Source organism: Simochromis diagramma, unplaced genomic scaffold (assembly GCF_900408965.1).
Source record: "Simochromis diagramma unplaced genomic scaffold, fSimDia1.1 OVJJ01000501.1, whole genome shotgun sequence".
NCBI classification, from domain to species: domain Eukaryota; kingdom Metazoa; phylum Chordata; class Actinopteri; order Cichliformes; family Cichlidae; genus Simochromis; species Simochromis diagramma.
Window position 1 is genome coordinate 1253760 of NW_024387320.1, and position 124736 is coordinate 1378495.

General features: G+C 41.3%; 2 protein-coding genes and 1 long non-coding RNA gene across 3 annotated transcripts; 2 read left to right on the forward strand and 1 right to left on the reverse strand.

Moving 5' to 3' along the window:
• The first annotated feature begins 4371 nt into the window (after window positions 1-4371).
• Window positions 4372-91696, forward strand: igsf3 (immunoglobulin superfamily, member 3). The gene is made up of 9 exons (XM_040005322.1): window positions 4372-5395; window positions 24033-24413; window positions 52417-52836; window positions 55923-56309; window positions 62417-62824; window positions 65264-65689; window positions 76408-76818; window positions 78543-78989; window positions 80158-91696. Exons 1-9 carry the CDS (start codon window positions 5356-5358, stop codon window positions 80406-80408), a joined length of 3171 nt encoding a protein of 1056 aa, XP_039861256.1. The 5' UTR covers window positions 4372-5355; the 3' UTR covers window positions 80409-91696.
• A 2185-nt stretch (window positions 91697-93881) lies between these two features.
• rpe (ribulose-5-phosphate-3-epimerase) lies at window positions 93882-97977 on the reverse strand. The gene is made up of 6 exons (XM_040005323.1): window positions 97856-97977; window positions 97424-97503; window positions 97207-97346; window positions 96892-97026; window positions 94656-94742; window positions 93882-94553 (listed from the first exon to the last, which is right to left on the reverse strand). The coding sequence occupies exons 1-6, from the start codon at window positions 97975-97977 to the stop codon at window positions 94431-94433; spliced, it is 687 nt and encodes a 228-aa protein (XP_039861257.1). The 3' UTR covers window positions 93882-94430.
• Window positions 97978-104028: 6051 nt separating this feature from the next.
• Window positions 104029-106412, forward strand: LOC120717374. The gene is made up of 3 exons (XR_005692187.1): window positions 104029-105009; window positions 105888-105989; window positions 106076-106412. It is a non-coding gene; the product is annotated as an uncharacterized LOC120717374 (long non-coding RNA).
• The last annotated feature ends 18324 nt before the right edge of the window (window positions 106413-124736 follow it).

Here is a 124736-nt window from a genome sequence, read left to right on the forward strand (position 1 = left end):
TTCCTGTATACTATGCTGGCCACTTGGTTATGGCGTTCCGGCTTAGCGTACAGCCTCAGGGTGCTGGAAAACGATTTTCAATTTTTTTGTAGTTTATTGCACTTTTTTGCAATTTATGTAATTGCTATGCACTTAATGCATACATATTATTAAAATTTGGGCTATAATGGTTGTATTGATGTATAGCAACTTGAAATGCTCCGAAAAATGGCACTACAACATGTAAAAATATAATATAAGCTCTGGCAGACTTGGTTCTATGGTAGGTCTTAATCAATCCAGGCAGTGCACGGGTTGGTCAGTCTGGTCTTGCAGTCTCGGCTGATTGTTCAGTCTACCAGTAGCTGGTGTTTTGCGCCTCGGGTATTCTTGCCCATCTCTTTCTGTGCCCCACTCATTTATTGAGCCATGTGCCTGTTCATCTTAGCCGCTATGATGCCTGACAGGAGCTTCCACGTGGTGCTGAGGCAGGTTATTGGTCAGTAGTTGGAGGGGACCGGTCCCTTCTGGGGGTCCTTGAAGATCAGGACTGGCCGGCCTTCAGTTAACCATTCTGGGGGTCTCTCGTCAACTAGCAGCTGGTCCATTTGTTCTGCCAGACGCTTGTGGAGTGCAGTCAGCCTACTGGCTGCAGTATTCAGCCAGTAGGCATGAACCATGTCGAGGCCTGGTGCTGTCCAACTCTTCATACTGGAGACCCTTTCTTTCTGCCACTGTGATGGTTACTGGACCCTGTTCAGGGAGGTTGCTGTGGTCTGCCCCCAGATCCACCCGTTATGGGTTGCGTCCTTCTCCCATATGCTCTTCCAGTATTGTTCAGTATTGTTCCAGCCTTGGTGGTGCTGTTCTCATATTGTTCCCCTGCCACTGAGAGTACACCTTGGCTGGTTCTGTGGAGAACAGCTGGTTTATTCTCTTGCCTTCTATCTGTCCGGTGTACCTCTTTAAGTGGCTGGCCAAGGCTGTGAGTCGTTGCTTGGCAGTTTCCAAGGCCTCAGGTATGGACAGCTTCCTGTATTTCTTAGGCACCTTCTTCTTCGCACCTTTCTGCAACTCCGATAGTTGGCTAACCTCCCTCTGTGCTACCTTGATCTTAGCCTCTAGCCTCCTTCTCCATGGAGGGTACTGCCCCTTGTGGCTGTTCAACTTGTAGCCAAGCATCTCACTGATCACTCATTCCAACACACATATAAGCACCAGTACATATTATCAAGCAATCATGGCATCAAAGCAAGTGTAAAGAAGCGAGGACATAAAGTCCCACAAGTAGAATGCAGTAAGGGAGAGAAATAGTCTAAGAAAGCTGAGGGATGGAAAAGGAGACAGAGATAGAATGAGATAGAAGGCCCAAAAATTTGGTAGCTTGACAGTCATTTCATATTAATACTCTACATTAAGAGCCCCTATGATGAATAATTAATCTGCTGGAAAATGTAGTGATTTGTGCTCCTGGCAGGCTAATGCAATGTAAAATAAAGCCCCGTGAGTGAGTCTGTGGATGTACACAGAATAAATTTGATGAGTATTAAGTTTGAGCATGAGGCTGTATATTTGCAGACCTTAACTTGGTTTAAAAAAAATAAACATTACATTTGGTTTATAACACAAAGGTAAAATTACATCTTTAACTGCACCAATCACTGCGTGGTATAATAAGAGGTTATCTGACAAAGCAGTATGCAATCTTTCAAGCCAATGTGAAGTGTGGCATGAGAAATTGAGTAGTGCAGTGACTCAACCCACATTAAATCCAACATGGAATAGTGGCACTTGAATCTAACTGTTTTGACCAAACTGGAGAGCTTATCCCCTTTTTTTCCTCACTTGAACCTGGGAACCAAATATTACAAAACACATTCCTTTTTTGTTTTTTTTGGCATACAAAATGCTAGAGAACACTTTCTCTGTTTATCTTCCCCTCGATCTTAACCCATCTGGATTATTTCCCCATTCCCCTTCTGCCTCGCTCATTGTCTCTGTCTCGTTCCTCTTAGGGAAGCCTCTCAAAATAATTATAAGCAGAAGTAGTTTCAAAAGTTTACTGCACATGCTTTCTGACTCCATCAGCACCCCCCCAATTCCCATTTATGTCAAAGATCATTTAGGTAACCAGATTCAGTGTATCCTCTGTGTACCCCATATTACAGTCAGGATTCATCAGCAAGTTGGCTGGGTGCACATCTGATTCCATGCTATTATGGGACTCCTCTTTTCATATGCAAGTTTATTATCTCAAAAAGCAGCTTTCTTCTGTAATTTAAAGCGACAACGACGTCTGCGCGCCTGCATTTCCATTTAAAGGATCCAAATGTTTGCGTGCACGTGTGTGAGCGAACTGCCTCTTTACACTATCATCTGTGCAATACTGACGCATTCATATGTTGCAGTAGGAAAATAATGCTCAGAGAAACCTAATAAATCATTCATATATTTTCGAGATGTTGTATGAAAATCTGAGTATGATGAAATAAGTGAACAAAACTCCCTCGTTCCCCACAATGTGCCTCTCAGCTATACAACGTAACCTTGCTGACACCACCTCAATGGATAATGCCACAGGGTACTGAAATAGTAAGTCCATATTAATAAAAATAATAATAAGTGGGCCTGTACAAGTGTCAAACAGTGCGGAACAACTGAAAGATACTAATGAGAAAGCTGTGGCTCTCAAGGCATCATCTATAAGGGCCCTGTTATGAAGTACACATAATGCAGACTTCTCTGTTTCCATGGAGACCTATTGTGATCCCTAGCACACACTATACTCAACATGCCCCTCAAGCTTTTATTCTTCTATAAGCACGTGTTCGACAGTTGTGAAAACAGGTGCAATTGGGCCAAAGGTGAACTTGTCTTTAGCGCTGACATAATGCTAGGCTCAAACAATGCTACTCTGGCTTTAGCTGCCTGTACAAAAACGTGGCCTCACTTGGCTGTGCAATAAGGGCTCTGCGGAGAACTGAGCTAATTTTAAGTGTGGAGCAAAAATGTAGATCAGGAGTAACACACATGCCCTACCTAGCCTGCTCTTTTTGGATGTGCATTAACTCAGCAGCACTAGACCTGGACAAACCTTTGGAAAAGCTGAGGCAGTAGTCTACATGCTTCATAGCGGTGTTTAATCCCATTCTCACTTACATTTTCTTGGCAGCAGCGTCTGCTAAAGCCTTTGTTTGCTCTATAAGCACTCTAAAAGATGTATCTTTTTTCCCTCTTAATATCATGGCACAGTTTAGACAGAGGGAGAGACAAACAGATGTATTCTTCCCATTAAACTCTCGTCTTTTAGATGTCATGTTGCGGTTTATTGACGCACTTGTGCTCTGTAAACATCTCTCTGTCTCTGGCTGTTGTTCAGGGCCCACACCGTGTTCGTTAAGTTTCATTTGAGCTCAAATCCGAAGGCGAAAGAAGAAGAGAATCATTTTACTGCTTTCCAAAAAAATGGTTTTTTATGTTACATTCAGGCGGTTTCGGAACTTGCAATTCCCAGCTGATGAAGAAAATAACAGATGGGTCCACTGCAATTGCATTTTTTTTTTGTACGCACATGCAAAAGGCCTACTCATTTATTTATGTGCTACACAGGAGGGAGCTTAGAGTTTTACTAAGTTAGAGCTTTTTGGGCTTTTCAATTCAATTTTTCAGAGAGCAGCTCTCTCACTTCACAGCTTCTCACCCGAGCAGTTTTATTCCACTTGTGCTATTTTCTGTCTCCCAGCAAACTCCCATTCACCCTGTCTATTTTAGATCCTGCTAATAATGGAGCAGCGTCACGAAAATCAATAAATCTGTGCTTATGTCAAAGCGATGCGTGGTTTATGTTCTCATAATCTGATTCAAAGAGGGATGGAGTTTCAACCCATGAAAGGTGAACTGCGTTTTTTTCTCAGATATTTTTCTGCAGTTCCCAAACAGAGCGGCACCTCATTATGTTGATTGCCAGTTGTGTGTAACGCAGGTGGTGTATGGAGAAGTGGGGTGAGGGGGAAGGAGAGGTACAAAATCTGTCTATAACACGCAGACTGCTTTGTAAATTATACACGAGAAGGCGACATTTGTGATCGGCGCAAAATAAACAAACACCATCAAAGAATAGCCTGATATTTTATTTTTCAAGTGATAATCATCGTGCGTTTATGCAGTAAACAGATGTTGCGCGAACAATTCGTGTCTACCTCAAAAAAGTGGTTGAACTCTACCCTGCAAATAAAAAGCTGGGAAAACTAGTAGCATAAGGAGCTTAATTGCTCTCCACTCCGATTAACCTATTCAATCTATCAACGGCCTGCCCTAGAATTTCAACAAACAAATGCAAATGCGTCCTTGTCCCACTGCACCCCAGACCCACACGGCCGGGGCGTGGTTTTAGGGGTGGAGCAAGGCAGCACGCTTTCAAGTTTTCAAACTGCCAAAGTGCTTGGTCAGGCAGAAAACAAGGAAATAACCTCCAGAGAGGAAAAGCAACGGGTTGGGTCGTTTCTTTCTGGGGATGAACTGCTTCATTTTTTTGAGCTCGTAAAATCTTTTAATAATCTTGTCAAGATTTAGACGCATAGTGTCTTAAATTAGGACACAATGCCCACTTGAATTGGCAGTAACAACTTCAAATCACTTATTTTGGGTTAGAGTGTTGTGATCAATCTGATGTGATTTTTTTATACAGAGTATAAAGCCTTGCTTGCCTCATCTGGAGCGCCCGCCCATTGGGCTTTCTGCGGAGCGATAGTGGAGAGATTGATTTTAAGGTCTACGGGATTTGCCGTGGAAAAAAACAGAGCCTGCTTGGACTGCTTGCTCGTGATCTTGCGCTCCCATCAGTGAGGGGAAGGAAAATTATCCGGGACTTATTCCAGTCTGACTCCCAAAACCGTCAGCACTCCCCGCCTCCCTTCGTGTATCCAGATACGCAGGAGTCACGCCGGACTTTTAGTTTTTACTGAGGAGGCTGCGAGTGCGAATCGCCTCCGCAGTCTCGGATGCGTAGTGAGCCGGTGCTGCGAGTGAGTGGGTTGGGTCGCCTAGGCGCTGGGCATACGCACACTTCATCGTCAGCGATAAAAGCAGATAGGTGAGGGTAAAGGCGAGAGGAAACGACATCCGAGGCTTTTTATTTATTTATTTTAAACAGAAGGACGTTGTAGAGAGGTGGGTCACACATTTGGAAAGCCGCCAGCTGTGGATTTGACTCTCAAGGAAGCTTTTTTATTCTTCTTCTTGCCTCCGGGGTTTTGTAGACCTCCTTATTTTCTGGTTCAGGACCAGCAGCTGATCACACTGTCAGACGCCACCGGCTTCTCATCTAAAAGGAGGGGATATTAAAAGTGGATCAGCGGAGCAACACACACACATACAATGGCAACCGGTGCGCTCTTTCTAGTCTGCGCGCTGCTTGGTAAGTCATCTGAAAAAAGAAGGTGAAAAAAGCTTTCAGACAGCGTTTGTTATCTGATTTTTATTTATTTATTTATTTATTTTTATCAGTGCTCAGATTTCCGAGATAAAATCGGCATCTGCTGTTTGTCTGTCACAGCACACCTGTATGAGACATGTCAATCAAACCGCTTTACAGGCAGGGGAACTGGGCTAGTAATGATTCTGAGTCAGGTGGAAGTAGACTACTTCGGTTAAATCGCTGCAATAATAACAGATGCCCGTGAACAGCTGTGTGTGTGTGTGTGTGTGTGTGTGTGTGTGTGTGTGTGTGTGTGTGTGGTGAACTAGGTTAATGTGATATTTGGTCTTTAGTTAGAGACTAAGCTTATACAGTCCTGCAGTGTTAAATGGATTGATCATATAGGCAACCAGCTGCTGTCGCCACACACACGTGTATCAATACATCCCCTATAGATGCACATAATATAGACACATCTGGATCTGTGCATAATAGATTCTGATGTCACCCAGTGCCTGCTCTGCTTTACAGTAAGTCATCATCATAAAAACCATTTGTCACTTTATGAGACCTTCCTGCAAATGCAAGTTTAGACACATTGATGACACACACACCACACACACACTGATACAAACATTCATGCAGACATCACTGCTGACACACACATATACATTTCATCCTGCCTGTGAACTGTCCCAAACAAACACCAGATGGCTTTTCTGTTCCTGGACTGGGTGGCCTGTCAGCACTGCTGAGGGGGGGCACAAAGGAGGGGGCGTGCGGGAGTGGGAGTGGAAGTCAGCCTGCTGGAGGCCCCCACTTGGCCAAGAGGATTACCAGCCTGTGCCTTGCTTCTCATCCCCTTTCAGCACATCGTGAGTCACTTTCACTAGGATCAGACCTCTGTGCAGGTTTCCCAATTCGAATGTGAGATGCGTTGGCCTTCACACGGTCACAGTACAGATGAGATATCGGTGGTAAAAAGGGATAAGAGAGGGGTTTTCATGTTGCATAATCATGATTCAATTTGGAAGCCCTTTGAGGTGGCGAAGAAGCTTTTGGGTGCAAGGAGGGAGACAGTAAAATGTAACAACTGTCTGTGTGGCTCCTGTTGAAGTAACAGTGTTTAACATGATACTAATGCTGTTATTGCCAACATTATCAGTAATGTGAACCTGACAACTGGGACGTAGTCCAAACCAAAGGCAGAAAATCACCACAACTGAAAAATTATAGACTCAGAGTAAATTATCTGGAACCAGTGTGTTAACAAAAGTGCAAATTCTCTGGCTCTGGCTCTTTAAATTGGAGTCTTTTCAGACTATTCTGATTGTTCTGTAAACAATGTCTGTGGGATTAGACTGCTAGTCAAACAAAAGCATGACATGTCTTTAGGCTTTGGTAACTTGTGATTGGTATTTTTCACTGTTAGCTGACATTATAAACCAACCCCCCTCGAGAAGACAGAAAAAAAATATTGGGGTGGCAATCAACTGGCAAGCAGTCAAGTTCAGTTATTCCAAAAGAGAAGTGGTAATTTAAATCAGCATGATGGCATCAGGAACTTTTTAAATTTTCCTACTTGAATCATTTCTGTTCACAATGATTTCAAATTCTATACCTGTCCTCCAATTTTAGACCCATCAGAGCCATGAACTAAATAACTAAATAACGTGTCTGAAGGAAAAATATGCTTATATTTCATATTAGCAGCACTGGTATTGCTATATTGATAATGCATCACTAGCATATGCACTGCCACATACTTTCATATCATTTGTCTATCTGTCATCTACTTGCATACACTAGCAGCTGTGGTAGGTTAGAGGTACTTTTCTGGCGGTGTGTGATCAGCTGTGTGATTCATTCGCAGTGTGTCAGCAAGCACATGTTTGAACTTACTTTTTTTATGTTTTAGTGTTTGTTTGTGTGTGTGTGTGTGTGTGTGTGTGTGTGTGTGATAAGGAAGAACATAATAAAGATGGCTGACAGCTGTGATAGATGAAGGCTGTATCAGTCATTATTAAAGACAGAGGTGCCACTTACACATTCTTTTGGCAGGCAAATCTTATATTGGCTTATTTATGCTGCTGAGTTTGCAACCAGGTACGTGTGTGTGCGTGTGTGTGTGTGTGCGTGTGTGTGTGTGTGTGTGTGTGTGCGTGTGTGTGTGTGTGTGTGTGTGTGTGTTTATTTGTGGCACCAGGGTATATGATATAAAGCTTATAAAAGGAGTCGCCTGAAGGAACGAATATTTATTAGCTTTACAAACAGAATGTCTTCCTTCTCTCCTACAGCGAGCGAGAAAGATGTCATGCTTTTGGTGTGGTGTAAAAGTGTGTGTGCTTTGTGCGGGCGTTCTTCTGTTTGTGTGAGTATGTTTGAAACCGGGCAGCCAACTTGGTATCCAACATGTTCCAGTTTATGTAACTAAACTGGAAGTGTGATATGTGCGAGGCTGTCAAGTTTAACTGCGAAATGCCTCAGTGGTTTCCGTTTACTGGGTTGATGGAAGAGCGGCCAGTGGATGCTCAGGTTCTGATGAGCTGCCATTGGTTCTGTTGAGCTCATCTAAGAGCAGCTTCACACTGTTTAGCGCAAAATCCTGACGCCTGTGTGTGTGTTTCACATTTTGTATCTCTGTATTTGTCGAATATCTCTTCCAACTTGCATAACAAGATCTGTTTTTACCTTGTTCACATGACGCTTAAACGTGTTATGAATGAATTTGCATAAACCTGCATGAGACGGTTAGTTATGGGGATGGGAAGGGAGTAATAGAGGTTTTTAACGTGTAGTATACCTAGTATAGCTATGTAACATCGATAAAATCAGGTCTCATATCAGGCACTACAAACTCTATACCAATGATTTATGTTTTAGCTCATCCCTTACAAACTATGAAGAAGTGGATCTATAGTATAATGGTTTAAGCATTTGTGGTTTACACATTGGCCTATCAAGTGTGCTATATAGCTCAGATATGCTGGTCTAGCGGCTGCGGTGGGCCCTTAAGAGGGAGCACTTGAACGTAGCTTGCTACAAAAGATTAAACATATAACCCTGCTGTAGCATCACAGTTTTGTGACTTTAGTGTTTTTCTATCTTTTTCTTCACCTTTTAATTTTTTTTCCCCTAACACGTTGGCATGCTAATCATGTATTGTCTGCATTCATTTTTAAACACGGCCAAGTAGCTTTTCAGGTCTGACTACAGTAAATTGTCCTTACTGGAGTGTAATAATGGAGCTTCATTCACTCAACAGTCTCTTCCTTTTGCTATTAGGATTGTAAGGAAAACACATTAAAAAAGCAGAAATGATATCCTTTGGGGAAAAAGGTCAGCAGAAATATGAAGTTTTAGTGGAGGAAGTAAAACTTTCAAAAGTGATGGTATGATGGTGGTGTGTGTGGTGGCTGTTTTCTTTTTTCCTTTGAGCCATCTCCCTTCTTCTCTTGTGAGGATTTTGATGCTATTTTTTGATGACTTGTTTCAAGTCTGTAGAGAAACTGAAACCATAGCCTGTTATCCAGGCTCATTACAGTGCTATTGATCGAAAAGAGAAAAGTTTTAAGTACTTGTTGTAGCACCATCAAACTTTGTGCTTATCAGCCGACCCTTTATCAAGCTGGCCCTCTAAAACCGGCCCAATCAAAGAAAATGAAGGTACTTATAAGCTCATTATCAGTTTAGACATATCTAATGTGTAGTGTTCCTTTTCCCCCCCATGTGTTTTTAACAGAAATAGAAGGGCGGTACTTGCAGCCATTCAAGTGCAGATTTGATTGTCCATATGGTGCCGTGACAATTGTCGCAAATGCTTGAAAGTAGTTCTACTTTGATCTCATTTTTCATTCCAGACAAGCTCATTACAATGTTTGCATTTCTTAATGTGAACAAACTGTATAATTAACAGAGAAAGAAATTAGGAATCTTGCATATGAAATTGACTCATCAAGACAATTGCACATAACTGTTATAAGTGATGTTATGATGCAGGTTTCAAGGGGACCCATTACTTTCTTTTCCAGAATCTTTGTGTCATTTTAAATCACACCTCTTCAGAGCCATCCTCCCTTTTAAGCCAACTTTATTCAGATTGGCTGCCTCTTGCAAACAGAAGATTTGAACAGCAGATACACTACTGTGCAAAAGTCTCAAGACATCATTCATTTCTCTATATGGAGACATGAAGCCAGACTTTCGTGTAGATTTTTTTAAGGTGTTCTTGAGCAATTGTTCACCAGACTTTCTGAAGGAATTTCAAAGTTTTTCTCTGGACATTGGCTAATTTCAGTCCAGTTATTGTGCCTGTGTTGACTTTCAAGCATGTAAGAATTACACCAACTTGTTTATGGCTTTATATATATAGTATTTCCATTGCATGTTTCAATAAATTGCCTGTTTATTTCCTATCTTTGAAATTAGTTTCCACAGAGTTAGCCTCTGAACCTGACCAAAAATGGGTGTCTTGTATCAACAGTTTTTATTTTTTCATGACATAGTTGTTAAAGTCATCGTCCATAATATAATAACGTTGCCATTGCAACTTTCACTGAACTGCAACCAAGATACACATTCATACATGAGGCCAACATGTTCAGATGCCAGATTAATGGGAAGAAGTACATGTCCCAAAGAGGTTGTTGACATCATCCAGGTCAAAGAGCAGAAAATAAATCTGCTGTAAATTGAACATTTAAATTAGTCTAAAGCTTGAGCTTTTGACTCGTATGGCCTACTTATACATAATGCTGACCTCATTATTTGAAATCCTGGCCTTGTTTACTGTAATAATGGGTTCCCTTTGAGGAGAAGTAAGATGCTACGTCATTGCGTCATTAATAATAATAATAATAATAATAATAATGAATAAAATTGTCAAAAACAAAAGTTGTCAGAGGAATACTTGATTTACTGTTAAAAAGTTTCTTTTTAGTAGAAAAATTGATAAAACCATAAAATGTTTCATGTTCTTTTCTGTTTTTAACCATCTCAACCATCTATATTAAGAGCAAAAAGAAAAGTCCTTGGATATTCATCTTTTATTCTTGATTCATTCAAACTATCCTTACAGAAGCAGTATTGTTACATTATTAATCATCATCATCAATTAATAGCAATGCTTTTCATGAAAAATGGACACATTTGAAAGTAATCCTTGATCATATAAGTATATTTTCACAACACATCTTTTGCAAATGTAATCTTCTCTCATTAAACAGATTATACACATTGAATGTGATCCATTATACTCCCACGCTTTCAAGGACCGTGTTAATGTCACTGATGCTGACTCAGGCATTTCAAATTTTGTTGGGATTCAAAGTTTGCCGTGCCACTCCCTGATGCACACCCCGCCTCTCCTCTGTCCCGAATAAGAACAACAGCTGAAGCCCCCCACCCAAAAATTACGCGCATTACAGCTTGTTTGCGGTCAAACCAGTGCGTCCTCATGCTGAGCACCTTGAGTCAGCTGTTACAGCACTGGGGAATGCATTTCATGTGTGTTTAAGCCTCAGCTGACACAAGAGACAGTGCCGTCTAGACACTGAGGCAGAAAGCAATAACTCATCGGCTAGCTGTTTGCATAGCTGATCTATGTTTATGGTATGGGAATTTTTGGTGCGAGTCCCAAGATTTGTTCCTCATTATTATATTTTTTTCCTGCTGTTGTCGCCAGAGTCAGAGGACCAATTTCTCTCTGTTAGGGGGAATACGAGCTTGTGCAGCTGTCTGATTGCAGCGCTGTTTGCTCCCCTTGTTATTTTCTGTGCCTGCTGTATTCTGTAGTTGCACGCACGCTTGTTTGCATCATAAACACCAGACCCATCTCTTTGTGTATACCCATGACAGGATGCCTTTTGTGCTATTGTTTTTTCATATCATAACATTGTTGACTCGACAGAGGGGGGGGGACTACCAAAGCAGAAACAAGACTGACAGCTTGGCTATCATCCACAAACTGTGTGATAAGTTCCCAGTAAATATTCATTAAAGTTGGGATGTATAATGACAACAGAAGCTATTCGTCGGTCAACATTATGACTGAGATGTCTCATTAGGCATGGATCAATAGAGCTGCATGAGTGGTGTTTTGTGATTGTGCCAGTATGGAACTGTTTTGTGTTCTGGGAACTTCCTGTGTCATGTGTACCTAAAAGCAAGTCAGATACTGGCTGGTATGCATGTCCTCAGGCCAAGGAATTGTTGCCCTGTAGTAGACTCCAGTCTACTACCCATTTGCTCGCACCCAATTGTGACCAGAGTTTTCCTACAATACCAGTGTTGTCTGTTGTCATTCGCCCTCCTGTCTGCATCGTCTGAGTGGTGAAAAGCTGCAATTAAACTCATGTTTCCTTCTAAGGGAACATCCAGGAAACATCAGGAAACTGAGCAAACTTCTAGTGCTCACAATACATTTAAAACAAAAGTTCCTTATATGTACCTCCACCTCTCCATGACCCACATCGGAGTCGTCTCTCTCCAACATGGGGAGATAAGTGACTGAAGACAACCAGAGTTCTTGTAGGAGACTTCCTGCCTGCCACGGCGAATGAGGAAAGTGGCTGGAGCTGGAGACAGAGCAGAGGCAGCGTCTGCTTTGTGTCTGATCTTAACTCTGCTGCGGTATCTCTGGTAAACTGTCAGGCCTTTCCCTACATCATAACTCTGCCACATTCTCATTCCCGGGCCTGTTCGCATATTCACGCCTCAGATCCAATCTCGTGCTTTGCGATAACATCCCAACAACATCCCTTTAGCCATTCAGTTTGTAAACTGTTTAAGTGTTCTTTGCAGCTGATTTGCATACGTGCCCCTGCTTCTCCTCACTCACATGCTTAAAAGGTACTCCAGCATGCCTCCCCCTCCTCCTCCTCCTGCTTCTCCTCCTCCTCCAGTGAATAGCCCCTAACCTCCATCCCCCACTCATTTTAAACAATACTGTGCCCAGCCCACCCCTTCTTCAAAGAGCACTAATTAGAAACTGCCCTCAAGTGTGATCCAAACCAGATATTTATCTTTGGAGTTTCAGGGGAAGGTGCTATGTTTAACAATCGCATTTAGTGGGTCTATTTACATGCACCATTCTTGCTTAGTTATACGACCAACAAACCCCCACCCCAAATCCCTGGGGGTTTTGCCGACTCCTCCCGTTTTGCGATTCTGTGTTAGGAGTCATGATGGCTGGTTGACAAGAGGATTCCACTTCACTCCTACACACACACACACACACACACACACACACACACACACACACACACACACACACACACACACACACACACACACACACACACACACACACACACACACACACAAGTACCCACAGTACTGAGTTGCTGTCCTTCCACGCTGCTACACTCCCCTGCTCCCTGCTTGATCCTCCACCCAAGCAGATCCCACGCGGGTGGGATGCACACCAGGCGCTGTAACTATGGCGACCACTCCCCCTCCCCCCCCACGTCCTCATCATCTGACAGACACTCATCTCTATGCCCGCGTTTAAAGAAGCACGTGCGCATAATTAAATGTCTATATTAATGTTTCTTTGCCTTCAACATTCCCCTCGCGAAAAGCGCTTGACTCACTTTGCCGCTATGTTCTGTTACGGCGCTCGCTTTTACACATAAAACCAAAGATGTGCTGGCGTGTGTATGTGTGTGTTTGTGTGTCTAATTGCTTATGCATAAATGCATGAATTTACAAGCGCATGTCTTTCATTGCCTGAGAGGCAAAATGACTGACAATGGCAGAAAAAGTCTGTTTGAAGTAGAGTAATTAATAGTTAATTAGTTTTCTTTCCAATCTGCGGCTTAATGCACAAACGTGGGAACTGATAGCAAGTTGCCAGTCATACAAAAAAAAAACCTAACCGGTGTACATAAAGTAGACGCAGCTGTCAGGCATAATTGTACACAAGTACAAGATGGATAATGACCAGAGATAGCTGTGCGGTTTTTATAGCTACATTTTCTTTTGCGACAATTAACGCGAACATTGGACTCTTCTGTAAGAGTTAGTCACGACTGCATATATTGTGTACAGCTTTATTATTATTATTATTTATATATTTCCTTTAGTCTTATTTATGGAGGAATAGCTTGGTTTGGGCGTAGCTCTGAGACCGCAATGCTTTGTTATTCAGACCGGGTGGGGGATGTGTGTGTGGGGTGGCAGGTGGGGGGTTGGGAGGAGGGAATCAGGTTGGTTATGACTGGGGGGTTGGGGAAGAGGAGGTTAGTGTGGTAGCAGGTGTCCACATAGAGTTAATGCATTTGGGGTGGGGTGTAGATGGAAGCACTAAGTGCACTGAAGGTGTGTTTGTGTGTGCACACGTAGATATGATTGGCCCAGACAGACTACCTCTGTCCTCTGTCCAGACGCCTTTGTCTTCCTCACAGTGACAAACAGTAGTTGGAATTATGGCTGTATTTGCCATGGAAAAATTGTCACTTTCAGCTATTAATGTAGACACCTCAATGTGGCACAGACGGCCCTCCTTCAAGTTCTGTTCATCAGTCTACACTGACTGTAGCCATCTGTTACACTGTATGTGTTTACCCTGCCTTTCAGTAACCCAGATTCCATAATTCAGGAGTCGCACATTTCCAGAAAAGCATTTCAAACACCTGATGTGGACCTGTTATATTTATATAATTTCCAACGGCATATTTTTATTCTTAGACTCTGCTTGCATTATCTTTAATATTGTTGCAGCCCCTTTCCCCCTCCTTTTCAAGTTAACGGTCTTCTGATTGGCTTTCCCTTGGAACAAAGATGACCATATTAGGACGCTCTCTGTCATCGTCTGTGAGCCAAGAGTAGGAAAAAATAAGGGGAACCAAACATTTAGGGAAGTTTGAAGCTTTTGGGTCACAGGGGTTGCTTGTACATAGGCTGGTGTGAGTAACTGATACTTTGACCACATTAAACACCATCATCACCAGTAATTACATGTTACAGCAATTATGTCATGAGATGGTGTTAAAAATCCAACTTTCTGCTCTTTTTTTTTTTTGTGATATAAATCATAGAGTAAAGACACCTTGACTCATTAGCGATTCGGGAGTCACTGGTAAACAATGCTTTGGCGGGGAAAGAGTTTATGAGCATCCACTATTATACAGGTTTATGACAGAAATTAGGAAATGCCTGCATAATAGGTTCCTTTGAATTTGCTGTAGCCTTGGCTGGAGCGTGGAAGACAAAGCATTACTAGCCAGCTCTGTTTTTAATCATTATGCGCCGTTGTTAAGGAATGACCTTCACGCACACGTTTAAGGTTTTAATTAAATTTATATGTCAAGCTACTGCTCTAGCTGTGTATGTCACAGTAGTGACTGTGTGTTGATTATCCGTTCCGTATGATCTCTCCGGATAAAACAATAAAACTTAAAAGCTCTATTTCCGACGTGGTCCAACAAGAAGGCGAAGCAGCTGAGGGTGTAGGAGGGAGGATGAAGAGGCAGCTGTTCTGTCGAGAAGGATAGATTATGATCTGCTCTGCGCTGTTGACACTACTGACGAATAATACCAGCACCGGAAATGGAGAGGAGAAAATATGAATCAGCCCACACACTGAAAAATTACATTTCAGCTAAGCAGGCGTATCCTTAATGCTTGGTTCCATTTATAGTGCAGTGGCCACTCACACTTCGAGCATTCAGCACCATATTGACGCAGAAGTAGGAATTAGGAACCCCCCTCGGCTTCCATCCTGGTCTCACCAGCTGTTACGAGCAACAGCGCAGGTGAGGTCATGACTGCTACAGCCCAGGAGGCCCATAAATTAGAACTAGTTAGCATAGTGAGGCGCGAGGACAGCATGACCCAGGTGTGATTCAAAGCAGGAGTCCTAGTTTACACCGAGATTTGAGAATTGGATGGGAGTTACAGAAATGGAGACTATAGCATGATTGATTTGAATGCAGTGAGACTTGAATGGCATTTAAAAAAAAAAAAAGATCTATTGTCTTTGAATCCAGATAGAAGATTGGATCCAATGGCTATTTGTCTAGGCAATGCATAGCATAGATATATATATTTTTAAATAAAGGATGTAACACATAACTTTCTGGAAAACTGCAACTTGGGCTTCTTTTATGACACGTCGGTCTGAAGGATGTAACTTGTTTTTATTTGTGAGCTTTATTTGTTGTTATAACCGGACAGTCAGACTAACCTAACTGGCTGCTGCCTACGATCTTATGCTCACCACGTTTACCTCAGGTCTGCTGAAAGAGCAGGAAAGCAAATAAGTATTCATTCAGACACGGACACATTTGTATTTCATGAAATGTCAAACAATTTCTCCCAAAAATTGGCTCCGTCTCACTTGTGTTAAAAAAAAAAAAAATACATATACACAAGCTACTTGCCTGTGAAGTCTTTGCGTGCAAAGTTTAGGGGGAGCATAAATGCGTACACAGAATTGAAGTGCACACTTATTCACTTACATATATACGAAAATGTGCGAGTTAGTTTACTTCTGATCCTCTTCTTGCCCTCTGGCTTTGTTTTCTTCCATTTAACACATCTACCCCTTAGTGAATTCGGCCCTGTGTATCTGTTATTTATTATTAGTCTTTTTTAAGTCTTGCAATCATTTCCTATGTACTACTAACATCACCTCTGTCTCTTTACTTGACACATACAAAGACAAGATGGTGACATACAGTTGAACTGCTGTTCTACCAACCCCGTGGACATCCTGTACTCTGTCGTTGTCGCTGTGATTAGAAGTGTGTGGGTGTAATGGGCAGTTGTTGTAGCTGTTCGTCAGCAATTGGATTGACCAGCCGGCCTATGTAACTGACCTCTCGTGGAAGACGTAACACTTGCTTTTTCTTTCTTCATTTTTTTTTTTTTTTTTAGCCATCTCTCCCTATCACTCAGATGTTTGTTCGACAGTGCCTTGAGGGAAAACATTTAGTTTTTCACTTAAGTACAAAAGATAAGACGCTCCCACTTAATAAATGAGGCTGTCAATATTAAAGATTCTGAAGCTGGAACAAGGGTCAGAGGTTTTTAAAAACAGCCCTGCTGCAGCGACTTCTACAATCTGACACACGCCATGATTATCACTGCAGGAACGACACGGATGGCAAGAGGAGTAAGAGGACGAGGCCTGAATTGCAATATTCGATGCTGTCTAGAGTCTCTCCAATACGATGAGAAAACTATAGGAAATAAAGTCGGGTTTTGTCATCAATCTATTGCTGGGTTTACATTTGGATGATTACATAGTGCCATGTGGAAAGCCTGACAAGCCGAATGTTAAATTTCTTCTGCACAGGCAATGTGAAGAATTTTAGTCTGTTAAATCACATTTCTTTTGCACAGACACTTTCACGTAAGAGGCATTACAAAAATACAATTCGTGCTCTTTGCGGCGCACGATATGATTTGGCATGTAAAGGTTTATTTTGTTGGACAGTTTTGAGAAAGAGGCTAGAATTTGTATTGTGATCATACCCTTACTGACTGCTAATGTGCCCCTCTTGCATTAAAAAAAAATCTCTCTTCATTGATCTTCTTTCCTTCTGTTTTGCCTCATCTTGGAATCTCTCTGTGTCTTTGGCACTCTTGCTGTCTCTGGTAATGATGTTAACAGGGTCAAATGCTTTCAGGGGCCTAGAGGGAGAAATATACAGAGTGATTTTGGAGTATGGTTAATGAGTGCAGGGAAGAGTGGACAGGAAAATATTCGCCATCGCTCTTTGGTCTTTATTTCTTTCTGTAATACAAATGGCAGCACATTATTTAGCAGCATGCCTACACACTCACTGGCCACTTTGTTAGGTACACCTGTTCAACTGCAGGTTAATGCAGATATTTAAGTAGCCAATTGCATGGCAGCATTTAGGCCATGCGTTTAAGCATGTGCACAACGGTAAGATGACCTGATGAAGTTCAATCTGAGCACCAGAACTGGAAAGAAAGGTGGTTTAAGCAACCTTGAATGGCATGGTTGTTAGGATCAGATGGGCTCGTTTGAGTCTGAAATTGCTGATCTACTGGGATTTTCCTGTACCACCATCTCTAGGGCTTACAGAGAATGGTCTGAAAATGAGAAAATCTCAAGTGAGCAGCAGTAGTCTGGATGAAAATACCTTGTTGATGCCAAAGCAAAATGGCCAGACTGCTGATATGAAGGCAACGGCAACTCAAATAACCACTTGTTAAAACCAATGTATGCAGAAGAGAATCTTTGAATACAAAAAGTGATTAACCTTGAAACAGACAGACTGCCACAGCAGAAGACTACACCAGATGCTTCACCTATCAGCTAAGAACAGGAAACTAAGGCTAGACTCACCAAAATTGGCCATTAGAAGATTGGAAAAATGTTGCCTGGTCAGATTAGTCTCGATTTCTGCTACAGCGTTCAGATGGTTGGATCAGAATTAGGCATTAAAAACATGAAAGTGTAGCTCCAGAGTGTACCCATCCTCTGAATGCTACGCCCATCAGGATATTGCATCATGTCACAAAGCTCAAACCATCTAAAACTGCTTTCTTCAACATGACAATGAGTTCACTGTACTCAAATGGCCTCCACAGTCACCAGATCTCAATCTAATTGAGCGCCTTTGGGATGTTGTGGAACAGAAGATTTACATCATCAGCTCCTGAGGCAAAAGGGGGTCCAAACCCCAAGGTGTAAAATATATATTCAAAAGCTTTGTGCATTTTGTAATGTTCTGAAACCTGGAGGCAACTGTTCTTCCCCTTTCGCTCTTTTTCTTCTCTGCTCCCCGTGTAATCCTTTGCTCTTCTTATTGCTGCCTTACTCTGGATCATTTTGAACCTCCCTTGGGCAAACTGGACACTGATGCACTTTTTTATATGTAGCATGTTCATATTTTTAAGTCGTGTTTCGCTGAATCATTAGACGGTCCCCTGTTCAACTTTCCTAAATAGTTTTTGCCAAAAAGCATTAAGGTGAAGTTTAAGGGCCGGCAGCATCTCAAACACTGGCTATAATCCCAGTTTGAGATTCAAACCACTGTGCGCTAAACTAAAATAGTCACAGAACTTATTTAGTTTTATGCATTGCGTATCTCCCTGTAATATTAATAATTCATGCTAAGTTGCAACCTTATTAGTCAATATTTCATGATTTCTTGTGGTGGAGTTTACCAAATGATTGAAGGTGAAGTAAACACAAGTAAACCAACTTGAAAAAGTGGCAGCTGTGAAGAAAAACAAGGAACTCACAGAGGGGAAACAGCAGTCAGTGGGGGGAGAAGCTAATCAGAGAACTGAGAGGTTCAACTGACACGTTATTAAAATTAAATAATAATAATACATAAAGTCATTGATGCAATGGTGCAGAGGGTAAAAAAAATATTTTTTTGCCCTTTTGAGGCTGCTTTTTACTCCTTCAGTTATAGAGATGATTTTCTTGCAGTGAATACAGTATCACAGAATCAGTGTAATGTGATGTCATCATTATTGTGGACATATATTGTCACGCCTTGACTTCTATCGCTACTGAAGAACAACAAAAAAGTCTTCCGTCAGCTATACAGCAGGGTTGTGGTAGAGTGGAGTTCACATGTTCTCTCTGTGCCTGTGTGGGCTCTCAGTAGGTTATTTTAACTGGTGATTCTAAAGTGGCTATAGGTACGAATGTGACCGTGAATGATTGTCTGTCTCTACGTGTTAGCCCTGTAATCAAGTAGCGACCTATCCAGGGTGTACAGCTGAAATAGGCTCCAGCCCCTATGCGACATAGAATTGGATAACAGGTTAAGAAAATGGATGGATGGATGGATGTTCGGAGTTGTGACCACCTTTTTCCACTTTAGAAACAACTTGCTTCAAGCGAGAGAAGTAAAACTCTTAACAAAACAAACAACACAGAAATATAAAAACCTCTGATGTGAAACAGCCAGAGCTTTTATTCTCGCTGAGAAAATCTGATAGTATCTATTCACTCAGAATAAGGCAATTGAATAAATGCATTTAAAAGGAGTCTAATCTATTTTTTTTGTATTAGAGCAGTCAAGTGTTATGAATTCACAGTAATTTAACCTCATATATTATATTAGTAAAGCAAGGCTGACGCCTCACCTTTATATCATAAACAGAGACATACTTTATTCAGTCCCACACTGGGGAAATTCACTTGTTACAGCAGCAAAAGGGAAGAACAGGTGAATTAGAGATGCAGATGGTTACTCTATACAGTAAAATACACCACGATTTTTCTTTTTGATATATACGTAAAGTACAGTGGAAGTGATAATAATATACATCATTTTTAAACAGAATTTATACTGTGTGGGTATTGTACAGCCTGACTGCGGTTGGGATGAAGGAACTACGTTAGGCTGATCCTCGTTAGGTTGCTTAAACTTTTTATGGGCGTCCCTGTGTGCACATATAGAATATAATCTGTATTTACACGTGTGGGTATGTAATTAAAAACTGAAGCAAAGTGAGAGTCATTGATGGACAGCTCTGTTCTCTACATTAGCATGTGTTTGCACCGCTGTGAAAATGCCCTCTATATTACTTACGCCCTACAGTGTTTTTTATTATACACCTTTCAAGGTGTATAATTATCATGTGTCATAGAAGAGTGATGATGTGAGGTGTAGGTATGAATGAATGCGAGTGGCCTCACTGCTGTTTCCGCTGAGAATAAGACACTGGCCACGAATGATTGGATTAGTGTTTAACCCCCCCCTTCTTCTTAGCTTAATCCTCTTTGCAGCTTTCTCTCTCTCTCTCTCTCCCTCTCTCTCTGTTTGTGTGTGTGTGTGTGTGTGTGTGTCTGTGCATTTGCAATCATTTGCTCCCATTTGCTATATCCTCCAACCGATCAACAGGAAGGTCAGCTTGCTTGTGGTCATTCTTCATCACCTGACGTGGGACACATGTTTTTGCTTGCACCAAAGTTGTGTGGGAAGCAATGGGCCAGCTATGATGAGGTATGAGATACAGGAAAGGAATACCAGAGAAGGAAAAAGGTAGCAAAGCAGGACATCTGCGGTATGCAGAGATGGAGATGAGCGTTAATAATAGAATATCTGAGGCCTTGTTGAACAAATATGGACACTTGGAGATCAAGGCAGCGCAGCCAGAGGTGAAAAAGTTGGGAGATGGGGGGGGCCTCAGGATTACTGTGGAAGGGTGGTGGAATAGAGCGATCAGTTGAAGGTCTGCAGGGTTTGGTTTGTCATTGTCATCCTTTCTAAACAGCCTGCAGAGCGATGGGCACTTTGAAGTTTCACAGAGCTGCTTAAATCCTGCTTGAAAAGATGCAGAGAAGCGTGAGGCACAGAAAAGAGACAGGAATATCCAGAGAAAGAGAGACTGCAGGGGCAGGACGAAGGGGAGGATTGATGATTGGTGAAACATGGAGGAAGGGAGTGAGAGTAATCAGAAATGAGGAGAAGCTTGTTTCATGAGGATGACAGGAGACAAGTGAAGGAAAGCTCTTAGTGCACCAACACAGTATGAGTCGTATGGTTTTTTTTTTTTTTCCTCCTTCTTTTTCTGGATGTATGAGTAATATGTTTCCAGCAGTTCTAGGTGAGAAGCTGCAGCGTGAGGAGCACTAATGCAGCAGTACAGACTTGGATTTGGGTAGACCGGGTGCCGCCAGATTAGCACACTGACATCACAGCAAAGAAACACTGGGGGAACCAAGGTCTGAGTCATTACTGATGGCTCCTGCTCTTACATACTACATTCCATGCTGTGGTCAGACAGATTTTGCCAGCACATTATATTGTAGACGTTCTGTCTTGAGTGCTTAATGCTTTCTCTCTGTAGAAACATTTTTTTATATCAAGTAAAAGTCAGTTGCCAAATTTTTAACAGGTTATGATTCATTGCAGTGTGGTACAGCAGTATGTGCAGGTCTAAAAAGATGTGCAAAGCTGGCAGATTAGCAGAAAAAAGCTGACGGCACAGATTGCATACAAATTGGATAAACAAGTATGCAAGTTTATTAACGAAAATATAATAAATAATAAATGAAAACATGTTGAATTCCCTCTCTGACTGGTGTGCGTGGTTTATTAATCCATTTCTGTGGATCCTCATCTAATTATTTTTCCTCTACCACATGACCCCCAGGGGGGCTCCACAGAAATCCGGGGATAAATATTTTGCTTAGTGACTTTTTGTTTTTTTGAATTCCTTTCCGTTTCCATGTTCAAACAAAAGATGACTTGCCTAAATGGGTTGTGTGTTATTGATTGAATGTGTAAATAAAGCATTGTCGATGCGTTATGAAAAATGACTCAAGACCGCATTCAAAATGTCAATATGATTATGACCCCCACACACACTGCTTACGAGTGCAGCATTATTAAGAGTGGAATTGGAACACTACTTTGTCATTTCAAGTCTTGTATAGTATTTCTATAATATTCGCACAGGAACGTAGCAAGGCTTGGTGACCTTACCGGAAGCTACAATGAGATTCCGAACTTTTATCTTGTTTCTATAGTAACACAATAATATCACAACATAATTGTGCTGTTTGAACAATTTAACTTGAGTTTTTTTGCGTTTTGTTTTTCATTTCTCTTTGAAGAAAAGGTCAACCTATCTACAGTGGCTGCTTTCATAATTATCAGGGCGTACAATTTTGAAATCCTTGCCTTGAGGAATGATTATTTTAATCAGTTTTCACTTCAGTCTAACTGATTTCATAGAGTACTAAGGTGAGGGACTCACAATAATAGATTTGTAAAACTTGTTCATTTGTGGAAGGTGTTCAGGAATCTCAGGAAGCAAGGAAAACAAAACAACACACGAGCCCCTCATCTAGATAACGATGCTTGCTCCGACTCTATTGGAAGTATTCTCCTACAGCAAAATCATCGTAACTTTTCCTCCCGTTCATCTACGTTTTGCGGACTCTGCGAGCACGATTTGCAAAAGGGCCTTTGTTTTTCTACAAGATTGACCTTGGATAGACAAACATGGGTGTTAATGGACCTGCGCTCACAGTGAATGAAAGGACGGGTGTAGTGCAAGTGTGAGAGAAAGTTACTATGGTAAGAGTGAGGATGTTAAAGTTAAAAAGCTGTTCTAGTGAATTATTAATGCTGAGCATTGTGCCTACAGACACAGCCTCTTACAGACTTTCTTTCTTACATGCACACACACACACACACACACACACACACACACACACACACACACACACACACACACACACACACACACGAAAACACAGCTGCAATCCCCAGTTGCTTGTGCAGACAGGAAACAGCGTACTTGTCACTCTGTCTGGATTTGGGGGTATGTGTAAATGCTCTGTTGTCTCTGGCCCCAATGAGAGGGATGTTTGTAGTTGTTCCCTGAATGGCGAATGTTCTCTGTGTGTGTGTTTGATATGTGTGGTTTTGTGTGTGTGTGTGTGGGTGTATAAGGAGTTAAGGCAAACTTCACATATGCTGAACGCCTAAATATAGGCTACAAAGAGTGATAATAATCGGTCTTGACAAGGGCTTGGTTTGCTCGCAGTTTGTTGCAGTCCCCTGTGATGGTTTAGTTCACTAATTATTTTTGTTTATAATGAGAGCAGTGTGTAGCCAGGAGGGAGATGTTTTAAAGCTACCTTCTTAGCAAATGACAGGCTAGTAGAATAACATGGTGAACAATGTTGGTACCGGATAAATCTGTATGATTTGCCCTCAGACATTTCAATGTTAATGTGCGTAAATAATATACACTTTATGAAACTTAATGTCAGTGAAAATGTTAATGGCCACGTATATATTTTGCAGGATATAAAATGCTTAGTTACTCACAGAGAGTTTAAAGACTGGAGCAGCATTGTACATAAACATAAAACACCAAGTTATAATCCCCGCCCCCTAGTGAGTGAGAATTACTGTTTCAGCTTTATTTCTATTGGTGCTTTCTGGTGGAAGAACTACTAAATATAACAACAACTATTTTCTAAATAGTTTATTTGGCATTCCTGTCTTAAAATTTCTTGCAACCACTGTGTGTGGCTAAATTTATTATGAACAACATATTGGATACCAATATGTTGTTCATAATAAATTTGTTTGATCATATAAACCCAGTTGATTTATGGGTTTGATTCTAATCCTTTGTCTGCTCACACCTCTACTCGTGATGTGGACTAAAGATTAGGGATGCATCAGGCCAACCAGTGTTTATTATCCGTTTCAACCACAGCTGTAGTCTGTACAGCTTGACACGCATTTTACCAGCTCATGCTGACCTCCGTCCTGACTCCCAGATGGCTGCTTCTCACCACAGTGTAGTACAGCTGCGGTGGTGTCCTTGTGGGGAAGGGTTAACATGCGAGTGTGTGTGATTGCCGTGAGCGTGATTAGATTATAGCTGTGAGCTACTGTGATTTTTCTTTTTCGTTTTTCTAAGTGGTTACTGGTGTTCAGAACTCGTTCGGGTGAGTCTGTGTGCACACCTCGACCTTGGTAAGCACACCCGTGAATGCTTAGTTGCACATGTCACACTGTTTCTGTATTCCTGGGAGATGTGGGGGGCATAAACTCTGTTAATGCTAAATATTTAAAGTGCAGTTTTGTAACCTATGCTCTCTCTTTCCTCTCTCCCTGCCTTCACCCTGTCCACTCCTCCCTTGCTCCCACTACCTCTCCATCTCTAGCCGGTGTCGCTGTGGCTCAGCGAGTGGTAACGGTGCAGAGTGGGCCGCTCGTACGGACTGAAGGCTCACACGTGACCATCTGGTGCAACGTGACGGGCTACAAAGAGGGGACGGAGCAGAACTTCGAGTGGTCCATGTACCTCCCTTCAGTACCAGACCGGGAGATTCGCATTGTGAGCACAGCTACGAAAAACTATGCCTATGCCGTATATTCCCAGAGGGTGACTAGTGGGGAGATCTTTGTGGAGAAGCTGAGCAGTGACTCAGCTGTGCTGCACATCACCAAAGTGCAGGCCAAGGACCAAGGTCTGTTTGAGTGTTACACACCCAATACAGACGGGCGGTACCTGGGATCCTACAGTGCACGCACCAACCTCACTGGTGAGTCTCTAAGAGCGCACGTGTACACACAGAAACAAGCTTATGCACGCACACACACGCAGTCAAACCACATCTCGGTACCACAGGTACTAAAACTGTGTGTAGCTGAGCATGAGCATGCAGCTAATGTGACATCTGTGATACGCATACAGAAACATAATTGGAAGATTTTATACTGAATTAGCATTCAGCTTAGGGAGAGGAGGTTTGCTTTGCACCTTTCAAACAGAGGTTCATTAGCACTAATCTAACCTTTGCAGCAGTGCAGTTTATGTGCCACTTCACAGATATACAGTACTGTGCAGAAGTCTCGAGTCACCCCTCATTTCTTAATATTTTGCTAGGATGGGAACTACGTGCAGCGATTTGAAACATGTACACATAACATCTTGAAAGTCAGCATTTGGTATGAACTTTATTCTTCAACACAGCCTTTCTTCTAATTTCTTTAAATAATCTTCAACAATAGTTCTCAAGGCATTCTTGAGACATTCAAAGCTCTTCTTTGGCTGCCTTCTGTTTCCATTTCCTGTCAAGATGATCTCGAACTGCTTCGGTAATGTAGTGCTCTAGGGAGGCTAGCCCATCGATGAACATGATGGATGATTTCATCCTTTGTGTTAGGTGCCTTTTTAATGCTTGAATGATTCATAGGTCAGTTTTTAGTGGCTTAACAAACAAACAAAAAAAAGCATTCCTGTGAAAAAGATCGGGTACAAGAACTGGATGGAAAATTGGTGAAAAGGCTGGAGAACTTTTGCTCGAGAGCACTAAAAAAATACAAGAAAGTGTGATACCTTGGGACCCAAATATAAAGACATGTGGAGTGGCTTAAGACTTTTTCACATTGCTGTATATTCTACTGCTTTCTGCTAGCAGAAATTTGAAAACTTTAATTTATTAAATCAAATTAGCTAAAAAAAAAAAGCAACAAAAAACATCCATTTTGGCGTAATGATATAACAGTTTGATCAGTGACTGTTAGGATAATTATAATTGTTAAAAAAAAGCACCTGCGCACACTGAAACATGCATTGAAAGACTTTCCCCTCCACTACATTGTCATGTATTTCCCACCTGTTTTGAACGGAGGGAAAACCAAGACGCATGCACACAGGTATTCCCACACCACCCATTTATCTATTGCCGTGGGCTCTTTCAGTGTACTGGCAGAATGTGAGACTGTAGCAGTCAGTAGTTTCCCCTCTCCCGCTCCTTATTTTCCGGAGTCATACACACATCTACCCAAAAGGCAGTACTGAAGACACAGCTGTCACTCCATTCCCCCCATAACTTCATGCCTTTATTTCTCTCACGACTGACCTTCCTTTTAAGGTCAAAGCAGATTCCGATGGGATGAAAGCACAGTATCACTGCGAGCTGAGAAATGCAAATATTTGCATACTTTTTGAGTCACCATTGCAAAGACATTGTTTGCCTAGAAGATCAATGGTTAGTTTAGCTTTTTTTTTCACCAAATAAGTTATTATTAGGACTTCAGTGGTTTGTATTTTCTAGATTGAGCAGTATGATCTGAATGTGGGGCAGGGCTCAGTTGCAGGGCACTGTGAAACAGCAGTGCTGATAGCACATAGTATTTATAGATCAGTGTGTGAGAGAGAGCTAGACAGAGTATGTGAGCGGAGGTGTTGAGGGACTGTTATCTGAGCCTCTTTCTGTGTCTCTAACCTCTTAACCCAGTTTCTAGGGTCAGGGGTACGCAGCAGGGTCTCCATTTCTTCCCCTTTCCTCTACTGTGCTTTTGAGTCCCTGTGTATTCCCCTGGCAGCTGTTTGCCTCGCTGGACCGCTGTGAGCAAACAATACCTTGTTCTCCCTCCTCTCACCCTCCTATTTCTCTTCTATAGCACATTCGTCTGGCTTTCATACTGTCACGTGTCTGTTTCTATTCATCATCAACCCCGGCCCCTTTCTCTAATTTGATCTCCCTCTGATGTATTTAAAAAAACCTTTGCTGATGGTGCCTTTGAGGAATTGTGTTTCAAGGGTAGTGTCAAAGGATGATCATAAGCAGGGAGTATTATGAAAGACATATAGGCATGTAGGAAGTGAGATAGAAAGGGAGACAGAAGGGATATGTCTGTGTGAGTGTCTGGCAGTGGGGTGGCTGGGTTAATTGTAGGGGAAGAAGGCTGCACAGTAATCTGTGCCCTGAGTACTACTGTATTAAGTCTTACTCAAGGTGATATGTTTCATCCACTGTCATCTTTCTGTACAAAGAGCAGGGAAGGGTTTTAATGTGGAACTTAACACTTGCTGCCTAAAGGGAAGTAGTTTCAGCCATGAACCTGCACATTATTCTGCACGATACTGTGACCTTTTGTTTAACATCTTGTATTGTCTATCAGATGGATACAACAACCGTGTGTTATTGACTACCTGAAATGTGATACCTGCTTCTCTTTTTTATCTGAAAGGGGTTGTTTCTTTTTTTTAGGGAGGGGGTAGATAGAAAGTTTGACTTTTTTTTATCCTCCATGAAGGTAAAGCCATTAATCAGCTGAAAAGGTTTCTCTGCTTGGTCCCAAAAGACCAATATTTCACCTGTGCAAATGATAATTAGCCACCACTGCACACATTCTGGATTATATCCACTAAATTATGGAATGGCTCCAAACTGCGGGAAGATCCTTAGTATGTAGGAGAAAAGGTTAGATTTGACATTTTATTATTTTCCTCTGTGCATTTGGATTGGGAAAGCAGCTTGACTTTGACAGCATAATGTTCTTTCACACCTTTGCTATTTAGAAGTCAGATTCATTTTGCTCTTTTGCGAAAAATGGTACCAGCACAACTGCATCATGGCCCTTTGGAGGAGGTGCTCTCAGTCTGGTTCCAGTTGAGCTCCAAAAGGGTTCGCTCACATCATCTCGATCTAACCCAGCTCGGGCGTACATTACATATTTGAAGTAACTGCTGCATCCTTGAACATAAAGCAATCTGACTGTTGGGAAAGTTCTATAGATGTACACAAACTGTAGCATAAAATAAATGTAGATTTTCTGTTTATCCACTAATCAAAAACAGTCTTCCTGTATTTACTTTTGTTGCTTATTTCTGAGACACTTCAGGCCAGTAAGCAGACCGAGTGTACTTCTGTGGGACATTTGTTCACTTGGATTTGTCTTAGTGTGAAAGGATACGAAACCAAGAGGTTAAAGTGTGAAAACACCCTAAAAATATTTTCTTGCCTTTGTTAAACACACAAGCAGAAGTGGATTGTGATCTTGTTTTACATTTGGTTATTTAATGAATTGGTGGTACACTCATCGCAGCTACCCAACTGTGTTAAAATTGTAGATTTTTTTTTTTTTGTTGCAGGGTTGAAAATGTGTGTGGGATGTTTTAGAATTTTGTTAGTGAAATCAAATTTAGTAGTTTACTATTATGATTCGAGTATTTGCTCCTTTGTGTCACCAATATGAATTTACTAGAGTCATGGTTGAAACATCATCTGTGTCTTTCTATTCAAGCATGTTGCTTATGATTTTAACTCCTTTAAAAAAACAAAAACAATCTACCATGCTTCTCTGTTTTTACCTTAGTCTGTCTTAGCCAGAGTGTTAAACTTAAGTACATCTAAACACTTAAGGGTTTATTACAGAAGCTTAATCACAGCTGTCTGCATGCACTTCACAGTTGCTGCAGGTTCTCCCACATCTGTGATGAGGTAAACGATTTAGTTTCTCTCATCAGTTAAACAGGAGCGCTGCTCACGTTGTTATATGTTGAATGCTCGCCTGCTGCTTTAAACCTTCAGCTTTCAGTGGGCAGCTCTGATGGGAAGTCTGGACAGCAGCAGATGTAAAGCTCCACATGACTGTTTGACAGAGCAATAATTATGATTCACACCGCTTTACTAGATTAGCAAACTGGGTTGAGTGAACCACAATTTGCTATGGTCATCACAATGGAGGGTATATGTTGCATAAATGCATAACCATTTTTCCCTTTTTTCTGTATTTAATCATGTGCTTTTACTGTAATAATTGTTGTTGTTGTTGTTGTTTATGCATGCTCCACTGTCATTGTCAAATATTACATAAGGCGTGCATTTAACCTGAGTGATGTGAAGCTTTTTAAAGTCAAAGATCACCTGGCATTTCCCTCTGTACACCTCGGTTCTCTTAAGTTGGAGGCTGACTAAGCTCAGTCTGTTTTACTTGGGTGTATGCTCTTGTGTGTGATTTTCTTTCTTTCTATGTGTGTGTGCTTGTGCCTGTTTGACTTCCTCCTACACATCAGATTGCAGAAGAAAAGGACAACAGCCTGACATGGCCGTCACGGTTGTCCTTATCCTACGCACCAGCCTGTGTGCGAGCTTGTCCAACAACTAGCAGAACAACAAGCCCTCGCTGAGACACGCTGCTCTCCATATACCCTCACTGCCATAGAACACACAGGAGTCATTGTGCTGGCACATATACAGATTCTAGCCTCCATGTTTGGCAGAAGCCAGGACTGTAGTAACAGAGTAAAAGAGATGGGTAATCAAAGCCATGGTAAGTTCATGAACAAATGGCTTTCTGTTATTCGCCTTCTCTAAATGAGAGAAAAGAAGAACATGTCCATCTTGAGATGTGTGACATCAGAAAAAAATACATTTGGCAGCAAGCAGTTTTGAGGAAGTAAAATTTTCGATATATGGTGTGTTTTTTTTTGTTTTGTTTTGGGTTTTTTTTGTTAAAGAAAAATAAAATAAAATAAGAAAAAAAAAGGCAGACATAAGGAAATTGGAAAAGAGGGGAATAGGGACAGAAGGAGGCAGTATTGGAAATAGGTAGTGGAGCGATGCTGAAAAGAGTGTGTGACCAATAAATGATGAGCTCTTCGTCTCACTCCGATGTGATTGGTTACGCCTCCTAGAGGCATTACCCACAATACAACTGGTGCTATAGGGTTGCGTTTTTAAATAGTCTCTGCCTGATGTGACTCCCGAGGTTAATGCAGTTACCAACCACCATGCAACTCCTAAATGCAATTAGCCAGCACAAATTGAGGCGTCTGAGAAGGAAAGAGGAAAAAGTAAAAGACTAGAGCTGAGACCTTGGAGATTCCCATTATTCAAATACCGTTGGGCAAAAAAACCCCAAAAACAAATTCATAACAAACCGCAGCAAAATACCCAATTTTTCCAGAGTTTTTATTTTGGTTATTTTTATGGCTCATATTTCATTTATTTAATTTCCTTATTTTTTTCTGCTGTGTATTCTCTTACCCAGCTCATATTCTGTTCTCAGGCATAAAAATGAACATTATTAAAAAACAAATAACCAGTATTTGAAAGCAAAATGAATCACTTTACAAGTTAAACCATGACTGAACAAATATTTAAAAAAAAGACTGCCAACATTGCATCTGTGTAAGTGAGTCCATAGGATGCTGAACACTTGTATTTACTTTTCTATCTTTGTGCGTATGTTGCAGGCTCATTTTTTATTTTCCCAGCTTAAAGTTACCGGTGTGTGTTTTGATGTTTTTCCTACATTGTTGAGTTTCCTTCGAGGCTATTTTAGCGTGGTGCAAAGCACAGGTGAATGTCTGTTATCATTACAAGTCTGTTAGCCTGTTTCTATTAATCATAATTCCCCGTACACTGACCAGCCACAATAAACAGCTGATCTGTCACAGTATGGACTTCAAGACACTTCTGAAGGCGCCCTGTGATATCAAATACCAAGGCAGTAGCAGCAGATGGTCTCCTTCAGATGCATGTCTGCCATTGTACACATTCTAGGAGTGGACGGGGTCACCACGGGTACTCTGATCAGTCTTGCGCTCATTAACTGTCACTTCCAGCAGTCTGCAGTCTTCTGCATGCTTTGCAATCTTTTTCTCTCACAGCCACATTTTGCTTTTAGCAGTTTGTGATGTTGTAGCTCTTCTTCTGACCTGCTCTTTGAAGATGTTTTGACCTACGTTTCTAGCTATAACCATTTGTCCCTTTAATGTCCTTTACAATTCCTCTTTAAATATGATTAACTTTGCTTCCTGATGTTTCCCAATGACAAGTACCGTTCTATTAGAACTAATAGTTAGTGAGCAGTGATCCAGGCACAGTCCAGATAATGAATTTATGCAATTATTGGTTTGCAGATTAAACCAATCTGCAAAAAAACATGTTATGTATATTTCAGTGCTTATAGGTTCTGAAGGGGAGTACTTCTTCCCCTTTGTTGACCCAGTAATAAAAAAAATGTGCTTATGTAGTGAAGTGATGCCCAACAAAGGTCATAATGTGTAGGGAAAGGGGAAAAGAGGAGTGTGGATTTTTCGAAGCATTGCTGAGACTGTGCACTGCTAAAAACATACGTTCCCAATGAGAGTGGCGGGATCGTGCCTCAGCTGAGCTCAGCACTGTGCACGTGTCTGATTTGTGCGTTTCCCCTGCCTTTCTGTTCGCAGAGGATTCAATGCTGCCAAGCTGCACTCCTCTGCTTCACTTAATGGGATAGACAGATCAGGAAAATGTCATCTCACTATCTTTCGTACAAAGACACCCCCCCTCCTCCCTTGTTTTCCTGTTCTCTATGCTGTCTCCCCATCTGAATCCCGCTCGCTCCATCAATCTACAGAGTCAATTCCTACTCCAGACTTTCAGCCCCCCCAGCCCATGTTTGTCATGCAGGTATATGGTTTTGTCAATACAGATGTTCACTGAGCTTTATCACAGGAGAAAGCTGTAAGGGTGATTGAAGCGCAAGATTGTGGAGGAAATCTGTGATTGAATAAAGGCTGATGAGGAAAAATGGGATGAAAAATATGAAGGGAGGAATTTCTTTTTCTTTTCTTTTTTTAAGGGAAGAAGGGAAGATGAAGCCCTGTGTTGAAAATAAAAAAAGAAGAGTAAAATGTTTGCCTGTTGGGGGAAAGGGGCGAGTAGGGGAGAGAAAGAGCAGATGAATAGACAGGGGAAGCTGTATCTCTGTGTCTCTTGGTATTGATCGGGAGCACAGGCCTGAATGTGACTGGAGCTTTTTATCTCTTTTGTCTCTCCTTGCAGTGACACCTAAATTTCTTTGCTTCCCCTTAGATTTGCCTTAACAGCCCTCTGTTTCTTTTTATAATTAGATTTCCTTTCCTTCCATTTGTGCACGCCTCTTGTACTTATACAGATCTTCTGGTCTTTGTGTGAGTGAACCAACACAGTGAAGGCATTCCTTTTGTGACCTTCAAATGGCTTTTTTGGCGGGTTAAATTTGGTTTTCAGGCTAGTGCAAAGGTTGTCAAAGATTTGGCTAAAAAGTTAAAAGGAAAGGAGCTAGGCAATGCATTATGACTAAGTGTGTTCAGAAACAGAGAAACGTGTGTATGTGTGCGTATGCATGCACAAACTGGCTCTAAGCTGCCGACCAGGCAGGACTCCAGATGGAAAGAGATTTTATCACTGTGGCTGGCTTGCAGTTTCTTGCACATCTCATCCACTTTAGCGGACGGGGTTTCCTGCTCGATAACATTACTGCCACTCTTACCCACCATACGCAGACACATTTATGCATGCACACTGGAAACACAAACACAGCCACAGTCACACACTGTAGTGAGCTGTCAGTCAGGACAGATGTCGCACCCATAATTGAGTCTGAGAGGGATGGTGCTGTAGTGCTCCCATTGGAGCACACGCTTTCCACTGAACATCAGTGAAGAGGGCTTTAACAACCCGGTGGATCATTGTGTTAGACAATACAACCACTGAATAGAACATGTAGCACTGAGTATAATAGTGCTGCATAGGATACCTTGATTCTCTCTAGTCATGTAGGACAAGTCGGACTTTATTGTATGTACATGTGTAAACTATGTAGTGGGTAGATAAAAATGATTCCGAAATTATATTTTCCTATCAATCTATGGCTCTTTAAAACTGGCAGTTAAGCAACTACATTTTAAATTTATCTTCAGACCTTTCCCAAAACAGTCAAGATCACATATGTCTTTCTGACACTAGGTACCGCTCTAAGATGCCTCTTAGGTCCTGCCAACTGTCTGACACTCGAGTGACTTTGAAACACTGAATAGACGCGTTCAGTTAGAAAGCAGTTTGGATATCGGACAAATTAATTGTGTACATTGCCAAAGTCACAGAAGACCAAACTAATGAGGTTGCCGATACTAACAGTTCCAACATTTTAGACTCAAATGCAAGCAGATCAAACACTGGAACCTGACTTCCATAACATTATTTTTAAAGAAGGGATCTAAAATTGGTACGGTCTAAGTAAACAGGATAACGACCCTGACTCAAAATAGTGTTAAACAAACGAATAAGAAGAGAATAGTTGTTTAAAAAATACAATCATGTTTTCTGTACTCAAAGTTTAAAACAGCAATTTTATATTGGGAACATTATGATAGCTGGGCTCAGTTCACACCACTCTACCCTATTACAGTGAGTAAGATTTGGACCAAATCAGGTCCTGGATCTTGTAAGGGACTTGCTGTACCTGTGAAAACTACTAAGGTGCAAGATGGGCCAGCTATTGCTGTTACAAAGCTGAAAACCATCATTGCCTACAGACACATTTTGAGACATTCACTGCCTTGCAGATTTTGACTGTAACACTTACAAAAATATTAACGATGTCAGTGGTGCTCTGCATTTAGCTCATTGCCCTACACCACTGAGTTTGGCAGATGAGAAAGGATTTCGTGTGTCAACAAATTAGAAAACTACAAAATGCATGTTTGTATGCACACAAATGCATGTGCACGTGGATGCACATGCATTTGTGTGTATTAATGTTTATGTAATGGGCTCAAGATACTCCACCGTTCCTCTGGTTGATTTGATTAGCTTAGCTAAGCGCTAACCCTCAGGGGCCTGCTGCCTCCTCTGCGAGATTAACGGAGCACAGCCACCGTTTGAATATGAATTCATCATAAATATGGATGTGAATGAATTTGCTAATGAGTGGTTGTATTCACGTTGTTAAAATGTGTTGGTAAAGAGTGGAACTTCTAGTGTAATATCCTCGAGCAGTCACACGGTTCTGAGTGCGTTCCAGGATGCTTCTGCTCCATTGTTTAAAGTTGGCGGTTGGTTGGAAGCCTCATTTAAAAAAAAAAAAAAAAAAAAAAAAAAAAAAAAAAAGGGGGGGGGACTTTCTCACTTCAGTAACCCCTTTTAATATGGATGCACACCACCATCCGAATGTATTTACACATTATTTTATGTACAAGAGCATACACAAATACTGGCATTTACGGCCTGCCATGTGGCAGGGCATAACACTTACACAACTGTAAAAGACATAACGTGTCCTGTGTGTGCAATGGCAGAATAGTTGCATTGTTGAGTTACTCTTTACTCCACCCATACAAATTTTTCGTGCTCTGCCAACTAATCTTTGGCAACGATCTTATCATTTGTGCAGCACAACTGGCTGTAGTAGCAAGCACAGAAGCTACACTTCACGGGACTGGGCCTCCATGCTGATGGCTCATACATAGCATCAAGCATGTGGAAGAAAGACCACGCAGGATAAGAAGCTGTAGATTATGTTAAGTATCAACTTAATCAAAAGGCTCTAACAATGTTATCTGCACAGAGCAAGTTGACAGGGATGTTGCACTACTTTAAGTTTTCATGGGTAACCCTGTTGTTTATAGTTCTGTATACTCTTAGCTGTCCTTATTGACAGGCATATGCAAAGGACGGTTAAAGGAGATGGGGACTAAATGGATACCGGTTTAAAGATTAGCATCACACCCACCTCATTAGCATACTAATCACGGCCTCGTTATTTGCAATGGGAAACTGAGATTTAGTTAAAATGTCTGATGTAGTGGATTTGAGTGTAGGATGAATGCCACGGGCTATTTTTTTAAGTGCTGGTGTAGAAGTGAAAAATAAAAGTAGAGAAGCCCGGGAGGCTTAACTCAATTTAGTGAAGCAGCACCAAGGCAAGCAAGCTCATTGCCTTCAAATTCCAACTCGGGGACAAAACACTATCTTAAATCTGCTGTACAGATTCTAACAATGTGTACACACACACACACACACTTGCAAGTATCTAAAAGCTTTTGTAAGTACGGACTGACGCTTCACACATGAGCAGACAGGGGCAGTCGGTTTCTTCCTCTCAGTTGACCTCAGAGCAGACGACAAACATATGCTGCCACCTGTGCCCCGGTGCCTGGGTGGCCACCTTGGGATGTGTGCGGAAAGAAGTGGGTGTGAGCGTGTGGGTGTGTTGCATGTGGGTGAGAGAGAGTGAGAGGAGCAGGGCTGGCACATGCCTAATTTCCCTCAGTGCTGGCAGCTCATACAGACAGTTGCTCCCTCATCTGCTGCCCTGCTGGATGGGTGCCTAGTGATTGAGCACTGCCCACCTCCCTTTGTCACCCATCTCCTTCAGTGATACCATTTCTGAAATGGTAACAGAACACGTGTACAGTTGCTAAGACTTTTCACCACTAATAGACCCTGACTCTGTCTCTAGCTTGATTCAATGTGGTGATACAGGAGCCACGAAGGAGGAGCCAAGCAAAGGCTCTAGATGACTATTCCTGGACTTGTATGCCAGTATATGCTTTTTAAGCGAGAGGGAGTATGGAACTGGCCAAAAAACAAGGCTTTGTAGTCTGATTAAAAAGCACTGATATCTCTTGCAAGGCTTATACATGCACATACACACACTAGAAAACAGAAATGGTCAGATGGCTGGGGCTATAACTGGTTCTATCCTCAGGGAAGTCTTTAATTGGTCACAGTGCTTTACCATCTGGGGCTGGAGTGACGATGAAGGAAAATGGTGGGAGCTCCTGTAAGGCAGGAGTAGAAAATGCAGCTAGTGCAGGACAGGGATGGAGCCTATTAGTTTTAATACTTCCACCTCCAGTAATATTGCAATCATAATATGCTTGATGAAAGCCGCTTGTAGTGTGCAAGAGGAAAAGGTGCGTGAATAATTGCGCATGTTGTATTCCTTTGCCCGGGTGCACTCATGTGTGCCTGTAGGTAGACAGAGTATTGCGTGGCAGCATCTGTGTTTGTGTGTAGAAGTGCGCTTAACTCTGGGATGTTATTGGCCGTCAGAGCAAAAGCCTGCACATGTGCTAACAACCTTCAGGACAGTAGCAACGGATCAAAACTAACAAACCCTCACTGGGGTGGTGTCTGTTTATATTTCTCGTTTTCCGGGTGCAGAGTGTTTGCTGTAATTCATGTTATTTGAATACATGGCCAGATGGAAGATATTAAAGGAAGCGTATGACAGATGGAAAGACATATAAAGTTGGTCTTTAGCTGATGAAGAAGAGAAACATGGAGAAAGCGGGGGGGAAGAGGAGGTTGATACCGAATCGGGAAGGGTGGGGTAGAAGGAATATTTCATGTGTTTAGGCATGATGAGTAAATCTTTGATGCTCTAAAGGATTTCAGTCAACGATAGCTTTGCACACAGCTCTTCTCAAACGCTCTTAGGAAGATTTGTCTTTCATACTCCCACCTCTCTTCAGACTACCCCTCCTCTCACGCCTTGCCTTTTAATCTCTTGCTTACTCTCCATCTTCCATACTCACTCACTCAGGCTCATTTCCTGGCTGGTCCTCAGTAAGAGGTAGTGTCATATTTTGTGCATATGTATGCGCTCGTGTGCCCGTGCGTGTTCCTGTGCATCTTAGTTAGTCTTAAATCCCCCTCTTCTGCATTTGTGTAAACACGTTTCATATTTGAAACACCGTGGATCCCTTTCTTATCGCAAAATTCAGCCTTTTAACTCTACGTCACCGTTCTCCCGCCACAATAACAAAGCCCACTCTTTCACTCACTGCCCGTCTTTCTTTTCTTCTCCCACTTTCTTCTTTTGTTATTCCACTCCCTCTATACCCGTGCTGTACAGCTCAAGAAAGTGAACAAATTCACATAAAGCTCATAAAAGCAAACTAGCGAGATACACTGGTGAATTTATACCAGACAAAACTGAAGAAAGAAATTAAATAAATGAGCAGAGAAAGACAATGAACACAGATGATTCCACACAGGAGCCCACATGGTACAATTAAGCAGTTAACATTAATTCATGCTCTGTGGCACGTATAATAATCCCGAGCATGCCTTGTTGGTTCTGAGGAAAAGATCTAAGTGTCTTTGAAAGAGGGTTCACTGTTGGGTTGGGGTGCTTGGATTTTTTAAGGCCACCATTTCAGTTCATTAAAAAGATCAAATTGAATACATTTAAAAAAAAAATCTTTTTACCCCAGGCATAATCACTTGATCATTGCTGGATTGTAAGTTTAACTCCATAATTCTGATTATTATTTATATTGTTATTCATACTTTATATTGTGGTTATATTTCCAGCTCAGTTGAAAATCTTTGAGAAATCTTTTAAATACCGCAGCTTTCATCAGACTACCAGTGCTGTGTTCCTTTCTTAGACAGCATAAAACATGGATGCAGCTTCCAGCCAGCCAAAAAAAACCCAAAAAAAAAACAGTCTGTAAGTGTCTTAAACCTGCAGTCTATCTGAAAGCCTTCGGGTGGAAATAGCTGTGGCTGCAAAAAGACTTCCGATGTCTATGGGAAAACAGCTTCCTGACTTGACCTCTGTAAACAATTTCCTGCTGAGTTTATTGGCCTGTTTTCTGATTCTGATTCTGTTTACTCATTGTTAGGTTATAGCAATGAAAATTGATAACAGATTTTTTTATTCTGGGCATACTGCCTTAAAAAGGTGCCTTATCTGTTATAATATTCATGCGCATATTGGCCAACAATTTAATTGATAAAAACCAACGAGCAAGCAGTTTTACAGCGAAACCCGCTCCTCCACCTCGCATCTGGTTTTTCTTTGTGAAACTGCACTGACAGAGGTTTCAGAGTGGGACTTCAGAAACCAGTGGATGATGTTTTTCTTCTACTGTCTGTGGTTCCTGTTACTTTAGAAATTGGAGCTGGGAGGAATGCTGTTTTAGCAGTCGTAGTAGTAAACTGGAGTCTTCCAGCCCTCACAGGCACTAAACTTTTCTGCAGCACATTCACAAATAGAACCTTCTTATTTCTGTCCTTATTTAGACACACACCACAGCAGTGGTATTACACATTACGACGACAGTTTTATTGGACAACTGTTTACATTCACTGCTGCCGTCTTCAACTGCAGTGTGAATTTGGACTTTAAGATCAAGATAAAACTTCTGATTTACCACACACGCCTTCACATTGATAACTAGTATGAGCATCATTCGCACATAGCTAATTAGTGTATCATTACATACATATAGATGCTAACTGCTATTTCTCAAATGCTATTTCTCAACTTTTATGTGCACACATGCTGTTTAACCAACAATATTGCAAGAGGCTCATAGTTAAAAAGTGATCTATTTTAACAAAAAGCAGATAACATTTGTTCCATTTTAGCCATAGCTGTTGCATAACCCTCCTCCTGATTTGTCTCTGTTAACATTCATACACTGAATTGCTGCTCTTAACTTTTTCAAGGTGTGTATGTCCTGACACCTCTATTAGTCATGTAATGGAAGCTCAACTCGAGGAGCAATGTGGAGGCAGCAGGTGGGGCAGAGGTGTAGGTAGAGGGTTATTACAAGAAGGGAAGACTACAACTCACAAGCGACCATGGACATTTGTACTGCAAATTCTATCAGAACCCCTGTGGTTGTTGCACAGATGGCAGGAGATTCATGCTTTTGGAAAGCAACTCCTGGTATGAAGTACTCAATTTTGATATTATTTTTTTTCTAAATTTTTATGTTGATAAGCATCATGTCCGTTAGCGCTGTGCATGATTCAGTGACCCATCACCGCTGAGTCACAGCTCTGGAGGAAATGTTTGGGCACACAGAGGGAAATACCTCAGTCACTTATCCCCATCTATGTGTGTCAGAGAGCAGCTGTTCCCTCAGGCTTGACGTTCGGTGTGTTTAGGTGAGTTTGTAAGAGAGGGAGAAAGTAGAGAGTGAGAGAGAGTGTGAGAGACCGCCCATCTTTGATGTGCCTGTCCCTTCCACCTTTAGGTATAATGAGCTGAAATAGCTGCAGGGGCTTCGCTCTGTTTCTCCATGTCTGATTTCTTTTTGCACAGTGTCATACGGAGAGGATGCCACTCATTAACTAGTTTAGAATACACAAGAATTTAAAAAAAGGAATTGATAATTATGTGGTGTAAAAAAAAAAAAAAAAAAAAATATTAAAGTGGGATCGAGATGCCTTCCTGTTTTGAAAAAAAAAAGATGAGCTGGAGGAGTAAGTCAACTAAAAAAAGAAGGAAAATAAGTGATAATTAGGTGCTGACAAGCAACTTGTCTAACAAAGGAAACTCACCAGATCGTGTGGTGGAGAGGGCATAAGGGAGTAAGGGTTTATAGTGAAGGTGTTGGTGTGTAGCTAGAATGAAACTTGAGTGAGGAGAAAAAATGGGACAGAGCCCAGACATGCATGGCAGAGAGAGAGACAAAGGAATGCTCTGAGAGACCCCTTTATTAAACGAAGAGGCCTTTTTCCTTTCGGTCACCGTGACCTTTGTGTTACAGCGTATGGCACACATTGACGCTCAAACACCCACCCAGAGTGATGTTCCAATAGCGGTAGAGCACCGACTCCTCACTGAAAATCTCATAACAGCATCTGTAAGATCTCTCATATCCTCTTACCCCTCTCAGCTCACCCCCCTGATTTCTATTTCATCTCTCTTCACATTTTTAGAAGATTGGATTTGGTGTGATATAATAGCGCAGTGCGGAGGCCTCTTTGATCGGTCAAGATAGTGTGAGATATTCCACTCATAGTGCCTGATTTGAAAAGCAAATTATCGACTAATTTGTTGTCTGCTTTAATAATTTTTCCAAATGAGTTTTTTTTACACTACAGGGCTGCAATTTGTCAGCTGTGATAATAAACAATGGTTAATGCATTCATTACAATATATGAATTATATTATTTCTGCACACTCAGCTCAGAACATGCAATGCGTTCAACTGCAGAGGATATAATGATAGTTAACAGAAGTTTGATACATTTCTTTTTAAACAGCACTTTGATGATTCAGAAATTCTGTGCGTGCTTATGAGCTCAGAGATGCTGTTGATACACTTATGTGGTAGTAAACACTATGAAAAACATCATGTTTTCTGTTTTATTGAAATTATACTTTATATATTATATTGTTTTATTGGAAAACACACACACACACACACACACACACACACATATATATAATGCAATACACACACACACACACTTTATTAAAAAAAACATTTACATGTCTCTGACTTTAGGTTTATCAACTATTTGATTTACAAATGTGGTGTTCAGACTTCCTGAGAACAGGAAAGCTGCACACAGGCAGTAGGACAGTACGCTCTCCACTGAGGAGCTGTAGAAGGCCAGCAGCAACTTCCTCAGGATGTGTAGCTACCGCTGGGCCTTCTTTACCAGGGCGTTAGTGAGATCACTGGAGATGTGGGTGCCCAGAAACCTGAAGGTGAAGACAGATTCCACTTGTTCTCCATATATAAAGAGAGAGGAGTAGACCCGTCTGTGTCTCCTAAAGTCCGTTATGAGTTCTTTTGTTTTAAGGATGTTCCACTTCAGGTTATTTTCTGAGCCTGATGAGTCCAACCACGGTGGTGTCATTGGCGTGCTTGATGATGACGTTCATTAGGTGGGTTGGTGTACAGTCATATGTGTACAGGGTGTAAAGTAGAGGGCTGAGAAGGCAACCCTGCTGGGATCCGGTGCTGTGTGACGGCGGGGGCCAAGTCGGACTGATTGAGGCTACGTCCACACTAATGCGTTTTTGTTTGAGAACGCATCGTTTTCTCTCCGCTTTGGCCTCCCGTCCACACTGAGAAGGCGTTTTCCTCAAGGAAAAACGAACGCAGCGTATTGGAAACGCTCTCGAAAACGCATATTTCAAAACGGAGCTGTCCCGTCGCAGTGTGGACGCTCAAAAACGCAGACTTTCTAAAACGATGACGCATTTTAGTCATGTAATGCAGTCATGTGACCAATTAAACATAGATAGCGGAGTGCATTATACAGCAGTTGTTTTGATTGCTCTCAATTTTGACAGCCCTAAAAAAGATTAATATCAGTCTATACATGCTCCAGATAGCTTTTCTTCAAATTCTTTAATTCTCACTCGCTTTTGTGCATGCGCAGGAATGGAACGTAAGCGTTTTCGGTTGTTTCAATGTGAACGCACAACTCTGTGAAAACGACTGAAAACGCTAGTGTGGACGCGTTTTCAAATCTATCCGGGCTAGTGTGGACGTAGCCTGAGGCCAGTTGGTTAGGAAGTCTGATCCAGGAGCAGCTAAATATGGGGGGGTCTGAATGTGGTCCAGTTTGGTGGTGATAATGTCTGGGATTATAGTGTTGAACACTGTAGTATACAAAGAGCATCCTCATGTAGGTCTTCCTGCATCATCAGGCTGTGTTTTAATGACCTGGGTGCTTGGAGGAGTTTGTTTCCTAAGGGGGATGTAGTCAAGGATGAGGAGCAAAGAGAGACGGTCAGATTGTCCTAGATGGGGGAGGGTTGTTACTGTGTAGGCCTGCTTGATGTTGCTCTACACATGGTCCAGTGTCCTGTCCCCGTGGTAGGACACTTAACAGATTTCAAACATACCTTATTAAAGTCCCCAGCAACAATATGGACACCCTCTAGGTGCTCTCTCTGCTGTTTACTGATAATGTCATGATCCTGGGCCATGTTGGCCCAGCATTCTTAGTTTTCATGTGTTTTGGGTTTTGTTCTTTATTTATGCCTTGGTTTCTAGGTTGTTCTGTTAAGGTTAGGGATAGGGATGGGTATCGTTTAGGTTTTATCCGATACCAGTACCAAACCGGTACTTTTGAAACGGTGCTCAAACCGGTGCTCGAACCGGTGCTTAAAGAATGGAGAACAAAAAATTGGTCCAAAAACCTCTCATGTTCAGCTGTTTTTGTTTTTTTTTTTATAAAAAGATAACAATGTTAGCCTTTTCTTCAGCTATAGGGGATTTATGGCATCACTCTTGGCTGGAAGCAGTGCTTAATCAATGGAAAAAACAAACTTTGTCCAAAAACCTCTCATGTTTAACTGTTTTCCACTTTTTCTTTGGTCATTTTAGCTTTTTTGGGCAGGGTGAAGGGAGTATCTGCCATCAAACAAGAAGACAGCCGCATGTAACTACAACTGTGTTTGCTAGTTCACCTTACATGCATTAATGTAATAACGCAGTTAGCCTACTCAACGTAAATTACACATGAACAACATTAAGCTACTCGCCCAGAGAAGAACAGCTGCTGCTGCCATCATCATCCGTCATCATTTCTGCTACACTGGCAGGGCTAGGGGCCAGGACTCTCGTCTTCGGGTTTTTGGGGGATGTTGCTAACTCCGGGTCAGATAACAGGCACCACACCCGCAGTAGATATGCACGATGTGAGGTCTCGCAGCAAGCTATCAAATACGACGCATTTCTCAGCTTTTAACAAAATGCTATATGTCGCCAGGTGTTTCATCAGATTTGAGGACTTACCTCCTTTGCACTGCCGGTATCCCGGTACCCATCCCTAGTTAAGATGTTTCTTATTTGATTACCCCCTGTGTACCCCTGTGTGTATCTGTGAGCCCTCGTTTCCCCATGTTTTCCCCAGCCCGTTATGTCCGTGCTTTCCCCGTGCTCTCCTCCTGTCTGAACCTCTGTGTACTTCCTGTTTTACTTTGACAGTCTCTTGTCAGTATGCATCATGTTGTGTTCACTCCTGCCCTGTCTCATTATGATTATCTGTGTCAGCTGTCTCCCCGTGTGCTCCCACTTCCCTCGTTAACCCTCTGTGTATTTATGTCCGCATCTCCCTCAGTTCTGTGTCGCGTTCTCCCTCATTCATGGCTGTGTGTTTCTCTGTGTATCACGCTATAGTTTCCCAGTTTAGTTTGTATGGTTTTGCTCTCCAGCAATAAAGCTGTGAATTTTGAGTTCATTCCTGCCTCCGTGACTTTGTGATTGGGTCCTTATCCAGCCTGCACACAGCTGCAATCATGACAGATGATAAGTTGGAGGTGGTTGAGTGCTGAGCTAACGTTAGCATCAGGGTGACGTAAACAGTCAGTACTGCACGTTTCTGTTTCCTTAAACCGAAACTCCCAAAATTTAGTTGAGAAGCCTGTGTGAGCTGCAGATGAGCCTGTCAGTCACAGCTGTCACAGGACACAAATCTTTAAATCTTATTAAGGTAGAAATGATTTCCAAAATCACCAGCAGAACACTTAATAGATGACCCAAATTACTTTTTTCTTTTTTTTAAAAACAATTATTGATTTAGCAGAAAAAGTATCACTTTTTTAATAGGAGACAATTGGGGAAAAGATCAAGCAGCTAGTCATTGCGCTTCCATCTTCAAGCCAGGGTAGTAACAGCTTGAGCACATCCCTAATCCCTAATTCTAACCCTTACATATGGAATCCAGTCTCATTAATCCGTATGCCTGAATTTATGTTGATGCTGATGATGCAAAGGAGTTCTGAAAGACTTTAAAACAGATATTTTTAGACTGACTTTTTTATAAAGGAATTTTGTTGGGTTAGGAAAGTTTGCAAAGCCCTTGTTCGTTCAGTTTTTCCCTTAAATTTGCCAACACACCTTTTGCTACTGGATGGTTTTCTAAGCTGTTGCCACCACATGACCTGAAAACCAAAAACAAACCATGCTAGTAACAGAACAGGAAATATATTTCCAGAAAACTATTAAATTAACATTTTACATGGAACAAAAACTAGTAAAACAATGTTCTTTAAAAAATTCACGGAACAAAAAAGTATTGCACAAAAACATAATAGTTTCCTTGGACAAGATATTGTTGGCCTGTGTTGTATAACATATGAATATGCAAAAACAGAAAACAGAATGGGTGGAAGGAGCTTGCTCCATATCTAAGATTCAATTAGGTACAGCTCTCATCTGATCAGAAGCTTATGTTGTATTATGGATGTGCCCCCTGCTGTGGACCCAGATCCCAAAATGACAGGCTTTGACTCCTGTCTTCTTCTTCTTTCTTTTTTCCACATGCTCCCCCCTCCTCTCGGATAAAAAGGGCTCTTGTGTGTCTCTTTTTCCCTCCCAGTCCTGATCCGTTCTCTGCCCTTGCTTCCTTGTTTTGTTCTGTATCGTGTCCTTACTATCAGTGCAGGCTCTTGAGGACTATATGTAGGCCTGAGTTCATCAGAGTTTGCTAGTTGTGCAGTGTTTCATGAACTTGCTTGATTTTTTTTTTCTAGACTCCCGAGAGAGTGCACTCGGTGTGTTTTTGTTTGTTTGTTTGTTTTAAATTTTGTTTTGTTTTTGGTGCACTTGAATGGTGCATTGATACTAATTAAATATAGGCTACAAACACAATAATTTATTTATCCTGTTTTTTGTTTGCTTATTTTTTTACTTCTTGCTGTGAAATAACAAAGCATTGATGCTGATCCATGTGGTTGGCTGTATCAAGCAAAAGAGCATTGTCCCTTTGTTTGTCTTTGCTCTTTTGCTCGATTTTCTTCTTTGTCTTCATCTTGCTGTCTTTCTTTTTCCTCCCACTTTACTCTCTTATCTACTCTCTCCCATTTTCTTAGTTGAACCTCTTCATCCCTCATTCTGACTCATCGACAGCTCCACAGAAAATAACAAAGGAGTGGAGGATGTGAATGGGCAGGATGTTGGGTAATAGGAATACGAAAGACAGGTGTAGGCACAGCTTCTGTATTTAAATCTCTTTTTCCAACTTCCTGACCCGGTATGCCTGCAACACAAGCAGGCATACTGGGTCAGCAAGTGACGTCTGTTCAGCAAGGAGGTTGGACTTGCATGAAGTGGAGCGGCAGCTCGCCCACTTGCTTTGTTTTCCTCTCAGCAGTACTCTTAGTTTCAGAGAGTAATTAACAATAATTACCCTACTGGCTTTGCCAAATGGCCATTTGCTTTGCAGCAACACATGCACGCACACACATCCACTCACACACTCACTCTCTCTCTTAAAGCTTTTACCCACTGATAAGTGGTAACCATTTCAGCTGTGTCTAAACATCTCTAGTGCTACGTCTTGCAGTACACTTGTGATTGACATACAATATAGTGCCAAAGGTATGTATGATCACAGTTTGTTTGCTTTTGGGGTTTGTTTGTTTCATTTATTTATTTATATATTTTGGTGTGTGTTTATATAATTAGTTTCAGCTTAGCTGTAGTCATGCTAGGGAAAATGATGATTGGTGTCCACGGCACAACCAAAATTATTGCGACTGTGTGCAATCACCTTACAATCTCCCTACTTTTGAAAAGGTTAATTCAAAGATGACGACCAGATATCAGACCACGTGTAGTCAGTTGCCGTCTTCAAACCGTCTTTGGGGCATTAAGATGGCAACAGAAGAGCAATAAGACGGAGTCGGTCTACAACCAGTTTTCAAATGAATGGGGTCAAGTTGGTAATTGCATGCAATCTGTTTGTGATAATGTACTGTGATGAATTGCAAATCTGTTGCCGTCTGTTGCTAGTTACATCAGATTTATAGTGGAGTCTGTGGGAACTCACACCGGCGGACTGCACAAAATCCACACATAGGGCACAACTCTGAGATTGGGCCAGTTTTGCACTAACAAAAGAATAAACTGTTGGCTTGGCAGCATGCTGCAGCTACTGCGATAGGCTGATAAAAAGAAACAGCCACACTCTTGAGTTAGAAGGTCAACCTTAATCTCACCATCATTTAAAGCAGGAACGTGTGGTCCATGATGCTGTAAAACATGTTTTGTTTGTTTACAAAGTAAACAAAAAAATAATGTGCTGTGCTGCAGGAAAGCATAAAAAATCAAACTGTTTTCTTAGAAATCTACTTTAGTGTTATACTTATTAATTCTTTAAACTGACAACACATTGTGTGTTGCATTTAGATATTATTTCAAATTAAACACAGATGGTAAAGGCAAAATTGGTCAAATACCAGTAAGATAGGAGATTTGATTCTGGCATGTTGAAATATTTGTATTGCTGCATTTGACTCAGTGTCTGAAAAGGAAAGTGTGATGCTGGGAACATTGTGCCGAGACTAATCTAATCGCACTAACACAATCCAGCTAATAAATGCATTTTGACAGACACATGTTATGTAAAAGCGCCTATCGAAGGAAGTAAAAGACAGACAGCGCGCGAGAGAGAGTGAGATGTTTTCACTGTGTGCTGATCTCTGTGTAGAAATATGACTAAGAGCCTAAAACACTGGAACCCGCTTGACTAACTTTAGAGAAGAAAACAGGATGTATCCTTGTTTCTGTCTTGCATTGGGATTCTCTTCCTTTCTCTCGTCAATGCTCTGTGGAGTTCAGCTCAGTTCTGATATGTTTCAATAAAACACCAATATTACTGTGGAGCAGAAATACGTGCAGTTCAGCTCTAAATGCTCAGAGGTGAGCACTGAGTAAAGAATGACGGGGCACAACTCACAGCTTTGAGCTATCCAACTGTGCCAGTTACGCACTCTTTCTGATAATATCTCCCCCTCTCATTCCAAGTAAATACACACTTTTAGCAGCAACTATCACACACGCATTGGCCGCAAAATAAGACATGCTGTTTGGTGTTACATTTAGTTCAATTTACAGTAAATTGCCTGCCACAAACCTTAATAACTGACATTTGGGTGTTTCGTTATTGGATTGAGCAGACCAGTCGCGCTCATTGGCACAGACTGCCTCGACTGATTGCAACATGTTGGCAGTGTGTCTGCATTCATAAATTAGATGGCAATTATCTGTTTTAGGCTGATTGTAGTCAGTCAGTCGGACTGAGACAGGTTGCCGCGCAGCGGGTGACCTGGGCAATAACCTTGTAACCAAAACCCTCAACCTCTGGGTGACCAGCTGGTCTTCTCAACTATTTGCAGTCAGTAATGACAACAGTGAGTCAGGCCTTATTACTAGCCAGTAATTCAATCCTGAATGGAAACTGTTCATTAGAACCACAGTTTGATCTTCCAGCTACACTTAAGGCATTGGGATTAGGAGCACAACACTGATGATGATGATGTGGGTGGGACAAGTACTACCGCTTCACTTTCCCACCCAGATTTTATCATGCAAACATGTTTCTGTAACGTTTATGACTCTGTACAATGCCTCAAAGAAAAGCTGAAGATGTCGCACACTGGCACCCATGATTTAAAAATGATAGCTTTGTGCGTGTTTGCAGGAGTTATTTTATTTGCTGAATAGAAAGCAGGCCTGCTTTTGTGAGGACTGAAGATTTTTCTGTATCTTCCAGCATGGAGTTGCTGAATGGTTGGATCTTTGCAATCCACAACAACTCTAATATATAGGGAAAAAGAACAACAACAACAAATGCACAACACTGCTGTTTGATTTGCCGTTGGTGCTTTCTTTCGGTGAGATATCTTTTCTGGTCCTGTTACTTCCAAACCCATCCTAAAATGTAAAGATCAGGCTTAATAAATTATCATCTATTTTTCCATGTGTCATCTTTGTGAAATCCTTTTCCCCATGGTGGTGTGTCCCCATGTCACCCCCCAGTTCTATCTCTATGTGACTGGACTTAAAAGGCTAGCTTGGGGGATGACAACCGTCACTCACATCAGAGAGCTGAAAGAGTAGGAAAGGATCTGGAATGGAGGGAGATGAAAGTAAAAATTGCAGATGAGGTAAAGCAGGAAGAGCGTAGTTTTAAAGATTTATCGAGGATTGACAGCTTCGCTGCCAGTCCAAAAAAAAAAAAAGAAAAAGGATAAGAAATGCAAACCATCCACACATGAAAACCTTCATCTCAAAATGTAAGATTACCTGATTCACTGGTGAAAAATGCATTTTTTGGAAATCCAGTCTCCGTCAATGTTTTGCAGAGGGTGGGGGGTATCTGAAATCCTTCACAAACCACTGAAATGTTTATTCATCCTATGATAATAAAGGCTGATTTGCAGGGAACACATGCAGAGTGTTTTGCAGCTGAGAAATGACTGAATGTGATTTTTGATGTTTTCATGTTAATAATGAATTGAAATGAGTCACTCTCATCAATGTCAGCCTTGTATCTCTGGTAGTTTTACCGGGGTTAAAAGAGAAATTCTTAAAGTTTATGAATATCTGAAAAGATATTTTCTTATTTATAATATTTATAATATATTTAAATTTCAAATTTTAGTATGTGAGTGTTACATGTGTTTGTATTAATCCTATTTGAAACACAGCAGCTCATGAGTCACATTTCTATATCAAGCCACTCCTGAACTAGAGATAACATCAGAAGCATCTTATCCAGGCTAAGGAGAAATAGAACTGGACTGTTGCTCAGTGGTCAAAGTCCTCTTAGATGAAAGTAAATTTAGCATTTCTTTTACAAATCTAGGTCCCAAAGTCTGGTGAAAGCAGGGAGAGGCACAGTATACCGTCTGTTTGAAGTTCAGTGTGAAGTCTCTCCACAATCTGTAATGATTTGAGGTCACCTGCAGATGTTGGTCCAAAGTCGATGCACCATCTACCTCGAAATTTTAGAGCACATCATACTTCCATCTCCTGACAAACTTCATGGAGATGGCAATTTCCTTTTTCCAGCAGGACCTAGCACTTCCCCACAGTGCCAGAACTCGCTACCAAATCTTTTGCTGACCATGTTATTACTTTTACTATTACTGTGCTTGATTGGGGTAGCCCACTTGCCTGACCCCATGTGAATCTATGAAGCGCTGCCAACACCTAACACTGCAGAAGAGTTGAAGGCTGCAAAGCAGCCTGGGAAACCTCAACGGTGCCACTCTCCTTTGATGCCAAAATTGGTGGATGTGGTTCAGGAGGTAGAGCAGGTTCCACTAATCGGTAGGTTAGTAGGCTGGCTGCTCCAGTCTGCATGCTAAAGTATCCTTGGGCGAGATGCTGAACCCCGAGTTGCTCCCAATACATTGGGTTTGAATGTGTGTGTCAATGTTAGATAGAAAGCTAGAAAACACTTAGACACAGAAAAAAGTGCTTGCATGAATGTTGCGTAAAGTACATTGAGTTTAAAAGTGCTATATAAGAACCAGTCTATTTACCAAGCAATTTATGGTAGAAAATCCCCAATCAAGTACTGGAGTATATAAATGATAGGGGTGGACAACATAATCAAAATTATACCACAACAGTTCAGGGAAACTTGTAATAGTGATATTTGTAGAGATACAGGGGGGGGGAAAAGCTTGTTTTAGTGGTGATTGCAGTTTACCGGCATAGGCTTGTGTAAGTGCAAAGAAAATTATGTGCATTTTACTGCCATTGACAACACACTGCCTATTTTGAAGTGTGAAACTATTGCCACAAGGTGCCGGTAGCGGGTCGCTGTACAATATTGTCACATAATAAATTTGAAATTAAAAAGTGTTTTCTAACGTGGCTTTTTGTGCAATGCAACCACATCTGCAATTTCCATCCATCTTTCCGTCGTATGGACCAATAACTATCGAGTGCTCCAGAAATACTCGTCATTTGTTTAATTTCAGGGTCGCACATCACCTGCTGCTAGTATCTTTTGCTTGGGTGCCTTCATAGCCTAGTTGTATTCGGCAGTGTATTTTTGCTTTCAGTTTGTTGTTTCCACATTCAGGAACAGTTTTCCTGTTTGTATGAACGTTTGTTCAAAGTTTTGTGCTTTGCTGGAGGTTGTTGAAGTTCATTCTCAGACATGGCTGGATTTTTGTTGGTGCTGTGCACGCAAAGGAACATTGATATTGTTGATATCATGAAGAAAACGCGTTCTTTCTTTTTTTTTCTTTATCACACAAAACATCATGCTGGTATTATCATGGACAATGTGACATGGTAATTTTTGTTGTTTCAAGTCTTTTCTTTCTTTTTTAAGGAAACATTTGAATAATTTCTGGTGATATAGTAGTGTGTATTTGTATGTATATGTATATTAATGTGTATTTTATTTCATTTTTTAAGAAATACTGTTATTTATCCCAAAAGCTGAGACTGTACTATTTTATTGTTGGCAAAACATTTTAAAAAATCAATAAAATAAAGACAATATCACAAAACTAAACTAGACACCCTTAAATGAACTGCAGTGCCTGTGTTCATTGTGATGAAAATACTTTGCCTGGTCCAAAAGCGTGGGTATTGATGTTATAACAGCTCAGACAACAACTGAGGCCTTTAACTTCTGAAGTGAAAAGAAGTCAATATTTTTCTTCAATAAAACGAGTTATTTGCCCAAGCGCTGGGCTTCGGCTACCACAAATTCTGCTTCTGAGCTGTGTGATCTTCAAGAAAAAAAACACAGAATGTCCTTAGATTCATTTCTAAAGGCTCTTGTAATGTTTGCAGTTAAGGACAGAACAGGTAAAATAAGTCCTCAGAAGTGTGTGTGCATGTGTGCATGCACGTTTCTTTTTTTGTTTTGTTTTGTTTTTTTGCATGTATGCCAGAGAATGCCATCTCACGCTGTTCCTAATCCTTTGCAGATTGAGGTCAGTGGTACTATTGGATGATCCCGGTGTACAACTTCAGCCCGACTGCTGGAAAGGCTGAGATTGGCTGGTGTTATCTGATTTGTTCTGTCCTCCCGACATATCTGGTGTAGGGCTCTGATTGGCTCAGACGCCTTGAGATGAGGTCAAAAATATTAAATATGCCCACAATAAACGGGCCATCCGACAGGAGGAAGCAGCTAACTGCTTTCACCGTCCATTAGTGTGTCTACAGAAGGAATGCAAGTCGGTTTCAGGATTGTGTTGGTGGGTGCGGTTGTTATAGTAACTAATGACTGTTCTCGCAGGCCCTCAGCACCATGTGGGAGAGTTGCTATGGCAATGCCAGGTTGTAGCGTAGGTGTGTTGTATGTGAGTTTGCTGTTCACTCATTGTTGACAGGAGTGTCAGAGTGAGAGGACTTTGCTACAACCAGTGTTTGAAGTGCAGAACTTTTGTGTATTGAAAACACCACAGAGCAAAGAAGAGATATTATATATTATTAATATTATTAGATATTATTAATATTACAGGAGTAACTTGCACTGGATTATGAAACTGATGTCCAAATTAACTAACCAACTCCAAAATGTATAATCAGCTACTAATTTATATTTTAATTTCATCTTTGAGAATCCATCATTCAAACAACACAAATTTTAGAAGAGTCCCATAAGATCACACCAGAGTGATTCTGCGGAAGTTCATAACTGATAATATTTAACAATTATTTCCCAGCAGTTACCATCATTACCACTAATTGCTCTGTTTCTGAAACTGTTACAAATAAAGTATTTGAATATAAACACTAATCCAGGCTCAGTAAGATTCCCATGTCAGTTATTTTATTATTGCAAGAAACAAACAAATACATCAGCAGGATAGCTTTATTATTCCTGCCCAAGGCTCCCATTTGCATCCCTTGCTGCTAGGCGGTTTTTCGAGCACTCAATATGACCTCTAGTGAACTTCCAAATTACCTTGAATCAGACCTTGTCTGTGTTTTTGTAAGACACAAAAATGCAGAAACCGTTTATTCTCGTCTGGACTTTTTATACATCTTTACTTAATCCATTTCAGGAGGCAGTGTCTTATCAGATTGTGGCCCACCTGATTACTTTCCGTATTTTTGTGCCATTACTATCTCATTGTTTTCTTTTTCTTTGAGTGCTTTGTTAAACTCTGGATAACCATATATCGAGTCTCTCTCAAAATCCTCTTTGGTTCTATGCACTTTTGTCCCTCTGATATCCCTTCCTTTTTTAAAAGCAAATGACAGACATCACCACAGTGGCCTCTACTTGCATACATTCAAAATAATGCAAGAGTAAAGCTTTTCTTTCCCACGCATCTACACTTAGACGCAGCAAGTTACTGCGCAGAGGCAGACTCAAACATGCTGAATTGTAATCTTCACAGTGACATTCCCTTAGGAGCGTGAATAGCCAAACACAATGCACTTCAATTTTCTGGCTTTTAAGAAGTGGTCACAGTCCCTGCATGGCAAAGCGCAGAATCCTCTGTGTGAATTATTTACCCAATTAAATTTTGTCCAGTAACCTTTATTTCTAGCATGATCCGCCCCCACCCCCTATGACTGACCTTATTGCCTTTTGGTGTTTTTGCTCGTCTGTAATGGATTTAGTTTTGGAAGCTCAGATCTAATGCTGTCTCTATTTCAGTCTTCCTGACACACATACATAAAGTTTTGCTCTGGTACCTATCTAAAAATACCTCTTTAGCTATTTCAGGTTCCCTTTTAAAGGCTATACATGTTTATTTCTGTCGGTGTGTAGAGTCACTCCATCTTCCTTTCTGAAATTATCACATTTTGATTTATCTTCTGCTTCCTTGCACCCCCCCCCCCTCTCTCTGATCTCTTCTGTTCTCAACCATCTGGCTTGGATCCCATCCTTTTTATTCTCAGTTGTATTGTAGATAGAAGGGGTTGGGCTGAATTTATTACAGTAAATTTCGGTCTTGCTGTTTTGTATATTTACTATGCGTGATCCAAATGTTCCAAAAGTTTAGTGAGACACTGTAAGATGACATTTTATTATGTTTTCTGTAGCCAGCCATATGGGATATAATCGGTCTGAAAGAAGTGCCAGAGGGTTCTCTGGAGGATTCTGTCTGTGTGAGATGGAGAAAATACCATCACCACACAGTAACATGTGAAAGTCATATATGGAAGAGGAAATGGAGGGCAGTCACCTCAGGAAAAAAAGCAAGGCTGCATTTACACCTTTTCTCACACCGCATAAAATTAATAGCTAACAGTGGAATGGACTTTATCACATATATAATAGCCGAAAAAAAACCCAAAATGCTTTTTTGGGTGTATTTGGTTTTCCTTATTAATTAGCTTTCTGTTGTTTAAGGTCTTTTTTTTTTTTTTCTTTTCTTTTCAGAGAGGTAAAGGGTTCATATATTATTTAAGGAAGCAGATGATGCTATTCTAAAATTGAGTAATTACAGAATAATTACCATTATACACGCTAAGTAATAATTGCCCCTGTTCTTCTGTTTGTTTTTCAGTTATTGCTGACTCTTTGACAGTAACAGCTCCGGCCCAGACTTTGTCCAAAGTGGAAGGCGACACACTACAGCTTACCTGCGAGGTGTCTCGGACCACAGTGCAGCACACTCACTTGTCAGTAGGCTGGTACTTAAGGTCCCCAGAGGACCCAACCGCCCCGCCTCAGGAGTTAGTCACATTGTCAAGAGACTTCGTTTTGCGCTCTGGGGGGCCGTATCGGCAGAGAATGGCAGCGGGGGACCTCAGGCTGGATAAAACTGGCGCTACAGCCTACAGGCTGACCATTCACAAGCTGCAGCCAGTCGACCAGGGGCTGCTCTACTGCCAGGCTGCTGAGTGGATTCAAGACCCAGATGGAAGCTGGTTTGCTATGACCCGCAAGCAGAGCGACAAGACTCAGCTCCGTATTCAGCCCACTGGTGAGTGAATTGTAAATGGACTGCTTTAAAAAAAAAAAAATTACCTTTGCATACACAGTGCAACTATCATTCAGCTCTCTCACTGAGCCATTTATCAGTGGATAAAGCTGCTGTCCAACAAGACTGTTATACTTCTTCTCCATTAGCTTCTACTCGGCTCAACTCTACTCTGTTTCAGTCATGCTTTTAGCATGTACAGCACTTTGTGAACTCTGATTTTATGTTAAAGTGCTTTATAAATAAAGGTGGTATGGTATGTTCCATTACAAGTGAGTACCACCGCAACGTTGGTGGGCTCGACACGGGTCGTTTGGAACCCCAGCCAAGTGGATATTAAAAAAGGTACCTGTTACCAGGTACTATCATCCAATGGAACACCCTAAAACAGAGGTGAGCCTGGCAGAGTTGGTACTAGTGGAACAGAGGCTTTAGAAACACCGACATGAGGAACTGGGGTTTGAACCACTAACCTTGTGAAACCTAATTCCCTTTCTCTCTGCGCCTCAGAGATAGGCCGAAGGGATCATATTCTGTGGGAAAGAAAAGGAGGGGTGGTGGGCAGGGTATAGATATTGGTTAGTGTCAGTCCCCTCTGTCCTCTTGAGTGGCACACACTCATGCATGTGGGCCGGGTTTCACTGATTGCTGATCAGTATCTCCGGCTAAGCTCATTAGCTTTCTAAAAAGGGCTTAACTAAACCTCCGCAGATTCCCTACTTTTGTATTTGTGTCTGTTTGATGGGCAACATTACAAGCACATCCAAGAAAAATGTAACCAGCTCCAAATAGCGTGGGTGTTTGACACAGGAGACCTATGGCTTCCACATAAGCAGCTTCCCCAGCAACATGTGGCCCATGGTTCAGAAGGCAGAATGTGTTTTTCAGCCACTTCCTGCCAACAGTTTGTCCGGTGTTGATTGGGCTAGAATGCATTGCTATGAGAGAGACAGCTTTCTTTTAATGCTTCTGCCAAATGTAAAGGAAGAGACCTATGGAAAGCGGAAAGCATTAAGGGAGTTTCCAGCTTAGGGAGGTACTGCGGGGGTAGCAGTAACAAGGTTTGCGTGATGTGCAAGTGTGTGGAAACAAAGAATGTGTTGAGTGGGCTCATATGATAATTATTTAATAGGCAGCCAACCTCTAGACCAAAAAGATGAGAAAAAAAGGCAGCTTAATATCTCATCACATGTCCTTATAGCTTCTCACCCGACTCGAGCCCATCACATTCATCGTCCTGCGTTCCACATACATAAAGTATCCCTTTGTATGCTTCCAAGAAAGGGCCAAAGAGATGGGTGATAAACTGCTTTGACATTAGCTCAGTTACCAAGAAAGCACGCAGTGGCGAATGTCTCATGCCAGTAAATCACTTCAAAGAGGAGTCATTTTGCTTTTCTCCATTAAGCATCAGATCCGCTCTGGACCAATGCGACTTGATGGTGCCCCAGATAGTCGTGCGTGAATGAGAAGGAGAGTGAGAACTCCGATGTAAAGCAGGTTTGTCAGATGAGCTCCTGCTACTTTAGTGAGGAGACAAAGGGCACAAAGAGCTAATCTCTAAACATTCTTTGTCACTCTCTGTCTTCCCTATAATCTATAATGGATGCAGGGTTGTTGCGTGACAAAGAGAATAAAGCAGTTGCGTTGTGCAAGCTATGAATGTAACTGCTCAAACTTCAGTGTAATGCGTAAATTCATTTTGGTTTTCTTTCCACGTGCTTATTGCATGACGAAGGAGCCACTTGCACGCCTTAAGGCTGAACTGGTGTATGTGACGTTCCACCTGTCCAAGTGCATATTTGACAGAGAGCCAGGGAAATTTAGAAAGGAGAGGGAGCAGCTTCTCCATTAGACTCCTATTATAAAAGATGGAGTGGATCTCAAGACAGCCCCATCACTAGCTAATCACCCACTGCCGGCATCAGAGAGATGAGCAACAGACAGAATCTTAATGTACCTTTCACTCCCCCCCCCCTTTTTTTTTTCCCACCATACCTATCTTTTTTGGTCTTTCCACTCATCTCCTCCCTTGTTCCCTTCTTTCACATACCCTCTTATTTTTCTGCAAACATTGCTCATCACTGCAGGTTTTTTTCCTTCCTCCTCTCCTCCTCACTTTGGCTGCTTGTGCTTAGCATTTACTTCTTCTTTTCTTTTTTTTTTTTTTTTAAATTACACCCCAACATGAATATGTGTTGGCTCTTTAAGATGATCTTCTACCAGATCTATACTGTATTAAATTAAAAAAAATAATCCCAGTAATGAATGCTTAGAGTTTCCTAATATGTATTTAATAATATATTTGGAATTTGTTGCCAGCAACACATGGCAGAAGGCAGATTTATACACATTTATGCTTTGTATGTGTCAACAATATTCTCTTACCTCTCATCATAATTATCTCTGCGTAACTAGCTCCATACTAGGGGCAGGCTTTGACCTTTTCCACACGAGTGCATTTCTCAGAAATTCACTTTAAAGTCTTTGTAATTACTGCTTGGGGCTACCAACTCACTGAGATGTTTTGCAGCTGTCTCCGATATGTACAGAACTCAGGATCTGAACATTAATATAACAAACAGACACAAATGCAATTGCACATGCAGAGACAACAAGCATGATTTGGCCAGGTAGGGGGCCCTACCAGTGTTTATTCTGCTCTGTGGTTTTAGATCATGCAGGAAAGAAAAAGCGTGCCTGACTGTTTCAAACAGCTAACGAGAATTTTAATTAGAAGTGTTTTTTTTTTCCTAATTGCAGAGGTGAAAACTAGAGAGGAGAGAGCAGGCCTGTCTGTTATGCCACTATCCCACCGAGTGACCTCAACCATCTCTAATTTATATTCTTTTTCTCTGCACGAGCTGATGCCATGTTATTGCCCCATGGCTTTCCTGAATACATCAAACCCCACCTCTACCACCCACTGCTCAGTCTTCTTAACCCCTTTCTCTTGGGTAATGCATGTTCAGCTTACCAAGAAAATGAAGCAGCACTGTGCGCTTCGGTTTCGAGCAGCTTTAATTGAAATCTCCGTGCATTTATTAGCCTTTAACCTTGTTGTTTTCAATTGTTTTCCTTTCTTTCAGACCGGGATTTCAGCATCCAGGTGAGCACGGAGCGACGGTCCTTCACGGCCGGTGAGCCGCTGGAGCTTCGCTGCACCATTGAGGCGCAGAATGTCCCAGAGCGTTTCTTCTCGGTGTCGTGGGTCTTCAGCAGCTCACCGGTGGCCGTGGTGGGCCCCAGTGCCGTGCCTAATCTGGGCCCCGATTATGTCGCCCGGGAGGCCGCCGGTCAAATGACTGTGCGCAAAGAGAGCGTCAACGTGCACCTGCTCAAGCTGCAGCACTTGCGTCCTGAAGATGCCGGGAAGTATATCTGCCGCGTAACAGAGCGGGAGAAGACGCCCACGGGTGACTTCATCGACCGCAGCAAGAGATCCCGCAATGTCCAGATCACAGTCCAGGCACTGAGTGAGTAATAATCTGTTCACTGAAGCCAGTTGTGTGGCCGTCCTGTCCTTAGTTGTCAAGTTCACTAAGAATGATGACATTTTGATAATGGCTGTTTTATCTTCACTTAGTCCACATGTAATATCGTGCTGTGATCCTCTGCTGCCACCCCACCCCCGTGTCCTGTCCTTCTAAGGGTGGCTATAACGGATAGCTGCAGAGGTTCTATTGTTAGCTGTGAGTAAGAGGGAATGGGATAATGCTACTCTTATTCCTGATGTATTTCCTGTTTGAGTGGATTGCTAAGGATTGGTAATGCAGCATTATGGTCCTTCCCATTTCCTTGGCTTAGTGGGGAGATGGGGAGGGTGGGTAACACTATAGTAGGATAATGGAGAGCAGAAGAGTCCTGAGTGAAGGAGGCTGAGCTAACAGCCATGAAATGAAAGTGTGGAGAAAGAAAAGAAGCAGAGAATGGCATCTAGCTCTCCAGGGCCCTCTAAGTGGCTCCCTAGGCTAAATTAATGTGTTCTGCTGGGGCAAACCTCCTCAGCTGGGTTAAGCAGGGCTAGCCAATGGGGTGATGTCAGCCTTGCAGCTGATTGATACAAATATACAGTTAAACCTTTAAAACCTTGTTCCCAAATCACTTCTGGTGTTTTTTCTTCTACACACTCATAGCATCTGTGTCTGATGCTGCCTTCCCTTGTCTCTCTGTGCTACCATGCCTCTGAGGACTAGAACAGTGCATGGAGCCAGCCAACTGATACCAGCATAATAAAACATAATGGCCACAAAGTAGTATCTCTGCTCAAGCAGCCGATGCTACCTTATTCTGACCGTTCTGCAGCCCCTGTTAAATCACCCCAAAACAATGGCCCAGAGCCTGCAGCAGTCTCTTGGGAATATCTCTGTATGGAAGGTTTGTTTTTCCAACAAAAGGCCCTAATGCCATATAAAGGATGTTTATAGGGTTTACACAAGATAATGGGCATGGTTATTGGTGGAGAACTTTCATGAAACACAGCAGTAGTGTTCGGGGAGCGTGTGTGTCGTATGCAGACTTTCCTTATGCCTCCTTTCTCTTACATTCAGGCATAGACACAAAGTTCGAAGATGTGCTTCATCACTTTAATTTGTGGAATTGGGGGGAAAGCTGTTAATGGGTTGCGACAGGGGTTTATAGTTGATGATTTAGCGGCAGGCAGAGGTTACAGCGAAGGAAAAACAGGGGTAAACACTCATGACAAATGAATGTTGATGGATGGAGTTTACCTTTGCACTGAGAGAGGGAGGGAGAGCTCACTTGCCAGACTGAATCTCTATCATAAAGATGGAAGGGACAGGTGATAAGGTAGGGAAAGAGAGTTGGGGCTCTTTGGGATTGGAGAGAAAAATGCATTCTGTTCAGCACAAAGGAGAAGGAGCCCGTGGGTAAAAATTGAAAAAATAAAATAACAGGGAAAGGAACGTTGACTAGACCAAGAGATTTTTAAGGGTAGGCAGGCAGATATATCTACATGTTACAGTCTATTCTTAGCTGTATAAGAAAACTATGAGCTATTCGAATGAAAGACAAAAGTAAAGGATGAAGCATTTTCCCTTTTTTAATGTGAATCTGATAGAAATAAGAATTGAATTCATTTCATATTCACAGAGGACTCATGCTTATTAGGAGGGCCGGTGAGCTGAGAGGGAGGCAGCAGAGCTTGGCCTAAGGGAAGGAAAAAAAATGTGAGAATTCTTAAGCCGCACCCCCCACGAGACAGCAGCACTAGCTCCGCAGAGGGGAGGAGAGCTTATGGGTCAACCAGAGCTCCGTGATGTTTGATGGATGCTGAAGTGATAGGAGTCTAGATAAAGCAGAAAAACAGAGCAGAAGAGTCAGTAAAGACTTTTATCCTTCTCCTCTGAAGTGCCACTGAGCCCTGTGATCTGAACCTTCTTTCCTGTGCGTATTAAGGACTTGGTGAACAAGCTTCACAAGGTTCAGGAAGAGAATCTCAACCCACACACACACACAAAACTTATCAGTGTGTCTACTGTGGCTGTCACTCTGACGTGCCTGGGGCCAGTTACAAAACTGCACTATCTTACCCTGACACATGCTTCCATACACACTCATAAGCATGCAAACAGACGCACACAGCACTTTTACAGTGTTGCACTCCAGGGAAAAGCTCAGCAATTTGATTTATTGCCCGTGGCCACCTCTGCTCTCTGAATTGTTTGACACAGACAGAGTTATTCTAGCTATCTCTTGGATTCAGTTTGAGAAGGAGTTACGCTTTTGGATAAGTTCCTGTGTCCTAAAATCCGTATCAAATATAGTATCTAGATCCGATCACTTTTCCTTTTTTTTTTCTCTAGTTTTCTTTTTGGGGTGCTTTTTGTGTATTTCATCTTTAATTGATATCGTGGACATTTTGCCCTAATCGACACTTGCACGTCATTATTTTCCATCATCTAATTTTCTATGAGCACAGTGACTGTGCTGGTGCAGTCATAGCTCTGCCTTGATCTGTGTTTTATAAGCAGCCAATATTTTATCAGGATTGGGAACTAAACATAAATTATACAGTAATTTTCATACAAGGAAAAACATAGCAGACAGAAACCACAGGCTCCTACGTTCCCACTAAAAACAATGACCAGCCCCAGTCTGTTTTTTCAGTATGGAACTGGTTCCAGATTTGGACCCAGCGCTGCACTAGTGGAAAAAAGATTTAAATTTTTTTTTTTTGAAAAACCTCTACTTTACACAAGTGTAGAGATTGCGGTAAAATTCTGGCATGGGAGTAAAATCTATGGAGAGAAATATGCCTAAAAATGCATATGCTATGATCCACAAGTGTAAAGATTTACAAATGTGTACAGTAATTTATGAGGACTCACAAATGTGTGGTTCAATCCTTGCACAAATGTGAAGTGAAACTATTTAATTTTATTTATATTAAAGTTTTCCAGAATGAAGACTGATCATTTACACACAATTGTTTAAGTTTGGTTTCACAGCTCTGATCATTTTCTCTTTCAAAAAGCTTTCTGTGCATTTAAAAGTCTAAAACTGCAAGTAACATCCCTTTTCTAAAAATAAAAATAAAAATATTGGGGAAATCCGTTTTTTAAATCTACAAATATAAGTCTTGGTTTTGGTATCAGTCTTAAAAATCTTATCAGTTGGTATGTAAGTAAGTAAGGTTTACTTATATAGCACTTTTCAAGAACACAATTCACAAAGTGCTTTACAAAGCAGAAGTATGTATACACCAAGTTGGTTTGATTGCACTGGACTGGCTGGCGCATTAGCGTGTCAATTGAAACTAGTGCCAGCTACCCCTCACACCTCTTGATTTGATATACTTGTTAGCCTCATGATCAACCAGTCTTTTCCAGTCGAAATTAAAAACAAAACAAAACAAAACAAAAAAAAGATCAAAAGGGCCCGGCGGCTTTCAAGAGAAGTGGGAGGCAGAGTAACTGATCACTAACATGAAAGGGTAAACCTCTTTGTCTTGTGTGCGGAGCCGATGTGACCATAATTGAAGAATATAGCATAAGATGACACTATGAAACAAAACACCAGGACAAACAGCAGAATCTTCAGAAGGCAGAAGAGATGAAAAGAAGTTTGGTGTCATGGCAGACTGTGTTCACAGAAGCAACATTTCAAAGAGAGGCTGTTGTTAAAGCCAGTTTTATTGTGGCAGAAGCAATGGCCAAATCAGCCTGGTGACAAAGTGAGGAGGAATTTTTAAAGTGCTGCATGTTTAAAGCGTGCAATCCCAGACAAAAAGTAAGCATTTTAAGTACTCTGAATACTGTTACAGATTGTCTTTGTGAGGTTGCCACCAATCTGCAAAAACAGCTGATGGAAAAAGGAGAAGGCTTCGCTGCAAATTCCCTTCCTGTGACACGGCTGATACTGCCCAGCTCTCAATCTTCACGCGTCGAGCTGACTCCAGGGGAACTGTTGGAAATTAAATCAATGAAATGGCACAACTAAGGGAAAAGACATATTTGAAGAAGTAATCGAAGTGCGTAACTTAAATGAAGCTGCTTTGGGGGAGCGCCAAAGGAATGACAACAGATGGACCGCCTGCGATATGTGGTGAAAAGAGTGGCTTAGTGGACAGCTGTGTGGGAGAAGACGCACTGGTGAAGTCACAGTTTATAACTGCCTTATACACCAGTAAGTGTTGTGTGGTAAAACCCTGAAAGTGGAACATGGAATTAGCCCGGTAACACCAACATTTATCATTACATGAACCAATGGTTTAAGAGATGATGTCTGGACATGAAGGCATGCCCTATCACACAGAAGCGTCATGGTTAAATGAAGGGAAAGTGCTGGAAAGATGTTTCAAGTTGAGTTTATGGAAAGCAAAGGGAAAGATGCCAAAGAGCTCGTGGATGAAAAATGGCTCTGTGAGTTTGAATTTTGGTGCGAAATACCAGTTCACTGTGGTAGGGGCAGCTTCAGGGGTAGGGCCATGTGATGATGAAACATGCAAGAGCTTTTAAAGCCAATCTGGCCCTGTGGGAAACACAGATGTTAGAAGGAAACCCGAGTCACTTGCTGTCAATCGATGATGGAGCAGATCTGTAGCGCTGCATTGCCCGTTGCACTTTTTGTTTAAAAAACTGAGCAAACACAACTGCGCTCTCAGAGCGAGTTTTCTGACTTTGAAGCCCAGAAAATCAAGTTTGAACTTCTCAGCAATCCATTTGCAGTTGACTGTGAAAGAGCACCTATAAGCACACACACACACACACACTCACACAAGCTGCTCCAATGCTCTGCATGTTTGGCAGCACTTAACTGCATTTGGCAACTTTCCTCTGTGATAAAGACGAACACCAAACAGGAGTCTCGTTACTTGTGCACACGTTCAATCCATCCTGAAAATATTCACAGCACAGAACCTGAACCAAACACTGAACTTGCAGTTTGAAGAGAAAAACAACGACCAGGCATCTGGCTTAAGCTGTTTTGCATCACAGCAAAGTGTGGTTAAATATATATGCTTCTTTTTTTTTTTAATCTTTCAACAGATTGATCATTAAAATGTTGTTTCGTTTGTTGGTGTTAATGAAATCAGAATAACTTTAGATTTCCATCATGGACAAAACAGTTTTAATAGTCTGCGAGAAAACATTTTTACTGGAAATGACTCAGAAAAAAAGTGCATATTGAGAAAAATACATCAAAAATAAATTCTACTGATACATTCTTTCATTTTTTTCTCCTTTTCTCGTTTGTTTGTTAGACATAAGTGTTCTTAATTCTAAGATATTGTAGGAGAGTTAGAGTTTGTATTTCTGTATGAATAATTCACCATAATACAAATAATTATAAAAAAAAAATCATGGGTCTGTTTTTTCAATAAAATATTTACCATGATTTGGACGTAGCCCCTCTATGACTGACCTTGACAGTCCTTGTTGTTCAAAGGCCACTCATGAGTTAAAGGATGCTGATCAGCCACAACATCAGTGCCACTGATCAGTGAAGTGAATGACATTCTGCTTTGTAATAAGATGAACAAACTTTGAGCCTTAACATTAATGGCCTCAATATGAAGCACCTTTAGCAACACAGTGGGGAAGCTACACAACATTAAGTAGGCAGATAAACTGTTGTGACTCGATGTATTAGAGCCCACTTGGAATTTGACCTGACAAACAGACTCTGATGAAAAGGCTGAAGAAAACCTTTCTCTGGTCTGATGTGACAGAAGTGCAGCTCTTTCATCAGAATGGCCCTGTGACAGCCCACAGTTTAAAAAACCACAGTTTACCCGTGGAGAGACCTGAAGATGTCACATTTTAAGTCTGTTAAGACATGAACTTATTGAAAAACACTGCGAGCCATGCTGGATAGACTTTTGCAGAGTTCTGAATTTAGTAATCCATCCATCGCATCCATTTTATTTTGCTTATTGGGGGCAGGTCACAGGGGCAGCAGCCCAAGCAGAGAAGCGCAGACTTCTTCTCCCCAGCCTCCCCCTCCGGCTTATTAGTATTATTATTTATGTAAATGGGCGTGTGGATATTTTCTCAGTCAGCTTTCTCTCTGCATCACAACCAACTCACTGTCTATCTCTGTATTTTCTTTTCCCACTCAGAGAGCAACATCACAGTGTTCTTGTCCAGTAACTCCTCAGTGGTCCTAGAGGGTGACGTGATCCAGCTGACCTGCACAGTCCACGCTACCACGGGCCCCGTGTCTGTTGTCTGGCAGTGGACAGACAGCAAAACAGCTTCACTGACCAAGGAAGTGGCTTCCATTGATCGGGATGGCACAATATGGCATAGCCCCAGCTACAGAGAACGTGCCAGTTATGGGGAGATACGCGTGGAGAAGGTGCGAGCTGACACATTCTCTCTTTCCATCCACAACGCCTTACCTGGGGACAGGGGCTTGTACCGCTGCTCAGCCACTGAGTGGCTTCACACCGGCTCTGAATCTGAGCTAAACTGGGAGAAGAGTGAAGAAAGATCCGACACCAAGATGGTCAATGTCACAACTGTCGGTGAGCAATGTCATCCTAATCTGATCTGTATTCTAATATCTTCAAGTCAGTGAGGCATGTAAATGCCCTGACAATTCCAGCATGTCTGTACACAGAATCAAAGGGACACACATGGGTTTTGTGATTTGCTAAAGACTGACAAATGGCTCAGGAAAAACATGGAGTCCACATGGTAGAATAAAGCATGTTTTATTCATGTACTGCTTAGGGACTAGAGCTATTATGACACACACTCTCACACCACCTGCCTCATGTCAAGAGCAGTGCTTCCATGACACCCATGATAGACCCACACGTGCGCACACACACACTTGGATTAGCCAGAATTATTAGAATGGAAATGCAGTGGAAATGTGTTTCACAGTCTGTGGGTCTCCTCTGTCATTGCTGACTTAAGCTGAACATCCTCAGTACAGGCGGAGGAAGCCACTGGAGCAGAGCAGTGAGGCGCTGGCAGGGCAGGAGCACCGGGTGCAGCATGCACACACACACATAGACACACAACTAACGGATTAGCTCCCTACAGCAGCAGACAGTGGTGCTGCAGAGAGGAGATGTCAGTTTTTAAGTGGCCATTTCTTAAGTTTGGGCAACAACAGAAACATTTGTTTGAGGAACAAGGGACATATTATGCAAATCCGAAAAAAGGAAGTCCAAAGATGTTCGTCTTTCTTCAGTTGCACTTCTCGACAACCCTCTTCTCCTCCATGCTTGGCTTTCTAAATAGGCATGATAGCATGACGGCCAATACGTGTGTTATGTCTGATTTGTTTTGGCCTGTGTTTTTCCTCACTTTAGCTTCCAAAAGCATGTTTATTGGACCTAAACCTACCATGTGAATGGAGCATTTGATTTAATTAAGCATTATTCTTTTTTTTAATGTATTTAAAAGGAAAAAGAAGATCTTACACTTCTGTTCCTGAGCTTAAAAGGCCAATAGTAGCATTTTCCGATTGAGACAAGGGGTATACCATTGGACATATACTGGACATTCAAAACTTGCATCAAAAGCAGGGTTTGTCCCACCCAGCCTTCGACAACAACAAACAGAGGATTGATTACTGCTTGTAAAAACAGTGACTGACAGTGTGGTGGGTGAAATTTCATGCGGCCACTGTGCCCATACCGTATTCTATATCATCCTTGTTCACAATTCCCTTTGCTTCCTGACAAGACCTACTGAGAATAGCAAGTGGATGTCCTCTGGGACTTATTTCCAGTTGACTGGCATTAGGGGCCCTTATGGTGTTTCAGGTGGCACACATAAGCAGACACAAACGACAGTGGAGGGTAGATATTCACACACACGGTGTTCCAAACAATCAAACACACTTTGTACGGTAATGGAAAGAAACACAATGTTTATTCACACAAAAAGAGAGTTGTATGGGGGAAAAAATGGATCAGCGTGAAATCCTCTTTTCTGTCACTGAGGCAGACAGACTGTGAGGGGAAAATGGAAGAGGGTTGCCAGGCGATGAGAGATGGAGTGAGAGGGGAGAGTTATTGTCTGTTAGAGAATTATGGCCCCAGGCGGCTGTCCCAGCTGTAGCCAAGTCTGGACAGAAAGCCATTGATTACATCCTGAAGGACGCTGAGGATGATGACTGTCAGAGGACAAGAGAGGGTGAGGGACGGAGAGAAAGCAACGATGCTGTCGACAAGAACATAATGGAGAATGCGCAAAGTCTCAAGGAAACGAATTATCCGATCTGGCGAAAGTCAGACTTCATCAACATGTTTTCATTCCACCTCACGCTTTTTTTTTGTTGTTGTCGGTGTTGTATCTGTGTATGACCATCTTTCTCATTTTCAAGTGCAATCAGTCACATTCAATGAGTGCCCTGAAATAGGTGCAGCAGGGCCAGAGAGAAAAGGGATTGTTTTTTTATTATTATTATTATTTATTTGTTTCACCCAGTCTATCTCTTTTCTCTCTCCCTCTCTGATCACTCTTGTTTTCCAGTGTAGGTGTCTGTTGGCAGTAATATAAGGAGTTGGGAGATTGTTTTTAGCTTAATGAGGATAGTTTAGACTTGGCAAGCAGTTGAGCGTAGATCGAACATCGGCGCTTAGAGGAAATCTCCCCCCTGGGTTTTCTTTGTTGCATCACCGTTAATTTTGAGGCGCTCTCTCACATTCAAGCTTACAAATTCACACTCACGCGCACACACAGCTGTCTTTTGACACCTGCCCCGTAATGATGCTGGAGAATACTTGGAGACTGAGAAATGCTTTACCTGTGAACTCTTAGATAAGTATGGTCTTTTTCAGCCGAGGACTTTCTTCCTCCTGGTACCTATGCTGAAACAAAAACTCTTTCCAGAATGTGATTACTTTTTAAACTTTATTATGTAAAGATTTATCATTAGTCAGATAAAAAGCCCATTTGACTGTGTGCCAGCCTAACTTTCCTTCCCCTCTTCTTCCATCATCTAGAGTCCTCCTTCTCGGTGTCGGCCTCATCGCGCACACCATCCATAACCTTCGGAGACTCCTTTGATCTCCTGTGCCTGGTCAAGCCCCGCCATAACCCACGCGTCCCCACTTCCGTCACCTGGCACTTTAAGCCAGCTGGAACAGAAATCGATGGCGAGGCTGAAGGAGAGTTCAAAGAACTGGTGACTTTCACACGCGAAGGCACGCTGCAGTGGGGGGAGCAACTGCTGGGATTGGGCACCCGCACCACCGTGGACCGCTCCCACTCCCACACCAATTTCTGGCTGTCTGTGACCCGGGCCGGGCGCCGTGAGGCGGGCAAATATCGTTGCACTGCAGTCCTGTGGAGGAGGAACTACGACAACAGCTGGAGCAGAGTGGCCAATCGCACTTCCAACCCACTTGGCATCAGTGTCCTACAGCCAGGTAAAGCTGCAAGACTGTGTTGCCAGGTTGACACACACCTAATTGGAGTGGACACAGACCAGCACACAAACGGGGATAAACACAGATTCAAACATACAGTCACACACAGACACACACAGACTTATACACTTTCAAATAGGGTGAAGGCACCAGAGCTTAGAGGATTTCTACCTGCTCTAATTGCTCTTAGTCTGTGGTTTAGCCACTAATTGGAGTTTCTGTGGATGTCCTTGTGTGTGTGTGTGTGTGTGTGTGTGTGTGTATGACTGAGTATGCAGGGCAGGGTGGAGCCTCCTAATGGAGCGCAGTGAATGGATTGCTAAATATCCCACAGGAAGAGAAAACTGAGTGAAGGAGGGAGGAGAGAAAGTAGCAAAGGACAGAGACGGAGCGAGAGAGAAAGTGTGATAAAGGGAGTGAGCGATCTGTCCTTGAACCCTTTTCCTCAGCGGAGGCATTAAACTGTCTATTCCACCCTCATTGGCCTTCTGTGCTTCACAGGCACACTCACATGCACGCACAGAACCCATTCAGACACAGCCCAATTAGTGGCCGAATGCAAACAAAAAACCCCCACAAAGAAGCACAAACCCACTTTGGCCCAATTTAGCCCAGTCTGGTGTACCTTAACAGTACGATACTTCATTTATTCAGGTGAATTTACCTCTGGAAAAAAGCTCATCCTGCTGATAAAATAACCCACTATTTTCGTAGGATTTAAAGCAGTCCAACTAAGCGTTGTTGTACCTGCTGTACAACAGGGGATCCGATTTGTTGGATTTAGCAGGAAGAATGTCAGCGAGATGTGTGGGTGGGATGACAAGTAGGCTTTCAAGTGTTAAAATAATATCAGCAATCATTGAAGTGAAATACAAAGATTTGGTCTGCAGTGTTCTATATGTGACCGTGAACAATGCGTGCCTGCAGGCACCTGTTCAGGTGGGGATAAGTGATATGCTGTATTGAGTTCAGAGGCACTTTGTGATGATCAACAGCACTTTTCAAGTCGGCCAGATGAATGTCGTTGCACGTATAGTATGAATAGTCTTTCATTCCGTGGTGCTGTTAATTCAGATGCTGTTGCAGAAAGTCATACTGCAACAGATGAAACTTTCTTTAGCAAAGCATCTTATGGTGAAAGTCAATTTGGTTGTTTTGACCAAGTGTCCCACGTCCAGTAGAATTTCAGCAAAATCATATTTTCATCAATACATGTTCTTGTCAGTCAGTACAATACACTGACTCAGCTTTCGTACTTGATCCAAGGTCAAGATGACCCAGCTGAACATCACCTCTCTTCCTGTTCTCAAACTCAACTCAGACTTAATGTCTCTCCCGCTGCGGTCCTCAGTGTAACCCACGCATGCACCTCCAGATGAGTGCAGATGGGACTAAAACATGTAAGAAAGAAATAAGAGCAATAAGAGTTCAGTTTTATTATCTAGAATGCAGCAATACATAATGCAAACATGTATTAAACAAACCTACAGAAGCACCACAGTGCAGAGACGGTGCTTTACTTGCGTGACTGATTCTGCTCTGACCTTAACCGCTCATGCAGACCGCGCTGCATCTCCGGCCCCTTCAAAAAGTATTTGGAAATCAACGTATCATCCTGAATGCTCATTTACCTCCTGCCCGTGTGCAGTTTACTTTGTTTATCCATAACCAGAAAAATGTAAAAGGACACAAACACACAGAGACAGACATTTCATAGCAATCAGGGGTCTCCTCCTTCCACTCTCTTTTCCAGCGGTGTCTGTCTCTAAGACAAAGTGATCGGTTAGCTTGGTAATGCCATTAGTTACCATGACGATGTGATCAGTTATCGACTTCAATCCAATCAGTAACCGTAACGATGCAGTCATTCTGTGCATGAGGGCACTGTCACACAGGGGAGGGCGAGCGACTGATTTCCTTTATCTCATTGGTTGCCAAAGCTTATTTCAGTCATGGTCATGCCGTGTTCATGTCCACTGCCTCTTATGGGGCTTTCTATCTTCTTCTTCTTCTACATTTCTTTTTTTGGTTGTGTTGTCAGACCTGCATTTAGGCCGATGATTCATTTGTCAAAATGTAGGACGTGTCTTTCTGCCTCACGCCTCTCCTCACCATCTGTTTTTCCTCACTGTTTCCCTAAATGTTAACCACTCCTGGCTAAATGAGCGGCTGGCATTTACTGTTCCTTTCCCACAGAAGTGGGATAAAGGAGAGTGTGTGTAATGAGGTGTGAGCAAACACAGCATCTGACCAGATACATAATTGAGAGACTTTAAACCATGCTTCCAGAGGTACTTTTTCAATATGTATGAGCTGCTTTGGCACCGTACATACATACTGCATATGGGCATGCCGCACACCTTATGGTCAGCTTCTGCAAGCTTTCATGTTAATATCTGACAGGTTGACCAGCTTGTTAAAAATGTACTGTTAAGAAACCTTGAAATCTGGCTACTTTGACCTTTGACCTACTTTGATGTACCACTACATTCAAATAATAATAATAATAATATATATATATATTTTTTTAGTGGCTTACCAATGTATAAAGAATCACCCAACAGAAAAACAGCTTCTCTCAGCTTTCTGATGGTCTGTTATACCGCTATCTTTAATTCAGAAGAAAGGTACATGTGTGCCAAGCATAGGGAGGTTTGTATATGTGAAATGGCTCTCTTCATTAAAATATCGCTGAACTTCAAAAGCAGGGACGTAAAACTTGTTTGCCCTTGATCAACAGAAGAAAATAAAAATGTTGGAAGTCGATGAAAGCCAGACCAAACCCTCTGAGAAGGAGTAGGCTGGTCAGCGTTATACACCGTCAAACTAGTGGGGTGTCTGTAGCCCAGTCCAAGCCTACATTTTCCAGATTTCATTAACAGTACGATGCCTGTCCCATGAGTCATATCAGACAAGTTCACCACCATATCTGCACACACATGCAGTTATTATGTTCATTGTGAGAGGCAACTCTGTGCAGCAGTTTGGCTTGAATTATCCACCATAGCCTACATGGAGAAAACCATCGCTCACATAGGAGCACAACCATCATCATCCTATACAAGAGCACAGTGTCTATGTGTGCGTGTGTACACACATTTGGAGGGGGGTTGTCTCCCTGAGCAAAAGTGTAATTATCTTATGATGGAACATGATTCCGTATTAGATCCCACAGCAGAGTATAGTCGCCAACAAACGGAAATAACATAAACACGCCGTGGCTATACAGCTTCACGTACAGTGGTAGTGATATTAGATTTCACCTGATTGAGTTTTCTCTTTGTATCTTTCTGAAACGCAATAATGGCAAACACATGTTCAGCATGGCAGATCACCGGGGAAGCCTCAGTCTCTCTAACACAATCTAATATCATCTACTCATAACGCAGACTACACACACACACACACACTCGTACGCAGAAAACACAAAACTAATTATGCTGAATCTTCCCTAATGGAACGAGAATTTAGATTAATGATAATTTGGGGAGATCAATACATTTTTCTCATCACTGTAGTGTGTGCGTGTGCACTTTTGTGCGCGCGCGTGCGTGCGTGTCTGGTATGAGGAGCGGGATATTAAGGCCGCCTGGTTATTGGCTGAGTTAGAATGATGATGGTGATGATGGGGTGGGGTGTCCCACTTAGAGTTTCTCCTCATCTAATCTCCCACACATGCGTTTCCCTGGCTACCTTTCGCTCACATGATCAAACATCGCAGTGCAGGAATGGATTCCTTTTTTATTTTTGCTTGTTCCTAGCCTCCTCTCTTGTTTTGCTCCCTTGTGGTTGCGCTTTGAGTTAGAGAATATATTCCTCATACCGTCATGTCCCGCCTTGTGGGCCAGCAGTTGGAGATGCCGCGTGCGCCCTCCTTTCATGCCACTGAAGTAGTTGCCTCCCAGGCTTTTATTGATAATGCTGCCTTCACTGCAGTGACTGGAGATTGCTGCGTATCAGGGAATAGATGGGAGCTGTCTGTCTTAGGGCCTGGCCTGTCACCCTCATGTCTTCTTTTTCTTTCTATATTGTGTTCTCACTCTTCCCATAAGTATCTAATGTCTTCTTTCCCCTTTACTCTCACTTAGCTGCATGTTTCCCTGCAAACGCCCCCAGCTTCTGCCTCAGTCTTGTGATTTTCAGTATTTTATAATTCCCTTCTTCCCTCCTCCTCATAATTCTTCAGATAGCTTCTTCACCATTGTTAGTATTTCCTGTATGATAAGGATATGGAAGCTCTGCTTGTTTTTTTGCACAATAGAGGCTTTACCACAGTGTCATTGCTGGTGACAGGGTTCTAAATCTTTTTTGTGCCCCTTTCTTTTTTCCCTTTTTTTTTTTTTTTTTGTTGGCCTGCGATGGATGTAGTTTGGGATTGCCACAAGCTCACCTGAGGCAGAGCTCTGTGTACGGGGCTGCTGCATCCATTTCTGAAACACATCACCTGCCTCATCAAATGTGTTCTTTGCATATGCAAATGTTCAACGTGCAGTCATGGGCCGTTTGTCTGCACACACGCGCATAAACGCGCAAGGTCGTGATGTGTGATAAATTAAGAGACTTTGAGGGGTGTGGTGAAACGGAAAATAATTTCCCAAAAAGGTTTTTTGATTAATCACGTCTGTTTCAGACATTCAAGGTCAGGTTCCCTCCGATCGCGTCTTCTTCTTTCTCACGCGAGCGAATCCTCACGTTCTCTCTCGTGCACTCACAACGGCACATTTTTCTGTCAAACCCAATCCAATCTCCGGCTCGTTTCCTTGTTCGGCCCTATCTGCCGACACAATGAGATTCTCTGTGTTGTGTCTCTCCATCTCTCATAAGCACCCGTGTGTGTATGTGTGTGTGTGTGTGTCCTGCTGTTGCTGTAATTGAAGTCGTAACTCAGAGCTAGATACAGTGCTGCTGCTCCCCATGTAAATCAGCAGCTAATAGTAGGAGCGAGCAGAAAACGGCCCTGCAGTGCTGCCTCCTGAATACACACCCGCTCTCGCCCTCCTCCATCCTGCACTAACAGAATGGCCACTGTTCTGTGGTTTAATGTGCATAATGTGTTTTATGCTCATCGGCAGACCCCTTTCAAACACACACACAGGCAAGCATGAAGACACATGGCTCAGTCTGATACATCTTGTGCTCTCCCCTTTGTGCAAAGTTTTTCTGGGTCATTAATGTCCCGAACGTTGCCCTGACCCCAAGAGGATGCACACCTCTTGTGCATCCTGTTCCTGCTCTCCAGCCTGCTTACAACAGTCAGTCTTTCAGACAGGCTGGCGGGAAATAGGAAATGAATTTGGTTTGACATTGTGTTTTACAACTAGCTATGAATATATATTGCATGGGTTTGCCCTGTATGCGGATGTGTTCAAGGCTGTCCTTATGTGCAGATATCCCTATAATAGGCCCAGTCTTAATGAAATTATTCAGGGGGATTTGTGGAGTAGAATTGAGAAGTGGTGATATCCCTTTGACACAATGGGATCATAGATACATCATGGTCGTTAGCATAGACATTAGCCTCCTAGTTCAGAAGAGAAGCCAATTGTCAGTTGGGTGAAGCCTCTCCCTCGTTGTTTCTGACACTCTTATCTATGCCCCCGCTCACAGAGGTCCAGACAAGCTGGCATTTGTAGCATTGTATGTTGTGTGTAAAGTGGCAGGGGTTGGCAAGTAGCATCAGGCCAAAGCGTGCTGTCCTGCAGAGGATTGGGGTGTGTCTAAAGCCTTCAGTCCTGACATGCTTGGTGTCCTGGCTGTGGATAAGCCCCAGGCTGTGCTAAGGCTAATGCTAAAGGCGGAGCAGGCAGCCATTAAGACTATAAGTCCTCTGGAGTGGAGCTGAAGAGGCTGCCTGCTGCTTTTCAAAATCCCCCCAGGAGCATGTTCTCACTTTCTGTCTTTTACATCTCTCTCATCTTTTCCAGGCTCTCTTCCTCCCTCTGCACCCTCACTTTCACTTGTCTTGTGAATATCTGTTCAGCTGATGATTTATCCCTTAACTTTTCCATTTTTCTCTCATCCTGTCTTCTTTAAGAAAAAAAATCTCATCCCTCTCTATGTTCACCTTTTTTTTTTTTTTTTGCTTTTATTCATTCCTCTTGTGTGTGGCTCTTTCTCCCTGTCTCTTGCCCACTTTTTCTCCCTTTAAAGTGGAGGCATTATATTGTGGCCTAGTAGAAAGCTTGTCAGCTCAGTGGTCATTAAGTAATCATTAGACTATTTAAAAAAAAAAAAGAAGCCAAAGTCTTAGGCAGAGACCCAGCAGCACCTCTGGCGTTCACACTTCATTTACTGTATGCCTCATTAAAATTAATGTATCTACAGGTTAGTCTGTTGAATATTCATGCAAGCATCAGGTGATTAGAGAGACTGGCATAAATGACTGTAGGGCAAAGAGGTTATGACTGATCAATACAAAGACTGTGATGAAGGCACAGGACGAGAGGGTTGAATCAGATTTTTTTTTTTTTAACCTGAAACTCGATGTATTAAAAGACTTCACCTAAAGCGGCGACAGCACAAAACACACACGCAAGAAAAAAAAAAAAGGAAAATGAACTGCAATTTTCTCCCTTGACAAAGAAAAAAGGATAACTTTTTTTCTTTGATTTACCATCTCTAGCTGTATTCTCCTCTTCTGAGCGCTCGGCCGGGCAGTTTTGTAGATCCTTTGAAGTTATCCTAAAATTTTGTTATGAGCGTGTGCTTGTGTGAGCTGTGGTTGGTATGCTCTGATGTGCCACAGTAGCATCCTTAGCTGTACACTTCTCCTCCCCCTGGACTCAAACTTGTTTTCATCTGCTATGCTTCATAAACAACAATTGTGCAGTGCTGCTTTTGGGATTTGCAGTGCACTTTGCTATCCCCCCTTTTTTTTTTTTGCATCAAAACTGGGCTGTTGTTTGTAGCCTTTATGTACTTGCCTCCACTGATGACTAAATGGAATAAAGACAGTTTTGTCTCAACTCTGCACTTTCCTGTAGCTATTAAACCAGACAATATCCGCACACATGGAGAAGGGATGAGATGAGGGTTCAGTGAGCCAATTAGTGTGACTGCACTGTGTGGATTTGTGTGTACTGTAATGACTGTACATGCCCAGCAAACTGCTGAAACACAGTATTTCCAGTAGAGCCGAGACAATTGTGGACTGAGCCGTGCTCTGTCTCTCATTACACCTCCATTTCATCAAGTAAAATTCATTTCAGGCTTTCTGTGGAGCAAAAATCAGACTTTTTGATTAAACGTTATTCAGTCCTGGATGCTGATGTAAGGTTTAACTGAGTTGTGTGTTTTTTTTGTTTTTTTTGTTTTTTGAGGATGAGCTCACTGACATTCTTAAATATATCCTGGCCACCCTTGTTGATCATGAAGAAAGCGTTGCCCTGGAAACGGCAGGTGAACAGTGCAAGATGCTGTCAACGTTAATGCTCAAGGTTAAATGAAAAATTGTTATGTTTATTCCATGAGTTTAAAGAAGAGAATTCAAGTGTTACTACATAAAGAAATCCGTGCGTTGCTGTTCACACCCGACTAACAACTTGACTGGCACGTGAACTAATGCGGAGCAGTGAGAACAAGTGTTTCCAATTACGGATTTGTCTTACTTCGTGGATGAACCCTTGAGGCTTATTAAAGAAACGCTGTAGCAAAAAACGTGTGATGACAGTTAAAAAAAGGTATCGACAGCCTTGCTGACACACAAGAATGCAGAACTACTCTTGCTGTTTAGGGAATGCACATAGATGATAAGCATCCTTGTTAACAATCAACGCTTGAACTGCCTCCCTGTGCTGGTTTTCTTCCCACAACATAATGAATCTTCTCCCATCAGTGCTGCACATGAAAAAGCACTGCACACTGTACGCACATCATCCTGAATTTTTAGCTCGTCTGCTGCTTGCGTCAGCACATGCACTCTTGGTAGGAATGGCTATAGTGTAGCTGACAGAAGGAACTTCGCTCTCTGTGGGAATGGACACGTGTCAGGATTTGACAGGCTGATCTGTGAAGTCGCTTTCACAGCATGAGGATTCTGCAGGGAGCGGAGACTTTTAAGATGTTTTGGCGTATGAAAAGATGCATTTTCTTTCCTTTAATTTTTCTTTCTGCTTTTGTGCTCATTGTTCTCAGATTTTCTTTTTCTTCTACTTCTTTTTCTTTGTTTTGTTTTGTTTTGTTTTGTCCCTTCAGTGTATGCTTGACTGAGCAATAATAACTTGTAATAGCTCATGATGCTACTTAATAGCTCTCAAATAATTTGCCTATTTTAGATTTTTAAACGGCATATCTGTAAACACTGATGTACGAAAAAAGGCTTTCAGCCCCCAGTTTTTCTCCTGGCTGCCGATTCAAACTTCAGAATGGAAATGGCAGAGAATCGCTTTGTCCTGTGCCAATCCAATCCTGCATGGTTCCACTTCAGGAGGTTCGGAAGTAATTCTCCTGAAAAAAAAAGAAAAAGAAAAAAAGGATTGCCAGGATTCCACAGGGCTCTACCGCAATTCCGGATAGGGACATTGTCGGGCTTCCTCCCAAGTCTAGTGGGTACAGAGGTAAAGGGGCAATGATGATGACTAATTTAAGATGCTAGCTTTACTCTTACGCAACATGGTGGTCTCACAATGTCTTGTAGACAGGCGTCTTTTGAATGCAGCTAAACACACGCATACTGAATGTACGCGGCAGCTTTGAAATATTACAAACGGCTCTCATTTTAGCATGCGTGCCAATCTGTGGATAAGGATGAGCCTCTCTAGGCAGATGGCTATGACCCTAGGCAGTCAATCATTCAGTCAGTCATAGCAAAGCCTAGCGTGAGCTAGAAGGATGCATGAATTTGGGGATACAGAAGGTTGTTTTACAAAGGAGAAACATAAAAAGGAATTGGGAAGCTTTAAAAGGAGGTCAGATATAGTTCAAGTTATCAAACAGGAAACAAAATGTACATGACAACTCATTAACATCGAATTAATACAAATGCACTGCATATTGCACATCATATCTGTTTTTATTTACAGTTTTGGGTTTTTTTTTTTACAGATATGCCTGACTCTAAAAGCATCAATACCCAAATTTTCCTTTGAAAATAAATTTTTCAATAAAATCTTTCTTTTAACTTGGGGGGGAAAATGTCAAACTGTGCTTCCATCTCAAAATATAAAAACGGTTCGGAAATGGTCGGATGGAGGACGAGTGGAAAAAGAATATGGATGTCATCCAGCATTTTATGCCAGCTTTAGGTACTCGACAGTTTTTGATATTCAGTGGAACAGATGCATTGCAGCATTGCCAAAACTGTAGGTTTGAGAATCTATGGTGCTATTTGTGATCTCAAGTATATGATATCTAAGTATCAATTTTGGGGTTTTTTTGTGTCTGTTTAATCTTTATGTTGTTAATTACAATAAAAACTGCATCTATAGATGCATTACAACAGGCAGTTTTTTAAAACTGCTGTTTTAATCCATCCAGAAATCACCCATGTCCTTTAGATAATGCTAGCTGATACCTCAAAATGTGTTTTACACTTATTCTGGTGTGAAGAAAGATGGCATTTCCTCAAGATGCATGTCTATAGCTGCTAACATGTATGAAATCTGTTTCCCTGCACACGAGTTCTACCAGTCAAATTGTTGTTGTGCAGATAAGATGGTTAAAACTAGTTATAGAGGTGGTGTGCCAATTCCACTGGGAAAAACTGCTAAAAAATAAACTATAAATGCAAAACTATGCAGACCTGTTTGGCTTAATGTATGAATATTTGATTACTTGCAAGTACCCCTGTTGTTATGATTGTTGAAGACAGATCTTCACTGTATTATAACAAGTATTTTCAGGTCTCATGTAAATTACAGAAGCTCTTACATCATGAAAAAATGTGCTTTTCACGACAGGAACGGAGAATTATGAGGTGCAGGTGGACATAAGATGTGTGAAAACACACAATTTCTGTCCTTGTGTTTTCATACATTCTATGACAAGGATGTTTATGTCTACACGCATTTTTGTGGTTTTCTACATACTTTGTGCTCAACTAATCCCTCTCCCCCCAGGCATTTGACAGTGGGACTCTGGTTGCGGTCACACCTGATGTACCTGCAACTAATCCCATCGCACAACCAATGTCACTGTAACCAATCCTGTCACAGCACTCAGGGCAGCCTCAGTTCCTTCCTGACATCTCAGTCACACCTCACTGTCGTCTCCTTCCTCTCCTATCTGCTCTCTTCCCTCCTTGCTTGACTTTATAAATGGATTCCTACTTCGTTTACTTTCTGGCAGACTGACAAGACCCCCCCCCCCCCCCCCAACTGCTTTTGTCTTATATCTTACTTAATAACGTAGCCCTACTTTGCAATCCACCCCACTACCATTCACCCTTGTCTCTTCTCCTGTTCTGCATCTTATCATACATTTTTACTTTGATACCAGCAGACCTCCCATCCCTGCAGCTTTGGTTTTCTTGACATTTCCCTCTCCTTCCTGTTCCCTTCTTTCTCTCTTTCTTCATCAACCGCTGCACCCACCCACACATCACTATCTTTTCCTGCCCTGGTGCCACCAGAAATAAACCTAGCAACATGTCGTCTGTCACAAAACAGAAATTGCATTGTGTACCTGTCACCAGCGCTCACATTTTCCTATACCCATAGAAATGACTGTCTGCTCCTTTTCCTTTTTCTCCCTTTTCCCCCATCTCCCTTCATTCCTTGCAGAGAGTAAGCTGAGAGTGCAAAAGAACAACCAGTCTCAGGTGTACCTGGAAGACAGCCGTGTCAGGATCAATTGCTCCATCACCTCCCAGACCAACCAGGACTCCCAGCATACCGTGATGTGGTATGTGAGACGAGCGACCGGGTCGGAGGCTGACGAGCTCCTGCTGAGGATCGAACGCTCCGGGGCCTTCGAATATGGCGCCTACGCAGATGAGGAGAGACTGAGACGGCGTGTGCAGGCTGAGAGGTTGTCACCCCGTCTGTATGTGCTGACGCTGAACAGGGCTGAAAGCAGCGATTCTGGCACGTACTACTGCTTGGTGGAGGAGTGGCTGAGTGACCCAGATGGAGTCTGGTATCGACTCTCCCGGGATTCCTCAGGGTTCACGCAGGTTCTGGTCAGAAAACCAGGTGAGCAAGCAGTGCTTTTCCCTTTAACCAAATCCATGTTTATTCCCACTGCAGCGAGGTAGCAGCTGCCACTTAAGCCCTACATTTTGTGATCCTTTAAACCACTTAACCATTGTTAACTCAATCCTTCCTCCAACTTGCTTTCCTCCCTCTATGACATGCTATGTCTCACTCCAATGACCTTACACCTGCCCCAGCCAGAGCTCAGGTGGAAAAAAGATGGATTGAAGTCATGCCAGCTGATGGAAAACCCTAATCCTCTTGTCCAGAATTCAAAAACTTGAGCTTAAAGCTATGATGTTCCAACTGCCACCTACACTCTGACATCCCACCTCATTACAGTTATTTTAGGAACTCTCCAACTTGTATCTTTTTCCTCTCCCTAACTGAATTTTCCCTTTTCTCATTTACCTAAACCCTCCTACTCTTCATATACAAAGAGATTCTTTGTCTCACCCCATAAATGCCAATAATAACTGAACAGTCCTGCTGAAGGTGACTTTTCAGGCACTTGGGGAGCAGTATTCATCTGCCAGGTGTGCTATTTACAATGCAGAATTTATATCATTGATCAGGCATCTGTCCAACTAGAATGTGAGGATGAAAACACCTGGTGATTAGCCCGTAGAGTAAGAAGTGCTTACAGTAGTATGTTTTTAAGTTGAATCTGGTCTACCAGTGCATAGTTGAAGCACTCAGCTACTCACGCAAATGAAAATGTTTTGAAATATGCGCATCGTATACAAGGCTTGTTTTGGGGAGACTAACTCGTCCCTTTCATGCTTCAGAGAGTTAACACAATATATGTGGAAACTCATCATGCAACATGGACTGTAACTTTTATTATTCATGACCCTATAGATTTAAACTTTTATGGACATGTAAACATCTTCATAAGCTAAATATAAAATGCGGTATAAACTTCGTAGATGTTCATTAAGGTGTTAAAACATTCACCCAGGAAGTCATCCAGAAATCTGCCTGTCGAGAAAAAAGATGAGGGGAGACGTGTGCCAGAACTCTGCTTTTTTTCCCCTGCTTTCCTGCTGTGCTTTCTGCTTCTCATTATGCTTTAACAAGGAGACCGTTCCAAACTGTGTGTGAGATGGGTCCAGGCATGCCAAGTCTGTACTGTCATTTTTTTTAAAACTGCAGTGGAACTGGGTCATAGTATCACCCCTGAAGGACTGTAGTATAACCGCACACCAGACACAGTAGCCTTGGGGTAGGATCCAACCCTGCTGGGAAGCTGAAAGACTAGTGATAGCTCTGGGCAGCGCTCTGAGATTTATTTATTTTTTCCTTTTTGTTTGTGCATTTGGGAAGTTTAGTGTCCCATTTTCAGAATCATTTGCTGTTTTGTAGTATTAATTTCTTTGGACTTGTTCAAATTAGAGCAATGACTGGCATTTATTTTGATTCATTTAAAAAGAACATCTCTTCATGATTTTATCAGTAAAACACTGAAATACAGCTACCGAATGCCAAACTGACAGCAAAGAAAAAAGAAAATCATCATCACAGAAGCGTTTTTTGTATGGGGAAATAATAATATAATATTAATATGCTGCTATTCTGAAGATCTTCAGAATAGCAGCATGGTAACCTACTAATTAACTGATTTGTTTGTTTTGTATTTGAACTTGAACTAAGCTGAAATTATTAGAAATTTCTTGGAGAGCTTCAGGGTCTTCAATTTCTGTTTATTTTCCGGACCCCTGCAGAGGTTCGCTTGCAGGTTGAAGAACTGGAGTCAAACATGACTGTGGAAGAGTCCGGTCCAATCCGACTAGGCTGCAGCATTCCCTCACAGTCATCCCGAAACTCCCGCTTCTCCGTGTCCTGGTATGTAGAGCGCCCTAAAAACGACAACAATGAGGATCAGCCAGGGGAAGAAGAAGGAGACCGGGAGTGCGTGTTCTCCATTGGACATGATGCCGTTTTTGGAAATGGAAACTGCAGCCCCATAGAGGAACCCGGGCCAAATTCTCGCTTGCAGTTTGAGAGGATGGCCTCTGATCAGTACAGCCTGACCATTCAAGGGGCCCGGCCAACAGACGGGGGCCGATACTACTGCCACGTCGAAGAGTGGCTGCTCAACCCCCGCAACGTATGGTACCGCCTGGCCACCAACAATTCTGGGTACACTATTGTCAATGTATTACAACAAGGTAAGCTCGTAAAAGACAGAATCTTTTGATCTGTCGTGACACTGAAGATTGCACAAAGCTATACTTTTATCAATGGCTGCCTTCTAACAGCATACTGGTAATTTATTACCAATTAGCTACTGCTTATTTGGAAATCTAGGCTTATCATAGGTATTGTCACACTGTGCAGTCCTAATATCTCCTAATATGTGTTTTGGTGCAGGCAAATGGAAACTAATAATAAGCAAGTTATGCAGCTCTTAGTTACTTTTTTTTTTCTCGTAATTTCTATCTTGTGGGATCTGGCTTCCTCAGTTGCAATTAACAAGTAAAAATGAGAGCCAGACATGGCCGCTTACTGTTTAGTACTGAAGCTGAGTCATTTACAGTGTCAAAAACTGTGCTGGTATTTAAAGCAGTAAAATAAATCAAATTACAAGGCTCAATAAATAAGAGAAGATGATTTAGAAGTGCAAAAAGTGCAAGCTGTAAGAGACCTGCACTCTGTATTTATCAGTACTCAGCTATGTTTATTATTAACCCTCTGAAGTCTGACTCACATTGTCCTGTTCGTTGGTTCCCCTGGTTTCATTGTGTAAAAATGCTTGCGTAATCTTATTTCTAACGAGTACAATCTGGTTATATACATCTTTTATTCAGTAAATTCTAGCCTATTCAAATGTGCTGCAGTGACGCCAGGTGAACTTCTAAAAGTTTATGACTACAGACAGAAAAGAGAAAAACTCTGAATGTTCTCTATTTACAGTCATTAAGGTCATTTTGTTTTTCTCCATTACAGAGGGCCACGTCATTTTCCTTACTTCCAGATATATACACGCTGATCAAAAAGGCACTGAGCTTATCTAGGAAAAAATCTAAGTTCCTTCTGTTTTTGCCAAAACTTGGTAAAACTATTTTTAAAAGCCGGAAATCCTGTTAATTATTGTTTTACACAAATTCTGAGAGGTGTAGTTTTCAATTTCTTTTTCCCCCCACTTATTCTCACATAACCACATATTCATTCATGTGACATCATAGCAGCTTACATATGCTGATACAGCAGCTTCTCAGGTGGAAGTAAGAAATATAATATGTATGTATATATATCAGCAAGTGGTGATATTTTGACACATGAATGAGAAACTTTTGAAAGAATAAAACAACTAACGTGTTTATTTTCTGCCAACAGTGTCCACCGTCCAGTCAGTGGTGTGCTCCAATAGCTCCCTCTTCTACTTTGTCTTTTTTTATCCCTTCCCCATTTTTGGCATCCTCCTCATCGCCCTGCTGCTAGTCCGCTACAAGAGCCGCAACAACAGCAAGAGCCAAGAAGGCAAGAACGGTGCTCCCTTACTGTGGATTAAAGAACCTCACCTCAGTTACTCTCCCACCTGCCTGGACCCGCCAGCTCTCAGCCTGCACCCCGGCTCGGTCGACTAAGCAAGGGTCCTGCCCGACTGCCTCGCTTAAATCGTGGATTTAGCCTACACTATGCCAGGGAGCAGATCTGGACTCCACCTTCAGACCTTACTGTCGTTCACTGCTGTGTTGAATTAGTCAATCAGTTGATCAGTTTGAAAATTCACACCCTGGTGGCTGTCTGTTTTATGTTAAAAAAGTGTGCGTGTGTGTGTGTGTGGATGAGGTTGTGTCTAGTGTGTAAGCACAATTAACTGTGCACGTGCAAAGTGTGGGAAAGGAAGTATCATGAGGCTCTCTCATTTTCTTTTTGTTTTGTCTTTTTTTTGTGAATCTTAATTTCTTAGTTGCATCTTTATTACTCTGAATATTCGTCTATTTTTCAAAAGAGTGCGGGGAGGGAAAAAAACTGTGCACATGAGATCACGGGCCAATTTAGGAAGAACATTTAAGAGAAGGAACTCTATAATCAACTCTGGCATTAAGAGTATGCCAAAAAAAAAAGTCTCAGCACTGATCCAGGAGCAGCTACAGCCTTGCCCACTATGCTGGTTGCCATAGTGATGCTTTGCGCCCACTGACTTCGTAGCTGCCGACTTGGTTGCCAGGCTGCATAGAGACAAAGGCTAGGACACACAAGTCTGTGTCCTAAGTGAGGATGTGTGTATGTGTGTTGGCCCACCTGCCTTCACAATGAGTTTAGCTTGGCAGACAGAAACAGGTCCTGGTGTGCCACTTAAACACTGCCAGACACTCTGGCCTTAGTGGGAGACTGTCCCACTCTTCTTCTCCCAGAAAAGAAACTGCAAGCGAAAGAGTGGGAGATGGGGAAATTATGGAAAATAAATGAACAGCTCCCTCCTGCTGAGGATATATGTACTTTAACACAAGTGATTTTTTTTCAGTGCCAAGTCCTCCTTATTTCCTCAACAGCTACTCTTTGAAATTTTAAAGGGGGGGGGGGGGTTTCAAAGGCAGATTGTAAATACGTCTTCTTACCTCCTGCTGTGGATTTATGGGACTTGTTGGCAAAAACAAAAGAAAAAAATGTACTTATGTTGAATCAGTTGAGTTGTCCTGGTTGAATTTCCACATTCTTGATTGAAATTGAATTCTTGCACATTTCTTTGAATTCCCCCGTACGACCACGAAGTCCTACATCTTTAAAAGATATCAGATGCATATTTTTTTTAAGGGATTTGTATAGCGCCACACTGAAGATTAAAAATGTGTAGATGTATCATAAACCACTAAACACATTATCTACACATCAGAAGACCAGTTTATGATGACAAATGTTTGACTTTTGTGATTATTCTAAGGTTGTTGTTTTTTTCTATTTATTGTTTTATACTGTTTTGCATAGCTTTGTAAGATTTTCTTTTTTGCTTTGAATTTCAAAAAAAGAAAAAAAAATGCTTCTGCTTGTGTTGCCAGGCAACTGCACCAAGCACATATGTCAATAGCCTGTGTGTTGACAATGTGGTAGAAGTAGAAATGCTAGATTTGTCCTGCGCATTTCATACCAGGTTGTCAAGTTCGGTCAGTGTCAAAACACTGTATATCTATAACTATAATGAAATTTACTGTGGCTTTAAATATACAATAGTTGACCAGGCAAGTCACAAAAATAGATTCACGTAAATGCTTATAAAATTTTTTTTTTTTTTTTTTTTTTTTGCTCGAGTCGCATTTATTTAGTGAAGTGTGATGTAACACCTTAGGTAGGATGTTTGGTCAAAGACAGCGGAACTGTTTAACATGTCTTCTAATCAAGGATTCTGGCTGAAGGCATCCGCTTCAGCTCCCCTGACGCAAGGGAGAAGGATTGAAAACCTCTGTTGCCTTCTCTGGAGTGCCAGGGGAGGTGTGAAATCCTCTATCCAATGTGGGCCTAACCCCCATTCACTGCCAGACTGGACATGAGAACTCTTGAGAAACGTGACATTATTGTCGTCTCAGTCGTGTCAACGTGTATATTGCATGACAATATTGCAGGAGGAAATTTGATGTTTTGTAAACTTCGAACTCTGTGAATTGTGTTCGTGTGACAGAGCCCAGCCCAGCCCCTCCCCCTCCCCCGCCCCCGCCCCACCCCAAACTTCCTGAGCCAAGAGCGAATACGAAGCCCCGGCCCCAGTCATCATTTACGATATCTGACTGCCAATTCTACATGCCCTTTGAGCCTGTGAAATAGATCATTTCAAGAATGGGTGTTGTGGAGACTGTGTTTGATATTTATTGCTCCTATTCGTCTTTTTAATGCTTTGCTTTTATGCAGCATTTCATTAAACATATTTATGTCAAAAAAAAAAACAACAAAAAAGAAGCTACAAGTATGTTTCCTATACTGTGACACGAGCTACACAGCTTCCTAGTTTTTTTTTTATTTTCTCCAAATGATCCTTTTCAAGTAGACAATACCATTTTAATCTGAGTGAGACTGGGAGTTAGAAATGTGATGCATGTGCAGCAAATACAGCTACAACTAACCTGATCAGTGTCATAACAGAACCTGGAGCATCAACTAGCCGTCCATCCGTTATTATGCATATGCCAACATGATTGGATAAACACATTTTTGCGGATCATATCCTATCCCGGGTCAGGTGCAAGGTGCTCGGGGGAGAAAAAAGTGCCACACAGTGGAAACGAGACAAGTAGTACCAGCTCAAAGGCCAGCAATATAATGAGGCAACATTTTGATTTTTGAAACTAAGCAAATTCTACATGCATAAAACTGGCCTGTTTTGTATACATAGCAAATGACTTCCCCTTTTTTGCATTATGATTTCTCAATGGTCCTAATTTTCTAAGTGTTCTCTCACATGAGCTTGCCTAACAAAGACCTCGGTGGTCAAAATATTGCCTTATTATTTTTGTGTTTGTTTATGACTACATCTCTTGACAAGATTTAAAAATAAAAAAAAAACTCACAACAGGAAGGAAGTCAGTGACATAAATAACTGGTGTGGTTTGACAAAAATGGTTTCCACTTCTTATGAGCTTGTGCTATCGTCAGCGCTAAATCGAAAGCTAAGAAGGAACTCATTTGTTGGTTGAGTGATTGCCTTTTATGAATCTCAGACATTTCCAGGGATGCTGGATGGGTAAATGGTGCCCACAGAACAGCTGCTTCGGCTTTAATGTGTAAATCCCACAATCTGAGACTTAATTCATGCAACATTAATTGTATCTTTCTAGACTTTAGCCAGGAAGTGGAGGATGCGGTTGTGGTTTTTCATGTCACATTGCTCACTACCATCAGTAGCGCTGTACAGTCAGTCTCTAGTGTTTCTGTGGTAATAATACCACCCATACCTCCCAAGATCTCTCCACACATTCTGACAGTCTTGTAGCTGTGTTTTGAGGGCTGCATGTTCTGGCTGTGTGCTGGCTCCGGATTTAGGTGTAAAACAGTGTGTGTTGATGTGTTCAGTTGAACCAGTGATGCTTTATTTTCACTGATGTATTTTTATATGACCATGGTTAATTTATTTTTCCTTATGTTATTCTATCGAATAGTTACCATTGTGACCATTGAAGAGACACTTAGCTATTGTCAGTTTATTGCAATAAAAATACATTGATTGCCTCTTCCTGTTTTGCTTCCAACCGTATACATTTTGCAGAGTTTGGAGATGCGTCATTAAACCGATTTATCTATCAGTTCTTTTCACAACAGTCACGACTTGCTGAGCTGCTTTCTACACCCTTGCAAAACATCTACATTTTCTTTAAATGATACTAGCACTATAGGAGGCATGGTTTTTGTTCAGTTAGTGTAAGATTTTTGTCCTTTGCTGGGCAAGAGTTACTGTATTCTGTATGTTCTGTGTTTATTTTATGAATGTTTATTTATTCATTTGAGTTTGTGCGTAAAAGGAATTTAATCATCATGTTAAAGTATATATGTAGATCGATATGTTTTTGTAGTTTCACCTCTGTATACCATTACAGTGAATTTTAACCAAACATTCAATTAATGTGATTGAAGTGCAGACTTTCAGCTTTATATCAATTGATTTATCAAACGCACAGCATTAACAGCCAGTTTTATACAAAGTCCTCGATTTTCAGATGCTCAAAAGAAAGTGAACAATTGACAATCGTTTTTAAATTATAATATATACAAGGTATGAGGTCCAACAAGATGTAAATATAAGTGGAGGATGAGGAAAAAAACAAATCTAACACTGTTGTCAAAATCTACAGTCAAGAGATGCTTTGCTGAATGGAAATACAGATTTTACAACAATGTGCAAACCACTGACTAAAAGATTAACTTGTACCAGAATGATGAGAAGAGAAAAGTGTGGAGGAGACAAACTGCTCATAGTCTGAATCCACATTATCTCAAACATGGTGGAAGCAATGTGATGGCCTGGGCATGTATGACTGCCAATACCAGTGAAAGTGATGGGATTAACTCTGAAGTTTACAGCTCTTTGCTCATATTCAGCTGCAAAGCTGATTTAAAAAGTGCTTCACAGTTTAAAGGGATAATGACCTAAAGCATTCTGCATAACAACCCAAGAGTTTATCAAGGAAAAACTGTGATGTTCTTCAATGGCCAAATCAGTCACCTGATCTAAACCCATCAGAGGATGACTTTCAGTTACTGAAGACAGAACTAAAGGCAGAAAGATGAGCAGCTACCAAAAGTGGATGCAGTAAAGATCTAGCAAAGCATCTTTGCTAGATCAAACAAAGGACCAAACATGGCATTGGGTGATGTCCATGGGTTCTAGGCTTCAAAAGGATTGAATACTTTTGTTAAACCTCTTGAATTAAAGCTGAAACTCGGCACTCCAATCACATTTATAGTAAAAACATGTTGCGGTGGTGTACGGAGAAAAAAAATTACAAAACTTGTATCATAACTGTAAGTTGGATCTTGGAGATCCTCACGCAAATTAACCAGCAACTTAAAAAAACCAAACACTTCTGCAGTTACATAACTCCAACAAAGGTGGAATTTCTCAATCTTTTACCATCACTCCATCAAACACTGCAGCAGTAAACTGTCTTCAGTCAGTCTATGCCATTTGTTTTTCTCCCAAATTCATATTTACCTGTTATAATGCACAGGAATACCCAGTGATGCCAAGAACAAATTCTGAAATTATTTCCATAAAGCATGGCCACAGAAAAAGAAAGGGTGAGGGAAAGAAATTGTGGTTTGGTTTTCATCTGGTTTTGTTATTCATGCAGATTCTCAACTTGCCTGAAAGGGAGGCCACCGTTAAAGATCTGTTGATGTAGATAGCTAGCACACACTGTTAACACATTGTTGGTTGTTGGGTGTTTTTTTTGTGTGTGTGTTTTGTTTTTTTTCTGGCAAACTGTGTCGCAACCTCACAGGATGCAAAACACCAATTGTCCCCCTTTGAGCACTATTTCCCTGTCCCAGTTCCTTCAAGATTTCTGTGCTGTCTGTCTCCACTTTCTCAAGCATTCCCTCTATGAGGAAAGATGTGTTTTGCATACAAGTTACCAATAATCACAAATCCATAGTTCTTGCAGAGAATCTAGACACCTAAGGGCACACTTGGGCAGACAGTACTTAACGATCCAGAGCAGCAGGGCAGTAGTCGGGCAAATATATTATGATTTATTACCAATAGAAGAGAGAAAGTGCTGGAGAGAATGCAAAGAAAGGACATTTTCTCTTCTGCTTGCACTATGGTGAGCTTGGATGCATAACAAACAAGGACAGGGATAAAAATGTTTGAAGATGGATCCAGATCATGTGTGAATTTCTGCAGGGAATATTCGCCTGTGTGCAAAAACATGTTAGCTTAATCACGGAGCTTAGTATCTGCTACAGACAGGTTGTTTGGTTCTTAGAGAAGAGACATAAGGGAGGCAGAGCTACAAAATTAACACCCTGTAAAGGGTGATTGGTAGATGAGGACTGTGTACAGCTTGTTGCACTCACTGTTGTATGATACCACATTGCTTTGTGTAGTATGACTCACTCGGTGATGTAAGGCTGAATCAGAAAGAACGGGCATGAAATGTTAATCTGCACATTTACTTCTCGAGACATTAGCGTGGATGATGGACAAGAGGCGGTAAAAGTAGAAAACAGATGTGCCACCTGTACTCTTGAAAATTGCACTGTAATTTGCTATTGATGCCTCAGCAGCAGTCTTTAATCTGTGATCTGTGTAAAAGCTGCTTGAGAAAAGAATCAATAGCTCCATTCAAAACGTGTTTGTAAAGGTTGTCCGTTGGGGGGGGAAAGGTCAAGAGATTATCATGGACACTTACAGGCAAATGATGTACTGCAGAAGACACCTCTACTGACAAACCAACAACAAAAACCCTGATGGCCCCACATCATTCATTATAGATATAAAACATTCAAACACACACTGAAATATTCTCATCTTATTCATAATTGATACACACAAAATGAGTGTACTTCCACTGGTTCGGCTAAGATGAAGTAAACTGGTGCTAAGGTTGCTGCAACATTCGCTTGGGACCCCAGCATTTAGTCTCTCAATTCTCAGAGGAAGCCGGGAGATTCAGATGCAGACCTAATTAAGATGAGCTTTTAAAGCTTGATGGATGGAATTGCCTTGCAAAATATTTGGTTTTTGTGAAGAAAAAAAAATTAAGAAAGTCCACTTAATCTCTTGAGCTTTTCAAAGCACACAGGACTTTTGACTATGAGAAGGTTTGTTTGCTAGATGTATTTTAGAACGAAGCTTTAGTGAGCGGGAAGAGCAGGGGTGAAGGTAGCGCTGAGAGAGTTTTTAAAAAGACTAGTGCTACCCGTTTTATGATGCTGGAAGTACAGCGGTGGTAACATACAACAAAAATAAAGGTGAAGCTTTGCTATATACACATTTAGTGTCGCATTTACACCATGAAAAGCGCCTGAATCAAGTGCACTGAGGTTGGCGGGAGCATGTATTGCACAAATTTGATCAGCTTTAAAATCATTTCGTTTAAAATAAAAACTGTGTCAGCCAGAGGAGGCTGCTAAATAGAGGCAGAGGAGATTTCTCCTCGTCTGTTTTCTAGAGGCATGAAGGAGATCAAAACATGAAAGAGTAATTGCTTAAAATAAACTATTACCCAAATTTCAGTATAATTTATAGATTTTTTCTGCTCTTTAGACATAATCCATTCCAATTTTGATTAAAATGTTTGTTTTAACCCCTGCAAGGAAGGCAGGAGGGGAAACGACAGCCTGCATGTATGCATGAGTGTGTGTACATTGAATATACAAAGGTACTGGACCACACCTCTTAATCGTTGATGTTTTTAGTCCTGTTGCCATGGGGGTATATAATAAACCAGGCCAGGCAGTTCAGCTTTACAACAGTTGTGAAAGAATGTGTAGCTCTAAAGATCTCATGTAAGTTCAGTGGCTGTAGTTGTAGTAAAATGGCATCATTGCAATAAGGTCTATATATTTTCCTAGATATCTCGCAATCAACTGTTAAGTGGTTTTATTGCAAAGTGAAAGTGTTCAGGAACCACAGCAATCCAGTCAGGATGTGGCAGATAAAGCTGACATCATGCTGAGGGGCATAGTCTATAAAAGTCGCCAACACTCTGCTTACTCAATAACTGCAGAACTCCAGACCTCCAGGCATTAATATCAGCACAGAAATTGTGCCCTAGAGCTTCATGGCATGGATTTCCATAGCCAAGCAGCTCCTGTAGATGTAATGTGTAGGTGTCTCAGCACTTTTCTGCATATACTGTAAGTATGCAAGAAGGAGCTTGTGTTGTCCTTCTGAAGGGAGATCCTGCATTAATTTAATGCATGCCAAGACATGCACAACAGTGCACCACCAGAAAACATCCTCCCTAACCAATCAACAGCCACAATACATTATTGATATGACAGTATGTTACTGATTCTCTGTACTACACTCTGTGAGTGCAATGAATGTTTGTAGAGACATAGAAGCAAGATACATTTAGAATTATAGAGTCATGATTTCTGACTTGCAAACAACTTTTGCTTGCAAATTAGAAATTTCAGTGGAGTCATTTCCTTTTTCATTTTTATTCCTCTCTTCTTTTTGTTTTTTTTTTTTAGTGTTAGCTTGCAACTTGCATTAACCAACTGAGCAGTTAGCTTGTTGTAGCAGAGCTGATGCATTTTTGGCATAATGTACTGGGTGCTATGTCATCATTTGCTGGCTTCTACTGTCACAGCTGAGACTGTTATGGAGGGGCTTTAGAAAACAGTCCAAAATTTTCATGTGACCCTTTTGGACAGTGCATATAAAAAGATGGACATACACCGCCATTTTTAAACTGAATGTGATGAGTAAGAGGTAGACTGACTGAATAAGAGAAGGACAATGCAAGCTAATGGGGTCATTTAATGTAGAACTGAGCAATATGTTATATTTCATAAGCTAAAAAAAAAAGAAGAAGTTATTATTAAAATGTTTTCTGAGGTTATAGATCAATTTAGCCAACCAAGCACAAGACTCGCCTCCTACTGGACATTTGGAAAAATGCATTGCAGACTCAGACGCTACATATACAGATGGCAACACATCAAGCATTCCCATCAAGAACTCAATAAATAACAGTTGTAATGAAATCTAAAAGACTTAATCTAACTTAATCTTTTGTTGAATGTTAAAATGTAGAAATAGAGTAAGTTCCCAGCTAGTGTAAAATAGCATGATAAGTTTGTTTTCCTCCTCTCCAGTTTTCACCAGTCCCCACTAATGTTAACATCACGGAAGTGCAAAAATCTGTGAAATTGTCATTTAGGTCTCTAGGGTTTGTTCTCTAGGGTCTAATTATAATATTTCATGGCAGTCTATCTAGTAGTACCCTGAGACCAGGCAGCTAAGACCATAGGCCTTACATATAGTTATAAAAAAAAGAGCTATATGCAAGCTAATTGTCACCTTAGCTTGCATATAAAAAAGAAAATGCATTATTTCACACATCAGTAGGCCCTATAGCAGGAGCTGAGAGGCAACGAGGGCAACCCATACCTCCATTACTATCCATTATATCCATTATACATTAACAGTATATTCTACAAAGTAGCCCACCTTGCTGAGAGCTGAAGCAAAAAAGATCTTTTGTAAATTTATCTTAGGCAAGATGTTTTTAATTGTTAATATAATGATGCACATTCAATCAGATGAGCCCTTTATGCATAAGTAAAGTTGGTAAACAGCAAGCTAATCAGTGATGTGCATCTTGTTCTCCTGTGGGATGCCAAGTAATTATGAATGAGCAGGAGCAGGCAAAGCGAGTTCACTAATGTGCCTTTAGTGCTGAAGAAGACTGGAGGAGCAGAAAGATATAATTCTGCTATACAATAATCCCAGAAAAGGAGGAAAGAGTGAGGAGGCAAAGATGGTGCTGCGGGGAATAGATGGAACAAAATAAATGGCAGCAGAGAGAAGAGTAGGAGAGGAAAATACAGAAACATAAAAAACATATTCCCCTGTGACAAGCTAGCTACTTCAAACGGCATCTTTGGATGAGCCAGTTGAGTATTTGACAGCATGTAGTAGGCTTTCCTATCTTGTTTTTCATCTCTCGTGATCATGCATATGGTAAGAGATACCGGTATCAGAATGTCTGAGACCCTGGGGTAAAATTTCCAGATGTAGATGTAGATACTCGTACTCAAACCAGGTGTTAAAGCAAAACCCTGTTGTGGTAATGTGTGAACTGCAGTCTATTGAGACAGGTTCTGGAGGGACATGCTGTTTGCTGATCTGACCACCTTCACTGTTTGGTTGTACACCCTGTGGTACTCTGTTGAAGTCTGCAAACACCTCTGCCAGGCATTGAGACATTCAGCTCTCTGAAGATCAAAAGCTCCGCATGACGGCTGTCTGAATCATTTTTTTAGTGTAAAATCGTTTTGTGGACTTTCAACACCTGCTCTCAGCCATTCCCAGTGTGTGGTGTGTGTGTCCATTGTTTTATTTTGCACAAGGCCAGTAGCATGCTGTGAAAGGCATAGGTACTTTACATGTGACTAGGACAAGCCAAGGGCTGATTGATCTGGGACCATTCTTTTCTGTGCTCCAGTCATTCCCACATCTATTATGGCCTTTAACCAAAAATAACAGTACCTCTGGATGTTGTTGTCATGGCTGACTTTGATCTATAAGTTAAGGGCCAGAATGTGAGGTGTGTGCATATGTCCCTCTTTGAGCATCCTCTAACCACCGTGAACCGGTTCTGTCCTTGTTCCCACTGCAGCTGCCGACATTTCTCTCTCTCTGCTTTTAAAACTTTGTAACAAATCAACAAATGGCATGTAGATAGTGTGGAGAGTGAAACAGCAACTGTCAATTAACTAATAATGACACTACGACATGGCTTAAGTAGTGTGGAGCATGTGTAGGTGCTGCCGACTCACTCACATTGAATTGTCTCTCATTTCCAAGTGGCAGCAACACAGGCATACAAAACGGCTGTCACCCTCTATTAGAACAGAAATCGGTCACAGTAGATTCACCCAATAATGCGCAAACACACATATAATACACAAACTCAACTGTAACACGCTCGCACAGTATGCAAACTTCTATATACACGTGTGCATCGACCCTGTAAGCAAAGATGATGACATTATCTGCCGTTATCTGTGATGTTAAAATAAAAATACAGATTTTTAGGCATCAATATTTCAGCAGCTCTGTGAATTGCCTCCAAGACATATGCTGCATTATTAAGAGTGAGCTGCTTGCAGTTTGAAGTATGTCATGGGTGATTCTCATTGACAGGAGGGATTCTTTCAGCAGATAAAGAGATGAGAGAAACCACAGATATATCTCTGGTCTTTCTGGGTGTGCGGGAAAAACGAGGTTCTGCATCCAAATCTGATTCAACAAATGCAATGCTACGTATCGATTCCTGGAAACACATCCTGCTCGTAAACTTGCATTTCTCCTTGTTCAAACAAATCAGACACTGGCACCACTGCGAGACAGTAATCAATTGAAAAATAACAGCCCCCTTTTTTCAGTGTAATGATTGAAACTGACAGAGCAATAAAAGTCTTTGAAAAGCAGTCAAAGGTTAAAGCAGTGTTGTCAATATGCAGAGAGACAGACGGCTCCTCTTATTCACAGCAATCACTCTGTGTCCAATTATCTGCTGAATTTGTAGCGTTGCTGTTCACACTAGTAAGCCTGAACACACCATAGATTACAGCACAGAGTTTTTAATCTGGAGGCTTGTAAAATATTTGTTCGTGTTTACAAATGAATAAATACACCCCTGACTATTTAATCAAAAAGGTTTTTGTCCAAACTCGCCATCTTGTGTACAAATGGGAGAGGGGGAAAAAAAAAATCAGTGGAAGCCAGTCACGCAGCTTGGATCATGTACTCTAGATTTTCTCTGTGGAGGAGCCATTAATCTCCTTCCACGTGAGTTAAAAGAGCTGTGGAAAATATACCCAGTGACAAGCAGAAGTCTAACACTGAAAACCTGAGTGAGGATTAATAAAAACAGACTTAATATCAATAGTAGAAGAGATCGAGCAGGCTGCTGCAGTGAAATGTAAGATTTAATTGTCAACATATAACACAAGGTTTTATGACAAATTCAAATTTTGTAAATGTATTGCACTAACAAAGAATAATAACTAAATTGCCCGAGGAAACAAACTGCTCCGGAGTCTGGTGGTACAGCATTGGATCCCTCCTCGTTTTGCCAGATGGCAGCAGGGTAAACAGGCTGTGGTGGGTATTTTTTTTTTAGTATCCTTTGAGCTGTATGCAGATGAGGTCACTGTTAACAGTGAGGCTCAATAGATGGATGCTGGTGAAAATCAAAGCATTTTGTGATGCTTCTAGTTAAGTTGCTCTCCACTGCTCCTGAGTAAAAGTTAACAAGAACTTGACATGAAAATTCAGTTTTCTTAAGAAGTACAGTCACTCCTCAGCGTCCTTAACCAGGCAGGTGTGTGCCGGCAGTGACAGGTTCTCTGTGATACTCATTCCCGAGAACTGAAATATGTTCACCTGCTGTTCATCAGCTCCACTAATGTAAAATGGGGTTTGAATTCAAGATTATTGCTGCAAGATTAATGTTTAAGGAGCACCTTACAGTTCTGTCTCATTGAAGCAGCTCCAATTTTATATCTAAAATATTTACAGTGCATTAAACTATTAACATTTGTTTCTCTTTCATACTGCTGCAGGCATTACTTTTAAACATGCATCTTTACACTGAATTATTGTATTAAGACTGGATTTGCAGTAGCCTGTAACATGGACATCCTTCTATTTTCACAAATAGAGAGAAGTGCCTGCTGGATAAAATTCAGTGTACTCCACATTTTTGACTTGCTTGAAGTGTTTCAACCATTTAAACAGGATCACAACCTACAACACCTTTCTAGTACCGAGTTGGATGCCGATGAGATCTGGTAGCCGTGGAGACCATTTGAGTACAGTGAGCTGAGTCAGCTCAAGAAAGCTGTTTGAGATGATTTGAGCTTTGTGATGCGTTATCTTGCTGGAAGCAGCCGTCAGAAGATGTGTACCCTGTGGTCTTAAGGCATGCATAAAAGCTGTGGTATTTAAACAATGCTCAACTGGAATTAAGGGGTCCAAATGAGCCAGAAAAATCCCCCCCGACCACCATTTCAGCTCTACAACATACCTGTATTCTTGATGCAACGAAGGATGGATTCTCCAAATCTCCAAAAGTGGATTCTGTTCATCTGCATGTAGCGTTGGGGAAACCTGCAGTCACCTGAGACTGAAGAAGTCACTTTGATGAGTGACGGAGCGTTTCTCCCACTGAAAACGCTACGTCCAGATCAACAGAATCCACTTTTGGAGATTTACTTACCTGGATGATTAAGCATGCATCAAGACGAAGGATGGATTCATGCTTTCATGTCATTTATGCTAAATTCTGTCCCTGCCATTCAAATGTTGCTGCAGAAATCCAAACTCATCAGACCAGGTTTGAATTCTACCATCAGTTTCCTGTTCAGAACAGGAAACTGATGGTTTCCCACCCAGTACGTCTTTCTATTGTTATAGTTTGTCTACATTGAGGCCGGACGTGTTGTGCATTGAAAAAAATGTTCCGGCAACACACCACAACTACTTTGGTTGTAGTGTGCTGTTAAATGTAGACTTCTAATCTGAATGAGTCTAGCCATTCATTCTCCTCCAACCTCTGACACAAACACACCCAGATAACTGCTGCTCACTGGATATTTTTGGACCCTGAAAACCCTAGAGTTGGTTGTGTGGGAAAATTCCAGTAAATCAGCAGTTTCTGGAAAAAAAAAAAAAAAAAAAATCCAGTCTAACACCAGCCACCACACCGTGTTCAAAGTCACTTAAATCACTCTTCTTCACCCATTCTAGTTCTTTATGCCTAAATGCTTGAGTTAATACAATGTAATTGGCTAGGCATTTGTGTTGTTAAGCAGTGTACCCAATGATATAAGTACATAATGTATAATACACATTTATGGTCAAACTGCAAAGAACACACACTTCCTTTCACTTTTAACTTTTTAATCTGCAAAATCAAATTTCATGGTTTGATTTAGTGGTGTACAATACTTCTACTCAGTATAACAGTAAACAGCTTGTGATTTCAACAACAATGAACGAGTCAAAATTGGATTTTGTGATGTATGAACCATGATATCTGGGCCATTTTATTTCTGTGATTCATAGGGAGAACACAGTGTAAATCAAAACAATACTCAGGAATGTTTACAGAGTTTCTCAGAGTAGCATTGGCTCCAGTCCTGAAATAGATGTTCCTATGCTGAGGTGAGACTCGTTTTGAGTTAACTATTCAGGAGACTGTGGCAAAAAGGATGAAGTTCAAGTTTTACGAGGCACGACGCAAGTTCACTCCATCAAAGTGATTTGGATTTGGCTGTCAACACACACCCTCCACTGAAGCCCCCTGTTCAGACTTGGACCCTCAACCTCTAACCCAGAAATGTCCATATTGATTCCTTTCTGCTGGCTGCTGTGGTGGTGTTGCTGGGACAGGTAGGTAGAGCGTCGCTGTGAGGACCATAAATAGAACATCTCAGCGGTCCAGCGAGCGTTTCTGGATTGCTTCGGCCACCACAGTGCGCAGGAGGGCGATGACAGAACGAGGGTCATCACTGCCAATCACAGCACTGCCTGACACAATCATGTTAGCCCCTGCCTAGAGCAAATGGGAGCAAACAAAATGTAAGAAAACCTAAAAGCGTATACATTTTGATTTTAGACGGTTATTTGATTAGCCTGTCGTGTATGCGTCGTTTACCTCTGCACACTTGTGAATAGAGTCAGGACCGACCCCTCCGTCTACTTCAATATCTAATGATGGGAACTGACTCCGCAGCCAGCTTACCTGAGTCACACATACACAGAAAAGAACTCAAAATGTGCCAAATACAATTTTCACAGATTAGTAGGAGAGCAAAGGCACACAATAATGCCGGTTTAATCACATGCACCCCTCCTCAACCAGACTGCAGGCCAAACAAAACCACTATATTGTGGTAAATATCTGCTTCAATAATGACTGAATAATGTTTTCAGAACTGTCAACAACCAACAGTCTGCACAAATCATACAGAGTGTGCCTTGGATCAGTTGTTTGCTTTTTACACCAAATTTTCACCCACACAAGAGGTCCTCCTCAAAATGGAACACACAGATTCATCTGAAAAGCATCTGTACGTGATCACTACAAAGGCCCAGCAGCACTTATACACCACATACTTCACATATACCTGAACCCATTGCACTGCTTTTTTTTTTTTTTAAGTCTGCAATGCAATATTTTGTATCAGCCTGCTGTGGGCTACGCTTGTGGAAAACCAGCATTGCCCACAGCAGGCTGGCTACAAAGAATAGTCATGGTAAAATACACTATCAGTTCTAAGTGTTTACATATCAGGACATTTAAAAAAAAAAGATCTGATCCTTGCTTACAATTATTTTAATACTGTGTCATTATTCATTTAATAAAAAACAAAGCCAAAATTTAGAAGCAGCGTGTGACAATGATTCAGTAGTTTTTAGAAGCACCTCTAGCAGCAATAACTTGAAGTTGACTGTATGATTTTATCGTCTCTTACAGTGTTGAAGGACTTTTGGCCCATTTTGCTTTACAAGGTTGCTTCAATTTCTTGAGGTTTGTGGGTAATTTATGTGCAGCTCTTTTAAAGAGCCCACTGCAGCATTTCAATCAGTATGAAGTCTGGACTTTGACTAGGCCATTGCAACACCTTGATTATTTTCTTTTTTCAGCCATTCTGTTGCAGATTTGCTATTGTGTTTCGGATTATTGTCCTGTTACATGACCCAGTTTGGGCCAAGCTGTAACTGTCAGATAGATGCCGTCACATTTGACTAGAATACTTTGATATACAGGAGTTCATAGTCGACTCAGTGGCTGCAAAACAAGTCCAAATTATCACCCCTCTGTCACAGTGCTGATAGTCAGTATGAGCTGTTTGTGCTGATATGTGTTTGGCTTTCACCAAACGTGGCTCTGTGCACTTTGGCCAGACATCTCCACATTTGTCTCATCTGTCAAAAGGACATTGGTCCAGAAGTCTTGTGGTTTGCTCAGATGCAACTTTGCAAAGATGAGCTGGGCTGTCATGTTCTCTCTAGAGAGAAGAGGCTTTCTCCTGGCAACCCGTTCAAACAACCCATTCTTGTTCAATCTTCTAATTTTACTGTCATGAACTTTCTCACAGAGGCCTGTAGAGTCTGACATGTAGCTTTTGGGTTTTTGCAATTTCTTTGAGGATTGCACCCAATAACCTTGGGATAAATCTGCTGGGACATCAACTAATGGAAAATTGACAAGTGCCTTCAATGTTTGCCTTCTATGAGCAAACTTTCTCCCTGTAGAATAACAGACTTCAAATTGTTTGGAAATGACCTTATAACCCTTCCCAGATTGATGGATAGCAATAATCGTTTCTGTAAGATCATGCTGTTATCCTTCCTCCTAGAGAATTAACACACACCTGAATCCTCCAGACCAACAAATTAACAAAACGTCCACTTTTACTTTTTGATTGTTTTATCATTTCACACTTACTGATGGTCAGTTAATGAAGTGTGTTTAATTAGCCGCTCCTGGCTGCTACGTACCCTCTTAATTCATGTGGAAGCAGTATGAGTGCATGCTTTCTTTTTACCATGATTATACAGTCTCCTGTGCAGTCTTTAATGCTATGACCATTTACTATGTATTTTTATTTGGATAATTTTAGGGGTAGTGTACAGAGAAACGCACATTGATTTTTTTAATGCATATTCCTTTAATTTCCTTTCTTAAACTTCTCAAATAAGACAAACAATGACCTCACACCTCATATGCTAATGAAGAGTATAGAAACTGCACTGTGCTAAATTGTAAATTCAGTAAGTATGATAAATCCAATTTGTTCTGTTGTGGTTATGTGTAATACTCTTTTTTTTTTTTTTTTTTTTTTTTTTTAAGAAAGGTCATTCTTCCATCTTTGCTTAGTCCTTACCTTGGGCATCATGTCTTCCATAAACTTTTGTCCCCCAAAACCAGGTTCAACAGTCATTACCAGAGCCATGTCGATCTGGTTAGCCCAGGGAGCCAGCTCTTCAACAGTAGTACCAGGCTTAATAGCCAAACCCACCTGTAATACAAGTGAGCGAGGGTCACTTTAACACTCGCATGTTTATAACAAATGCCGGGGTTTTATAATTCCCTATCACTACAATTATACAATTACACTATAATTATGCAGATGTCTTTTTCGTCAAGGCAGTGAATAAGTAAGGCAAGTCTGTCTCTTCTTTTGGGGTCTTTTCCTCACCTTCATGCCACTCTCTCTAATCTCTTTAATGAGGTTTCCGGGGTTGGTGGTGGCCTCTAAGTGGAAGGTGTACTGATTGGCTCCTGCTGCGGCCATAGGCTTGACCCATTGCTCAGGCCGAGACACCATCATGTGCATATCTGCAACATTCACACTGTCCCAATACTGTGCGGCACAACAATACAATAACAGTAATTGTTTTATCATTAAGTCTCACCAAAGAACGGGTCTTGGCCTACTGACTTCCTCAAACACTCTACCATGGGATGGCCAAACGTGATGTTGGGTACAAAGTGCCTTAAAGAGGAAACAAACAGAAACTTTTAGATTGCAACTGTTGTGCTCTTCATCTTGCATAAAAAGCTTACACTGACGTCTTGCGCAAGTGTGGAGAAAGCTAAAAATGTCAAAACTACCACGGAGAAGTATAAGGCAATAACACTTTAAAGACAGTCTTGTAATAGTTTAGCACCCAAAAGGTTTTAGCTTTCCATTTAAACCAGTTACAAAAATATCGCCTGCCCGGCTTAACTTTTGACAAGCTAGGTTAGCTTGTTGATGTTAGCCAACTTTGGCTCTCAAGTACTGAGCTTGAAATTGGCTTGCTAGCAGCTAGCACGACAGGTAAACTATATGCTAACCAACTGACCCATCCATGACGTCCAGATGCAGGTAATCCGCCCCACACTCCATCATCCTCACACACTCGCTGCCCAAACAGGACAGGTCGCTGCTCAGGATGGACGGACCGATCTTCGCACTGTAAGCCATGCTGCTAATGCTGTATTTCTCTGCATGCAGCCTGACACCTAACAGGACAAGCTCGCCGTACCATAAAGCTCAACTTCCGCTGATGACTTTCAAAATAAAATCCAAGAAAGGGGAGCGAAACGTCTGGCGTCGTGTGGTGGAGAAATATGTAGCTAGGCAGCATAGACAAGCTTCGAAGAAATTTAGGACATCATGCAAGTCTGTGTTTTATGCTAAGAAGAAGCTAGATAAACGTGTGACTGTCTTTAAGACATATGTCTTTTCATTTGTGATATTCTTCCCGTCGATATATATCTTCAAAGTATGTATTATTGCATTTTTATGCTTAAACAAGCTAAAGGCAACTATTCAAATTTTAATAAAGTACTAAAATTATGAATGAATAAAGACGTATTTTTTAACATCTTAACTTTTTTCAAAAACTTTCCTGTTTTGCTCTAAGTGTCAGTGGGTAGTTTGATAACTTTCTCTCACGTTTTGTTGTCACACTTCCGCCTTCAGGTTAAGACAATGTGTGCATTTGGACACTAGATGGCGCAGAGCTCATAGCAACGAGCTCCTACATCTATTAGTGGTTTTTATCTGAACAGCAGAAGGCTGATTGGGAAAAAGAAAGATCACACTAACAAAGCCTCTTAAAAGAAGAAGAAGAAAAAAATGGTTGAAAAAAAAAACTATAATAGTTATTTCCCCCACAATGTAATAAGTAGGTGCAACAATTTCTAGCAAATCTTTTTCTTTTTTTTTTTTTTTTTTTGGGGGGGGGGTATATTTTTAGAACAAGGCAAATCCATTTCCTGAGACATCACAACAGATAATTATGCAAACACAAAATAGTAAATGGGCTGCACTTAGATAGCTCTGTTCTACTCGATTTGCACACTCAAATTGCTTTCTGACTGCAAGCCTCATTCACTCATTCCTCACACATATGCAATACAAACACTTTTTCTATGCCTAAGTGCTTTGCCTAACATTCACACAGACTCACATAGATGCATTGGTGGCAACTCGAGGTTCAGTATCTCGCCTAAGGATACTTAAACACGCAGACTAGGGGAGCCAAGGATCAAACCAACGGCCTTCCAATTAGTAGACGGCCTACTCTACCTCCCGATCTGCAGCTGCCTCAGTCGCTTTAAGTAATTGGATGCTGCTGTAAAAAGTAATTGGATGCAGTAAATAGTGTAAAAAGGCCTGAAATTGTTAAGTTGTTTGTAACCTTTCTGAATTCTAATTGTTTAGCATGCTTTCTGCTCCTGTCTTTCTCTCTGCAATTGACCATTGCTTTATGGTTGAATCTCTCTTAGATTTAACAAGTTTATTCTTATGACCTCTCTCTGTCATAAATATATGTTAGCGTGACTCAATCGCTAGTTTGAAGGCATTAATATAAGTCTGTCTGTGAAGAAAAGTTTGATTGATTATTACTGAAAAAGGCTGGCTTCCAAGTAAATGAAACAACCCCCCCCCCCCCAAAAAAAAAAAAAAAACCCCAAAAAAAACAAATACATGTAAGTCTCCTAAAAACCTCCCACAGGACCTGACACCTGCATACAAAACTTAAGTCTCCAATAATGTGTTTACATGTTACATCACATTTGGTATGCTCCCATTCATGGTTAGTTGGCACAAGTTGGTATAGAAGCTTAAATGAGTTATAATTCATCTCAGTTAACTTTTAGCTCCCTATTGTGTGATTTGTTTGTCGCTTTCACCGTTCTGGATGCAGTCCCCTAAAATAGTTTGAATATTTTTCCAGATGACTGAGTAAGCTGCTGTGATTTATAACGAGCAGAAAGCTGAGCTGAGCCTCTCTGCAGCACTCTGGAAGCCACAAGAGTTGCGCTGTTATACCCAGATAGGCTCAACAGAATTTGACATTTAGGAGTTCTGGCCAAGTTTTTGCATTACCACTGCAGTAATGGAAATACTAGAGGCATGGCTTATCCTGATTGACATGCGGTCATGATACACACAGATTCCAAGAAGGGCTCAGGCAGGATACGTTTGTGCCGCAGAGAAGCTGGGGGCCTCAAGAAACTGAAGAAGGCATCACAAAAACGAAGCTTTGAGGTTTGAAAACCATATAATGGGCTGGTGCAGTTGTTGAAAGGGGCGTTTTATTGGTCGGCTCATACAACAGTCCTTCACAGTTTTTCTCTGTGCAAAGTGTCTCACTCTCTCGAGCCGTTCTGATGAGAGAGGTGATTCACTGCAGCTCGTTAAGTGATTTAGAAAAAATTTAAATTTAGGAGTGCTTGAAAAGTCTCTTTCTACTTGGGTCACACTCAAGGTCAAACCACTGCCGGCAAGCCCAGTTGATGAATTTGTGTTTTAGGTTGAAGAGGCAGTCATTCTTTTTTCTGCAGCTGACCAAAACACAGAATGAAAGAAAAGCATTCTTAGTTTTAAACAGCTTTAACACCATGCACATACTTTCAGCCAACCATAAGCCTCTGTTTACTGGGGACACACACCTTTTTATGGTTAAGAGGAGGAGGGACTGCTGAGGAATGTGACTTGCAGTCATTTGTCGGATGTTTTCAAGCTGTACTTGTTCATTCTTGACGTCTTCTTAAAAACAAAACAAAAAAACCTGAAAAATCAGCTTTGTATCAGCCGCATAATGTCACATATTATCACATGCATATCAGTGATTATGCACTACATATAATGCAATTTCTCAATAAGCATTTTAAGAAATAATATCATTTTCCCAACACATACAATGTTCATGTTGTCATATTGTCAAGTTTTTAAGATACATTGTAGTCATCTACAAAGCATGAATGAAGCCATGACCATGTTTGTTTGCTTATCATAGCACGCCATCTCATCTTACCTACTTAACACTAAAGTGAGAGGGTGGACCTCTCCACAGACTTCAAAGCACAATTTATTTCAGAGTCTATTTGGATGACTGAAAATCCTCAAATGCCCATCTGCAGCCTCCTCTATATTTTCTACTTCTTCATGGTGAGTGATCTCAACGAGCTAGTGGATGAAAGTTCCCTTGTTATATGCGTTCCTGCATCTCACTTGCCTGTGAAGACTGTTAAAAAATGTCTTTTCAACAGCACATCAGGACAATTAGGAGCTGATGTGGATAAAAGCTGAAGACTAATCAATTCCATTCCCTGGTCTAGTGAGTCAGTGTGTGTCTGTCATATTTGTAGTTGCCATTTTAAGAAATTTCATGGTTGGACAGTTACAGGAATTAATGTTCTTTGTTTTTCCCAGTAAACTTGCCTCACATCGGCATTCAAGGTGTCAACACTTTTTCAGTAAGTTGGCATGCGGCTTCATTGGCAGCAGTAATAACGATACGTCCCTGCAGATTAGGACTCTGGTGTTGAGGTTGCTAATTAACTGGCACCCAGCAGTGTGTGTTCCCGAGCATGTCTGAACGTGTTTAAAGAGCTTAACAGTCTTCTGAGGTGAATCATGTACCAGAATTAATTATATACAGTAGCAAATCAGAGGCAACCTCAGCTAATGCCATCATACTGGTAACACAACATAATAGAGACAGCCTATCCTATAACAATTAATCATCTGCAGGAGGGATGGTGTGTTCATAAAAGAAAAAAAAGTCCCTCTGTTTGTGTTTTAAGTACTCTTCCAGATATCGTATGTACATGCACATTCAGCAGCACATATGCATGTTTATGCATAAGCTGGGTTTGTGACCCTTAACCCTCCACAATTAAAACCAGGAACACAAATGGTGACCATGCTGCTCAGTGTTTTATCGTTTTTCCTGTTCTGTTGTTGATTATTAAGAATTTGGTGCAACTCCAAACCTTTTATGTATTATCTTGATTGTAACCTTCCTCCTTCATCTCGCTAGGAGTTGAACTCTAAAAGCCTGAACAAACAAACAGGAATTACCCTTTTTGTGATGGTCAGAAGGACAGTGTGGAACATATCTTTTTAGCCTCTCCCTTCCTTGGCTTTATGTCATCGTGGTCGGGGTCCATAAGTGGAAAGGGAAGGGTGGGGTGGGCGCTACCTCCCTCGGCTAGGTTAATGCTCCTGATCAACTTTGTTTCCTTCTTTTGTGTATGTATCTTAAGTTTAGACACGTTACAAGGATGCTATATGTGACATGTGGGCAAAGGTACATTAGAAAAACAGTATATCAGACAAAAACAGCTTGAGTAATTCTAACAAGCTTCAAAGTCAATATTTGGTAAGACCACCTTCATTCTGCAACACAGCCTGAGCTCTCTTAGGCAGGTTTCTTCTCATTTCTTTTTTTTCTTTTTTTTTTATTTTCCTGTCCCGTTTGGTTCTTTTGCCATCAGAGTTATGGATGAGGAAAAGAAAAGGGAGAAAGGAAGAGGGGGAAAAAACAGCGGAGAAGAGGGACGGGGATAAAGGGCAAAAAAGCAAAAACCAACTAAATAAGCAGACAAAAAAATACATATATCAATCACCTGGATCACCTGTTGAGAAAGAAAAAAGAAAACAAGCAGAAGAAAAAGAGAGCAATACAATAAACAACATCACGATGATATATGGGAATATAACAATAAATACTAAATATTAAACAATATTGTGCAGCACGTAATATCGACAGCGCACAGTGTGCTTTGAGGCAGGAGCCAAAAAGAGTGTAGTTTGTGTGTGTGAGCACCCGTGTGTACACCTGTGAGCATGGACGCGCTTGTTTTTAAAAGGTTCCTTCATGTAATGATCTGCTAGAGGGTGTGGGGGAGCCACAGCCCCATCCTCCAGGGCATGAAGCAGGTATGGAGGAGATCAAGACTCCAGACATCCAGAGGCCCCCAGAACACAAGAGACCAAGGAAGACCAACAGAGGGGCAGCTGCACCACTATCCCAGAAAGAGCTGAGGAGAGTCCCAGATGAGGGGTCGCTCAGCAGCCGCGGAGCAGAAGCCAGGGGGGTTGCAGTGACGTGCCTGTGAGCTCCGCCGGCAGCCAGCTGTGCCAGAGTGACCGAGCCCCAGGCCGAGAGGCCGAGAGGCCGAGGGCACCCCACCCCCGAAGTCTTCTCATTTCTTTAAGCTGTCTTCAGGAATAGCTCTCCTTTCAAAGCTCTTGTCTTGATGTATGCTGAGTCAACCAGGTAAGGAAATCCCAAAAAGTTCATTCTGTTCATCTGGACATAGCATTTCATCACCCATCCAAGTGATAAATCAACTTTTTGGATCGTTTGTTCTATTTTCTGTCAAGATGATCTCACACTGCTTCAGTAATTTTGAAGTCTGTGCTCTGGGGACGCCTATCCAAGGCTGACGGTGTTCCATTGTGTGTTTTTCTGTCCAGGTATGCTTTTATTGCATCAGTGCAGTGTGTTTGGGATCGTTGTAATGCTGAAAAGCAAAACTGTTACCAATCAGATGATTTCCAGTTGGTATTAAGTGGTGGAAATGCTGATGGTATTCTTCTGCATTCAAAATTTCATCCATTTTGACAAGAGCCCCAAAATGACTGGCTGAAAATCACAGCAGTGATTTTACAGACGGCTGTAGACACTCACTGTCATACATGTCTTCTCACATCCTGTTATATAATAACAAAGATTTAAACAAAAGGATTAATCACTACATAAGACCTGTTGCCACAGATTCTCAGTCCAGTTGTTGTGCATTTTGGCATACCTCAGCCTTTTCTCCCTTTTTCCCTTCAGTAAGACTGACTTCTTGACAGCCACCCTTCCACTGAGACCATTTTAAACTATGTCTTTGGCCTTCAAATTATGTGTTTGTACAACAGGCTATTGTAACAAAGTGCCTAAAGATACAATTTAAAATTGGCTCTTTGCTAATAATAAGTCTGTTATTGTAGACATAACACTGGTTCCCTTGAGTTTGGTGCCTTTTTATGCTTGAATGATTCATAGGTCAGTGTTAAATGGCTTAACAAACAAAAACATTCATCTGAAAATGGTCAGGTACAAAGACCGGACTGAAAATAGTGAAAAAGCAGCCAATATTAGAGGCTCAAGACCACTTTAAAAAATGACCAAAAAGTCTGGCTCCTTGGGGGGAAAAAAAGAAAAACAGAAATGAGGGGTGTGCACAGGATTTTATTTAAACAGCATCACCCGGCATACGTCATGGTTTGTATTCTTTGACGTGACCTCGGCATGTGTGCCCTGACCACAGCACACTTCCTAGCACTAGTGGCAAGCATAAAACAGTAATTGCCTGTGAAAACCCCCTCTAGGGAGAAATGCAATCTTCCATGAGTCGTAATTTAGTGCTTCATGCTGGACTTGTCACTTCAAAAGACCAGAAGTGGGAGCATATTTTTAAAAAAAATAATAGCATGGGGTTATAGGAGAATAAAAACACATTTATAAAGAATATTTTTGGTGATTTAATATCAGTAGCCCACAGAGAGGTTAATCTAAGCAAAGATCACCTCCTGACTTCATAAAAAAATGTAATCCACCTGATTTAATCTTTCATATTTGAAGTCTGGATGCAACAAAACACTGCCAAGTTTAATATTTTCCCTCGGTGTGTGCCTGCAGAGTGCAGGGGTTTGGTTTATGAAAACTGTAAATCCACTTCTAATAAAAAATGCTTTCCAAGATCAGTCCTATACTATATGAGCATTCCTTTCTTCTTTTAAAAAGGTACACGGTCCTGAATTTAGTGTGCCAACTTGTCCTCCAGTTCTTCATAAAGCAACTTGTTTTTGTATCCATGTTCTGCCTAAACTGTGAATTGTGACTATTTTCTCCTCTGTTGGAAACAGATTAAATGTTAAAAGGAACATCAGCTGCTAAGCATGACTCAGCTGTGGAGAAAACTCTTTGGCACTGAGCGTCCATTTCTTTTGGACAAAATAAGCTTATTGCGAAAAATATTTGAGAACCATCACTATCGCATGATTTAAGTGGGAGGATGGATTCTGACCCCATCTGGTGCCTTGAACAGCTGCTGGACCCACTGTGGAGCATGCTAAAGAGCCAAGCAGTTTAGACAAATTCGCCCAAATCCTTTTTTCTCATCGAGGAGCAATTTAGGGATTTCAACTGCAGCACAGGGAAAGGTAAGAAAAAAGAGTGAATATATATATATATATATATATATATATATATATATATATGCAGTTATGTGTGTGTGTACAAGTTCAACCACTTGTTCACTTCTTACGCGGACGCAGACGCTAACTGTCTGTGACATTTTCTCTTCCTGTCGTTCAGGTCAAATGCTCTCCTGACAGGATTTTGACTAGGATGGCTCTCCAGGGAGGAGAGCAGTAAGTGAACTATGTCAAACTGCCTAAAACAATCATTTGTGAATTTTACTACTTTAGTGGTGGAAAAAAGAGCAAAAAATATAAAAAGTTTTTAAACCAAAAACTACAGGAAGCGGAGTAAATTTTAAGACTTCAAGATTTTATTTTGTAATATTTGGGAACAATTTATACATTAAAAAAATATAACACATTAAAACATAGTGTGGATCTGAAGTGGTTTGAACTGGGCCTAGAAATCAGTATAATTACCTCAACATAAAACTATAAAAACTATGACTAATATAACCAACTATAACCACTGTCTTCACTGCCAGCTCTTAGGCAAGCTTTCTTGTGAATTCTCTCCGTAGTCTTTGGGGAAAGTTCTCCAGCCTTCTTGATGGACATTCCAAAACTCATCTTTGGATGTTGGCTGCTGTTCAAGCTGTTTTGAGAACATTTCGATCCGGGCTCTAGGGAGGCCGATCCATGACTGATAATGTTTCATTGTGTGCTTTTTCTACCCAGATGTGCTTTTACTACCCTGGCAGTGTGTCTGTAATGCTGTAAATTAAGCTGTTGCCAATCAGAGTCTTTCCAGATGGTATATCATGGTGGATCAAAATCTGATGATACTTTTCTTGGTTCCAAATTCCATTAATTTTGACAATTTCCATCATGTTTTACAGATGGCTGTAGACGCTCGTTGTGGCACCGGTCTCCTGCTCTCCTCCTCCAAACATAGTGACAATGATTTGAACAGAAAATTTCACATTTGAATTGATCTCTCGGTAAGACCTGTTGCCACTGATTTTCAGTTCAGTTCTTGTGTAGTTTGGCATACCTCAGCCTTTTCTCCTTCCTTCTCTTTTTTAAGACAGCATCTTGACAGCCACTGGAGATGGGTCAGTTGAAGGGCCAGATGCATTTTCCAGGTCCTGTTTCAGGTTTTTGCTGGATTTTTTTTCTTTTTCTGAAAGTCATGGCTTTCACATAGCATTCATCTACTGTAGTTACTTTTTTTTAGACCTGACTTCTTGGTTGTTGTGTTTTTTTTACTTTACTTGTCCAGTTTCTTAAAATTGTTGAAGGACACATCATATGCCAAGTGCAGCTAACAGCTCTTTGGAAATCACCTTGTTGGTGGAAAAATGCTATTTTATAGCAATGTGTTATCTTTGGCATTTTTCATGGCTTCAACTAAAGAAATGAGAACAAATTACAGTGGGTCAAAAAAGTATTTAGTCAGCCACCGATTGTGCAAGTTCCCCCACCTAAAATGATGACAGAGGTCAGTAATTTGCACCAGAGGTACACTTCAACTGTGAGAGACAGAATGTGAAAAAAAAAATCCATGAATTCACATGGTAGGATTTGTAAAGAATTTATTCGTAAATCAGGGTGGAAAATAAGTATTTGGTCAATAACAAAAATACAACTCAATACTTTGTAACATAACCTTTGTTGGCAATAACAGAGGTCAAACGTTTACTATAGGTCTTTACCAGGTTTGCACACACAGTAGCTGGTATTTTGGCCCATTCCTCCATGCAGATCTTCTCGAGAGCAGTGATGTTTTGGGGCTGTCGCCGAGCAACACGGACTTTCAACTCCCGCCACAGATTTCCTATGGGGTTGAGGTCTGGAGACTGGCTAGGCCACTCCAGGACTTTCAAATGCTTCTTACGGAGCCACTCCTTTGTTGCCCGAGCGGTGTGTTTTGGATCATTGTCATGTTGGAAGACCCAGCCTCGTTTCATCTTCAAAGTTCTCACTGATGGAAGGAGGTTTTGGCTCAAAATCTCACGATACATGGCCCCATTCATTCTGTCCTTAACACGGATCAGTCGTCCTGTCCCCTTGGCAGAAAAACAGCCCCATAGCATGATGTTTCCACCCCCATGCTTCACAGTAGGTATGGTGTTCTTGGGATGCAACTCAGTATTCTTCTTCCTCCAAACACGACGAGTTGAGTTTATACCAAAAAGTTCTACTTTGGTTTCATCTGACCACATGACATTCTCCCAATCCTCTGCTGTATCATCCATGTGCTCTCTGGCAAACTTCAGACGGGCCTGGACATGCACTGGCTTCAGCAGCGGAACACGTCTGGCACTGCGGGATTTGATTCCCTGCCGTTGTAGTGTGTTACTGATGGTGACCTTTGTTACTTTGGTCCCAGCTCTCTGCAGGTCATTCACCAGGTCCCCCCGTGTGGTTCTGGGATCTTTGCTCACCGTTCTCATGATCATTTTGACCCCACGGGATGAGATCTTGCGTGGAGCCCCAGATCGAGGGAGATTATCAGTGGTCTTGTATGTCTTCCATTTTCTGATGATTGCTCCCACAGTTGATTTTTTCACACCAAGCTGCTTGCCTATTGTAGATTCACTCTTCCCAGTCTGGTGCAGGTCTACAATACTTTTCCTGGTGTCCTTCGAAAGCTCTTTGGTCTTGGCCATGGCGGAGTTTGGAGTCTGACTGTTTGAGGCTCTGGACAAGTGTCTTTTATACAGATGATGAGTTCAAACAGGTGCCATTCATACAGGTAACGAGTGGGGGACAGAAAAGCTTCTTACAGAGGACGTTACAGGTCTGTGAGAGCCAGAGATTTTCCTTGTTTGAGGTGACCAAATACTTATTTTCCACCCTAATTTACGAATAAATTCTTTACAAATCCTACCATGTGAATTCATGGATTTTTTTTTCACATTCTGTCTCTCACAGTTGAAGTGTACCTCTGGTGCAAATTACTGACCTCTGTCATCATTTTAAGTGGGGGAACTTGCACAATCGGTGGCTGACTAAATACTTTTTTGCCCCACTGTATATGCTTTTATGAAAGACTGTTTGTAACAAAGATATAATTTAAAGTTGTCTGTTATGTGTAGACAACACTGGTTCATCCTTTGAATTAGGTGCCTGTTTTTTTTTCTTGCATGATTCATAGGTTAGTGAAAACATTCCTTTAAATCCTAAAGGTACAAACACTGGACTGAAAATGAGTGTTGCAGCCAGTGTTGGACACCTATTGCTCAAGACCACTTTTAAAAAAAAATAGCAAGAGCATCTGGTTATAAAGAAGAGTTGGTTCAAAGGCTTTTCCACAGTACTGTACATAAGCAAAAATAAACGTATCCATATGCAGAAGCCAGAAAACTAAAGGTAAAATCCAATAAGCCTCTCAAAGTCACCAACTTAAGTAGGTGATAATATATTTATCTCTTCTAATATTAGTGTACTTTTTACTTATGACTCATCTAACACTGATAATTTCACTTAATGTCAGGATATTTCTTATGTACCTAATGCTCATCCCTTTCAGTCACTGACACTTAATGCCAGGTTGCAAAGTAAAACATTCAAGCCTTTCTCTCCAGATTCACCACAGTTTATTAATCCTATCTTTAGTCAGTTAATCTCATTGAGATCAATACCTCTTTTGTATGAAAGATCATATTTAACAGTCACACAGGGCAAAGAACAGACAGATCCTTTCTCAAATCCTTAGGTCTTAATGTTTCATAGAGCAAGTAAGTAAACGTAATGAAACCCTACCGCTGTCTCTCTCTGTACATTCAGCTGAGAGGGAAAGTCCAAAGTAATTACACGAAATGTATGATAATAAGTCTCCAGATACACTTCATCAACAATGATCCTTGTCAGTGTAACAACATGGATTTCTGAGTCTTCAGCTTGGCATTGTAACAGCCAAGCACCATTATCAGGGGAAATTGCTTTACGTTCCATTAGAAAAGAAGAGGGCTATGTGAATGGCTCTATGGACTCACACACACACACATACACATCCTGACAGAATGTTGTCCCACTGTCCAATTAACCTCACACAGGGAACGGACGGAAGTGAGAGCAGGAGCGTGATGGGTCAGGACCTCCTGTAGGCACACAGACCTTTAAGAGCACTTCACTGACGTTTCCACAATCCCTGTGTTTTCATTCAGCCTCTAGATATCCTTTCAGACATTTTTTCCCCTTCTTTTATTCATTTTTTTCCTGCTGCTGGTTGGCAGCATAAAAGGCTAATATTGACTTTACTGACATATCTTTGTTTGGCATGGGAACGCTTGAGGCTTTGGCTGCTGCTGGCCTCTTTGAGTGGCTTACCAGAGAGGCCTGGCAGAAAGCCAGCATGTATAGCAGCTAATAATGGACTCTGCTACACTGGTCTGCTCATCACATGAGAGAAAAGTGAGGAGAAAGAAACAGCTATATTTGAACAGGACAGGAAACTGTAATTTGGATTATTGCATGTGCTCAGCACTGCGATAAAAGTGAATAATGTTGTACACATTGCTATCCATAAAAGCCAAATAATAAAAAAAAAATATATATATATATATATTTAAAAGCATTTGGCTTCCTAAAGGCTGCTCCGAGCAAACACTAGAGAACAGCTTCTTAGGGGAAAGTGCTTTATCTTCTTATTCTGCCAGGAAACATGCCACGACACTGAGAAAGTAGAAAAATATGTCCTGAAATTGAAGAGCAAGGATCAACGGGCACTATTCCAACAGGTTTCATGAGCAGCTCCATCAACAGAAACGGAGGCACGAAAGGGAGTTCCACAAATCCACATGAGCCTTGACAAATAGTTTTTTTTCCACTAATGCAGAAACTATCTGAGAGACAAATAGAAACAGGCAGTTTTGAAGAAGATCCACCCAGCAATGAAATTCAGCAATGTAACAAATCAAGGCTGTTTTTCAAGCTGTGACTGGGTGTTCCCTCTCTGTGTTATATAAAGTCTACCACTGGAAAATGAAAGCTGTTCATTGGGTTCATCAGAGTGGTTTTTCCTTGAGTTAAATAACCGGTCCTGTGGGTAACTGTTTAATTAACTTATTTTTATCGCAGAAACATGAATCATTACAGTTTGCCTTCCAAACCAATAAACTGCAAGTTTTAAATTGGGATTTTGTGGAAATTGACTATAATATTGTTCAAAAATACTGTCAGAAATGTCAGTGGATTTCAAATAAACAGTGCACTTTGGTTTTCTTGCTGAGCACCGAGGCGATGAACACAAAGGACCGACAAAGCACCAAAGCTGTAGCTGCCTGCTGCTAATGACTGGCTGCGGTTTTCCTTTGATTTGGCTCCAGCTGAGCTGCTGCAGGTTATGAAGGTCATAAATATCAAGCTGCAGCCACGGGGCAAATAGCCCGTGGACATGAGGAAACGGCTAGCTCGTCTTTGTCTGGAGGCAAAATCCCATCCATTGAGCAAAAGATGTGAAAATATTCTTTCAATCTATAATTTATAAGCTGCTAAATATAAAAACAGTGTATAAGAGGCCCTGCTTCAAAACGGAGAGCTGGTTAGACATCTAAAAAGGCAACGTGGAAGAGATTCAAAGGTTAAAATTCATGCCTTAGGATACATTGTAGCTTTGAAAACTGTTGTTTGAGCCCCTCATCAAAGTTGCATGCTTACGTGTCCTTTAGCAAGATACTGAGCTCCAGAAATGCGTGACAGGAAAAGAACCGTATTTGTATAAATCCTTGTGTGGGTCAAATGTATAATGTACTGTAAATGCAGGCTGTTTACCTAAAAGAAAAAAAGTAAGTGCAACAGAAAATGCAGCACTAATGCTGTATTCAGTCCTCATTTGAACTTGGACAACTAGATTCCTCATGGAATTAATTTGATCCAAACAAATACTCGTTTGTTTTGGGAAAATGTTTGTTTGCTCGCTTATGGGGATAGCGTAGCATTTTAATTTGCTTTCTTGTTGTATGTTAACATAATCAAAGATGCGATAAGAGACCACACACGTTCTGTGGTGGTTTCCTAAAGACTTGTTGGCTGTAAACAAACAACAGATTTATTCAAATTTAAGTCTTTACTGTTCCTACATTTAGTGTCCTTTGCTGTTCAGTAACAAATCGGAACAAACAGAAACAGCAGCAGTAACAACCACAAGGCTGTCGGGAACAACCTGAGTTGATCTTGCACCCTATCTGCAGTTGTCTTGACAGTCGAGTGAATTTTAGTTGTGCATTCCTGTGGTATTAAGGCACTCACGGATCCCTGGCAGGAATTTCCCTCAGCCTTCTCTTCTGTTTTTTTCTGCTGTGTCCCTGCCCTGCCTGTGGAGGTGAGAGAAAGTTCATCCACATAAAATCTGAAATCTGAAAGAGCATCTTTAATTTTCATATCCAGTGTTCCACTTCCTGGGTGTGTATGTATGAAATGCTGTATGTATGCGAGTGCGTGTGTGTGTGTGTGTGTGTGTGTGTATGTGTTTAACAAAACCATAAAGAAACAGGATAACTGTTCTATGGTATTGACCAACGGGAGTATTGGTTTACTTCCAGACAAAGGATACAAGAAACCTGTGAATAACATTTTCATAAAACACCAGAAAAACAAGAGTTGATTCATGTCATCGCCTTGGCAGCACCTCTGTGTTCCGCAGTGGATTCTTTTGTTATTTTTCTACCAAAGATGAGCTCGCCATCAGGGGCCAATTTTCAGCTTTCTGTCCAGAGCTGTCTTCAAGCCATGTTCCCCAGATGATTTATGGGTAAATGTAGACTACAATCAACATCACCTTGACTCTGTAAAGATGTGTGAAATTTTCCATGATGGGCTGATATTTTCAGAAACGGCAAAGATCAGGAAAATGGAGACACGGGTGCGACGATTGGTTTCCTGCTGCGTCCTTCCTGAGATGAGGTGGTAGGCTATCATGTTCAGATGTTTTTCCAGGTTACAGTGGACACTGTGATACATTCCCTCTGTGCATGACATCATTCCTTCCATGTGTAGTGCAGCTGCAAACTTCATGGAAATGACGAATTAAATGACTTCACTCGTAAAAGCCTTTTGTTATCGGCTAATGCTAGCGCTGGTTTAGCATGTTTGGGAGCTCAATTTGACATTAAATGAGATGCTAGTTTTGGCTTAAAATGAAATGTAGCTTCTTCTGCCAAAACTGAACAGCAGCTAACTCCTCTGAATTCGTTTTAGCGCAAACAAATGCTAAACTAGAAGAACGGGCAGCCACCTGTAACTCAAACCTGCCACATTCCTACTGTTATAGCTGCCGTCAAGCTTTTGAGGAAGGTACTGCCCGCTGTTGCCTCTCATGCATAACAACAGAAAAGAATTGAGTCACACTTCCTGAAGCTTTTACACATCAGATGTGTAAAATTTGCACCAATGACCGGGTGATTTTCCTGGACGACTTTTCTGATGCGAATAAACAGATCTTACCAATCAGCCCACTGCATTTTGCACCAAGTGCAGCTCAAACCACCAGCAATACCCACAAACAGTAAAATAGTACTATTTTATTCTAGACACAGAGCTAGACACTGCTTAAGGTCAGTTGGCTCTCTGGATTTAAGTGTTTTCAGTCGTATGACCACGAGTGTGTATAATATCCAAGGAGTCTGCCTTTACAAAAGGGCCATTTAAAAGGACACTGAATTTAATCATGGTGCTGTAATGTAAAGTCAAGAGAGCAGGGTCACGAGTGCTGGGGCGCAAAGTGCGTAAACCTGCCGAACCTCCTCTCGCACTGACATTAGCACAAAATGTAGTTGGCCCAGTACTTTTTTTGACTGTAGACGTTTGTTTTTTGGGGGTTTTTTACCGGATGAAAATCATCATTATCTCTGCAACATGCACAGAGGGACAAGGTGTTTATGGAAAAAAAACTGTCTGGAAACTGAGCATTCACTACTTTTCAAGCACAGTAAACAGCTGTTAAAGATGGACGCTTGACGAAATCCAAAACAGAGCTGAATGTGTGTTGACATGTTCACCATATCAAAGGTATCACGCATATGTGAAGTCTTCTGTGAGGCCTTCACATATGCGAGCGGTGTTATGACTCTCTTTGGTCTACAGTGTCTTTCGACTTCTTAAATGTTGACATAATCAGGCTCCAGAGGCTGATTAGGGTTATTTGCGCACTTCTGCTTCTGGTTTATAAGTCAGCAGTATGTCCCAGCAGAGCCACCGCACTGTGACACTACTTTCATCACCACAGCATTCAGCATGCTTAGAGCAGCAGTCGTCACTGTCACAGTTATTTGATTCGTTCTTGTGCGTCACAGCATTCAGCACTCCTGGTACGCATTCCCCACATGGAAAAGAAATAGCAAAAAAGAAGAAAAGAATTAAAAACATTAAACTAATAATAAATTTGCCATTAATTCTGAATATTTATGTTCTATTTCCAAGTCTTCATAAGCCTTGGGCTGTATGTGTCACTATATGATTAACTAAACAGGGGCTCCTTTCACATTTTTCTCATACAACATTATGTTTACTTGATTCATACTTAATTCATTCTAATCACGTTGCATGAGAAAAATGCAAAAGAGGTCACATTCACATTAACCCATAGTTTTTTTTCTAGTTTTTTTTTTCCATATGGTTCTGTTCAGAGGTTTGAGTTTTCATCAGGCAGCATGTGGCAGCTATGCCAAGACTCAGCTGACTAACCAAGAGTGAAAGAAATCAGCGACAGTTTATGTGAAGTCTCTCACAACTTCTGGAAATGACAGCACAGACAGGACCTTAAAACACAATGATATTAGAGGGAAATGAGAGCTGAATGTGACTTTGACATTGTCAGATTTCCCAGTTGTCATTGACTGAATGTAACATGTGGTTTTATTGAAGACGGGCTAAAGAGGGGAAAAACTGGCTCTCCTCTGTCACCACTCTGGACCAGTGTTGTATGAGCTTCCTAGCAAGGCATGGGTTATCATCCAAACTGTGATGCAAGTATTCCAGAAAATCAGTAAAAGAGAACTGTACTGCCAAAATCTTCTAGTTCTCATCCAGAAAACAAAGACTTGGACACTTTTTAAAGTATTGGGTGCTTCCCTTTCTTTTCTCCAGAACTCATTCATTATTTATTGCATGAATTCAACAAGGTACTGGAAACATTCCTCAAAGACTCTGGTCCTTACTGACACTATAACATCAAACAGCTGCTGCTGATTTTTCAGCTGCACATCCATGACGCAAAACTTCACATTGCGGTTTGAAATGGGTGCACATGGTCAGCTGTCGGACGTGTTGTGCGTTCAGAGATGCTCTTCCCTAGTATATTGAGTGGTTATTTAAGTTATTGTTGCCTTCCTATCAGCTTGTAGCAGTCTGTCCAATCTCCACTGATCTCTGGCATCAACATGGCATTTTTGCTTAGAGAATGGCTGCTCACTGGATATTTTCTCTTTTTCGGACCATTCTCTGTAAACCCTAGAGATGGTGGGAAAGTCCCAGCAGATCAGCACTTTGTGAAATACAAGCCTGTCTGGCACCAACAACCGTGTCACATTCAAAGTCACTTAATTCACCTTTCGTCCCCATTCTGATGTTCACTTTGAATTTCAGCTGGTTGTCTTGACAGTGTCTACATGCCTAAATGCTCTGAGTTGCTGCCATGTGATTGGCTGATTAAATATTTACATAAATGAGCAGTTGTGCCTAACAAAGTGGCCAGTCAGAGTATATAAAGCTGTTTCATTAACCTAAGACCATGCACCCTGCCAAGAACCATGTCATGGGAACACAGCCATAACAAGTCAACTTGTGAATTAAAGATAAAGTTGTTGTGTGGAATCACAAATCTGTAATTTGACAGAGCTATTCACTTCAATATCTTCAAGCTGACGTAAAACTGAGCCTGTTACTGTGAGAAAATGTAAACTGTGCCGCCATGTGTTTTCACCTGCTACGTGACATGCATACACATATTTCCAGACAAGCACGCATGGGTGCCTGCACCGTTACACCCTCAAATGTCCAGACACACATATACTCAGGCACATCTGTAAAACCCACAAGTCCTGATTAATGAGTGTAGAATTTAAAAGAATGGGTCTAAGCCTTTGTGTTTCTGTTTCTATTACCAGGCCACCTACTCAGCGCTATTTATACAGTGTGCTGCTAACATAATCCGCATAGCGGGAGAAGAAAGAGTCTGGAGAGAATGGGTTGAATGTAACGGAAAAATGTATGAAGATTTAATTAAGGGGAAATCATTACATGGGTGAGAGGAAAGGGAGGGAGCTGAACTATTTTTAAAGCCTGGAACCTGTGTGTGACTGTAAGTGACCTGTGTTTTATGTTTGTTTGTATTTGGGCGCCCCAGCTGGGCTGGATCGGCTTAGCTGCTTGTGTGCCTCATCCATGGAGTCCCAGTGGGAGGCCCAAGTTGATGGATGATGCCTGGAAGCTCAGAAACTCCAGTGTGTTCACAGAAGAGCTGTATGAGCAAGACAGTTACAGGTGTTTACATACTTTAGAGTTTACATGCATGTGTACATGAGTTTGGGTGTACATGTTTATTGATGGCTGTTGTGCTTTAGGTGTTATTCTAACATTACTGATTAGACAGGCATGTGAAGGAAAGCCGTTTAATACTGTAGCAGAAAGCAGTGAAACACACACCTACACAGCCTCCTCCCTTAAATGTGTTTGTTCAACCCCCCCTCACCTCCTATAGAGTTACAAACCATATACCAAGTGTAAGGCCAGGATGGGAAGCTCAGTTTGGGTTGCAGTCTTTAGCCATGACATTTCAACCTCAGCGAAAATGTTCATCCATCAACCTACAGCATAGACAGGTATACGGTTACATACCTTGTACATTGTTTGAAATGTATGACAAAATGTGATTCCCACAAAGCCATCTCTATTTGGAAGATTGGTTTGTTTGTTTTTTGGTGTTTTTTGTCATTTCCGTCTTCGTGTTCTTGAATGAAAACTAATTGGTAACTTTTTGACTGTAAACCCCGATGATACTTAAAAATGTCCAAAGCTGTGCAGCTCTGTGAGATTGTGCTTCAAAATAGATAAAACTAACTACTGTTTTCTAACAAACTCACAAGCTAGAAGCTAGTAGATAAAATATCCACTTTTTCTCCAAGTGTTAAGTGTTGGCACCAGTGTCAGAGATTAGGGGGAAGTACAACTAAGGACAAGACAAGAATGCAAGAGTTAAGTACAAACATGAAGTGCATTTTCTTCTTAATAGCAGGCAAACTTGTGGCAAATACTAAACTTTCATGAGCGAGTTAAATTACGAGACTTCTAAGTCTACTGAGAGATATAAAAGCCTAACCAAGCTGTCTTAGGGCAAGAGATAGGGTACACCAACCAAGGGTGTCCAACTCCAGTCCTCAAGAGCTACTATCCTGCATCTTTTAGATGCATCCCTACTCCAACACAGCTGAATCAAAGGGTTGCATTACCTCTTCAGCATGCCATCAAGTTTGGCAAAGGCCAATTTGATGGCAATTTTTCATTTGATTCAAGTGTGTCGGAACAAGGACGCATCTAAAAGCTGCAGGACAGTAGCTCTCGAGTACTGGAGTTGGACACCCGTGCCCTAGACAGATATGCAGTCTGTGAGAGGCCTAACAACATAGAGACATTTGCACTCACAAACCAATTAAGAATCAAAACTTAATCTAACCTCACTTCTTTGGACTGTGGGAGAAAGCCAGAATAAGTAGAGCAAACACTAGAGGAACACTCTGGCCTGATGGTGGAATTGAACTCAGGACCTTTTTGGTGTGAGGCAGCAGTGCTAGCCACTGCACAACTGCTCATGTAGAACAAGGACTTCCCATGTAGAATAAATAGGTACATAAAACAGGATTTAAAACATAAGCACTGTAATGCATAAGTAATAAAATAAGATTAAAATACAGTTCATAAATACAAACTATCTGGTAATTACCTTTAAAGGATATTTTCTTCCTTTAGTGCATGGAGATTTCATTCTGAAACCATTTAGTGAACCATCCGTTTATAAAGATGACCAGCCTCAGATGTACTCAGACAAATAAAATGTCTCACTGTTTCCACATTACAAAGAAATGCTGCAATAGTGAATCAAAGAACATGTCATCACCTCACAGTCTGAAAAATAAATGTGTAACCGTGTCTATAGGAAGGCTGTAAAACTGAAACATTCAGACGTCTGGCTCTGATGAAATGAACAATTCTTACTCTTTCTTTACCCCCCTTTCTAATTTTCAGTGAGCCTGTTGTGGCCCTCAGGCCATGTGTTTAACATCCCTGGCCTAGATGATGTCTTTGAGGAACAACCCCAACACTTGTTAGTGTGATACATTTTCCTATTAGCACTAAAAAAGTACAGCTGAAGTTATGGAGAATGTCATTAGTTAGTCACAAACTTGCATTTTAGCAACAGACATAAAGAGAAGAGTGAAAGAGGCTGAAAATTAAACTTCCCTGATATAAAATATAGTCATTTTCATGCTTTCATTGCCAGACATGAAACTGAGGGGGTTTCCACTAAAATGAGCAAATCTCAAAATCTTTCTCCACCTCATTGCTGTCATACTTATGGCATTTTTTGGCTCCCAGCACCAAATCATGACTGTTTGATGCTTTGTGTTATTAAAGTAATATAATTAGATCATGGAGCAAATGATCACACAGAAAGCAGCAGGGTTGTTTTCTCTGTGTCTTCGTGTTAAATAAATCTTCATTGTCTACCAGCCTTGCCTTATCTTTTAGCTGAACTTGAATTTGTTGGACAGCTCTCCTGTCAGTTTAGAAACATTATTGCAAGATAAACTCGGTGAAAGGTTCCTGCTGTTTTCTGCCTCCTGAACGGGGAATCGGGCTGATTTACCACATCTATGCCATAGCTTAGCTTCATGCTCTTGATGTTAGAGACTGGAGCTCCTTATGGGTTTCTCCTACAGCTCTCCCTTTCAAAGTTCCTTTTGGAACAATACAATAGCTGCAGCTGTGACAACAATGGCGACTTGAAGGAAATAAAACCAGCAACTGATACACAGAGCAACTCATGACCAGTGCAGGGGGTAAAAGGGGGCAGAGGGTGAAAAAAAAAGCTTGTTTAGCTTCTGAAAATCTCCGGCTCATATCTGAATGCCAAGAGGGAAATACAATCCACTGCGTGTTTTCATTTGGTCAATTGTGTGGGTGAATGCTGAAATTTAGTGTCACGCAGGGTGTGTCAGCGCTCAGTTTCCCCACCTTAAACCACCCTCACTCCCACCCGGAAACTACAACTTCCTTTCCCATTCATCTCAGTCTAATTTTGTTTTATTTCTCAGGAGCCATTTTACAAACTCATTTGTTAAGCTACATAAAAGCATCTCGAGCCCCGTGAAACCAAGCTTAGGAAAACAGTGGCGAGGAAACTCTCCTTTTCAGACAAAGAGACGGATTAAAGAAACAGCCGTCACTTATTGTAGGTATTGAGGTTATTGTACTGGGGCCAGCTGCAGCAACCCTCTACCACAATGAGACGCAGACGTTTCACAGTCAGAACCTGGGCTGGAACCTGCATGGAAACAGCCAAAGGTAGCTGACTGTGTTTTTTGTGGTTGACTACTCATTATGAATTCCTTCTTTTCGCGGCAGGGTACACGACATAAATCACAGGTTGCTCGAGCTAGAGGGAACTTACAAGCAAAACAACATAATGGAGAAAGAGTTGAGTGAGTTCCAGGGAGGCAGTGGAGGTTTCACTCCTGCGGGGGCAGTAAGTGGGGTGTTATGGAGGATGACGAGTACCTCTCATTTCAGCCAAGACGCTCCAAGGTGGCTGTTGAGCGACACGCAGACATTCGTATTCACCTCAGGGTGTAAATTTTGTGCATGTGTGTGTGTCAGTGATGGTTTGAGAAACTCCCTGAAAACTGATACCATGCAGAGTCGATCTGTCTTGCTATCCAGACAAGAAGAAAAAGGGAGCAGATAGGGAAGGAGATGGAGATGTTTTTCTTTCTTTTTCAGTGACAGACAGGCATAAACACATCATCAGTGACAGGACGCGCTGAACTAACATGCGATGTAAAATGACATGTCAGATAGTTAATGGGTGAAGACTGAGAAATAACATTTCCAGGGAACATAATCCCGGCAAAACTTCGATAAAGCACACAGACCATAATTCCTTGTAGACTGCTGGCAGGACCTTTCGTTTCAAGTCTTTGTTCTTGTTGTGTTAACTGAAACTGTCAACACCTTTTACAAATACAAAGCCTTTTTTCTGCTAAAACAATACTATATACAGTATAGCAGGTAAAGGGAATGAGCACATGCAGTTATTAATTCATGCAATCATCTTCATCCCGCCCCTTGTGGTTTTTTAGAAGATGAGCCACTTGGGAATATTGCTTTACATGCACTTCATATAAGAATTCAGGTGTTCTAATGACATTTAATAATTCCCAGAGAAAACTGGGATAAGCTGAATAACATGTTTGGTAACGCGCACGCTGTTGCGCGGTGCACGCTGTGTAGTTTTGTAGTCTGTGGTGAACCGAGGTGGGGCGGGGGTTGTTCAAATAATACATTTCACCTTGGGTTAGAATGCGGTAATGAGAATATCAGAATGCAGGCGTACTGAAATGCTATTGTGTGCTGAATTAATGTGTGACTGGCAGCTATAGTTTGGGGGATTTCCAGATTTTCACCAAGCTCCAATTTTGTAAGGAAGACCTTACGTAGACCTCGGTTTTATATACTTTGCAAAGCCAAAATAAGCTATTATTCCGATGGATGTGGCGTGCCTCACAAAGAAACAAAGGCAGAAAGAGGAGGCAGCAGCGAGTTTATGAAGCTTATTAAACTGAGTTGTAGTGCAGTGATGTTATGTGGGCTCGACTGGGACGCCCTGCTTTTGTCTGAAAAAATAACAGGCGTGTTTATTCAGTGGCATGCCAGAGTCTGACCCCAGACAGGAACCAAAGGAGGACGTTTGCCTGCTCAAACATCATCACAGACAAAACATCACACGCAGCCAAAGGTTTGCCATGTGTGTGTTTTTGTCACTTCAGAGGGGCACACAAATCCTGCTTTAGATTCTCGCCACCTCTGTTAACACACCCTGTCAGTTGAGGTAAAGGTATGTCATCTCGGCTCCCTCTCTGGGACCAAAAATAAGCTTTCATTATCTGTAGTCAGTCTCAAAGTGTTGCTGGTAAGTCATTCATTATCCATTCAGGAAAGACGGGGTGATTAGACAGCGTGAAACACTATAATAAACATGGAAACTGTCTTCTAAAGCAAGATCTGTGAGTGTCGGGTGTTAGCCTGAATTCTTTGTGTTCTGCCTTTTATTCTGTGCATATTATCAGCACAGCTGAGACAGAAAACATTTAATATGATATGATAAGAAGGCAGGTGATTTAAATAAACATTTCAGTAACATACTTTCAGAAGACGCTATAATCACCCTTCTCTCCAAATATATTACTGGGTGCTCTTAAGATATATGACAGCAAAGTGCTTTGTATCGATGTGTGTGCCTCCATAAGCCAAAAAGCAGCTGCCTTCAGTTCTCTGGCACGTCTCAGAAGTTTTATTATCGGCTCTGACACGAGCGTGCTGCTGAGAAGATCGAGTGGAGGATGAACCTAAAGCTGCACATCAGGCTGAGCGCATAAAGTCGACAGGAGGATGAATGAATTAGGTGATGTCTAAACACAGGATCCGTAGCTCGGGCACGAAGGGTGGTATAAATCAGCCCCCCAAAAGATCAAGCCTTGTGTGCTCTGCCTATACAATTACATTTGAGAATCTGGAAAAGATTAGAGCTTTCACACTAACAATAAGCCACAGGATAGTTTATGAGGGGTTGGAGTGGTAGGTAACAGGAGAGAACATCACATCCCATTATTCAAGGTTCATGTGAGGCTTATTTTGGAGCACTCTAATCTGTGTCTAATCTGTGTTTGCTCCATAAATTCAAGTTGCAGCCAAGCCGTATGGCACTCTGAGTCCTCCAGATTTTTTACATTTTAAAGGAAATCAATCAGTTTTTCTGTGACTAAAAGGAAACCAAGGACAGCATACTCTTCAGGAGAACTTTTAAGCGCCTTTCAGCTCTTTTTTTTTTCTTTTTTTTTTGTTTAACTTCATAAACTTTAGAGGTATAAATATCAAATGCAGCTTTTTCAACAAGAAACTTTCTAAAATCCAGCTGTAGACAGACAAGAAACTATTCAGATGTAGTGGAGAAGCAGGGTATTTACCTCAAGGGTTGTAGGACACCAAAACAGAGCTAAAGGACATTTTTTTCCATCATCTTTGCATAAATGCTAACGATTGCTCTCTTAAAACTTTAATTAGTGTCTAAAAGGTCTCCACTCTCATGGTGCTAATGTATTGCACCAATACATATATTTATATATATATATATTTATAGATGGTGGGAGGGCCACAAGCCTGTGGACCTGGATAAAGTGGAGGCCTGTGTACAGAAGGGCATCTGTTGTAAAATCTTTGCCCAATCAAGCATGCAGATCATCAGTATTTCTTTTAAAAGTCCCAGTTAACTCTGGATAAACTCTTTTATAGCCCAGTGCATCAGCACTGAAAGTGCTGATTCATTTCCATTATTTGTATTTATTTATTTATTTATTGTATTTATTTGGCTGAGTCAGAAATTTCTGCATAGATTAAAAGAGCAACAAGCAAACAATCCATGGGCAGATACTAATAACATTAAGTGACATTTTGTAAACACTATGAAATGCTACCAGACTTTTATTTATTTTCTTCTGCTCTGAAGCAGAAAATGATCTGGTGCACCGACCAGCTGATCTAAGCAACATAAACTTCAGCTTTTGTTATCTTTCAGTTTCTTTTGATGTACTCCAGCCCACACAAAAATATGGCCTTAAATTTTTTGCTATCACAAAAGGTTATATAAGCTGTGAGTTTGTAAATGGACATGTGGTGGTGCTTGAACCAAAATCGCATTCAGTGGTCTTTTTACTTACCATCTGTCCAACATCTGGGCACAGCACTTGCCCTCTCCTGACAGTAGTGGAGTCATGACGTGCTAAACTGACCCCGGTCTTCTAATTTTCTTTCTGTTTGCACTAAAAAGTCCCTCTGAGCAAAAGCAGCTGCTTTTTACCCATTCTGCTTCATTAATAATTCAAAACCCCTTCTCGTTGTTTACTCCTCATGCAAAATTCCTTCCAGAGTGAATGGAACAAGCTCGGGCTTGACTAAGATATGAAACCACTTTAAATACCTGGAAATCCAGGAATGATGTGACAGTTGCAGTGACTGCACAAGCTTTTTGTGTTTGTGTGAATAATATGTACAAAATATGAATATTTGTAAAGTGTTTCCCATAGAAAGCATTTTAAAAAGATGTCTAAATGATCTAAATTTCTCCCTACCTCTACACCTTCCCTCCGTTTCATAATTCATTAATGTCATCTCTTTCCAGCACGAGATGGAGACAATCGTGCTATAGGAAAAACACTCCCTTAATGGTGTTCATTTCTGGCCCATTACCTGTTTTATTAAATCAAACTAAAACAGATAACCCCCATTACTACTGTACTGTAGTACCGTAACTCATATATGACCCTGCTGTAAGAGAAGCAAAGGCTGAACAGGATATTGGCTTTCTGTAGCTCATAAATTTTGTTATAACTCTTTCCGTTTGGTGGTGAGAATCGCACAAATCTGAGGTACCCTAAGTGCTTTGGTGATAACAATAAATTGCAAACACTCTATCTTGTAAAAGAAGCATTAAGAGGGGAATCTCTTAACACTTTTCAGTGCTTGGCTTTGCATAGAGCGCTGTTTCAGTATGTTTGACGGATCCTGTGTAAGCAGCATCTAATAGAAGTAGAAGAAGCACATCAGATCACAGCATAAGTGCAGTTCATGTGAAATATAGGACACTCTACTGCAGAGTGCTAGAAGGGACATTTACATATATATTATTACTTTTCTGACTCTAAGGGAGCCCCAACTGCCAGAAATCACGAAGGAAATTTAATTCGGATGGATTGCATGTTACTATCAATATAATGAGGAAAAGGTGAGCTTAAGTATTTGCTTCTAATTAGATGAGAATACATCAGTACGATGTCAAAAGACGTCAGGCACTTTGCTCACCCCCACTAAATATCCAGTTTAAAGTAATCTAAACTTTCTTGTGGTTACAGTTACAGCACTCTTTAAGAATGATTATGGTGCAGTTTTATATGGAAAAGTCTTGGGCTGATTGGGACAACATGTTCAACTATATTGAACCAAAACCGCAATGTTTCTCCAACCTTGAACGTCCTGCTTTTTGTTGCTTAAAAGCTAACCACAGACGTGTGGGTATCCCTCCATAAAACCTCTTCTGCATCAATACAGTGCATAAATGTGGCAACCCCGTAAATTAAAAAAAAAAAAAGATTCTTATAACAAACACCAGACAGCAATTGTGTTGCTCACTGGGGTGGCTTGAGGAACTGGACTGAAATATATAGAGTACATTTTAGTGCCTCATCTGGAATTGCACATACTGCACTTAACTATGCAAACATCCATCTTCCATGTGTAATTGTAGTATCGAAGCAATATGATTGCTTACCGTCATGCAAGTAAGCAGCGCATGGGATGTTTATAGCCTCAGAATGAGCTGGACCTGAAGGCACACAACTGCAGGGACCCCAGACTCACTGTGTAGCAGTTAGTTTTATGGTGATCTGGAAATGGCATGGGTTTTAAAGTGGAACAGCTAAAAAATTTTGATTTATTTGCACTTAGTTTTTTAAACATGTATCCAACTAAGGTTGCAGGCGGTGCTCGGGCAAATAGCAGTAACTCTATGTGAAAGGCCGGCTGCACCCTGAGCTCGTTGCAGAGGAACAGGTAGCCATTCATGCTCATGTCCACAGCTACAGCCAACTCAGAATCAACATGTAACCTAATATTTTTTTAAAAAAACAGGTTATTGTACTGTGAGGAAACTAAAGGACCCTTAGAAAGCTTACATAAGTGCAGGTAGAATATGCAAACGCCACACAAAAAGGCCTCAACTGTCAAGCACCAACAGTTTAAAACCTGTAAAACCCGTCAAGCAACTGCACAATCCTTACCAACATAAATTATTTTCCTAATCTAAATCTATTAGTACTCAACAGAAAAAAATGATAAGTTATCTAGTACTTGATCCTGAGTCTGACAGTGTTACAGGACTGCGAGGCCAAATCAGTTCCTTCTTAAGGCAACTGCTCTTTTATTCTGAGTCAGAATCAGAATCAGAAAGGGTTTTATTGCCAAATGTTGAGCAGGTTTACAACATTAGGAAATTGCTGCGGTGCTTCAGTGCAAACATACTGTCATAAATTACGCTAAAATAGACATGAAAATAAAAATAAGAATAAGAATTAAAAGTGCTAAGTAGATAGATATATACATGAGTGCAGGTGGTGATCAGTGCCAAACATGGAATGATGCAGTCGCTGCTCTACTTTAACATCTAAGTTTCTTATGTTTCTGAATACCTTTCAATTAAATCATCTCACAACACATTGAAATTTGGGAGCACACATGCTCATAAATGCTTGATCGGGACCTGCATACAGGATGATCAAGAGCAAAAGTATCCATTTCTCAGTTAGTCAGAAGCTGTCTCATTCTTTCACTGCAGATGAGCAAGTTAGCAGGGGTGAAATGAGCCGTAACTAGGCTTTAACATCAGGAATGTATTGACAAAGTTCAGGGCAGATAGCTTGGGC

What these genes read in the sequence shown, in the direction of transcription:
- igsf3 (XM_040005322.1), top strand. Translation starts at nt 5,356, where the DNA reads ATGGCAACCGGTGCGCTCTTTCTAGTCTGCGCGCTGCTTG. An exon ending in GCTCCGTATTCAGCCCACTG is followed by an intron (nt 52,837 to 55,922) that starts GTGAGTGAATTG and finishes CCTTTCTTTCAG; the next exon opens with ACCGGGATTTCAGCATCCAG. An exon ending in GGTCAATGTCACAACTGTCG is followed by an intron (nt 62,825 to 65,263) that starts GTGAGCAATGTC and finishes TCCATCATCTAG; the next exon opens with AGTCCTCCTTCTCGGTGTCG.
- rpe (XM_040005323.1), bottom strand. Translation starts at nt 97,977, where the DNA reads ATGGCTTACAGTGCGAAGATCGGTCCGTCCATCCTGAGCAGCGACCTG. An exon ending in AGGCCAAGACCCGTTCTTTG is followed by an intron (nt 97,347 to 97,423) that starts GTGAGACTTAAT and finishes TGAATGTTGCAG; the next exon opens with ATATGCACATGATGGTGTCT. An exon ending in TGGAAGACATGATGCCCAAG is followed by an intron (nt 94,743 to 96,891) that starts GTAAGGACTAAG and finishes TGTGTGACTCAG; the next exon opens with GTAAGCTGGCTGCGGAGTCA.